Source organism: Prosopis cineraria, unplaced genomic scaffold (assembly GCF_029017545.1).
Source record: "Prosopis cineraria cultivar Desert tree isolate PC_DT_omini unplaced genomic scaffold, ASM2901754v1 PC1, whole genome shotgun sequence".
Lineage (NCBI taxonomy): Eukaryota > Viridiplantae > Streptophyta > Magnoliopsida > Fabales > Fabaceae > Prosopis > Prosopis cineraria.
Genome location: NW_026555332.1, coordinates 6,624,743 through 6,768,921, shown reverse-complemented (window position 1 = coordinate 6,768,921; position 144,179 = coordinate 6,624,743). Strand labels below are relative to the sequence as shown.

The following is a 144,179-nucleotide window of genomic DNA, read 5'->3' as shown; positions in this document are numbered from 1 at the left end:
AATATGCTCCGATCCGTGAAGCATGGCAATTTGTTTCATAAATGAGAATTGAATATAATGAAATGAAGATAGGTCTTTGTTGTGATTTCTTTATATTATTCGTCAGCTATATGTAATTATGTATATTAAATTTTCGAAAAGCGTTTTTGTGTTTTCTTTTTCATTTCGTTCATTGAAGATATATCACTTTCTCTTTCAATAATTACAAATATTATATGTTTATTATCATGGCCTTCCATTGTCTGTTCTCTCTCTCTATATACATATATATATACACATATATATATATGTGTGTGTGTGCGCATTAATATTTAATAATGATACATCATTGTCTTTTGGATAATAATTTACCAATTGCAGAGGCTAATCTCCTTTAAGATACTCTCAATCAGATTCACTTTTTATATAAATGTTGATAGTTAAATCTCTAATCACTTGTTTAAAGAATAAGAGTCTCTACTACTTAAAACTTATAAGTAATTTATTTTCATTTTTTTTACTTGAAAATCCTAATATTTATATTGTAACACGAAAATATATAAACTTTCTAATAGTTGCAGGCTTGCAGCACAACTAGAGATCAATGAGCGCTATGGTTGAATCTAAATTGAAGGGTTTTCTTTTTCATATCCCATAATTAAAGTTTCAAAATAAACTCTTGTAAATAGAAACACTTACATTGAGAGTTATTTTTGTTAGATAGAAGTACCCAACGTAATTTGTTTTTTTTTTAAGAAAAAAATTAATCTGCAAGTCCTTCTTTTCCGATTTTGAATTAGATCTATATAATTTATTTTATTTTAATCAAGATCTTATAGTTTGATCGATTAAATATTTTAGTCTCTCAAGATTAAAATCATTAAATGTTTTGTTTTTAAAAAATAAAATTAAGAACTTTTATACTTTTATTAAATGATTATATAATTTTAGAATTAATTGCATATTTTTTAAAACTCAAAATTCATGTAATTAGATTATGTCTTCTAAATAATTTTTATACATATAGAAATTTAATAAAAATGTAATAAAATGTAAATATTGTATTATATTTTATTTTATTTTTTCCTAAAAGTATTAAAACAAATTTTCTATAAATTTTAAAATTATTTTATTTTGGAAAATTTAATCATTCATCACTAATTTTAACCTTGTTGGCCAAAAAAATAAATAATTTTAACCTTCAAAGATTAGCATATCTAATCAATCAAACTATAAGGAATTGATTAAAACACAACAAATCACAAATGATCTAATTCAACTCAAGAAAAACTAGAGGAACTTGTAGATTAATTTTTCCTTTAAAAAAACAGAAAAATGCTTTTTCATGTGAAAGATTCATTTTTTTTTTTGTAGTAAATCATTTAATATCTGAAACCAAGGCTTTGACTAAGTCGGATTGAACTAAGTCAGGACTCTTTTGGACAAAATCTCTACCTACTAAATGCTTATACATTCTCAAGATTTGAACTTAAGAGTCATCATGAAGTTGGTTGTTTGGTGAAAGATTCACTATTCTTTTTTTTTTTTGGCGAAACAAGATTAATTATTCTGTTAAAGACGGTCTCTCTTGTGAACAAACAAATGAAAGTGAGAAAAAGAATCAAGAATTTCTCAAACTCCACTAAACAAAAAAAAAAACCAAAAGAAATTAGAGCACCGTCCAATGATCACAATTCTTTGTTGACTTTTAATTTATATGGCCCTTGTGCATTTTCTAGAACCTTTTTGCCAAAGTTTGTAGAGATTTTCAGATTCTTTCAAACTAATTCCTCTTTTGAAATTCCTGTCATTTTCACCTTTCCCATCATTTCTAATTACTTGGTCCTCAATTAATGTACATATGCGACCAATATATCTATGATCCAATTTTTGTTGCAAAAAAGAAGAAAAACTAGTATCAACTTGATTGACCCTTTATTATATTCTGTTTGCAATACTGGTTTTTCTATCATTGTTTTATTTTTTATTTTTGGTTCAGAAGATCTTTCTATAATTGTTTGCTTGATTGTATTATGTGAAACATATTTTTATTTTAAATTCGCAAAATAAACTAGATTAATTTATCATACACTTGCTCTTTATTATTTTTGTATAAAAAACTCCAAGTGTTGCTTGTTATTGTTAACCATAAAACTAAACATATTTCTTTATACATTGCACAATGAGTTTAAACGTAGTATCACTATTGATGATTTGCGAATATTATGGATTGAAATATTGTGTTACTAAAGCTTTGGCCCATGGATTTGCATCCTCCCCATACCTTCCCTCAATACATTCCTTCATACCCAAGCTCATCCGTCTATTCCATTATTCATTTAGTTTAATGGTATTAGATTGCTATTTATGATATTAAAATAAATATATTATTCATTTAATGATTATCATAAATAAGCATTACGAAACTTGTTTTCAAAAATATTTAAGTAATGATAGTGAATAGTCTATTTATTTTAATGTCATAATTAATAATCTAACACCATTAAATTTAAAAAATAATTAGGCTGATGGATGAGATTGAATATAGAGAGATATATTAAGGGAGTATATGGGGAGGATCCAAATCCATGTTGTAGGATTAAATGTTTGAATATTGATCCATCATGTTTAAATATTAAGAAGTTATTATTCAAATATTAATGACGACTTGTCTAGAATTAACAATAGTTCACGGAAATCCTTGAAACCTACATTTATAGCATATGTATTGTTTTATTTAGTATAATATTGATATTTTGTCAATATTTAATGAGCAAATTCTAAAAATTTGAATAAAATGAGCTTTAAAAATTGACAACTTATTTCTTAAATATTAACAAGTTATGTTCAAATACTGACAAGTTAATATTTCAATATTAACAACTCTAAAATTGATGACAACTTATGAAAATTCTTGAAAATTATATTTTTTACATAATATTTTATTTAGTATAATATTAATAACCTATCAATATTTAAGGAGCAAGTTGAAAAAAATTGAACAAACGATTCTTGAAAATTAACAACTTGTTTCTTAAATAGTGACTAGTCATGTTTGAATATTAAAAAGTGATTCTTCAAATATTAAAACTCATCTAGAATTATTGACATATAGATACATGCTTAGAAACTAAATTTATAACATATATTATTTTATTTTGCATAACACTGATAACTTATCAATTTTCAAGGAACATGTTATCTTTAGAATAATTGACAACTAGTATTTTCAATATTAACAAATTATGTTCGAATATTAACAAGTAGCTGTTTAAATATTAACTTATCCAAAATTAACAACTCATAAAAATGCTGGTAAACAAAACTTATTATTATTATTATATATGTATGTATGTATGTTTGTATTATTTTGCATTATATATCTTAAATGTTTAGTTGGTTTAATAGTCTTTTATGTTTTGGGAGACCAATGAGTCATGGATTCAAATGCCCCTTAGTTTAGTTCTTTTTAGAGTTGACCACCATTAATTATCATGCCAATGTGAGAGTTTCGGTGGCTGGCAATGATGGTTAGCCCACTGGCAAAAGGAGCTCCCACGATGGTGATAAATATATATATATATATATATATATATTTGAAAAATAAAGCAAGGCCATTTAAGTAATTAACTCCTGAAAACTTTGGGCCCTTCTTGAAGTTCAGAATGTTTTGAGCTTTGACATGCTATGATGTCTCATGTGGGAGCCCTAAAAAGATCTTTTCTCTAAATCTTTCAATAAGCTGGGGATCCAAATTTGGTGGCAAAAGCAGTCCAAGAACCTAAATGGAGCCATATATCAAAGGACCAAAATGGCAATTATTCAAAATGAAATTTAATCAAATTCTTTCAAGGAAAAGCAACTTCACACAAAATAAAAGCAAGTTTTACCAAAAACACACTTGGTTCAACTGGTCAAAAAAGTTAAATTAACTTTGAAATTTTGAGTTTAAATTCCAAAATATACAGTAATGTTAAAATGTCAAACATTTCTCAAGATACCTGTGAAATTTTTGTAGGTAATATCCCACACAACGAGAGCTTGAAATTTGGATCACTCTAGACAGATGATAATAATACCCCTAGATTTCCTAGGACAGTGGGGGATAGAATACCAAAAAAAAAAAGGGCTTTTACGAGAAGCCATAAAAGTAAAAACCCCAGAGAGAAATACATGGTTAAATGCTATGGAAACAATTAGTTACAGCGTTTATTCATACAAAATTAGTAAAGAGAACAAAAGCTCGAATCAAGTAAAACTCAAAAGAATTGGTTTCCTAAATTGCTCGAACACTGTTAAAATCTTTCTCATGTTCAATTAAATGGTCTCTTTTAGTCTCTTTAATTTCTGTCCACGTAATCCATTCCAGAAAGCATCTGATCTTACCACCTTTTTTCCTGGAAGCTGAACCTCTAATACCTGATATAATAATCACTAAAATCAGAGAGGACAATGCTTTGAAGTAACAATGAACTTTCGACCTATTATATAATTGTTGGGAAGAAAGAGAAAGAAAGAAGGTTAACCCAAATAACTAATACTCCCTCCGCTACTAATTATATGGCAAAGTTTTAAAATCCTATTTGGTTCTAAATATAGATGCAATAGTTAATTTTATTTCCAATATTGTCACTTCTCAATTGCACCAAGTTGTTGGCAAACTTTTAATTCCTAGACACTTTATTATGGCCATCAATTTCAGTGAAGGGCAAAATTGGAAAGTTACACACTTTTTACAAGTTTAAGGATATCAACTGTCATTTCTTAAGAATCACAAAGTTAGTTACCTTTGCCTTATAATTAGAACTGGAGGGAGTATCATAGCACATGACGATCAAGTGACTGTCAATATATCACAAATGGAATGGAAGCCAAAATAACAAATTTCAAAAAGGAAAAAGAAAAAAAAGCCTATTCTTATTTTTTGAATTCAGTAGGGCTGTATTCCCTAAGAACGATGATGAATGATGCAAACAACCCTAATTCTTCAAGGATAAGCAACCAAAATTCAAGACTCAAATGTGAATGTAATCCAAACATGAAATGAAAATGCTCAGCCAATCATGAATAAGATATCCCAGGACTCAAACAACTAAAATATTCCCAAATGATTAGTGAAGTTGAGATTTCACACCATCATTCCCGTTTATAACCCTAAATTCAGATTACAAGTGCTTCAATCATAAATAGCACAATCATAAATATCATCTCCCAATAGTCAGTCAAAGTTCGTTGGATACTGAAAAACTTTCAGGATTACAATGAACAATGCCATTTGTCTCCAATCTCCATCTCCAATTCAGGAGGATAAATACTGAATAATTATAACAATGTCTCTATGACTTGGTTTGCTGAGGATTTAGGAAAAGTTACTCCTTGGACTTTTGGCAGGCATGATTTAATTTCAAACAGATGTTATGCCATAAAAATAGTAAACAGACAGACCAACAAACACTTCATAATTGATGATAAAAAGTGAAGATAAAGAACAAACCTCCAGTGATGTGCCCCCAGCACAGGGAAACACCAATGCATCCTTGACAAATCTGATATCATCTACTTCTTTGGGCAGTACACTTTTGTGGATGCCAACTCGCGTAGTTATAATTTTAAGTTCCAGCGTTTTCTGCTCACCATTTTTCTCTACTAATACTTTTGCTCGTGTTCCTGGCCACCCTGCAAAGGCGCGAACCTAGAATTGTTCTACGTCATAACTTCACAGTTCAACTAAAATCAGGAAGCTTACCTTATTATGGAGAACCAATGCTTCTTGATCAAAGGATAACCATGACTCCTCTGGATTTATCTGCACAAAACATCAATGCTTAGATGTAATTCCTAGTAAGGAAAATGTTTCACCAACTGTGTACACTGGAAGAAACAGAAAGCAATGCAATAGGCTCTCCCAATTTTTGTGCCCGTTCGAACATTCTGTGGAAGAGGAGAAAAATATTTTCAAGGGGTGAAAAACATTAGTCTATTTTTAACATGTATTTGGCCAGCACGTAGAATTACTTCTAAATGGTAGCATTATGGGCCTGTTTACTTTAGCTTATTTCATGAAAAAATCATTTATTTTTTGATAAAAAAAATCTATTTTGTGAATTTTTATAATGTTTGTTTAAACTTTTAAAATAATCAAAATAAAAAAAAAGCAGATTTCTGATTATTTTAAGAAGTTAGTTTAAGTGGTCTTAAATTGCAGCTAACAGATAAATGCAATAACATAAAATATTTTAAAAATTACAAAAAAAAAAGAGAGCTAATTTCTGCTCATGAGATTCAGTAGTAGAGGTAATGTATTCAATTCTCCTGATCTACCCTTAAGAACTACAGATGTTCTTGAGATACCAACTCAAAAGAAACAAGTAATACTAACAAGGGAATAGTCAACGAATGAGTTCACAATCATCCGTCTTTATTAGTAATGGAGTATGAAAGGAAGACCTGAAGAAGAAAAGAGTTAAATTCAATTTCATCTAATTTCATGTGAACTAAATAAATAGTTAATATGTCCATGTCAACAAAACTATGAAAATAGCTCGATCAGTTTTTATCATCAATGGTTAATCTCGTTACATAAGCTTTCAATTAATGATTTATTTTTGTGCTAGAAACAAAAACATTGCCTGAAATACATACTCAGAATTTCAGATACCCCACATCCACTTTAAGTCTAAAGCAATAGGTAGCAAATTGCAAGAAGTATCTGATATGGAACTAGTATCAAATATCAATAGGATAATTCATTTCCATTTCTACACCCAAGGGACAGAATTCAAGCCAACTGTACCTTTGGAGCCAATGTAGCCTTATTGTGATCCTGAGGTCGAGCTTTCACCCTTGCAGATCCATCAAATATGGAAGGAAGTTCACGGACTAGAAGCTTTGATCCTGCCTTATCAAAGAAGATCCAGAACTCATCAATTGACTGAAACTATATTAGCATAGGGACTGCAATTGATGAAAGCTTTTAAATCAAATGATTGATTACAAACAGCCTCCTATGTCATGGGGAGAATAAAGAAGTAGCCACAATTACATAGAATGGAAAAGAAAACCGTGGGCAGAAATCATACCTTCAGAAAACAGCTGAGAAAGTAAATCAGGTGCCTACAAATATGTCTAAAGATTAGTCAGTACAGGGGAGAAAGGACCATGACATTCATTTTAGTGTCACTGAACAAGTGTATTGTGAGAAAGTTAGGAAGGGAGAACAAGGCAATTCTTGAGTATAACATACTAGCAAATTTTGCATCCCAAATGCAAATATAAGCGCTAATCTTTGAGTAAACAATGTAAATATTTCAGGCCACTAGATCGGCAGTGGAAGTGAAACGCATACCTTAATTTGGAAATCAACTTCAAATCGTTCACTAGCAATGACGGGTCCAGCATCAAGTTCACGAACAGTGAATGCCAATGACACTCCAGTTTCTTTGACACCATCCTGGTGTAGAAAATAAAAAATGATAAAATGTTGTAAACAACTATAAGAAAATATAAACAACAAAAGAGGTGATAAAAACCTGTAATGCCCTTTGAACAGGTGCGGCACCACGATACAATGGCAACAGGCTAGGGTGAATATTGACTGTCCCTGAGAAATTTACATGCGTGATTTAGAATTTGGTAATTAGAGAGCTGCAGATTTAATTGTTAGATTAGACCTGCATGTTTTCTTTTACTTTGGATTCAAAATTTTCACCCTGCCTATTAACTTCAACTAACTAACTAAATTAAAAGAAGAAAGAAAATATAAAAATATGTAAATTTGTTTTGCAATTAAGTATGGGATGAGCCACTGATTAACATTAAGTAAGATGATCAAACCCTTCAACTTCTAATGATGAATTAGCACCAAAAAAAAAAAAAAAAAAGATTCCATGCTAGGGATCCAGTTTCCAAGAAGCAAGTTTTACAAAGGTTACATGGCCACAGGGACACTTATTTGATGATAATTTGTTCTCTCTTCAGCAGACATGGATAGTAAAAATTGCATGCGAGTGTCATAATTCTAGTATAAATGTGAAGAGACATTTTATCCCATTGATTGAGTTGATGATCTAATTTTAATATGCTTTAACTTGTAACTTACTTGTAAAATCAAAATGCCTGGGTTTTATTTCACATTTTAACTTGCTAAGGAGAGTATGGTCTCTTCTGGATATATAGGATGTTTAACTAGGAAATTTAAGAAGAATGTATTGTTGATTTTGCTAGATTAAGAGAAAAATAACTAACCCAATGGTGGTATGTTCAGAAACTTGCTAGGCAGTATATTCCCGTATGCTGCAGTAATGCATAAGTCCGGTTGCAAGCCTCTCAGGTTTGACAAGAAATTGTCCTGTATGAAGAGAAAACATGAACATCAATTTTTAATTATATTTCCATATGCTGCTGTGACAAAGATTTTATAGTTACTGTAGTATACTCTAAAACTAGCTTCTTGATAGTGGTTGTTATATGCAAGGATTAGATTTCAACTACTAGACCTAACCATTTGGAAAAATATTAGATTTCTTTTGCAAAGTAAAAATTTGTGAGAAAAACGAGCAGATAAAAAGACCACAATATATGTTGATTTGAGCAAGTAACAACTATCCCCATAATTTATTCAATATGGTTAAGTAAACTTAGCTTTTAGTTCATATGTGTTTTATATGTAGGATTTTTGATCAATGATGAATGCTACTGTAAAATCTTTTATGGCCTTCATTCATCAAAAAGATAAAAACTAAAATTAAATAACATTACTGCCTCAAGCAATGCAAAGGAACTATAAAATGCTTTGTCTAAGCCCAGAATATTATCCATCCATCACATTAAAAAAAAAAAAAAACTGTAATCAATTCCCATGATTACAAGCACAATGGCATTCATCAGATACTGACAGCAAAACAACATTAAGCTCGTTTCACCAATTATATTTCAGACAAAAAACTAGAGTCAATATTTACCTCTCCAGCCCGTTCAGGTGTGAATATAAGATCAGGGGAGAAACCTCTATCAAGAGCATATTTTGCCAATGGAGAGGGCAGCAGCTTTTTCCCCCTATCCCTCCTAGCAGGTGGCTGTGTCACAATAGCTGCAACCTAAATCCAACCAAATTAATGACTGATTCCTCAATTTTCTAGTCTGTCTTAATATATTGGCAATGGATTATGTCTCTAAAACAGTTAAAAATATATGCTGGAATACAAAATCTAAGTTTTCAGTAACCACTTGTTTAGAATATAACCAAGTAGAGTTCCTTTCGCGAATGAAACAAGAGGATTAATACATGCCAGCTTTACTTTCCTTTTTCTCTTAAATTCTTTCCCCTAGGCTTTATCCTCCGATAGGATGCTCCATCAATATTAATAATAACAAAATGAAGCTCCATTGAAGACCTTGTCATCACTTAATCAAAACAACTATAGAAGTAAAATGCAAGATGAAAAGAGAAAAAGAGAAGAAAATAATGCTATGGAATTGGTAATACAACATAGCACAAGCCAGAAGGAATTCAAAATGAAAAAAGCACATGGCAGATACTGATGATATTTTAGCTAATAATCAAAACCCACTTCTAATGTTGTCCAGCAAATAATCAAATGGCAAAGCGAAAATCGTAAGCAATACCTCAAATAAAGAATCCGAAGCACTAGAAGCGTTAAGGAGGGCATCAAGGACAGTTGCTGAGACCTGCAAATTTAAGACATTGAAGTAAAAAGCAAGACTGAGAGAGACCACACGCAGAGAGAGAGAGAGGGAGAACCTGCGGAGAGCCCAAGAAGACGAGGGACTTCTTCTTGCAAGACAAGGAGAGAGACGGAGAAGACGTAGCGCTATGTAAACAACAAAAGCGGCGAATCATCGATGAAGAATGCATTGCACGAGACAAGCTTGAGTAGCTAGGCTCAGAACACGCTGGGTCTCTCTCCCTTTGTTATCTGAACAGGCTAAGGTTTTCTACAATACCAAACTCAGCCATTCGGCTCAACCTCACGTCACATGGACCGGACGGACAAGGTTTTCTGGCTCGGGGCCTCGGGCTATGCTATGAAAACTTGAAAACACGGGAGAATGGCAGTTAGCTCGTGAATGATAGTTAGATTTTTAATAAAAATTTTTATAAAATAAATTATAAATATCAATTTAAATAATTAAAGATAGAAATTTTTGTTAAATCTATGAATTATATTTGATATTTAAATACTTATTTATAATTAAAACTATTTGATTTATAATTATCTGAATCAATATTTTCAACTTTTTTTAAAAAAAAATTGTTGAGTACTTTACTGTGATTAATTCAATATTTTGAAACATTACTGTCATTCTTTCCAAAAAAAATAATGCACCTAGTGCTTTTATAATTGAAAAATTGCAATTAAGGATCAATACATTTTGAATTATTTCTATAAGTTCAAAGTTCCTAAATGCAAATATGTTTCTTTGTAAATAGATATATTTGTTCCAAATATAGGAGTTTCCTAAGTACATGTATAACACAATATCTATAAAGAACATGATAAGGTTTATTTATGAACAACACAAATTCATTTATCATACATAGTCCGTGTAATTTAGTTGAACAATAATGTATAAATTTTTCATATATACGTGCAACATGTTATTTGTAAAGAACATGACCAAGTCCAAACATGAACAACTTAACATCAATTTATTATACATGATTTGTGTAGTTAAGGGCAAATGCATCTTTTTCACAAAGAAACATATTTGCATTTGGGTTCTTTGGGCATGCAAAAACAATTCAAAATGCATTAGACCTTAAGTATGATTTTTTCTGTTCTAGGAGCCTTAGGTGTGATTTTTCCTAAAAACAATAATTAGACACATCTGAAGTAAAAATAAGAGAAAAAATTAAGGTATTTTTGCTCTAGACTATTCATACAAAATTCTGGTATTTAAATTTATTTTAATATGATTTGCCCTTTTAATATTTGACAACAATACAATTTTACTCCTATCATTAAATATATCAAGGTTGATTGTTCATTGATCCAAAAATTATATATATAAGCATTTCAAGAACTACATTAAAAAACATTAGAGCTAGGTGAATGTGTGAAGGACCATTAAAGCTTTCAATATAGCAAGGCAATGTAGCCAGGGAGGCATCTTGATTATAGTCACTCTATTCTTCAAATTAAGACTACACAAAGGATTGGATAAAACTGGACTTTAGTCTAACTTAAATTCTAGTCTCTTTTATGAAAAAGATTGTGTTAGGTAACCCATAATGTGGTTTGTTTCAATTATAACTTGAAAAAAAATAGAACTGGATTTGCTTTATATGATTGGGAAACTGGTCCCAATAATTCAATACTCAATTAGCTTTTTTTCCCTTGCTTTCATCTATGGGAGGCAATAATTTATTTCAACTTGATAAACTCAATTAAGATAATAAAAATACCTATAATCATAAAAAATTCATAACAATCTCCAACAACAACAAAAAAATATTTGTATTACAATTCATATAATTCAAATTTATAACTTTAACAACAACAATAACAACCAACAAACTTTAGCAACATGTCTAACATATATTACAATAACAATTTAGCAGCAAACTAAATTAAAATTATATTAAATAGAAGGATGAAATGTGAATAAAGGAAATGTTGCTTGCAAACTTTAAACTATTCAAATATATTAAAAATAATTTAAATTATATTAAAATAAATTCATAGAACTGGATTGGACCAAATTGTCTGAGAGCTTGGTCTCATGTTCGGTCCAACTTAAAAAATTAGTCTAGTCTTTGTGGTCTCTTTGGTCTTTCATGTAACACCCAAAAAATTATCCCCTTGATTAATTAAGTTAATGAAGGGTAAATATATAAATTTAAGTAAGATAGATTTGAGGATAATTAGAAACGGTTATTGGGTTTGACTTTAGCTTTTAAATTGGGTTTGAAAGTGAATTAGGTTACTTGGGCTCAAATTATAGAAAAAAAATTAGATTTTAGCCTAGTGCATTATGTTGCAGCATAAAACTTTATGCTGCAGCATAATTTCCAAAATTAGCTTTTTTAAAAAAGCAAAAAAAGGGTCTGAAACAACAAAAGAAGGCCAGAAAAAAGGGGAAGGAAACAGAGAGAGTAATTGCTCTACTAGGACATCAACTTTTGAGTATCTTGGAGGTGATTAAAGCTTAATTTCAACTAGGTATACTTTTCTTATCTCTTTTTCTTCTCTCTATAAATTTTTGTAGTAAGATTTGAGGTTAGGAGATGATGATTTTTGGATCCAAGGCTATGAGTCCGAATCCATTAGTCTAAATGGGACTAATGAGAGTTGTTTGAGTTATTTAAGCCTAGATATAGTGGTTTTATGTGTCCATGAGAGTGACTTTTAATTATAGACAAAATTATGCTCTAAGGTGCCATAAATGGTGGTGCTTAAGGTAGGTGGCTGTCATTAATATTGATTAAGGTTGTATTAGTGTTAGTTGGAGCTAATATGAGCTAATATGATGATTAAACTTAAAAGTTGAGAGTTTTGTGTGATTAAATTGTTTAAATTTGAAAGTTAAAAGTGAGTAATTTGTGACATTGATGATGATTTTAAATTGTTAGATGATATATTAGTGATTATTTAAGTCGTTGAGAGCTAAATGAAGTTAATGAGAGTTAATAAACTCATTGGATGTGAAATTGATCTTATAGTTGAGAAATTTGGTTATTAAAATATGAAATTAGATGTTGGAAGTAGTAATTTTGATGATTATTAGTGATAGATGTTAATGTAATTGTAGCCTAACCTCATGAAGCACCAATAAGCTTGAATTTAGCTTAGAAAACAAGTTATGATTGAGGGATAACATTTGACCTCTTAAATGTTTAAGGTAACTAGAGAAAATTTAGCTTGTATATTTATTTGATTAATTGATTATATATGAAAAGAGTATTTGAAAACCTTGATATATTGTAAAACTATATGTGATGCAAGTTGAAGTAATATGAATAAGTTTATATAATGTGATGAAATCGATAAGAATGACGTTTGTGAGATATATATATATATATATATTATATGATTGTTGTTATGAGTAGATATTAAAGTGTATAAAGGTGCTTATGAAAAAGGGAAACTGTGAATTAAGAATTGTGTTAAGCATGATTATGTTTGTGATATTGATAAGCATGATATGATGAGATTGATGTTAGTAAAAGTTGCATGCTATTAGTGAGTATGAATTTGCATACTAGGTGTTGAACATTTATGCTTGGTATGATCATATGAGGCAGGGGTTTACTTATAGGGAAAGGAGTAGATGTAAATTCATGTGGTATTGGCAGCTTACCGTTAGAATCGAAAGCTAGCCAAATTGCTAACCATTGAAATTAGGAGATAGTTATTATCCCATTATTGTATAAGGACTGTCCCACTTGTTCTTCGAGGAACTCGAACCTAATTAGTCTCCAATGGTTTATGAGAAGGTTAGATTAAGGGTACGACACCTATGGTCGTTAGTATTTAGGGAAATCGTGTCACACAAGTGAGTATAATAGCCTTGGCTGGGAAGCTCTTCATGAGTAGAAGGCTTGAAAAGTTGGAATTCATGGATATAGCCCATTAAATAGCAACCGGCTTCATATCGGAGGTATTAGGAGGATATAAGGTTGGCATTGATCATGCATATCATATCCTAGTTACATGATTGTTATTATTGTGATCTGGCATAATTTGACAAGGGCACATGGTTGTTATTTTTATGGTCTATGTTTCATAAAGGGCATATAGTTGTTAGTATTATGACATTTTCATGCTAAATAATCTAATGTCACATGATTGCTAGTTTTGTGATTGAATGAATTACCTGTTTAATGTGTGAATGCACTTTATTTGATTATGTCACTTGTATCACTATGATTATTTAATCTTGGTTGTTGAGTGGTTGTACTCACCCCTCATTTAACATTTTACAAGCGCTGGCTGTGGTCGGGATAAGGAAAATGCATGTGCAGTTTAGGAATCAAATTTTCTACTGTAATGCTTCAATTACTTTCAATCAATGTGTAATTGTCATGATATTACTAACTAGGATGTTCATATTTTGTTGTACTTGCACTATTGAATATTGAGTATTGAAATATATTTTTTGGGCCCTAGTACTTATTGCTTTTTTTTTAGTTAAGAAATTTGAACAAGGCCAAAATACTTGTACAAGTAATGAATGAGTATATTTGTGAATGATGGTAATTTGAATGTGAAATTACATGATTTGGCTCCCCCTTATATTTTTGTGATCAAGGGGTTGAGCAGTGAAGATATGATATATGTGTTGTTTGATTGTTGCAGTGCATTGCATGAATCCGTTATTTCATTGAGTGTGGTTTAAGGATTGATGTGGGCTTTTGGCACTTAAATTGAGTTTTGGACACCCTAATTATGTTATGAAAGCATAAATGAGTGAGTTTGCATTTTGGTGTTCAACTTTTGATTGAGAAATAATTTGAATGTGAAACTAGTGTCATTTGCTAGAGTTCAAAGAAAGTTTGTAGACATCTAGATCATCTCAATTAGATGTTAGATGGAGATTTGGTGGGCATCAAAAGTTCGATCAGAAAATCTACCACGATAGCTCATGCTGTCATGGGTTCTGCAGTTTATGTCGTAGCATAAATTTTTATGTTGCACTGTAATTGTGCCGGAATAAGTTTGTTTGCTATTTTAACCCTAATTTGATGTTATCTTTTCTTATATGATGTCCATGCTTCTGTATAAATGTTTTACTTTGATTTTGGTTTTTAAAAATAATTTTATAGCATTTTAAGTTTTAAAAACTTAGGATCTTATTTATGTAAATTTTACGAACTTAGTAATCCATTTGAGTTATTCTTGTGATTACCTCGACTTATGTAGTTATTTGTGGATCAGTAAGAATGACCTTACATTTCAAACCAATTTTTTTACTGGACTAAACCAGATTGTATTTGTCCAAGTTACACTTGGTTGGATAAGATAATTGAACTTTTGCACAGCCTTACTTCAAGTGATATTTGGAGAATGAGATGTACTCAAAAGACAATTTTGGTGATTTTAATTTTAGAAATTCTTCAATTCATATCTTACATGATTATAAGAAAACTCAAGATGTTTGGAGAAAAAATAGTTAAAACTTTTTTTGTAAAAAGAAAATAGAAAAACAAGAAACAAGAAAACGGAGGGGTCTCGAGAGATTACTCCAACCTAGAATCCTCTATCCAGAGAAGATAGAAATCAATTATTTGAAGGACATGGTCTTAGTCTATCAAAAAAGAAGAAACCAATTATTTATCAATTATTTGTGTAATTTATTCCATACTTTTTTTTTTATAATCCTTGATAACCTTCCCCAAAGGGAAGGGGGTTCACTCACATGAAACACACATACCCACACCATACATAAGCACACAAATACCTCACACACATATCTAATACTATTTTCCCTAGTCCACATGGGGAATTGATCCAAGGACCCTTTGTATGAAGGGCAATAGATAATGCCAATTGAGCTAGAAGCTCTTGGCATTTATTCCTTACTTAATTAAAATAAAAAAAAAATCAATCATTTATTATCATTGATTTAACTAGTAAAAAAAGTTAAATTAACTTATTCTGAAATCTTGAGTTTGAGTCTTAAAATATACAATTGCTTTAAATAAATATATCAAAGGTATCCTTGAGGTGCTTGTGAAGCTACTGTTGGTAATAAAAAAACAAATCATTTATTGATTGAAGCATGTCATGCCATGGATTAAATTCTATATAAACCATATTTCATCATACTTAATTTTATAAATATTTTATATCCTAAAAGAATAATAAATATGAAACTGGTATTAAATATTATTTGATTCATGTAATATTTTTTTATATTTTTCATTACATCAACTGCTATTACTATTATAACATATGTTCCCATTATTACTTTTTTATTATTACTATTTTTAATATTTTTATACTATTTTTTGTACTATGTAATTTTTTCAATTATTATTACAATTTTCTATTTTCTTTGTATCCCAACGTGCTTATGTTTTTTTTTTTAATTTCACATGACTTATTTTTTCCTTGCTTGTAATCTAGCTTTTAAATCATAGGAATAGAAGTGAAACTTGAAAAACCATATCACACGAATGATGTGCATAAAAGCTTCATGTAACCTAGACAATCTTAGGCCTTGACCAATTAATAGATAAAAGAATTCTCTAATATTTTGCTAGACATAAAAAAAAAAAACCAAAACTTTTGTGCTTAGTGCTGCCAAATCAGACTGAGTCACGCCATTTGAATCTCCAGTTTGATTTCGGTGCCTTCTAGATAATTGGTTCGCGAAGTATCCATATTTCTAGATATTTTGAGATACAAATGAGAGAAGAGAGGAAAAAATGGAAGTTAAGCCATTTCAAATTAAAAACTACCTATGTGGATTAGTTATTGATGAGGAACTATTCATGGATGAATCAAATGAAGAAATAGCCACTTCAATAAAACAAATTGTTCAATGAAAGAGATTGATAGATATATTTTTTAATTTTTCAACTAATTACATGATCTTATTTACTTTCAAGTCAACATTAAATATGTTGGCAGGTTCCAAAAAAATAGTAAAATATTTTACTATAATATTGAAAGAGCAGCCTTCAAGTTTTGCCTTAATATATTTTTATTGATATGGGTGAGTGATACACACACTATTATAGTTTATTATAGTTAAGAAAAAGTTATCTCTACTTATATGTTAATTTTTTCTTAATTTCTTTATTATTTGTAAGTACATTGAAAGTCAAGTCGGATTGGAGCCCCAATGTCTATGGTAAATTATACGAACCTTTATTGAAATTCTCAAAAAATGATGGTCCATTACATTTTGAAATATACTTAAATCTACCTTAAAACAAAAGGTTATATGACATTTTAGTCCAATTTTAAAAATTAGACTAAATATAAGACATAAGATTTGAGTTTGTTCAATAAAATATAGGACAAGTATGTAATTAATTAATAATATGAGATATTTGCAAAAATGTCAAAGATAGGGGATTTTAATGTAAAATTTTAAACTTTAAGAAGATTAATTATACAACAACAACAAGCCTTTATCCCACTAGGTGGGGTCGGCTACATGGATTGCAAGACGTCATTGTGCTCTATTATTTATCAAGCTTTTAGGAATATTATTAATTAAGAGATCGTGTTCAACAACTTTTAAAAGTGTTCTTTTAGGCCTTCCTCTACCTATAGAGGACAAAAAAATTAGTAGGGTTATGAATATATTAACTATTAATAATTTAAAAAAATGATATATCAATTTGTAACATGTGGCATTAGAACATGGTATCAAAACCTAATTTTGATACCGCATGTTATAAAGTATTTCTAGATATAAACATCTTCTATAATTGTTGAATGTATGTGAGATATAATACAAATTATCTCATTAATTAGATGAAATAAAATAATTAGAGATTGAATTTTTTATAGCAAGTGGTAACAGAATGTGGAATTAGAGCCTAACTTTTATACCGCGTGTTATAAAATATCTCAATAATTATTAAAATAAAATGAGTGAGTTTAACAAGTTTATATAATTCCAACTTCACATTTTACATACAACTTAAAGGTTTTTTTCTTCGTTTGCCTTTGAAAGAAAATTAGATAACAGCTATAATATGTTAATTCAAGAGTTACAGCGAGTTAATATATATATACTTGAAAAAAATAATTATGCATTAAATAACCAATATTATAGGATGTATGAAAAATATGTTACAATTTATCTTAATAATTAGATAAAACAAAATGAGTTAACCACTAAAAATTTTGTAACACATGGTATCAAAGGGTTAAATTAAAGATTGTTTTGATACTACATGTTGCAAAAATTTTAAATAGCTAGATAAAATAATGATTCTTCAAAATATCATTACAAGTAATTCTTGTGATTTTAAAAAAAATATTCGCAATAATCTCTTTTAATTATTAAAATCACGTGATGTAGAAGTATTTTTATTTCTTTGCATGCAAAGACTTTTGAAGTATGATTTATAGTTTAGAGCTAAAAGAAGGAAAAACCAAGACTATGGAAACATATCAAAGTAAAAACAAATACATGAAAATCATAACAGAAATAAGAACAAGCTAAAACAAGCTAGAGGTAGGAAGATCTAAGAACTAAGAGGGGATAGAAGTACAAAATTGCATAAAGATTGCAATAGAAATAAACACTAGTGGTGACAACTTATGAAAATAGGGAGAAGACATCCAAACTAGTTTTTATAATGCAGCTAGCCAAGAACTATTTATTATGCCCACCAAGAAAAATATGTTAATATTATTACGTGTAATTATTATTAATTTTAAAATAAACAATTTTGACTATGTAATTATAAGAAATAATATAAATATCTGATTAGATTATGTTTATCATTTTAGGATTAGTAGCCTGAGATACTTTATTATGAGATGTCTTTCTTTAAAAATTATGAATTCAATATATGACAAAGATAGTTTGTTGTTACACAAATGATCCCATATGGCTTGAAATAAATATTATTTTGACGTGATAATGTAACTAGAAGTTGATGATTGTGCGACTGTATACCATCATGCCAATGCCATTGGCCTTAAGAACTTGAGTCTCATCCTCTTTCAATAATCATAGAATTTCTTTAATTGTTTGTCTTGAAAATATCATCCTCTTCCCCTCTTTGTAAAGTTAATCAAGAAATTCAATTCTACACGTCTTAAAAAAGAAGATAAATTGTAGAATATTTCACATTTCTTTAATATTTACAGAGATTTGATGTGAAATTGTTTCTTCTTCAGCTTCGCTATTGGATCTGAATGCCATTTGCAATTCTTGAATCAACAAATTGCATATAGTTTCTATTTTTCTCAAGAGAAACAAATGAAAGATGACGAGACTGGATTATAATGGGTACTTAGATCATTTTTTTTGATTTTTTTCTGGTTAGTATTAAATACATTGGCATGTTTCAAGAAAATGTGAAAATATTTTACTAAAATATTTGAAGAAGGTCCCTTTATATTTTGCCTTTGTATTTATTTTTATTAATAGGATTGAGTGAAATATATTTTGTTGTATTTATTGAATGATAGATATCTCTACTTACATTTTTTTTTAAATTTCTTTCTTATTTGCAAGTACACCTAAAATCAAATTGGGAAGGAGCCTCAACGTAAGAATATAGAAATGCTTTATAAATAGAAATTGAAATACTTCATAAAATATGGCATCAGAACATTTTGATACCTTTGACCTCTTAAAGGTTGAGATAATCGGGAGAAATCTAGTTTGGATAGTTATATGTTGATTAGCTACTTGTTGGATTAATGATTTGAAACTTGTTTGGTTTGTGAAAACTATTGATACAAATGTTGGCAATGTCAGGAATTATGTGTGTGAAATTGTTTTGAATTATGAAGAACCTTATGCATGTTATGTATATGTGATTAGTGATGATGATTGAGAGCGTGCCAATGTGAAAATGATAAATATGTGGTATTTGACATGTGGAATGTGATGAATGTGTAAGTAATGATATGTGATGAATTGTGTTAAAATGACATATTAAGTGTGAAGATGTGCATAGCATGATCATTAGAGAGAGTTCGCCTAGGGAGAGGAGTGGATTGGTAAATACACGTGGTAATGGTGGTAAATACACGTGGTAATGGTGGCTTACCATTAGAATCGAGAGCTTGCCTTAACACTGACTGTTGGAATCGGAAGGTAGCCTTTATCTCATAGTTAATTCAAGACTATCCCACTTATTTTTTAAAAGACTCAAACTTAACTAGTCTCCACCAGTTTGTGAGGAGGTTAGATTAGGGATATGATACCCCCGTGATTTTTAGTATTAGAAGAAATCATGGTACACAGGTGAGTAGGTTAACCTTGGCCTAATAGTTCCTTATGAATAGAAGGCCGAGTTAGTTTGATGGACGTAGCCCTTTAATAGCTATTAGTTTCATGTTGGAGGTAATAAGAAAATATGAGGCTAGTATTGATCATGCATTTAGTTTTGATCATACGGTCGTTATTATTGTGGTCCAGTGTGTTTTAAGGGCACATGATTATTAGTTTTACGACCTCAGGATGCACATAATTGATATATATGATGATATATATTGTATGTTTAGTGACATGGTTGTTATTATTATGACCGAGGCTATATTTACCATATGTGCATAATATTCATGTTTATTTTCATTTGCATTCATTTTTAATTAATATGTAACTATATAGACTAGGTGAACCTTGGTTATTGAGTGATTGTACTCACTCTTCATTCTTCAATATTTTTAAGGCTTAGCTAGTCGGATCCAGATCAGGGAAAAAGATTAGAAGCTTAGGATTCTAAGTAAATCCTACTAGTAGGCTTCTTAGATTTGTTTTTATGTGTATTCAAGTTGTTAACTTGCCAGCTAGGACTCATATAATTGTTTTGATCTACTTGCATTGTCATTGTGAAAATCATATGTATTTTGTGCCTTGAGTTAGTGGGATGTGACTGTAAAACTTGTATGGAGCTGAAATACTTGTACAAGTAGAGTAAAGTATATTTTGGGATGATTTGGACGAACATTGTTGATTTATATAAAATTTTCGTTCCCCTATGTTTTTGTAAATTGAGGGATTGAGGGTTGAATTTACGATATATGTGCATTTAAATGGGCGTGGTGTGTTGCACAATTCCAACATGGTCCATTAAGTGTGGTTTAAAGGTTGTTGTAGACTTTTCGCACATAAATATGAGTTTGAAAACCCTAGTTGTGCATATTTGTGAAAAAGGAGTGAAATTGATATGGGTGTCTAACTTTTGATAGAGAATGAATTTGACTGTGAAATTTATGTTATTAGCTAGAGTTAGTAGAAAGCTCTTTGTAAACACCAAAATCACCTTAATTAGATGTCGAATGGAGATTTAGAATGCATCACAAATTCATTGCTTGTGTTGTCAATTTGATAGCAAAATGATGTCAAAATCGTGTAATGTACCACATCACATGGTGCCTTATGCTGTGGTGCATGTGTTGTTTTTCTACACTTTTACTATTTGAATTTTATGCAAATGTTTGATCATCTATTTGATTCTTATGCTTCCGCAAACATTTTAAACTCTAATTTGAATATATTGATAGTATATAAGAGTATTTTTAAAATTGAAATCTTGAGATTTTATTTGTAAATGATGAAAACTTGGTAATTCTTTTTGGGTTAGACCCTTGATTACCTCAACTTTTAAAGTTAATGGTGATTAGAGAAATGATATTACACAAACAATAGCTTGCAGAGACTAGAAAAGAAACTATGGATGGATTATTCTAAGTTTGTCATGCAAGAGGAATTTATATGGTTTCAAAAGTCATGATATAAGTGGCTTAAATTGGGGGATAAGAATACTTGATTTTTTCATGCCTTATTAGTAATTATGAAAAAGTGACAAAGAATCGACTCACTCAAGAATGATGAAGGTAATTGGGTTTGTGATCCTATGATTCTCAAAAAACATGGCAAGTGATTATTTTAAGAACTTGTATACAAAAGATGCTATGGTTGATCATCATCATCATCATCATCATCTATGGCCTATGGAGTTTCCCCTACTTCTTGAATCAGAGTTATCTTGGATGTAAAGGAAGTTGACTGATATTGAGATCAAGAATGCAACTTTTGCTAAGGGCGCTTTCGAGGCCTCGAGCATGAATGACTCACATGCTCATTTCTTTCACACTCATTGGGACATTGTTGGCAATCAAGTGTGTAATTTGTTAAAGATGCATTTGTGAATCCTAGCTTGGTTAAGACTGTGATTTAAACAAACACTATGCTAATACCAACAGGGGACTCTTCGTCTTCACTTAAGGACATACCTATCTCCTTATGTAATGTTAGCTTGAAGATAATCACAAAAGTGCTAGCAAATTGATTGCAATTAGTGATGAAAAAGCTAGTTAGGCCTTAACAGTGTGGCTTTATCCCGAGCCTGTCAAGTTGTGATAATATTATTATTGCTTAAGAAGCTATTCATACTATGAGAACTAAGAAGAATAAGAAGGGTTTTGTGGGAGTTAAGGTTAATATGGAAAAAACCAATGATTGTCTTGACTAGGGTTTCCTTAAGCATACTTTATCGAATCTAAGATTATTTAATCTTTTTTTTGAGATCATCATGGCATGTACTACCTCTTTTCTATGACGGTCTTATGGAATGGTGAGCCTAATATTCCTTTCTTCCCTACTCAAGGTCAGGGGTGGAGAGAAGGGAAATCGATAGGGGCCACAGCCCCCGTAACTTTTTAATTTTTTCTTCGTAAGATATAGGGATTCTATATTTTCAGCTTTTCTATATTGGCACATTATAGAATTTATAAAACACTAGATGAAATTCTTATTTTAATTCTATATGTAGTATTTTACATATGTATAGAGAAGCTATTTCAATAGCTTGAAGATATAGTTGTCATATGATCTATTCATTTTCAACAAGATAATGTTATACATGCTCTTGAAGTATTAATGTCATTTTATTTTATTTTTTATTTCATATTTAATGAAAGAAACTATGAAAATTATTATTAACAAACTTTGTTAATCATTGCAACAAAAATTTCAAAATATATTGAATGCTATATGTTTGATATCTATCATAAAATTACTTATCCAAAAGTTAAGAGGTTTGGTGAAGATGTTCTTCTAAAAAAAATTACTTTTTTTAAATAGTTAAGCTATTAAAATTTGTGATATGAATAATTTTTACTTTGATATAACTTGATCTTATTGACATAAAGATTTTATGATAATTGAACATTATTAGTGTGTTGATATATTTATTCATTACAATTATCAATTGAAAAAAATTAAATAATAAATTCAATAAACAATTGATATAACTTATTACATTGAGCAGAACTTTAAATTTCAATGATATATTTAAATCATTTAATGCTCATAGGGATGATGACATTTTCACTAATTTAATGATAATTCATGTTGAGAAGGAAATCACTAAAGCATTTATCATAGACATAATAACTAATGATTTTTATAATATGAAAAATTGATGATTAAAACTTAATATATATATATATATATTGTTATACATGTGTAAAATTAAATATAAATATATATTTTAAAATATTTATATTATGTTGGTGATATATATGTATATATATTTAAATTTTCTTTAACTATCATATATATTTTGTCATCTCAACCTCTCTTAATAAAAATTTCTAGCTCCACACTTGCTCAAGGTGTTTGCCAAAGGAATCCCGCCTGTATTTATTTGTACTCTATATGGAAAGACTTGAACAACTCATCGTCAGGGAATGTATTCAGCATCAGTGGACACCAGTTATCTTTAAGGGTGGAGGTCCTTTAGTGTCACACTTATTTTTTGTCAACGATCTTATACTATTTGGAGAAGCTTCAATTGCCCAGATTAAGATTATGAGGGATGTCATGATAAAGTTCTGTGAGGCTTCAAGTCACAGAAATAATCTCCAAATCTAAAGCTTTTTTCTCTAGTGGTGTACATCTCCCTAGAGCAGTTAGGTTGAGCTAGATGTTGGGCATCGGACGGACATCCGATCTACGGAAATGCTTGGGAGTCCCCCGCATTCACTCAAGAGTCACCAAGGCAACTTTTGAAATCGTGGGAGTGGTCGAAAGTCTTCAGTTTTGCATGTTGGCTAATATGGACTTAAAGGTGCAAGCAGATTTTTTTTAAGGTAATTCTCGAACTCCAAAGGAAATTATCCATTCCTGTCTACATCTCCTAGCCGATAATGTAGCAGAGGACAAATGGAAACATCGAATTTTTATGGGGCTTGAGGAAACTACAACTCACTGGACTCCTCCTCCACCAGATTCTATGCGTGTAGATGTTGATGGATCAATCTAGCAATACAATCAAGCTACTTGTGGTGGTTTGATTAGGAATGCGAATGGTGATTCGTTGATGGGGTTCATGAAGAACCTGGGATGCCAAAGCTTAGCTGCAAAGGTATGGGCTTCACCAAGGTTTGTGTCTACTCAGATTCACTTAATTGTATTGGTCTATTGTTACGTGAGTGCTCGATCGACCATCCTCTTCGAGAAATTCTTGTGTAAGTGTGTGAGATGATATATGATCAATGGAATAGAATGTTCAAATCAGTTACTCCCCAAGACAAGCGATTGGCTGTGCATGTTCACTGGCTGAGGGTGTTCATTTCCTTGATTCTAACGTTCATCTGTTCTCACGTGCATCACAGTTTGCGCCCAAGCTTATTGGGATGACAGGCTTTTCCAAGTTTTTTATTTTCTTTAATTTCAAGCTTTGCTTGCTGTATTGCAAAAAAAAAAAGTTGATTTCTTTTTTTTACAAAAATAAGTTTTGTTACGCATTATTCTAAAATTTAAATTTTTAATATTGCACATCAAAGCGTGTGCTAAAAAATTTTATAATAAAAATCAATCCAAATAATTCGTCCCAAACAAATACTTTTTCCCCAATATTCCAAACCAATTCCATTTAACCCATATCATGAATTTAACAAAAGTAAAAAAAATCAACTACCTGATGAACTCGCAGGACATACCATATATATTTTATATATATATATATGTTTGAAATTTGACAAACAAGTATTGATTTTTCAGTAATCAAAATCAACAAACTCAACGTTGGTGAAAAAAAAAAAAAAACAAACAAACTCAACGTAATTGTAAATGCTTATTCCCTTGTTTCGTTTTTAAACTTGCTATCGGTGAATGAGTTCTCACGGTTACGAAGGTGAGATAAGAAAAGCGGCAAGACAAACAAGGTGTAGTGTAATCTTATCTCTATGTTGTTGCGGGAGTAACACTGTTTTTTCGCAGACCAGAGCTCTTTGCCGCTCCACATGGCGCTCTCGTTCTCTCAATCGCTCTCTCATCGTCCTCTGCTTCACCGGAATCTTCCCTTCTCGCAGCAGTCTCATCGCATAGCTGCATCTAAGCTCACTGCCGGCTCCCTGAAATTCCCCTCCATTCGCTGTTCTTCGCCGCCTAATGATAAAACCCGAATTTCCCTCACACCTTGCAACCATTCCAAAACCTATTTCGACCCTGCGATCGGTGACCCGCTCGTTTGTCGGTACAGTGCCCGTTTGGGAGGTACTTTCTGGTTCCGTTGTTATTTAATTATTTGTTTATTTTCTTCTTCTGTTTTAGTCTCATTATGTGTTTTGTTAAAGGTTAATCTTAAAAATGGGAAACCAATAATGGAAGAAAGGGGGGCTCTTCTTCATTATGAATGAGGAAGTTCGAATTGATGAAGAAACACTGGGTGTTTTGCTAGTTGAAATAGCCTGTTCGTAATTACTCAAGTTTTCCTCTTGAATCATGTACTGCCAAGACTAGTATGAAAAATTCACATGTTGGAGCTTAAAATTTTTCCCTGACTGTGGTCTGAGCTTCGAATGCCGTGCCAATGTTTCATCTCTGATTGGGGGAAAATGAAAATGAAAATAAACTCTACTCTTGCCACTGTAAGTGAACTTTTTCAAGACTCGGAAGTTAGAGAAACAAAATTTAATAGTCTTTGCATAACCTGCAAGTTAGTGTTGTTATCGAGCTAAAAGTGATTCCTGAAAACTTATCTTGAGCTTTATTTAGTGAACATGCCCGCTTGAGAGTATTGAGAGATTGGATATCTTATTCTTGTAGCCTATGACTGGCGCCCCAATCCATTTTAGTTTAGTTTTATCTTTTCATAGATCTTCAGAGAGACCATTGCATGTCTGTTTTCAGAAGTTGCTATTAACTTTTTCCTTGTGTGCACAAATTCATATAGGAAAATGATGAAACTAGTGTGTTGTATGCCGTTTTAGACTACATGGAGCCATCTGGAATGTCCCTTAAACTCCGTTGCCATAATGAATGATATCTTTATTGGGTAGGCATGAGCACAATCACTAGTTCTTCTTTTTAGAAGTTAACATAGCTCTACCCAGAAATTCAGAAGCTTACATTCTTGAGCTTTACCTCACTGTTCCTGGAGTTGTCTCTAGGGCTAAGGGTTTTGATTTCAAGTCTCAAATGAAGCCAAATTGACCAAAAAGAAAGGTTCTAATCTCCTCACAAATGATATATTCTTCTATGGTCCTAACCAATTGAAGCCAAACTGATTAGGACCTTAAAGAAATGTTCTAATCTTTTCACAAATGATATAGTCTTCTATGGTCCTAAGCAATCAATTATAGTTAGTTGATTGTTGGTGTCAATTAGAAGTAGCATCAGAAACATCTGCTTGATAAAATGAATTTGAGGTGTAATTTCCAGGGGACAACTAAGCTAACTTCTAGTTTTATAGTGAGAAATATATAGTGAATAACAATCTTCTTTATACTCTTTGCCTAAATTTTAAGTTAGTAGTAGAGGACACAAAGTACATGATGGTATACACAATGAATGCTAAATGCCTTATTTTGTTTTGCAATGTTCGGAAAGTAGAGAAGGGTTGTCTGGAAAGGAATTGATAAAGGGAGAATCACATTCAAGGCCCCTAGATGAGAAATAAATAGCAGTAAGGCCCAAAACAATAGAAAGTTCAGCTTGCACAGCTAAATCGCTGAACTTTGCCTTGTGCATTGCTGAATCTTTTGTTGTTCTGGGCACTCAATGCTATTTTTTCTCATCTAAGGGCCCTGAATGTGATTCTCCCATTGATATAAATATACCTATCCCTTTTTTTTAGATACATTCTTCATTCCTCTTCTAGAAAACATTTTTCTGCATACGTGTATGCACATTTTTGTAAGGTTCCTGGATTACTAGCTGTGCGACACAAGGGAATTCAGTTCATTACTTTCTCCATGCGCGCGCACATGCGCACATCACTGGTAGAAACTTGTGCATATAGCATACCCCTGCAAAACAATGCTTATTTCCTTCACTAAAAGGAGTGAGAGTTTTTGTATGGGAAATGGGACAGATAGAGGTATTTTTTGTTCTCTTTCACAACATACCTGCTTGAAAAATCTCTGGGAGCATTGATTTATGGTATTTCAGTATGCAGGTTCTGATTCTATTTTGTATGGTTTTATCATCTTTTGGATGCAAACCTCATTAGTTTTCTTCTTTCAATTATTTGGCAACACATTCGATGTGTGAAAACCTAATGCTGCAGGGAAGGATAGTGAAACCGCAAATGTAGAAGCATATGCAGTAGGCCGACATATTCGTATGTCAGCCGACAAGGCTAGACGAGTAATTGATCAGATTCGTGGACGTTCATATGAAGAAACACTTATGATATTAGAACTCATGCCTTATCGAGCATGCGATGTGATCCTGAAATTGGTGTTTTCTGCAGCAGCAAATGCTAGCAATAACCTGGGTTTAAGCAAAGGAAGTTTAGTTATTAGTAGAGCTGAGGTCAATGAAGGTAAAACCATGAAAAGGGTAAGACCTCAAGCTCGTGGACGAGCTTATGCGATTAGAAAGCGAACATGCCACATAACCATTGCAGTGAAAGGTTTACCCAGTGAGGTTGAAGTGGAAGCAAGCCCTGCTTAATTCTTTTCTATGACCATGTGCATGTATGCTTTCGTATGAACTTCATTTAGCCACTACAGGGATGAAAATTTGTGTATTTTGACATTATGTTTTTCATTTCCTTAAGTTTTTAGGTTCAAGGTGGTCTTAATCTGTGTCTTTTTTGGGAGAAGGACTTTTAGGGAACCTTTAAGAACATTATTTACAGTTAAGGATTCTGAAATTTTGAAATTCTAAAAAAGAACCATAGTCCTTAACTAGAATTAAAACTCGTCTGAGTTAATTTTTACTGATCATCTGAATTTTTAATATTCATCTTTTACATTTTTAATATTTATCTTTAGTATTTTTAATGGTCATCTTAGATGGTTTCAATGCTCATCTTCAATGTTTTCAGCACTAAAAGCCAAATTGTTTTTAATTTTTGTCAGCACTAAACTGGAATCATGAGAAATAGGTATTGAAAATATTCAAGGTGATTACTGAAAAAGAAACTGAGTTCCAGAATGCCAAAGATTACTATTAAAAATGTGAAAAATGAAAATTGAAATTTGAAAATATGAAAAATAAGTACTGACAAAATTCAGTCAGAAATTTTTTATTTCAACTAATGATTGTGGTCTTTTTTTTTTATTTTATAATTTTAGAGTCCTTAACTTTCATTAGCGTTTTTGAAGGTTCTTTAATGTCTTTTTCCCATCTAATTTTGCTGCTCTTCTCAGTCAGGTTTACTTCCTTTTCTTGGGTTTCCATTCATGGTGCAGTACATCCAAGTAGCCAAAATTGTTGATGTAGCTATATACATTATATAGCCACTCATTTTCTTTTCTCATCAGTTGGATCACTCTTAACTTTGGCAAAATAATTTGATTTAATGTCCCCCTTTGGTAAGAAGGATTTCCTGTTGAAAACGGAAATGAAAAAGTAATCAAATTTGATGGACTCATGGATTAGCGATGAAAAAGCACTGAGTTAGTGTGGTTAAAAGCAATTTCAGATGGAAGAGGATTCATCAAATTTAATGGACTCCTGGTTGCATCGCTAAATCAATGGAACGGTCCGACGGAGAGTGATCCCAAGGAATGAAGCATCTAATTACCATTTTGTCGTCATTTCCAAAACTTAATAACTATTTTGACCTTTACTTGTGATCTAAATCTTCTCTCTCCTCGCTCCTTTCATAAATAATAACTATTATGACTTTTAATTTTTAATAATTTTTATTTCTAGGGGTTTTTTTTTTTTGGTTTTACACATCTTGTGCAAATTTTGTTCATCATTTCAATACACAAACAAAAAAATTTTACAATATAATTCTACACGCCATATCTTGATATGAAGGTTAATTTCCTCCCTCTTCCCATTGTAATTTATTCCAGCACTTTATTTAAAATTTTCATATGTAAAGTTAAAATAAACGGTAGAAGCTCTTGTCACTAAAATAAACGGTTGAAAATTTGAATTCCAACTTTATCATAAATAGCAACTTAGGTTATGTTTGGCTCAACAAAGAGAAGGGAAGGGGAGATGAAGAATTTTAATGAAGGGAAGGAAAGGCAATGATACAAGGCAATTGAATAATAGCTCACAATAATTTGAAATCCTACGTGTGTTATGTAATGTCATTCCCGACATTACCAAATATACATTACACAAGACATGAAATATCGTTATGATAATTAAGATTAATTAAATCCTTATATATGATTATTATAACACAATGGTTATGAAGAAGTTGAAGTAATCGGGATCCTAAGAAAATACTTTTTGAAAAGTTATTTGAGCTCAAATTATAGTTTAAAACAAGTTATAAAAGATAGTGGAAGCAAGAAAGTTAAATAACATCTTAAACGAGCATTAAAAAAACATTTTAATTACCCTAAAAGTGCTCTATCTGTTGCAATGAGTGTGTCGTCTGCCATGACAAATGGTAGAAAGAACCCAAGGTTCTCGTTGAGTAATGTGACGCAGTGCACTTACCTTGCGCTATGGTGCATCGCTGCTGTCATGACAATACTTTAGGTCTAACTTCTAGAGCGCTCCATTTTGCCATCTGATGTACGATTTGAGTGATTCAAACATTTACACGTATCTCTTAGAGCCACTTAGCTGTTAGTATCGGTATTACACCCAAACGCTAAACCAATTGAATGTTGGAAACTCGAACACAAAAGGGTCCATTTTTATTCTAAAATAACATCCAAGGTGTCCAAAATTACATACCAAGTGCCAAAAATCATAGAACCACTTGAACTAACTCAAATAGGCCCCAAACAACCTAATTACACAATTAAACCACAATAATAACATTTTGAACACAATTTGGCCATCCAAACCCCAAATTCAACATAATACAAGGGGGTACAACAATTTGTCATAAATATCTTTATGGCCATTCAAATGCATAATCAACACTAAAATAACACTTGCACTAGTATCTCGACCTCTGCAAATATTACATCACAATTTCAATGTCTTAGGTCGAGATACCTATAGTTTACAATATTATTTATGCAAGTGACTATAAAATGGCTTCATGATCCTAAGTTGGCATATGAATAAAAAATTCGTTGCAAATCAAAAGATAAAGGGAGGACTATACAATTACAAGTTTCCTTAATGCTTAGAAGCACATTCCTTCTCTTTTTCCCCATCAAAGCCTTCACTTAAAAAAATGTAATTATGGGTGAGTCGAGGACTTTGTAATCAAATAATCTAAACAAACTACTCATAAGTAAGAATAATAAATGCGTATGTGAAGTAGCAATATATTAGGTACTTAGAAAAATAAGTTCACATATACACATGATTATAAAATAATATACATGATCACACCACCTTATACCTTCCTTATATCTTTCAACTGAATCTTTAGGCTAACAATTCAATGGAACTAAATCTATGTAACTGGATTGGCTTAAGCTCACCAATCATGGAAGGTAGCCCTAGCTAAGAGTACCTTCACCCATTATAGACCACAAATTCTCCCTTTCCACAATACCCGTGTGTTGATGCTCAATCTATCTTACATAATACTGTGACTTCCAAAAAATTATAAGACTATGCACTAGGACCTCCATGGTGCTAGTATACTATATGAATTTTTAAATAATGTCCCTAACACCACACTAGGGTAAACTCTCATCTCTCACAATGATCATGCTAAACATATCCTCAACAATTTCACACATAACCATAACATAATAATTTCCACTATAATAATCATTTCCACCATAAAGCATAAAATTTTACAAATACTTATACTTGAATATAATATTTAGTCTTCAAAAACACAATACTCAAAACATGATTTTCTATTCCATTTTGCATAAATTTTCTAAATCATAATCATTTCATATTAATACTATAGTAAAAAAACAAGAGTATTAGCTTTAGTAATTACCACATACTATCCAAACATGTAAATAAAGAGTTTAGACAATTCGATTATCTCAACCCTTTGATCATTAAAAGGGTTACTGTGGTCAAAACTTAGCTCCACAAGTGTCTACTAGCATAACAATACTGGATCAATATTTAATCTATAAGATTAAACATTAAATCATCAATTTACACTCTAATTAACCCCTTTTTTAACATAATTTTGGGTACTCGCTATACTCAAAACCTTATGTTAACACTATCAACTCTCTCAACACACTTCATTAATCCCATTTAGTACCCAAACATACTAATAACACCAATCTTCTACCCACATTGCTCTTAAACTCATACATTTCACTTAAGGTTCGCCCAAACCTAGCTAAAAACTCTAAATCACTAGACAATTTATAAACCTAGGTTTAAAAACTTGATTTAACTCCTCACTACCTTAACTAAGGCAATGAATGTTGGATTAGGAGTCTTAGCAAAAAATTAAAATTCAAATCCCAATTGCGATTGCGAACCGATCAAATTCATTTAAGTCAAAGTAATAGAAGAAATACATTTTCTAGCAGTGAACTTCTCGAGTTTTCCTTAAGTGTTTAGACCTTAAGAGCGAACAATGCAGATTGGCTCCCTTTATCGATATTTACAAGAACAGCTTTCCAACACGAATAGCATCCTAGTGCTTCTAACTTTCGTTTGTCAATCAAATGTTCCTTTTGTTTCCTAGGATATTTTCGTAGCCCTTAAAGTTTTGTCATAAAGAGACTCTCTCACTAGAAACTTGTCCCTTATCTATATTATATAGATTAGGGTTTTTGTAGCTAACAAAATTAACTTTAATATATATCATAAATTAAATCTATGATATCATATCTAATTTGAATTTATCTAACAAATTCAAATTATAGGATTGATATGATATCTTCTTATATCATGTTAGTCATTAAATTTAATTTCTCATATAAAACTAAATTTAAAACTAACACAATAATGTAATATAATATAATAGAATATAATATATCATATATATATTATTATATTATATATATACATGAATATATATATTTTGAAAAAAAAAACACACACACACACACACAAATTATATTTTATATTTTATATTTCATATACATACATACGTACATACATACATATATATATATATAATATATTTAGCAGGTAAATATTCAAATACATACATATATACATACATACATATAATTTATTCACCCTAAATAAAGTATTATGTTCATTGAATCTAGACACATTCTAGATTTAATGAACTTAGATATTATAGCTCTAGTTGGGTTGTTCTTGTGTACGATCCTGTATGCCCCTATGAAGTTGGCAGCAGGCCAATAATACTATTAGCTCATAAGTTACAAGTAGCTTTTACCAAGATATTGTAACTACCTAATTCATATAAAGATTAATGATTTGATGTAACCTATCAAGTGTGAAATATGAAATTATCATTTTCCTTTACCGGACCATTACTTTCTCGATCTCTAAGTGGACTGACTATAATAATGGAAAAACCCTTTCCATTATAATATGACCATATATTTTCTTAGTTTTACTCATTGAGAAGCCCAATAATATCTCTTAATTAATGTGAGGGACAAATTTCATCTTGACTACTCATATTCCTCTTCATGAATATCATTAAATTCAATTCAATTATAGCCTTTATAATCACCTGGTTAAAGATGACTTTTGACTAGGTCAAAATTCAGTGGTCATCATGTAGGAATCCATGATGATGTCAGATCAAAAGGCTTAATAACATGGTTATATATGAGATAAACTTATGACTTGTACCATGTAACTTTTTCATAGCGGGTTTGTCTAGCATCTTGTACCCTTTTCAAGAGCCATGACTTTGATTTATATCTTTATAATTAATTAAACTCATACTAGTTTTGTTTCATCTATAATCCCTCATAGATCACCGACAAGGGACATTCAGTAAAATCACTATAGTTCAAGCAAGGATACAGTTATTATGGTTAATAGGTAATTAATATGATAACAAAATAGAAATTCATTAAATAATAATGTTCATAGTATAAAGATTAGCCTTAGAGTACAATTTCCAATAATGGGTTCAGTCATAACCCAAGGGAAACCAAAATCAAGTCCGACATTATCTTAAACATTCAAAAATTCACATAGAGAGAAAGAAGGAAGGATAAAAAGCTTACCCTAAGGTGTAGCAAGCTTAAAATGCCTCCAAGATGCTCCAAGAATCAAGCCCTAACTGACCCAAGAGTCTCCTCCATCGCCCTCTCACTTTTCCTTCCTTCTGAAATCAAACATGAAGACTAGTATGATAAAACCATATTTTTGCTCATCTGCCATGAAGCATGTCACAGATTGGCCCAGCACAATTTTAGGCCTCTTATGTGCCCTTATCTGCTCGAATATCAGCTTAGCCCTCATTTAAGGTTGTACAATGATCCAAAAACTATAATAGTCATCCAAAAATGTCATTAAATTCATAAGTCTCTTATTTTGACAAATTTACCCTCCTAAACACTTGAAATTTCAAATTTTGAAATTTAAGATGTTACATGTTATCTCATGAAGAACAACACTAATCGAAATAGTGTTATAATTCAAAAAACTTCAATTCATAAATCTAAATCAAGTGTTCCAAAATATAAAAGGCTGAACTATTTAAATAGATTTTCAAAAACCTAAATGATGCAATCCTAGTTAATCTAGAATTCCAAATAGATATATTTTATCCTCATTTGAATTAAAACAAAATAAACTAATTTTCCTAAACTTAAATTTAAAAATAAAATAAAATAAAATAAATTAATTCTCTAAATTTAAGAAAATAATAATAACTAAACTAATTGGACTCATGGGCCTGACCATCTTGGGTTAGGCTCAATATGTTAAGAGTCCTTCTTTGGTCTTCCAGAACTTCATTTGCCTTCAAGACTTCTTGATCATTTAAAACATCCTTAATTACTAAATTTAAGGCATTTTTCATCTTCTTAGCTTTAAATCTAGTCATTGGTCCTCCTATGCCCCATAACAGATCAAAGGTACTAAATGTTAGATTGTGACTCATCCCTTGATTCTTATCATTCCCTTCCTCCTGAAGAGGATTCATACTCAAATCACATGTATCAAATAAAGAAAGGTCTGCAACATTCAATATAGCTGGCACACTCTTATAGGAGCTTAGGAAGTCTATCTTGTAGACATTGTCATTAATTCATTCTAACACTTGAAAAGGTCTATCACCTTTTGGATGCAACTTTACCTTCCTCAAATTTGAAAATCTCCCAGGCCTAAGATATATCCAAACCCAATTTTCAAGTTTAAAGACAACTTTCCTATATCCTTTATTAACTTACTTATTATACTGCTCATTTCTCCATTCAATTGAAGTCTTCACCTTGGAATGCAAATACTACATAAAATCATCTATCCTTTTCCCCTCAAGGTTTGTGCATTCATGAGAAGGTAATGGTGAAACATCAAATGAAGTTAGAGGATTAAAACCATAAACAACTTCAAAAGGAGAATAAGATATAATAGAATGCATAGTTCTATTATAAGAAAACTTTATATGAGGCAAATAATATTCCTAATTCTTTAAATTCTTTTAAATGGTTGCACACAACTATTGAGTTAAAGTTCTATTAACAATTTTAGTTTGTCTGTCAGTTTGAAGATGAGGAATACTAGAAAACAGTAGTTTAGTTCCTTGCTTATTCCATAGAGTGCACCAAAAATTACTAAGAAACTTAACATTCTTATCACTAATAATAGTTTTAGGAAAACCATGCAAAGGTACAACCTCTTTAAAGAATAAGTTAGCAATATGGGTGGCATCATTAGTTTTAGCACATGTAATAAAGTGAGCCATTTCACTAAACTTGTCAACAATCACAAAAATGCTATCCTTACCACTTTAAGACCTAGGTAATCCCAAAATAAAGTCCATAGAAATATTAGTCCGAGGATGACTAGGTACAGTTAAAGGCATATACAAACCATGAGGTTGAATTTTAAATTTAGCCTGTTTATAAGAAATACAAGAATCACATATGTTTTGAAATCACGTCTTATGCCGAGCTAAAAAAAAATGTTCCCTTAAATTTTTTAGAGTCTTCTCCACACCAAAGTGACCCATTAAACCTCCATTATGGGTTTCTAACAAGTAACTCTCTAATAGAACATTTTGAAAAGCACAACTTATCATGCTTGAAGAGAAAATCATCATGTTTATAAAAATCTTTAAAACCAGATTTCTCACAAGCTTTCCAAATATTTTCAAAATCAATATCACTTGCATATAAGCTATTTAAAAGATCAAAACGAAGCAATTTAACTTGAAAGGACGTTAGTAGAGAATATCGCCTAGATAAGGCATTAGTAACAACATTTTCTTTTCCTGCTTTATGTTTGATAATATATGGAAAAGTTTTAGTGAATTCAAGCCATCTAGCATGTCTTTTATTAAGTTTCCCTTAGGATTTTAGGGATTTTAAACTCTCGTGATCAGTTGGAATGAGAAATTGCCTAGGCCATAAATAACGTTGTCGAGTTTGTAAGGTTCTAACTAGAGAATAAAGTTCTTTATCATAGATAGCATAACTCAATTTAGCTCCTATAAGTTTCTCACTAAAATAAGCAATAAGTTTGGAATCTTGTATTAAAATAGTACCTATGCCTATTCTAGAAGCATCATATTCAATTTCAAAAGCTTTTTCAAAATTAGGCAAGCTAAGTAAAGGAGCATTAGTTAATTTCTCTTTAAAAAGGTTAAAAGCCTTTTCATGCACATTAGTCCATTTGAACACAACATTTTTTTAGCTAAATTATTCAAAGTTATTGCAATGGAACTAAAGTCTTTAACAAACCTTTTGTAGAAACTAGCCAAACCATGAAAACTCTCTATCTCAGTGGCGTTGGCAGGTATGAGCCAATCTTTTATAGCCTTGATTTTTCTCTCATCAACACCTATACCGTTAGCAATAACAACGAACCTTCAAAATATAATAGAATCCATGCAAAAAACAACACTTTTTTAACTTTGCATATAATTTTTATGATTTTAATACTTTAAAGACAACTTCAAGATGTTCAACATGCTCTTCTAATGATTTGCTAAAGATCAAAATATCATCAAAATAAACAACAACAAACTTTCCAATGAAAGAATGAAGAACATGATTTATAAAACTCACAAAAGTGCTAGGTGCATTAGTTAAACCAAATAGTATTACTAACTACTCATACAAACCAAATTTAGTCTTAAAAGTAGTTTTCCATTCATCACCTTCTTTTATTTTAATTTGGTGATAACTACATTTTAAATCAATTTTCAAAAACAAACAAGACTCATGTAACTCATTAAGCATGTCATCAAGTCTAAAAAAGTATTTACCATAGTAAATAGAAGTCAATTAATCCTATATATATGTATACACTAAAACAATTATATAGCTTACAACACTACCATGATAGGAATGATAAGACATAGGTTTATAAAATATTTCATTTTTTAAAATGATTACCATGGTAGAGAATATTAAGGTAGATAAATAAGTACTATCATAATATGTAGAATTTGGACTTCTTAAATTGTCATTTCTAAAATTTAGAGTCCCAAGCAATTAAAAACAAAATATGTGTGAAAGACTCAAAAGATCCCTTGAAAATTGAGAATATGACAAACCCAATAAAATATGAAAAATAAAAATAGTTATGCATTTTAAGCTCTTATAACTACCTATCAACTTTACCAAATAGCACAAAATTATTTTCAATACTGCTAATACATATCTACTACCATAGTTGGGTTACAACTACCTAATACATTTTAGATCAATAAATCCAATATAAAAGCATTTATAATTAGTTTATGTCTATATAATACAATACCTCAAATAAATTTTAACCTCCCATATGCTATTAAGCCAAAATTATATTTTTTTAACCTTATACTCCCAACAAGTGCAAATCAAAAACCAATAACCAAAACAGATAGCTCAATTAATTTTCAAAATAAGCCAATTATATAGCATCGTAATCATACCATTTTAAACCATCCAAAGTAAACCAAACATCAAGGTTACAGTCATCCAAAGTGTATTAAAAGTAAAAATAGTTTGAAAGGCATGATTACATCATTACATTCATACAGTTGTCAATAAACAAAAAGCCCTAGCATTGGTAATAGAACACATTAAAAATTATAAATAAAAAAAATACCCAAAAGAGACAGTGGATCTACATTACTAAATCTCAGGGGCTCCTCCATGTGCCACTCATGCCTTCTCTCCTAAAAATTGTTAACCACTTAATGAGACTAAAAAGTCCTAATAACCAATGTCAATTCATGATAATATATACAAACAGTTAAATGTGTGCTTTCTAAATAAGGAAATAACAATCATATAATTCCAAAAAAAATACAAGAAATATTGTAATGCATGACAAACAAACATCCTAATCTCCCTTCATTAACCTCGAGCCGTAGCCCTTACTCAATGCTAAATTACCTGGCCAGAGGTAAATTAACCTGAACTCTTACAAGTCACCTATTAGGCCTTTAATAGGGGCATACCACGTGGCATAAAAATATAACAACAACAATAAGTCTCCTAATACCTCTCATAAGAATCAAACAATTACATATCAACATTATACAATTGTAGAACATTACAATCTTCACAATTTTTTTATTTTTAATAATATTACAACATAACATCCCACTTGGCAAAAATATTTTAAAATACATATTCACAATTTCACATTTTTTTATAAATATAACAAAATAATTTCTCAACAACAATTCACAAATTACTTAATAATCACACAATTAACATAAATCAATATTAATAACAAATTAAAGAATGGTTACCTCGTGGTTTTTTAAATAAATGATTCATTACAATTTCTTTTCCACTACAATTTTCACCAACAATACAATCTACACATAATATACTATTTATAAACATTAGTTTCAATAATTGAAACTAATAAAATAACTCTAATCGTAGAATTAGAGAGTATAACATACTTTCTAATTCTATTATTAATACAAGTCTAGAGTTAGTGCCTTTAAGTAAAACTTCTAACTCCTTTTTTAATTATTAATAAACAATATTTATTATAGGAAAAATTAATCTTTTAATTCTCATAGTTTTGATTGAGTTGTAACTCAATCCTTGAACTTTGACTCATTATAACTCAATTCTTAAAGTTTTGACTCGATTGTAAATCAATCCCTAAACTTTACCTCTTATAATTTAATCCCTGAAGTTCTAACCTTTCAAATATTGATCCCTATATTTTAAAAAATAAAATTATAAAGATTAAAAATATTTCAAAATTTATTACTAACATTTTAAATTATTAAACCCTTTTAATTTTTATAAATATTAAAAGTCTAAAATATTTTTAATCCTTATAATTTTATTTTTTAAAATACAGGGACCAATATTTAAAAGATTAAAATTTTAAGGGCTAAATTGTAAGAGACAAAGTTTAAAGATTTATTTATAATCGAATTAAAACTCTAGAGACTGAGTTATAATAAGTCAAAGTTGAGTAATTGAGTTATAACTGGATTAAAATTATAAAACTAAATGATTAATTTTTTCTTTATTATACTACTAACAATCTCAATAGTCATATTTATTCAATATAAATTCATCCCTTTTCTAAATTTTAAATTTTTTATCATCACTAAATCAAAAACTAAAGAAAATAAATCACTAAAATTTTTTATAATCCTTATATAATTTTAAAAAATTTAAAATCTCATTCAAAATATTTTATTATTGAGCTTTATCATAAGAATTTCTCATAAAACTCTCTCTCCTATCGCTAGGTCGTGGCGTTGTGCGAATGAGAAGATGGAGATGAAAATGGAAAATGGGAAAAATGAAATGAGGGTGTTTATTTTAAAGAAGAGGTGTGGGTCCCACGCCATAACACTTCCTCCATTTATTAGCATTGCGATTGTTATTTTTAATTTCATACTTTCTCTCCTGGCAACTTTTGTCTCTCCTTCTCTCACTCTTTTATTTATAAAAAAATATACCTTTTATTTTTACACTTTACTTGTATTTTATTATAAATTTTTATATTTTTTTAATATTTTTAATCTCTACACTTTTATTTTTTTATATTTTATGTTCATCTATGGTCTTTACACTTTATTCATTTTGTTCATTTAGAGACCTAAAATACTGAAAAATGAAAGTATAGGAACCTAAAATACTGAAAAAAGTACAGAGACTTATAATAAAATACAACCAAAATGTAGAGATCAAACAATCTATTTTTCCTTTATTTATTTATAAGTGATCATGCGTAGAGTCAGGAATAAGGGTCGGGCTTGACAGGCCGCCCGTTTAAGCCCGTTTTAATAAGGGTTCGGGCTTAAAAATTTAGCATTTTTTAGGGTAATCGGGCTTCGAAGCCCGGCCCTTTTAAGCCCTAGAAAAATGGGCTCGGGCTCGGGCGGCCCGTGAAGCCCGTTTTACTATTCACAAAGTATTTTTTTTACCTCTTTCCAGATAATGTGTAAACATTGATTTATATTTTGTACCAGCAATTGGTTGAATTGTTTTGTGCCATTTTATAGTAATTTTTATATTTTATCTTGTGATATATGTATAGATATATATTTGATAATAAAACAATTTAATTAATAATTATTGTAGGTGATGATGAAGAAGCTGCAGAAATAATTAATATTGAGCCTCCGCCTCCATCTTTCACAAGTAGACCTATATCTGAGGGTTTTAATAGTTTATTTATGGATGATAATGAGGGAGATCTTGATTAGGATTGATGATGATGTTTGCCTTCATCTTATTTGGACTTTTAAATTTTTTGTTCATTTTTTAGATTATGTGAGACTTTGGTTTGATATATGTTAAATTTAAAATATTCTAAATAAATTTTAATATTAAATTTTATTTTATTTTATTTTATTCTTATCCGGGCTTACGGGCCCGGCCTTGAGCCCTATAAATAAGGGCCGGGCTTCAATTTTGAGGTAAAATTGGGGTAACCGGGCTTTAGGGCCTAAGCCCATCAGGGCTCGGCCCGCCCGTTTACCAACTCTAATCATGCGTGCACACTCTTAAACGCATATCTATCCATTCCTCCCCCACCACCTTTTCTTCCTTTTTATTTATTTATCAATCTCTCTCTCTCTTTTACATTTCTTTTTCTTCTTCTTATCATGATGATGATGATGATGATGATTGTATTAATATTTTTTAAAAAAATATTAATTTAAAATTATATCTCAAATAAATTTAATAATTATCTCCTACTAATTTACTTGCTTCTAAATATTTTTTAAAATTTCTATTAACCCAAATTAATTATTAAAATTTAAATTGGGATATTATGTCTCTAGTCTACACACATGTGTTATGACCCATCTTTCTTAGGAACTAATAAAACAGGAATATCACATGGATTAAGACTTTTTCTTACCAATCCTTTTATCAAAAGTCCTTCAACTCGCTTCTGAATCTCCTTAATTTCTTTTAGGCTAGTTCTATAGGCTGGTCTATTTGGTAGAGTTGCTCCGAGTACAAAGTCAATTCGATGCTCAATATATCTTAAAGGAGGTAATTCCTTAGGTAAGTCTTCAGGAAAGGCATCGTCAAAATCCTGTAACAAAATGGAAACACAACTAGGAAAAGAATTATTAATGTTAGAATAAACACCTTTGCACAATAGTATAAAGAGTGGTTCCTCACTTTCAATTGCACTCATCACCTCACTTTTTTTTTTTACAAATAGATTTTTGATTTTTCTCTCTTTTTCCCTCTCTTTTTCTAGCTCTCTATAGTCTTTTGCAATTTTTTTTTTGATTTTCATAAGCCAATATAGGCTTTATGGGCAATAAGGTAGTTTTCTTCCCTTTGTGTTCAAAACATAAGATGTTTTTATGACTACGATGTATTCACTTTTGTCAAACTGTCACAATTTCCCTAGTAATAAGTGGCAAGCCATCATAGGCACTACATCATAAAGAACATCATCAACATATTTACTAATAATAAATGAAATCCTAACTTGTTTGGTCTTCAAGTTCATTAAGCTATTGAAACTTGTAAGGCTTATAGGATGATCGATGGTCTTCAAGATCAACTTATTGATGAGAATAGTATCAACCAAATTCACTTGATTACCATTGTCAAAGATAACACTACAAATCTTATCTTGAATGTAGCAATAAGTATAAAATATCTAATCTCTTTGTTTAGTTTTAGCATCAACTTGTGGTTGTGCATTCAAGACACATAAAGTAATTAAGACCTCTCTAGTAGTAGGCCCCTCTTCTCAATCAAGGGACTCATTTGAATTTTCATCAGAATCATCATAGCCATCATAATTGCAATTAGAATGTTCACTATCGTATCCTCCATTTTCAAATACAATAATAGTTCATCTATTAAGATATTGAGAAGATTTGTGACCTCTTTCTTTACATTTAAAGCATTTAATAGTAAAGATTTTATCAGAATATGAAGGTTTAGGATTAGAGACTTTACCTTTAAATTCTTCCTTAGCCCTTGTCTTGGGATCTTTAATGTTTTTAGAATTCTTCCATTTGGGTGAAACTTTAGAGTCTCTCCATGTAGTAGAAGATTTAGTCTTCTTTTCCTTCAAGTTTCTTTCTACATCATTGCTTTATTGGTAAGCTCTTCTTTATCAACAAAAGATACAATTTCAACTTTTCGTCAAATTTCAAGGTTTAATCCATCAAGGATGCGAGTGATGGATGCTAGATCATCTTCTTACACTCAAACTCTCATTTTAATTTTATCAAGTTCATACACATATTCAACCACATACATACCTCCTTGATCAAAAGTTTAGAGTTTTCTGTTCAACTTCATGTATTAAGAGCTAGGTACATACTTGTTTCTCATGTACTTCTTAAGCTTTTTCCAAGATTTTGGAGGCTTCTTATATTGGAGTCGATGCTTCATCAAGAAATCTTCCTACTATATTAGTGCATAATCAAAAAATTGAAGGGTAGCCATTTTTACCTTTTTTTTTACTAGGAATATTGTTGGATCAAAGGATTGGCTCCATTTTAGGTTCCTAATTGAGATAGACATCTGGATTTCAATTACCCTTAAATAGTGGATATGCAATCTTTTGGTCAGAAAGGTCAAATTTAGTTTGAGGTTTCTTCCTCCTATTAGTGGACTGAACTTCTTCTTCACTATAAGATGAACAACTTTTATCTCATTAGAAAGCTATGACTTTCATTTCTCTAAGTTCTCTTGCAAGTTTGGTAAGCTTCTCTTGGAGAGTCCAACACAATTAACTTTAGGTTTTTGGGAAGAGTTTTCCCTTGAGCAGGAATATTCACTCATGATGTACTTGAAAGGTTAGTTTAGCAAAATAACAAAATTTGAACCTAGCACACTTACTCACGTGTTTCACTCAATAGAATATCACTTGTGTTTACCACTCTATTAATATGTAATTAAAACACTCTTCACTCAAATTTGATTTAGCTAAGTTATATGTGAGAAATGATGGTATGAGGTAACAATTATGATGAAACTAACATTAAGTTATAAAGGAAGTGTAAAGATGGGATATGATAAGGTAGGTGAAATACAATAAGATTAGATGGGATAAGAGATTATAAGAGATATGATTTGATAAAATAAATGAGATAAAAAAAGAAAAAAAGATGAGATAATATAAAATATGATATATAAGATTCACTAAATCAGAAAAATATATCAACTCTATTCTCTATAAAATTAAATCTCTGCTCTTTCTTTTTTCTTTTTAAATTTTTTTCCAAATCAATTTTTATTTTCAACTCTCTTCTTTTTATTTCAATTTTTTAGACCTTTTTTTAACAGTCTCTCTCTCTTCCCCTATAATGATGCTGGCTCTTTCCTTTAGATCACATTGCCTTTTGTTTTAATTTGAATCTATAAGAGAAAGAGATCCAAAAATCAATAACAAATCAAAAGAGTTTTTTTTTATAAAAGAATGTAAGGAAAAAAAATATAAATAGATGAAAAAGAGGATGAATAATATATGAAAGAAAGGATGAACGAATGAGAAAGATGAATATGATAAATAATATAGAACACAATGAAAATGAATGTGTGGAGAAAGGTTGAACGAATAAGAAAAATGAATATGATAAATAATGAAGAACACAACGGAAGAATACAGTGGAAGGACACCACTTGAAAAAGCAACCAAGGCTTTGAATACCAAATGACATGGGTCAATAAAATAATAGCTCATAATAATCTAAAATCCCACAATGTGTTATCTCACATAGAACAACATTAATTAAAGTAGCCTTACAATTGAAAAAAATTCAAATCTAAATCAAGTACTCTAAAATACAAAAGGCTAAACTATTTAAATAGCCTTCTAAAAACATGAATGACGCAATCCTAGTTAATCTAGGATTCCAAATGAATATATTTTATCCTTATTTGAATTAAAATAAAATAAATTAATTTTCCTAAACTTAAACTTAAAAATAAAATAAAATAAACTAATTTTCTAAATTTAAGAAAATAATAGTAACTAAACTAATTGAACTTGTGGGCTTGACCATCTTAGGTTAGGCTTAATATACTAAGAGTTTTTCTTTAGTCTTTTAGAACTCAATTTTCCTTCAGGACTTCTTGATCATTTAGAACATCCCTAATTGATGAATTTAGGGCTCTTTTCATCCTCTTAGCTTTGGATCTAGTCACTGATCCTCCAAAGCCCTACAACAGATCAAAGGTACTAAATGTTAGATTCTAACTCGTCCTTTGAGTCCTATCGGTTGACTTTTTTTTTTGTTTTCTTGTTTTGCATAAAGATGACAGGATTGATAGGGCACATCCTAGAAAAACAAAAGTCATAATAAGCTATCAAACTAATATAAGTCGCAACAACCCGATACAAGTTGAGGTGAGGATCCCTTATTTAATTTAATTAGAGGGGAGAGATGGGGAGAGATTTTTAATATAGCTTAAGAATTTAATATTATTATAAAAGAACTATTGTATATAAAAATTTCAATTGAAAGCATCCCCTCCAAAACTCAAGTTGAATTATAAGAAGACTGCAACTCTAGATCTAAACGCTCAAATTTAAAGGGGATTAAAAATTTTAAGCCAAACAAGAATAGAAACAACTCACTTCACCTCACATTAGAGTTGAGAATAGGGGCCAAGCTTAGAAGCTCTATTTAAATAAGGGTTTGGAGTTGAAAAATTAAAGTATTTTTAGGAAATTGGGTTTCATGGCCCAACCTCGATAGGCTTTGAAAAAATAGGCTCAAGTTTGGGCATCCCTCTAAGCCCTATTCCCCTCTATTTTTCCTTCCTTCATTTCAAACACATAATTTGGCTTGACTTGGCACCTAAAAGAAAACCTTAAGCACACTTATGCCATACACTCTTTGAGTCTGTAAATCTACTCTCCCTCTCAGCCTTTCCTCAAGAACTTGGCTTTTCCTCCCTCTCAACTCTCAATCTCAACAGAGGACTCACAATGCTCTCACCTCTTATCCCATAAACTCTGATTCTTGACTTTAGGTGACATTATGGGTACTTGATCATAGTGCTCTCCCTTACATAGTCTCACAATCTGCTCTCCCTCTTAGCCTCTCCTCATGATCTCATCTTCTCCTCCTAATCTCAGCTTTTCCTCCCTCTCATCTCTATCTTGGCCTTTATCTCGATCTTGCCTCTATCATGGAGCCAAGGTGCCTTTACCTCACATCATTGGAACTCGAAAGAGAAAGATGGATTCAAGTTTGTTATGAGCAAGTCATCATATTCTTCCCCCACCTTTCATTCTTTGTCTTTTCCTTCTATTTATTTCTTCATCATCTTTGAAGTTGCCATTTTTATCTCAATTAATATATTTTTGAAACTAGAAAAAAGTATGTGGAACTAAAAATGAATTGGTTCAAGTATTGTGCTATCAAAATGATTAATGTTGATTCTTTTTCCATTTATTTTAACATGATGTTCATAAATTTTTTACTAATTTTTAAATATGATTACTTTGTAAGGCCTATTTCTTAGTTTTGATTGATGTTATATTTTGTGATACACAAGTTTTTGTATTTATTAGATTTCATAAAATTGATCTAAATTGAAGATTTTTATCTTCATTTTAATACTTGATTAAGATTATATATTTGGATTTATATTTATTCATTTTTATCAAATTTTTCATTTTTTAATTTTTTTAAAAAATAAAATGGGCTTACAAGTCCAATCATAAGCCTTTCAAATTAAAGCCAGACTTTAAAAAACTAGTCATTTTTTTGAAAAATTGGGCTTAAGGGCTTAAGTCTTTAAAGACCTGACCCATTCATTTTCCATCTCTACCCCACACCCCTTCTCCTCTAAAAATCCTATAGCAAGCATAGTTGTCATAACGTAGAAAATAATTATGAAGATAAAATGGCATTAAGATAAAATTTATTGTATTTATATTTTTGTTGGAAAAAATTTAACAAGGTGTGTTGGTAGGCCTTATGGTATTCTTTTTGGCTTTCTTTCAATTGATCGTGTGTTCGAACCCTCTTAGAAGCAAAGGAGGAATTTTATTTCTATAACTTATGGTTAAATTTACCATTTTGTCCCTCTGGTTGCATCAAGAAATATAGAGCTCACGCGTGTCATTTTTCCTCATTACTTCTTCAATTTCTCTAGAACCTCTGAGAGTGAGAGAGCTCTGATCGTCTCGCCACCCTTTGTCTTTCCTTCACCCTTCTCCATCATCATGGCGCCACCAGCGAGGGCCTCAACTTTGCCACGTTGGTGCATGTAAAGGCTTCAATCGTCATTGTTGAGCTTTCTCCTTCCTTATTCGGCCAGTAGAGTTCTCTATTTTTTTCAAGCAATAAAAAGATTCAGCTATAGGGGTGCGTCAAAATCTTCTACTCCCTTGCATTTCATCGCTGATGTTCCCTGTTGTAGGAGCCTCATCAAACACCCAACTTCTTCCTTCAGTGCTTCATGTCATTCCTATTTTTCTCATATATATTGCTGGCTGATCTAGCTTGAGGAAGGGCTTTGAAATTTTCCCTCTCTTTCATTGTGTTGTTTAAAGGTAATAAAGGAGTTTAAAGATAATTGAGAGGTCTATAAAGAATAAGAAGAGTTTATCAAGTAAGTGGATAACGTCCCAATTAATTTATGAATTAGAAAATTTTCTTTATAAAAATATTAATTTAACAATATCTAAATATTATTTATTCCTCTTACATTAGCTCCTTTGTTTAATTAAATTGTTTTACTTCGTGGAGCCATGACTTAATACTTTTTAGATTGACAAAAATACTTTTACAAATTTTAGCAGTCTTTTATTTGATAAAGCTAACTATAAAAATTAGTTAACAGTTTATGAAATATTAATTATGAATTTTTATATTTAAAAAGATTGATGTTTCACATGTTTCATGTGAGTTTGATACTAAAAAGAGAAATTATACTTTGCAAGTGATGATTTTCTCACATGTTTGAAAGTGAATTTAAAAAGGAACTTTATACAGAAAAATGGTTGCTAACGACAATTCTGTTAACCCTTAGCGTGCCATGGTTCACTTAACTAGCAGGGTGCTTATAGGAGGTGCTAGCCTTGTGTGATGGCCAATGCATGTGGAACAAAGGGATAGTGATTCGTGAGCATCGTACTAATGTTTGTTTTGTGGCTTCGGCCGCATTTAGTTAGTTATCCTCGTGAACTGTATGTCCATGTCTGTTTCATGGCTTCAACTGCGTATAGTTACTTATCCTCATGGACTATACATCCACATTTGTCTTCGTGGCATGAGCCGCATTTGGTTATTTACTCTCGTAGATTGTGTGTCCATGTTTGCTAATTGTTTTGATAAGTCCTTATGATGAAAAATTAGATAATTTGGTGATTTTACATCTCATTAGTTTTTTTTAATTTAGTAATTGATGTAGAATTATTTATTTTGTTATGTGCTTTCTTGAAACCACGTGACACTAATATTTGATCTAATACTTTAACGATTCAAAATTCTATTGAAAGTTATATAGACCCATTTTATTCTGAAGTTTATTAAATTTTTATGAGAATTTTTTTCTCCAACTTACAGAATTGTTTCAAACTTTCTTTTTATTCATGTTCAATTGTTTATTGTTGGGATGTTATTTATTGAAAATATTTTTGGTTTCAGATAACAAAACTGATGAGCTACCACCTGTTGATCTCTGAGGGGCTCGTTATTAAATTGATGAGGAAAACCTTTTTAGGCTACCTTCCTTTTGATGTAAATGTTTAATTATGTACTATACTTTATAAATCATGATTAGGTGCTCCATGTTAACTATAGATAGGATTTTGATCTCATTTATTTGTCTATTGTGGAAAAGCAAAGCTCCGCATTTTTGAGTTAAAGATTCTAGTAAGTTTGTTTACAATTAAGGTTCTCTTAGAATTTTTTTTCAAAAAGTTTAAAAATCTTTTATTTATATAAAAAATGGTATAACAACTTTCCATCCTATTTTTAATTAAATTAAAATATTAGAGTAAAGTTTCTTTAATCAAGGCTAAAGGGATGTATGTTTGTGCATATATCTCATGTTAGTCACGTCTAATTTTTAAGGCATGACAATAGCATTAGTTGGAAGCAAGGCCGTTAAACTTGTGAGTTTATGTATGTTCATAATAGGAATTTAAACTCGTATCGTAAATTTAGATAATAAATTTTAAAAGTTTACCACTATTAATAAATAGCCATTAAAATATAAGTGTAAATTAATTTAAATATATTAAAAATATAAATAATTAAAATTAAACTCATCTACATTGATAAATTACTATATACAAGACATAAAAATTTTAAAATAGGGAACTTATTTTTGATATTTTTGTTTTCTTTTTTGTTAATATTAGTTTTTACATTTCAAGTGTTTTTTTCTTTGAATTAAGTCCTATAACTTTTATAAATTGAATTATTTATAATATATACTTAACTCACTTAACTCAAGAAGAAAAAATTGATCAGCTTAATAAGTTTAATCAAGCTTATATCTAGTTCGAGTTTATGAACTAGTTGACACGATTTTATAAATTAGAAACATAAAAATATTAAACTTATAAGTTTAACTAATTTTATATCTAATTTAAATTTATGAGTGATTTGACATGATTTTATAAGTTAAAAATATAAAAAAGTTAAATTTGTAGAGAGGTTGATAATTATAGGTGAAAGTGATTTATTTTTTATTTTTAATATTTTGGAGAAATAATGTTTGTATAAAGTCTACTTTATCTGCCCAAGAATAAACTTTAGCTGACAGAAATCAACTTTAACTAAACGACAATCCCCATCACTATAGAAATACTTGCGATACACGAAAACCCCCAAGTTGATTCTTATTTCTAAATCAGCTGATGATGAGACAAGGCAAATTCAGTGCAACTAAAAATAGGATTTGATGATGATGGTGGTAACTTAATTATTAGCCTTTGAAAATGACTGGTTTCTTCAGTCAAAAAAAAAATGACTGGTTTCTGAGAGAAGGCAAAGGGCAAGGGTAAACCAATCTTTTAAATCTTACTAAATTTTACTTTGTATGAATGTAAAAAATATTTTTAAAAATATTAAAATACACAAAACTTTTCTTAATTTTGAGATATTTATATATAATTCCTTTTACATTTAAACATTTAAAATTAATCTCTCTAACTTTTGATTTTTACTATTAATTAAATATTATTTTATTAATATAGTCATTGTTATATCAGATTAATGCAATCTATGTGGCACATGACATGAAAAAATATTTTTATTATTTTTTAACATAGTTTTAGGAGGGGCAAGATTATAATTTTTATTTTTAATACATATGATAATGCTCTCATTTTTTTAATTAAGCAACATTGTTCTTGTTGTTCATAGGTAACATAATTTGGGAAAAAATTTATAATTTTATTATTCTTTATCAATTAAAACATCCTTTTATATTAAACAAATAAAAAATATCTAAAAGCTATCATTAATAAGAATCATATAAATAAAAATTTATCATTTAATGCAAGAAAACCATGATTTTTTGCAAGTTGTTTTTAACAAAATTGATACAAATCACTAATAAAAAAATATCTTATTTTAAAACAACACGCATGCAATTTGTGACGTACTAGTAACATATATTTTTTTTAATATGTAATGAAAACTTCATTTAAAGGAGAAAATAATAGTTACACAAAAATAAGAGTCTGAAAAAAAATAAAGAAAGCATATAAAAAAATTTCTATGACTTTTATCAAAAATATTTTTTAGATATTTTTTCATTTATTTAATATAAAAGGCTGTTTTAATTGATAAAGAATAATAAAATTATAAATTTTCTCTTAAATTGTATTACCCATAAACAATGAGGACTATGTCACTCAAATAAAAAAAATGACAGCATCTTCATGTGTGTTAAAAATAAAATTTATAATTCTACCCCTTCTTAAATTGTGTTAAAAAATAATAAAAATATTTTTCCATGTCACATGTCATGTGTATTGCATTAATATGGCATGATAATAACTATATTAATAAAATAATAGTTAATCAATGGTAGAGCTTTTAAAAAATAAAATTAAAGGTTAGAAAAATTAATTTTAAACATTGAAAAACAAAGAGAATCATATGAAACTACCTCAAAGTGTAAAAAAATTTTATGTGTTTTAGCTTTAAAAGAACTACTATCGATTGAGTCTAGCAATGTTCAAATCTAATATAGTTGTCTAGCCATATTAAAAAAATGCTTTGCTACAAAAAAGAAAATCCCCTAAACAACGTACGGCGTTATTTAGATATTGAATAATTTGTCATGTGTTTAGAAAAGCATTCTTCCTTTATTTGCTAAAGTTGGTATAAACGATAGAAGCTCTCCTAATTTGAGTAATTGAAAGTTCGACGCCAAACTGTTATGTATGTTGCAATTTAGGTAAAAGAGGTCGATCCATCAATATCATAATATTACATGCTGTGTCAATGGAACCTATTTCTTATATTTACTCCTCCCTTTAAAAACATAAAATATTTTTAAGAAATTAAATATTAAAAAATATATTTTTAATTTTTTAAGATATAATTATTATTATTTTTTAAAAGTGTTTTTATTGATAGTAACTTTATATTTATTGTAGAGTATTTAATATGAGTAAATATAAAAAAATTAATTTAAAAATAAATAATTATTTTATTAAAATAAAATTAATTAAAAATATTTTTTATTTAATGTGTCAGATTAGCTGTGGCGACATGCTCTTTTATCACATCACCAACAATGCATTGTTACGGAACGACCACCTGAATGTTTAGTCGTCATAGGCTATAACCTTAGGCACAGTTCAAGGGGTGTGGATTAATTACCTTCTTGCTCCTCTTTTCAATATGCAGGCTTCGCCTCCATTTGTAATTTTCTTTACAACAAAAGTATTCTCCTTTTGCCAAAATCACGTTTTGATACTAAAACTATCAGTTTTCACAAAGAAGTACATGCTCTCAAACATTAAATTTGTGTTTAGTTTTTAATTTATCTAAAATTTATTTGATAAAAAATAATTTCATAAAAGTCAGTTATTATAATAAAATTTATATTTGAATGTATTTTTTTAAAAGTTAATTTGGTACACTGAAAGTTGATTGGATTATGATAGTAAAATGTTCTTTTGAATATATAATTATCAAAAAGAACATTGATTTATGGGTGATCTATAATTTTTATTATACAAATGTAATATATTTAAAATATTTAAAAAAATATGATAAAGATTTTAAATAACATAAAAATATGATATATAATGCTAAAAACTTAATCTCTAATTATTTCTATCTTTTAATTTATAATTTTAGAAAAAGGTGATAAAGATTTGTAATTTTTATTATACATTAATGCTAAAAATTAACATGATTAATTATTCAATTTATAATGAATTAACTATTTTTTAAATAAAAGAATAAGATATTAAATTTAGGACTGTATAATCAAATAATATCCTACTTTTTAAATTTACTTTTTAAAAGTTTCAAATAATTATGTTTCTTAAATTCACTTTCAGCCACTGTTTAAAAGTGTTTTTAAGATATATTTTTTATTAAATATTTTACTCAAATAATTTTTAACATTCTAAAAGTAAAATTTTATTTTTTGAATGTAAAACACAAACAAATCAAATGGGCCCTAAGATTAACAATACTTTAGGTATATTAGGAGAGGATAAAACAAAAGAAATGAAAACCTAAGCTCCTATTTGATTCCACAATTAAGGGCAGTAAAAAAAATGTATATATGTATTTGCGTTTGACTAAAATATCACAAACATATCTTAATCTAAAAACTTAAGAATTAAGATAATGAATTGATAAACCATTCTTCTTATATACCTCTTCTACCATTTAATATTTCTTATCTATATCACTTCGAATCTTGCACTCTTCACATCCCAACAAATGTTACGTGATAAGGTCTTGCTTTTCTCTATAATTTTATGTGAACATCAATGCAATTTCAAATAAAGCTGCGGCTTCATTAATTGTTCATTGAACTAACACTATAATTGGTAGCGTCAAAAAAAATAAAAATAAAAATAAAAAAGAACCAAGGGTAATGAAAATGTTTGTTATGCCAAATTCATGTAATCAATCCCCATTTAAACGACTTTTCGTCCAAAGTGATTAGACTTCATTATTAAAACCACTTACTTCCTCAATACTGCAATATAAATCTTTATTAATTAATTTATATTTTAAAATAATTGATTAAAATTTTATTTTTTAAAAAAATTTACATCATTTCAATAGTAGAATAAATATAATGTTTAATTTATTCAAAACACTCTAATTAACTACTTGATTGGAATATATTCTATCCGCTTCTATTTGTAAGAGAAACTATTATTTTTTACTCATTTTTTTATATAAGCAAAATCATATGTTTCATTAAATATTTATTACATATTTTTTAAATCACCTTTCATAATTTACATTAATAAAAAATAATTAATACTTGCTTATGTTAATTAACATAGGATATTTTAATTTAATTTTTTATTTTTAGACATAATTATTATAGTTAACTAACCTTTTTAAATTTTGTGATATTATTTTTTTCTCTTATATATACAAAAATGAAGGAAATAGTAAAGTAAGCGTATAATTAAAATATATATATATATATATATAACTTACTCATGCCTTATATTTTAGACCAAATATAAATAGAACTTTTAAAAATATCTTATATTATAGTTTAAAAAGAGTACATTTTAATAATCTAATTTTATTAATATAAATATTCTTTCTCCTCTCATGTTTTCACGCACTTGAACTTTGCTCAGATGAGGAATAATACGGCAGAGAAAAAATGAAATGAAAATAGGGATATGTCCTGTCATAAAAAAATACTTAAATAAAAAAGTGTAAACGTCATATCTATTTATCAACTTTTCAAGACAATTTTAAAAAGCATGTCCTCTCTTTGAAATATTATAATTTTCGGGGAGAAATTTTGGGGGAACACAGCTTATTTTTCTCCTCTACTTTTCTTTCCCTAATAATTTCACTCGTCATTCCAAAAGAAAAAAGAAAAAAGGGAAAAATCATTTCTATTGGGTTAAAAACGTATACAGGGTTAATCGTGTGATATTCAAATGTCCATCATGGAGTCATGTCCGACTTTTCTTTGGAGTTTATTACATTGAATTAACACTATAATCAAGTCTATAATGAAAATGCTTGATTACGTCAAATTCATATAACCGAACTGGTGTAATATGGGTTAAGATATAATTAGGATTTAATTTAGAATATTAGAGTTATTCATTAGGATATTTAAATAACACCACAAACTTTCATATATATATATATATAAACAAAAAAAAAAACCACCTAGTTCATGCTGTATTAATTTGTTACATTAATCACACGGCTCACTGGTCATGCTTTGATTCTTCAAGTCATCGCACCTCATCTGTGTCAAGAAGGCGGAGAAAGGTACAGTCTCCCATCATCGGATTCATACGTTTCTAGTTTCTTTCACTAGAAATAATCATGTTTAAGATTTGTTCGAGCACTGAATATATACATGGATGTTGGAATTAAATCTTCAGTCATCAGAGTACATGGATGTTGGAATTAAATTTGTACCATCCAGAGTATATTCGCATAGTTAAGTTATAAAAATTTTAATATTAAATTTGAATTATTCACATTAAATTTGTATTGTCCAAATTATTCATCTAACAAATTTATTAATTTTTTTATAATTTTCATTTTAATAAATAAAAATTTTAAATTTTAAATTTGGACCGTCAAACTTAAATTAAATTTGAGCATTTCAGATCTTCTCAAAGGTGCAGAGGAGGAGCATTGGAGGTCAATTTGGCTTTCTTCGTTAATGGCAAGGACTAACACTAAATATACATGAAGACAATATTATAACACTTTTTTCATTGGCAAGTTCCATTGCAATTAATTTATGCTGTATTTGGATAGGTGGATTTGGGTTGAGAATTTGATTTTAAAATTTAAATTTAAAATCTCACACTTGAAACTCATATATTCTAAATTACTTTTTTTTGAATAATATAAAAAATTTTAAATTATAAAATTAAAATCCTTTGTTTCACTGGTAGAGGATGTAAAATATCACTTCCAATCACCAGTAATTTCAAAACCAAAGTAATCAAGGGTTTAAACATAATAGGGATTATCAAGTTTGACAAATTTGCACAAATAGGATCCCAAAATTTTAATATTTAAAATATTCCTATATACTTTTAATATATTCAAATTAGATTTTAAAATAGGTGTGAAAGCCTAGGAATTGAAGAAAGAATCAAAACAAGTGTATGAAATATCAAAACAGTAAATTATGTATAAAACTACACATGCACCATGGCTAATTGCAAGTACGCCATGATGTGTTGCCTTTACGCCATGCAAACACTAAATGTATACATGGATGTCAGAATAAAATTAGCACCATCTAAAGTATATTTACATAATTAATTTATAAAAATTATAATATTAAATTTGAACTATCGATATTAATTTTCACTGTCCAAATTGGTGATCTAACAAATTTATTAATTTTTTATATTTTTTATTTTAATAAATAAAAATTAAAAATTTAAATTTAGACCATTGAATTTAAATTAAATCCAAAAAGTCTAGATCTTATTGAGGAAGAGCATTGGAGGGGAGGAGGAAGCGGAGTCCATGCTAATCAATTTGGATTTCTTCATTAAAGTTAAGGTCCAACACTAAATGTACATGAAGACAATATTATAACATGTTTTTCAGTGAGAAGTTCCATCACAATTAATTAAGTTGTATTTAAATGGGTGAATTTAGGTTGGGAGTTTGGATTTGAAATCTTAAATTTAAAATTCATATATTATAAATTCTTTATTTATATGATATAAAATATTTAAATTATAATATTAAAATTCTTTATTTGAGTGGTAGAGGAAGGTGGTTGAAGTTCAGTAAGCTCAAGCAATCTGGTACAATCTTGGTAGGTCCTAGCAACCTCGTCTTGGTGGAAATCAGTTGGAGACAATAATGCCGAACTCAAGAAGGTAGTGAAAACGGTGAATATACTCAAAGGAAGAGAGAGGCTTTTATAAAAATTTAAAACTTGAAATAATAAGAGTTTAAAAAAGATTTAAAATTATAAAGGGATTGAGGTATGATTTAAATTTAAATTTAAGTTAAAAATAAATTTACATATTTTTAATTAAAATAATAAATTTAGTTCAAATTCAAGTTAACATGCATCCAAACATAATATTATAGATCTCAATCTTCAAACATTTGGATTATACAATTAATCACTTTTTTAATTTACACCAAAACATTCAACCATAAATTCTCCTAATTTAGCTTTATTTGCTTGAGAAACTTAGGGCCTCTTTGGTTATTGAAATAAAACAAAAAAAATGGAATGGATTGACGGTAAACAAAATAGCCCAAAGGACAATTGTATATTGATAGAGAGAAGGAAATTGTAGACAGGTGAGAGTCCTGGAGTGATTGATAGGTGAAAAATAGATTGATGATTTGATTCATAACCAGTGACGGAGTCACATGCAATTGAGAAGGTCATATCAATTAAAAAAAATTACATATAATAAAATATAAAATATTTTATTTTACACCCTCTCATTCTTATATTTTGTATGCCCTCCTTACTTAAAAAAAATTACATATAATGGAGTATAGGTGTTTATATTTTGCACCCGCTTATTTTATTATTTAAATTTTAAACTCATTTTATGTTATTTTTAACCTAGATCTAATTTTGATCTCAAAACTTAGTAAATTACCATATTCAACATTAATATTATTTCATAAAAAATAATCAGTTATTAAACTTTTAAAAATTAGAAAATAAAGCGTCTTTCCATCTTCGCTAGGCTTCCAAGTCTCGCTTTGGGCAGTCTTGCACGTTGCTGGTCTCCAACTACCCGCGGGTCTTTGAAGAATTGAAGCACGTCGCCGATCTCACTTTGCTCTGTCTTTGAAGAATTAAAGCAAGAAGCAGGAGAAGAGAACGAAAGAAAGAGGAGAGAAGGAAGGAAAGAGACAAAAAAAGAAAAAAAGAAAAGCCGGGGGGGGGGGGGGAGGGTGAAAGTTCTCTTTTCTTCACGCACGAGAAAGCACGTGTATCAGGTAACACCTTTCTTCAAGTACATGTTTTATTTTAATGGCATAAATTATTAATATATTTGTCTTGTTCTTCTCCTATTTAATAATATAAATATTTTTAATTAAATCTCACCTCTTAATAAAATAATTATTTATTTTTAAACTAACTTTATCTTTTTATATTTATCCTTACTAAACACTCTATAATAAATATAAAGTCATTATCAGAGACTTTTGAAAAAAAACAATGATTATACCTTGAAATACTAAAAATATCTTACATATTTTAACATTTAACTCTTTAAAAAATTGTCTTAAGGAGAGAGTATGGGTTTGTCTTCAAATGCCTAATTTTTTCCACTTTTAAATTTTAAGTAATAATTTTAATTTTTAGAAATTCTTTTAATAGTGAATTTTAAGTAATAAGGAAAAGTTGATTGAATTTGTTAAATTTTACCCATGTGAGTGTTCTTCAACTGAATTAATTATGTTTGACAATAAGCTTAAGATTTACATTATTGATATGCAAAGCAATGTTGAATTTGCATCATTAAAGAAATCAATAGTCTTATAGAAAAAATAGTTAAAATTGAAAGACATATTATTGATCCATTAGTTTATCTTCTTCTAAAATTAACAATGGCATTACTTCGTTGCCATAGCAACATTAGAAAGAGCTTTTTTTGTTATGAAATTTGTGAAAAATTAGTTTTGCAATTGAAGGGAATCTGCGAATGAATAATTGTCTAGTGACTTATATTGAAAGAGATATATTTAAAAGCATTAATAATAAACTAATTGTTTAATAATTTTAAAATATGAAATTATATAGAGAAAATTTATAAAATATGTAATTATTATATATTTTTAATTATTATTTTTTTAATTATCAATATGTAAATAAATTCACCCCCCGGATCTAAGATCCTGATTTTGCCACTATTCATGATAATCCTCATTCCCACCCCACCCTTTTTATTACCCCAATAGTTTTTATTTATATATTATCTTTATCTCTCTATCATTCCACAATTTTATTTTAGTTCATTTTATTTTGTATAAATCATTCATTCCATGGTAAAATTAGGCACTCTCATTTCGATGTGAGTTTTTTCAACCCACACTGCCTAATCCAAGCCCACCACGAGCTAGCATGTGTCTGTTTTTTTCTTCCTTATAATTACGCTTTTTTAGATATGATTTTCCTCCAACGTGATCAAAATAGTTCCCTTGAAAATGATTTGTTTCTTTAATAAGAAAATCTGCGAATTAGATATGTGAAAATTACTATAACAATGAAAGAGGTTAATGATTAAAAAAATACTTCTTACCAATGATAGTTAAGTCTAGCAAAAGAGATTAGTCTTTCATAATATGTCGAATCAAAGTCTGAGTCTTTGTTGGGACATGTGTCCATATTTATTACTTGATCATATCTCGAACAAGATTACTAATGAGTAATAAAAAAAATACTCCTTAAACAAATATTTATAAAATTATTAATGTGCGCATTTGATACATTCCCCACACGGCTTCTAAAAAACAAATTCAATCTAGACTTTATATCATTATTATACATGAAGATTTTGGAGTTCGAGGATAATATAAAATAAAGAATTAAGCATGGGACCATGAAAGTTTGTTAATCTGCTTCCTGGAAGATGAAGTTTATATTAAGTTATATTTATGTTATAATCCATATATGGTCATACAATATATGGCTTGAGATTGTAACAGTTGGACAGAAGGTGAATGTTAGGTTACAAGTACAACTCGCAGCACCCGAGGAGACGGTACATAGAATAATACTAAGCCTCTAATTTATCTGCACAATTCATTTTTAGTTGATACTGTTGAACTATATTATATTAATTTGAATCAAAATAAGTCTCATAAAATTATAGTGTATTTAATGTTGAAGTAATCGTATAAATTAAAGCAAGATATTCGGTTTCTTCACAAGTCTCTGAAAGTTTATGTCAAATATTGTATCTTGGTACAAAGCAATTTAGGTTTAGAGAAAGCATAAAGTATTATAACTATTAACAAGGCTAAATTGCATATTTAGTTTTTAACTTTATATAAGGTTTTATTTTGATCATTTACTTTTTATAAAATGCCTTTTTCAATTCTTTAACTTTAATACTATTAGTTTGATCAATAAAAATTCACACATCAAACTTTTTAACATTGATAAAATATTCTCAAATATAAATATGTAATATATAAGTTTAACTGTTTTAAAATAACAATGATTAGTATAGCAAATAAACATTTTAAAACTAGAAGTATTAGAGTTAAAAGATTGAAAATATGCTTTATAAAACTACAAGATTAAACTTAAACCTTATATAAAGTTATAAAAGACCAAAGATATATTTTAAAAGGAAAATCACATCTGGTCCTCTCCCAAAGGAATTAATTACATATAAGGATCAATGCAAAATGGATTATTATTAAAATAAAAATATGATTTTGTTTTTTGAATGGGACTTATTGTTAATTTTTATATATGATTAATTCTCTTGAAAAGAGGTTAGATGTGACTCTCCTTATTTTAAACCGATAAAAAATTGACCGATTGACATACCGTCCAATTTGATAGCTATTGTCAAATGTATTATAAGTATTTCCCCTTGGACACGCAATTTCCCCCACATATATATGTACGTTTCACTGCCTTAAACCCACGCATACTCTTTTCCACCACCTCAAACCTTAAAACACTCCAAACATAGTAAAATTAAAGCAATAGTACCTCTCCTTATTCATCTCTCTCTGATCTTTTCTTTGTCTTCGATGGAGGCGTCGGCTCTTCTTCCCTCACGGAGCCTGATGTCATTGGCATCAGCATCTCGCCCAAGAAGACAGCGCCGTGTGGGTGGCATGGCCGTTGTGAGAGCGATTGGAGGAAGAGAGTGGGGAAGATTGGTTGATGAAAACATGATCGTGTTGAGACTGCGAATAAGAGAGATGAAGATTATGGAGAAGAAGAACGAGAAAGAAGAGGACGATGACAAAGGAATGATGGAGTGGGAGAGAGAGTATTATGTGGGAGAATACGGAGAGCATGTTTGTGAAGCCATAGGATTGCTGCAGAGTTATTTGATGAGTGTGAGGCCGTGTTTTGCTATGGCTATGATACTTCTTGTTGCTTTGAGTGTGTTCGTATCTTCTGGGATCCTTCTCCTCAGCTCCATCAATACGATGGAAGCCCTTTTTTCTTCTGTGTTCTTGTTTTAAGTTGAGAAGTATTGTATTTGTATTAATTAATTATAAGGTTTCAAAAGAGTGAAACGAAGATGGAGGTTATGTAATGATAAAAACTAAGATTAAATTTAATAATTGAGTGATATCTGTTATGTTCATGTGGAACAAGTATCATTGCTTAATTAATCTCCAGCTCTCATTCTAATTAATTAACAAGTATTCTTCTCAATAATCAGAAGAGTTTTTTTTTTTAAAAAAGAAAATATAACTTTGGGTCCCTGTAGTATTATAAGGATTTACAACACTAAATAATAAAACTGTAGAAACTTAGAACAAAAAAAAAATAATGCAGGAACCTATAACAAAACTCGAATAAAATGTAGGGATTTAAAATTATATTTTTTCTTTTTTAACAAGTATATAAGGAAAATATAGTAGAAAGAAACCATTCTGTCATTTAATTTAACCAATAATTTTGGCAATATGTGGGTTTTAAAAGAGACTAATTGCAAACTGAGAAGTTATGAATAATTTGTTCATTTAACCAACAATTTTCTTCACTAAAGATAACATTTGACAAAAAAATATTCTTTTTAATTTTACGATACATTTTTTAACTATCATATTTAAAAACATAAAACATTTTCAATCTTTAAATGTGCCATTAATAAGGATTTTTTCAAAAATACCCTCAATTAAGAAATATAATTAATAAGATTTTCTAATTGAGAAGGTAAACAAGGAAATAATATAATTTTAAGGGTTAATGTGCAATTTTACTCCTAAACTATTCTCAGAGGAGTAATGTTGCCCCTAAACTAATATTGCTCCCGCCATTTAAATATCCATTAACTATACTAGTAGGATTCACTTTTCATGGATTGAGGTGCTATGTTGCCCTTAAACTACTTTCAAAGAAGCAATGTCCCCTTTAAACTAATTAAATTAAAACAATGTTGCCCCCACAATTTACAAATCATAAACATCAATTAATTAGAGAGAGATAATGAAAAGTACTTTTTGTATAGTTCAATTCTATTGACATCCTTTTTAACATCCAATATTCATATGAAAACATTTATATGTGTTATGATATTCTCTACTAATATTTGAATGAGTTATGAACTATATATTGAGAAGAAGCTCAATTTTTGTTCTAATTTTTTTTAGTGACAAATGTGATAATAGTTGAAGCATAAATTCACACTAACAATACTACAAGAGAAACTTTTAATCCAATAAAAGCATATAAACAATATTTTTGAGGTAAAAAGGTTGCTTCTTATCATCTTGAGTGGATCAACCTATAAAATTGATTATCATAAATAAATATGCTCTCTCATATACGTTATGAACAAAAAAGCCTATACATAGACCATCATAAAGTAGTTATCCGAAATTGACTATTATCGGATGTTAGGCAATGATTTGGGATGTATCGAAAGTTCATCTCAGGTTATGTCATTTCATAGTAAGATGCTATTAAAGTTCATGCAATGTGCAGCGGCACGTGGTGCCTCCATCATGGTGCATGGCATGTCACAACACATGTGCAATGTTAGCTGAAAATTAATGTTTTTACACTTTCTTTGCAAAGGCATTAACTTAAAAAGGATTTTCATGCTTCCGCACATGTTTATAACTCTTCTTTATAAATGTTGAAGGTGTATGGGAGTATTTTATTATTTGAAAACTTGAGATTTTCATTTGTGTAATTTTATAAACTGGGTGATCCTTTTGGATTAGCCCCATAATTGCTTTGATTTTGGGAGATTAGGTAGATTTGTAGGGATAACCTTACTTATCTACTCGGAGTTTATAACTTGGTATTAATTTCTATTGTTTTGAGAACTAATCTGTAGTTTATTATGTCAGGAGTTAAGATTGCTTGTGATTGTGCATTTGCATATAGAAAGTTGGCAATTAACATTATACATGTTGTTTTTCAAATTATGTCACATAAGGAAAATGGGCACCCAAACACTTTTTCAAATCATTTTCATAACTCAAGGATGTTTAAAACCCTACATATGTCCCAAAAGTCATTCCCATTACCCAGACCATATTTACAAACTTAGGATTACTTGTAAACATATATACCACATGCACGTATATACCATAGTCTCAAAATTTCACTCATCAATTCCTTTAATATAAAAAACATAACGGAGAGGTTTTAGCATTGCATAATGCAATCATTAGCAATTTCAACAATATGATAATAGTTACTACACTTGTGCTAGTATTTTGGCCCTATTAACTTCTTAATAACTTATATACAACATTCCAGGGTCCAAAATACATTTCAAATTCTTTAATAATAATATAATGTAAGTGTAAATAAAATGTATCCTAATTGAAAATATATTATCTATTACACAAAACAAATAAAGGTAAAAGGCCTTACAGTAGGAATCCCAAATTTCTAAGCCTTTGGAGCTTTTTTTTTTGCATCGAAGCTAGAGTTTGTAAAATATTAAAAGAAAGGGATAAATCCAGCCACTCAGTAACCAAGGTAGACTATCTTGTGCAATTGTATATCAATTAAATTAAACACTCAAGAGTTGAGTTAATCACTCAAAAATATCCAGTTACATGTAACACAAGTTGTAATTTCATAATTTAACTCATTTTCATATTTCTCATTTCAAATTGTAGAGTACTCTATCATAGTGCATGCAAACATGTGACAATTATTCAACTCATCAATTCAATGCACATTGCCACAATATAATCAACCATGTGATAATGGCATATTTACTATCACGACTTGCTACAAACTTGACAATTATGTGATACGTTGGATAAACATATATGCATGATCAATTCCTTCTTATATCCTACTTATATCTTCCAACTGAAGCCATTGTCTATAATATCAATCAAAGTTTCGTTCGTGTGACTGAACTATTTAAGCTCACTAATTGTGAGGTGTGACTTGACTAAAGATCACAACACTCACTTTCAAACCACAGCTTCCCCTACTCTTAAATCCCTGAGATGTTATACACCCTAAACTAATCGCCTTGATAAATAAGTGGAGATAGCTAGGTTATAATCCTTTTATAAATAGTGGGATAAAGCTATGCCTTTATGGATCGGGAAGCAGTCATAGATACCATATGGATTTTTTACTCCTCTTCTTAGATGAACTCATACCAAATGATTATGCAATGTAAAATGTTTACTTATTTCACAAATTCATCTACTTGTATTCCATACATTGGGCTTATGATATTACGTTACCTAAGTCATCAATATTATTTTCATAAGCCTTATCCACTTAACCCAATCATCACATCCACACCATTACAATCATCACATCACTTCTAATACATATTTCCATATCAAGATTAACATATAAACTTAAAAATTTCTCATTTACATACAATTCGTAAAGTAAAGATACTTAAGGTTCCATTTGCAATTATGATACTTTTTAGGGTTGAAAAAACTGATATGATTCATACCATAATCTCAGTCAACAATTCAATCACACATGTAAATAAATTCATTTTTCATATTACAAGTCAATTAACAAACAATTACCCAAGATAGAGTTTTCCTGATTACCTCAAACCTTTGAGATGTCAAAAGTTTACCCATCAATATACACTTTCAAACTTACTCTCCAAGCTAAATATGGTGCCGAGATGATTGATTTACAATTAATTAAGTCTAAACTCATCAACATTGTTAAATACACACTTCTAACTCTCTTTTTCACTTTTAAAATACTCAATACCCTTATTTCTCACATTTAGGTTTAGCCATTAGGTTTAATATCTTATATTACTCTCAACTAACAATCATCAAATTCATATAGGGTCATTAATATCACAATAACCATCATAACTTCACATTTATCACCCATTTTCAAACATTAATAGATCCTAACCACCATTAATGTCTAAACTCATAATTTCTAGATTTAAATATTGAACAACTCCTATTAACTCTATTTGAGTCAATGGGTTCGAACCTATTACCTATATGAATTGAAAATCCTTTCTCATTTCCAAACCCTAACTAAAAAAATCAAGAAAATGGGTTGGGAAGGAAGAAGAGATTAGAAAACTTATTCTTACTATTTGGTAGTTTCAAAATGCCTTTAACCTTCTTGAAATCAAAGCCCTAGCAAAGCCTTCTTTGTTCTCTCCTTCTAATCTTATGATTTCTCCCTCTGTTTTTCAAGTCTATCACGCACTTAATTCTGCAGAAAGTGCACCAAGTGCCATAACACCTGTCCCTAAATGCCTTGGCATGTGGTACAGAGAGGGATCTTCATGTTCTAATTGACCCGTGCACCACAGCATGTTGTGCTCACATCACGGCATGTGGCACAATTGTGCAAGGACATCATATCATGCCATTAAATACAAAGTCTTTTTGAGTTATTGTAAACTCCATAAACTCATCTATGCCACTTATGAATTTTTCACTTAAACCCTTTCTACTCTGATCTTATCTATTATACATCTAACTTCTATCACCCATCATTCCTCTACATTACAAAAAAAAATAACAAGGAGTTTGCAAAGGAGTTTCTAAGTAACAAGCTAAGACATTCATATATTTTAATTAATAACTCTATATGACTTATATTAAATATAAAAAAAATTCTTCTAGAAAGCGTCTTCTTTATTAGGAATATTTTGCAAAGGAGTTTCTAAGAAGCCATTTAGAGAGGAATACATAAGTCTTTGCTAAATTCCTTACTAATACAACCATTTAGAGAGGAATACATAAGTCCTTGCTAAATTTCCTCACAAATCTGACTTTTTCTAGTAGTGCAAAGCCATTATTCTTTGTTTTTCTCATTTTTTTCATGCTTGGTAGCCTGACTTTACTCCAGATTTAATCCTAGGGCTGAAACCACCATCCAAAACAACCGTTAACTTTCTGTAACTACACATCACATAAATTTACTTAATTACCTTCATTTACTCAGGTAATTTAGGGTTAAATTTTTCTAAATGTTATAGTCTAGTTAAAATCATAACTTGATTCAATATTAACTAAAGAGAGATAATGAAAAGTAGGTCTCATTAGCAACAAGCCTACAGTTAATAGACATTTATGATTTTTAAATCATGAGGTTGACATTTCTCTTCTGAGAATAGTTTATGGGTAAAATTACACCTTAACCCATGAAAAGTGGGTTCCATTAGTACAGTTAACGGACCTTTGAATGATGGGGCAAAATTACTCCTATTAAATTAGTTTAGAGGCAATATTGCTCATCTAAAAATAGTTTAGAGGCAAAATTGCATCTTAACCCTAATTTTAAAGAGTAACTAATTAAAAAGTGTAATTCAGTTGAAAATGCATTGTAATATTGAAGAGATGAGTTAATCGATCTTGGCAAGAACTTGAATGTGGGTTATATGTGTGTGTTCATTTGCCATTAGGTTTCAATTTTCTGAGTCCTCTATTAGCGTTTTGGGTTTGATTTCTCCTCAGCAATATGATTCTCACTTTCCAGGCTTTTTTTTTTAGTGGAAAGGAATTTCATTAAATAAAATTATTTCATTAAATATAATTATTTATGGAATATGTACAAGAAAGTGAAAAGCAATTACATTAGACTTTTAAAGATAAAAAAAGATCTATGAGTATGATTCACAATAGTTTTAATATGTACTAAGAAGGAGAATTCATCAATAATCTCCTCATTGAAGATGTGTTTTTTTTTTAAACTTTCCATAATTTCCAACTTAAAATACTAATGCTAATTTTTCAAGAAATTTCAACATGGGATGATCAAAGTATATCAAATAACCATACAGTAAAATCCCTCATATAGAAATTAGCGCGCGCGCACACACACATATATATCAAGGGGTAGAAATTTTCTACAGATATTTGTTGCGAAAGGACATTTTTTGAGGGCATAATTAATGTTTTTCCATTAGGTCATGATAGATAGAACATTGTGAGTCATGTGTCATCTTACGATGAAGACATTCAATATTTGTGAGAAGCCGGCCTTTAAAAAGTAACCAGATAAAAGTCCGAACCCTTTGTGCCACAAGTAATCCATGCTTTATTTCATATTAATAATACATCTCACTCATTATATATGAGTACATGATCATTGTAATAAAATATAGGCAATCCAAAGATTTTAATGGTTTAAATTTAAAAATTTTAACTTATAATTGTTCATATAAAATTTTTTTTATAAAAATAAAATTTTATGACGTCTAGATCGTACGTGTACATTTGATCTAGCCACTCCACATTGGACTCACCCAAACTGGATCCGTGATACTTACAATGTATCTAATAAAGAGGCCCAGTAGTTTTTGTTGATTTGATGACCTCGATTATGTTGCTTTTGTGTGGACTTTGAATACTCCGGTGTTCTTTTCCTTAACAATAATATAATAATTCATTTCATCGAACGTCGAGTAAAACAAGTTGAATGGGGTTTTTTTTTTTTTAATGTTTTTAACCATTCGTAAAATTGGTTCTTTGAAGTTGTATCTCATTATTTCCTCTGATCTTATTTATATAATAAAAAAATTTTTTTTATCCTATTTATAAGTTTCATTATTAAATTTTTATTTGGCCAAAAAAAATTATTAAATTTTTGTCATAAATTTTTCCTTTTATTCTCCTATTGGAAAAAGAAAATATGTTATTAAAATATGTATATTTAATAAAGATAAAGTTGAGAATTTATTAAGATATAATTAATAAGATTTAAATTCTAAATATATCTTTATTTAAATATCCCTAATGAATAACTCTAATATCCTAAATTAAACTCTAATTTTATCCTATCCCATATTACACCACAAACTTTAACTTTAACTTTTATCCTTTGGTCCAAAAAAAAAAAATTCTATTCATATCTTGCTGAAACGCGTTAAAACGAAAACAATTAGAAAATCTTTTATGGGGTTCCATAAATTAGTTCGAAAGATTAAAAGATACAAACACACATATATAAACAACAAAAAAAAAAAAACCTCCTGTTCATGCTGTATTAATTTGTTACATTAATCACGCGGCTCACTGGCCATGCTTTCATTCTTCAAGTCATCGCACCTCATCTTTGTCAAGAAGGCAGAGAAAGGCATAGTCTCCAGTCATCAGATTCATAAGCTTTTATTTTTTTTATTAGAAATAATCATGTTCAAGATTTGTTCGAACACTAAATATATATTGGATGTTGGAATTAAATCTCCAGTCATCAGAGTACATGGATGTTGGAATTAAATCTGCACCATCCACAGTATATTTGCATAATTAATTTATAAAAATTATAAAAATTTTAATATTAAATTTGAATTATCCACATTAAAATTGCATTGTCCAAACTGGTTATCTAGCACCTTTATTGATTTTTTTTATAATTTTAATTTTAATAAATAAAAATTTTAAATTTTAAATTTGGACTGTGAAATTTAAATTAAATATGAACAATTCAGATCTTATCAAGGGCGCAGAGGAGAAGCATTGGAGGGGAGGAGGAAGCGGAGTCCGTGCTAATCAATTTGGCTTTCTTCGTTAAAGTCAAGGACTAACACTAAATATACATGAAGACAATATTATAACACGTTTTCCATTGACAAGTTCCATCGCAAACAATTTATGATACATTTGGATAGGTAAATTTGGATTAGGAATTTGATTTTGAAATTCAAATTTGAAATTTCACACTTGAAATTCATATTTTCTAAATTACTTTTTTTGGATAATATAAAGAAATTAAAATTATAAAATTAAAATTTTTTATTGACTGGTAGAGGAGGGCAGTTGAAGTCTGTTTGGCTCTAGCTGTATGGTCTGGTTCAAGTTGACACCGACAGTCTGGTCTTTGTAAAAGTTGGTAAGAGGCAATGATGTCAAAGTTAAAATGGTAGTGAAGTCAATGAACATACACAATAAAGAGAGAAGCTTTCATAAAAATTTGAAATAATAGAGGATTATAAATGATTTAAAATTACAAAGAGATTTAAGTAGGATTTGGATTTGCAATTGCATTAAATCTAAATCGGCATATTTTTAATTATCTAAACAATGAATTTAGCTTAAATTTAAATCCATGTGTATCCAAACTTAATTTGCCAATTTATTTTAAATGTAATATTTTAAATATGAGATTTTAAATTTAAATTTTTAACTCAAATCTATCCATCAAAACATAATATAAAATAAAGTTGTAAATTGATAGGGAGATGGAAAATTGGAAATTATAGAGGGGGGAGAGTTTTGGAGTGATTGATAGGTGGGAATTAAATTGATGATTTTATTCATGACATTCCTCGTTCTTACCCCTCTATCACCCCAATAGTTTTCATTTATCTATTGTCTCTATCTCTCTATTATTCCACAACTTTATTTTAGTTTATTTTATTTTTATAAATCATTCCATGACAAAATTAGGCGAGCACATTTAGAGATGAGTTTTTTTCAGCCTCCACTACCTAATCGAAGCCCTCTACGAGTTAGCATGTGTTTTTTTCCCCCGTCCTTGTAATTACACTTTTTAAGATATGATTTTCCTCCAACATGATCAAAATAGTTCCCTTGAAAATGATTTGTTTCGTTAAAGGTAAATTATACATTACTCCCTTAAATTTTAAATCATATATACATAACTTTTTTAACATTTAAAACTTTACAATGAACTGTCCTCAATTTATATATTTATATAGATAACTCTATATGATTAATTTATACATTAATTATCTATATATAATTTAAAGTTTAGGAAGATTATCTGTATATCAATCAAAGTTTTAGATCTTAAATGTACATAAAAATAAAATTTAAGGAGTATATAATTAATGACTTGTTGCATATGGTTCAAAGTTTAAGGAAGTTGTGTGTAGTTTAGCCTTTCTTCAATAAGAAAATATATGAATCAGATATGAGAAAATCACTAAAATAATAAAAGATATTAATGATTGAAAAATACTTCATACCACTAAAGGTTGAGTTTAGCGGAAGGGACTTATTCCTTATAACATGAGGAACCAAGATTCAAGCTCTTGTTGGAAGAGATGTCCACATTTAGTACCCAATTTTATTTCAAAAAGGATTACCTCCAAAAGGAGAATATTAGTTAGCAACCAAAAAAAAAAAAACTCCTTAGACAAATACTTATAAAATCGTTAATTTCCGCGTTTCATACATTCCCCACATGGTTTCTAAAAGCCAAATTCAATCTAGACTTTATATTATTATTATACAAGAGATTTTGAAGTTCGAAAATAATGTAAAATAAAGAATTAAACCTTTGACCATGAAAGTTTTATTAATATTCTACCTGGAAGATGAAGTTTATATTAGATTATATTTATGTTACAATCCATATATGGTCGTATATTATATGGCTTGAGATTGTAACAGTTGGACAGAAGGTGAATATTAGGTTATAACTACAACTCGAAACACTCTCAAGGAGACGGTATATAGAATAATACTAAGCCTCTAATTTACCTGCACAATTCTTTTTTAGTTGATATTGTTGAACTATATTATATTAATTTGAATCAAAATAAGTCTCATAAAATTATATTATATTTAATATCGAAGTGATCGCATATTAAAGCAAGATATTCGGTTTTTTCATAAGTCTCTACAAGTTAAAGTCAACTATTATATCTTGGTACAAAGCAATTTAAGTTTGGAGTTTGTTTAGATATAACTCATGTTATAGTACCAAACCAAACAAATAGCCACTATTTATTATATTTTAAATTATGGCTAATTTATTATATTTATCAATGATATACCATTATATATGAATGATAAACTCCTTATAAATTTTAAATTTTTAATGATAAACCCTTTATATGAATGATAAATTTCTTGTGCATTAATAATAAACTCCTTGTACATCAATCGGAACTAGCCGTATTTTCAAATTTTAAAAAATTTGGTTCATATTTTTTGGACACAAGATTTTTTCTAACTAGTATGCCAATTTATCTTTTCAGGCACAGCATCAAGCATTATAACTATTAAGAAGGTTAAAATATATATTTAGTTCTTTAACTTTATATAAAATTTTATTTTGGTCATTTACTTTTATGAAATGTCTTTTCAATCCTTTAGCCTTGATACTATTAATTTTAAATATTCTCAAATATAAATATATATTATATAAGTTTAATTCTTTAAAATAAAAATTATTGATACAACAAATAAACATTTAAAACTAACAGTGTTATAATTAGAGAACTGAAAAAGATACCTTATAAAACTAAAAGATTAAATTAAAATCTTGTATAAAGTTATAAAAAACCAAAGATACTCCTTTAGCTATATTTAATAGGAGTAAAATTAAAAATTTAAATTTTTAGACAGAGTTAATGAAATTTAAAAACTTTTTTTATTTCAATGAAAATGCCAAAAATGACTTATAAATAAAATTAAAAAAATATTTTAAACCCGATAAACAATGTAACGACATACCGTCCAGTTTGATAGTTATTGTCAAATATATTGTAAGCATTTCCCCTTGGACACGCAATTTTCCCTACAAATATAAGGACGCTTCACTTGGTTAAACCCACGCATACTCTTTCCCACCATTTCAAGCACCTTCAAACACTCCAAACATAGTAAAATTAAAACAATACTATCTCCTTATTCATCTCTCTCTGATCTTTTCTTTGTCTTCGATGGAGGCGTCGGCTCTTCTTCCCTCAAGGAGCCTCATGTCATTGGCATCATCAGCATCTCGCCCAAGAAGACAGCGCCGTGTGGGTGGCATGGCCATTGTGAGAGCGATTGGAGGAAGAGAGCACCGGTGGGGAAGATTGGTTGATGAAAACATGATCGTGTTGAGACTGCGAATAAGAGAGATGAAGATTATGGAAAAGAAGAACGAGAAAGAAGAAGAAGACGACGACGACGACAAAGGAATGATGGAGTGGGAGAGAAAGTATTATGTGGGAGAATATGGGGAGCATGTTTGTGAAGTCGTGGGATTGCTGCAGAGTTATTTGATGAGTGTGAGGCCATGCTTTGCTATGGCTATGATGCTTCTTGTTGCTTTGAGTGTGTTCATATCTTCTGGGTTGTTTCTCCTCAACTCCATCAATACGATGAAAGCCCTCTTTTCTTCTGTGTTCTTGTTTTAAGTTGAGAGGTATTGTATTTGTATTAATTAATTATAAGGTTTCAAAAGAGTGAAATGAAGAGGAAGTTATGTAATGATAAAACCTAAGATTAATTTTAATAATTGAGTGATATCTATTATATTGATGTCCAACAAGTGTCATTGCTTAATTAATCTCCAGCTTTCATTCTAATTAACTAACAAGTATTCCCATTCTCAATAACTGGAAGAGTTCTTTTTTTTTTTCTGTTAAAAATTATCAATTTAAATCTTTGCATTTTACTCAATTTTTATAGGTCCCTGGACTAAAACACCAAAAAATAAAAGTATAGGAATCTAAAACATTAAAAATAAGGGCAATAACCTATAACAAAATTTGAGTAAAGTACAGGGGTTTAAAATTATATATTTTTTTTTGTTCTAACAAGTATATGAAGAAAATATAGTGAAAAGAAACCATTCTGTCGTTTAGTTTAACCAATAATTTTGGCAAGATGTGAGTTTTAAAAAAGATTAATTGCAACTGGAAAGTTATGAACAATTTTTTCATTTAACCAACAATTTTCTTCGTCAGAGATAACATTTGACAAAAAACTATTCTGTTTAATATTATGACACATTTTTTTAAAGTATCATATTTAAACACATAAGACATTTTGAACCCTTCAATGTGCCATTAATAAAGACTTTTCCAAAAATACCCTCAATTAAGAAATAGAATTAATAAAATTTTCTAATTGAGAAGTTAAACATGGAAAGGGTATAATTTTAAAGAGAGGAGTAACTGATTAAAAAGTGTAATTCAACTAAAAATGCATTATAATACTAAATAGATGAGTTAATTGTTCTTGGTGAGAACTTGAATATGGGTTATATATGTGTTCATTTGCGATTAGGTTTCAATTTTCTGAGCCCTCTATTAGCCTGTTGGGTTTGATTTCTTCTCAGCAATATGATTCTCACATTTCATTCTTTATTTCACATTAATAGTACATCCCCCCTCTTCATTTTGTCTGAGTACTCGTCACTCCAATAAAAAATAGGCCATTCAAGGATTTTAATGGTTTAAATTTAAAAATTTTAACTCATAATTGTTCATGTAAAAAGTTTTATAAAAATGAAATTTTATGAAATCTAGACCGGGGTACGTTTGATCTAGCTCGTCCAGATTGGACTCACCCAAACTGGATTTGTGATACTTACAATGTATCTAGTTAAGAGGGCCAGTAACTTCTGTTGATTTGATGACCTCAATTTTGTTGCTTTTGTGCAGACATTGAATACTCCTATGTTCTTCTCCTTAACGACAATAATTCATTTCATCGGACGCGGAATAAAACAAGTCAAGGGGGGTATTTTTTTTTTTTTTTGGTCTTTAATCATTGGTAAAATTGGTTCTTGGGAGTTGGATTTCATTATTGGGAGGATGATAGAGAAGTCTTAAAAAAATTAATTAATTTAAATTAAGTCTTAAATATTAAATTTTGAGAATTTACAACTTAATTTTTTAATTTTACAATTACGTTTTAATAAATTTGCAACTTATATTCTAAATTATAGTAGAAAAATATTTTTTTATTCTTCAACCATGTTAAAATTTAAAAAATAAATTACAAATTCATCATAATACAATTGCAAAATCGAGAGATTAGGTTGCAAATTTTTAGAGTTTGACACTTGGAATCTAACTCAAATTAATCAATCATTTTGGGACTTCTTTGTCATTCTACCTTCATTATTTCCTTCATTCCTATTTACCCGGTATGGAGAGAAGTTTTTTTTTTTTATAATATATACTCCATCTAGTCTAAAATATAAGACATTTTTAACTATAATTTGAATGTCAATAAAATTCAGTTATATCCTTATTTTTAATTATAAATATCATAAATTTTTTTTACCCTTTTCACCAATTATCAATAATAAATTAAATAAGAAAGATAATTTTTTTATTAAAGTACTATATATGAGAAAAAGTGAACCTCTTGTAGACCAAATTAAAGTTTTGGCTATCATGAAGAGTGAGAAAAATATAATAAATATTAATAAGTTACACAACAAACTAAGTTAATAAATATAAGGGTAAAATAGAAAAAAATTAAGACATATTAAGTGTCTTATATTTTGAACTAAGATGAGTTGAAAAAAAAGTCTTATTATTTGGACCGGAGAAAGTATAAATTATGTCATTAAATTTTTATTATAAATTTTTTTATCCTCTATTAAATATTGAAAAGAGAAAATATATTATTAAAGTATTCATATTGAATGAGAGACAAAGTTGAGAATTTATTAAATTTTTAGATAAAGTTAATAAGGTTTAAATTTTTTTTATTCTGATAAAATATATTAGGAGTGACTATTTACTTTTCCAAACAAGAACAATTGAAATGAATTCTGAAGAATTTATGCACTTCAAGGAAGGTTTTTGAACTGAACATATTACACCATTTAATTTGAAATATAATTTGACATGTCATTAGACTTAAATTCTCAACTTCTAATTATCCGTGGGCATGGTGGACTGTTTTTTTCTTTTAATAAGTTGAAGTCATTTATATAAATTACCATTAATTGTTTTTTTCACTTGGATCTCTGAAAGGTTTCAAAATATTCTAAGGACTAACTTGTAAATAATCCTATTATGAGGGACTTCATTGGGATTTTTCCCTTCAAGTTTTGTTCCTAGCAAGTTTTTTCGGAAAAATTGCATGTCGGTTCTATAGAGTATATTTATCTATAATCTATATCTATAATCTATAATCTATATAATATATTGTAAATGCCGTCGGTGGTACTGTATATCTACAGTACCCATCCGACTTTTTATTTTTTTTTAACTTTTTAATTGTTTGACACGCAGCTCCCCTTTTTTTTTTATTGTTAATTTTTCTTAATGATATGATAAAAAAGTTAAAGAATAGCATGGGCCCTATGATAAAAGAGGTACATGTGGGACCTATATAAAAATAAGTTGTTAATATGAAACTTATGGTTAAAAATGAGTAAAATATTTTATCTATTTTTATCTTAATTAATGATATCTCTCCTTTATTTTTTTAAAATCTATATGAACATTTCTTAGTATTGATAGTTATAAAATACAAGCCTCTCTTTTATTTTTAAAATTTTATTTTTATCCATCTAACTATTAGTTAAATGTTAAATCATGTATGTTAAATTAAAATATCCCTATTTAAATATAAATATTGTCTAAAAATTATTTAAATAACCAAACATAAATTTTTTTCTTATTTAAATTTTTATTACTTAAATATATTTATCTTATAACTTTTTAAAAAATAAAATACATAAATTGGACAAAAAAAAATTCAAAAACACAGTTTATGGACTTAATAAAGAGAAAAATAAAATAAAATAATTTTTAATAATTTAGAACAGTTAAACTAGCCTGAAAAAAACTCACAAGCTAGATTCTCAAGAGTCGAGCTTAACTATAAATTTTTTATGTATTTTAATATTTTAAAATTGGTTTGAATTGAGGCACTAAAGGTAATGGAGTTAATGTAAAATTTTAATAAACTTGACTTTTAAAAAATTGGAGTAATGTGGTCTAAAAAAGTGGTGTGTGAGATCTACCATTAAAAAATGTGAGGGGATTACATTTATAAATTTTAAAAATTTAAATAAGGTGTAAAAATAATAATATTTTATATTTTGAGAGATTATGTAGGATTCATAGTAAAAATTAATGGTAAATATAATTTTTTTTAAAATGATAGGCGTTAGATATGCAAAAAAATTTTATATATTTATTATATTTTGCATTATGGCCAATTTATTATATTTGTCAATGACATACCATTATATACAAATGATGAATTCTTTATAAATTTTAAATGATAAATTTATTATATATTAATGATAAACCTCTTGCATATCAATGTTAATAAACCATACTTTTAAATTTTTAAAATTTAATCGATATTTTCTGAATGCAAAATTTTTGGCCGTACTCCTAAAACTTGTGGCAACCCCTTGTGTAGGGCATAAAAATATATTATTTTATTATTTAGATGTAAAAATTGATTATAATTTGAACACCTATGAAAAATATTGATGTAGTTGTGTGTCTCAAGTCTGAGAAAATAAAATTATGAGCTATAAGTTAATTATATGATGTTAAAGAATTTATCTTCCATTGCACACATAATCGTTTTTTCAATAATCATTTTATTACTTTTAATGATTGTACAAATGATTGATGAATGGTATTATAACATGGATTATACTTTTTTGCTTGAGTTACAATTATTATAATCATGATTTATAAAAAATATCATAATATAAGTTGTAATACGATGCATTATAATATATGTTTTGTTTTCCTTAAGGTGATACATGGGGCAACACATTTTGAAAAGAACAAGTTCTATTATATTTTAAATTGTAGGAAGTGAGAAATTTTAAAAAATAATGCTATATATATATATATAAGTAGCAAATTGTAAAATAAAAGCCGTTTCTTATAGATATCATATCATTAAAATTTTAATCTCATACTTATTGATTGTGGAGGTACCTTAGGAAACAAGAAGAAGTTAAGTCATGTTTGTTGAACTAAAATACCCCTATTTATATATAAATATTGTGTAAAAATTATTTAAATTTTTTAAAAAAATTATTTAAATTTTTATTATTTACATGTATTGATTTTGTAACTCTTTAAAAATTAAATATATAAAAATATATTCAAAGACGCGACTTATGAACTCAATAAAGAGAAAAATAAAATAAAATAATTTGTAATAATTAGGCAAGTTAAACCAACTTAAAGAAGCCCAAAAGCTAAAAGTGTCAAAAGTTAGATTTAATTATAATTTTTTATATGTTTAGATATTTGGGACTTTATAGGTAATAGAGGGAATGTAAGATTTAGTATACTTTATTTTTAAAAATTAGAGTAGTGTGTTTAAAAAAGTGGTACATAAGACCTACCATTAAAAAATGTGAGTGAGGTCTACACTTATAAATTCTAAAAATTTAAACAAGTTATACAAACTAATAATACTTTTACATTTTGAAAGATTATATAGGATTCATAGTAAAAATTAATGGTGAATAAAAATTCTTAGTAAAATAATAGGTGTTAGATATATAAAAACAATAATATATTTCAAATTGCAAGTGATGAGAAATAAAAAAATGCTATATATATATATATATATATAAAAGAGTAGTACATTGTAAAGTAGAAGTCATTCCTTATAGGTATCATTCCATTAAAATTTTAGTCTCATATTTGCCAACTGTAGAGATATAGAAGAGGATTTTAATTTATTAATTTTTAAAAATTAATAAATTATAAAGTAAAATACATTGACATCCCTTTTGATTGGTTAAAGTTATAAAAACTTCTTCTTTGTTTTTAAAACTTAAATTTTAGTCTCATTTTATATCTATTTTATAAGGAAACACTCAATTAAATAGTAAATATAAAAAATAGTGCTATTTTGAAGACAAATATCTACTTTATTAAAATAAAATTTGGTTAAAAATATCTTACATTTTTAAAACATGGAGTATGTATTTAGTTTTTTATGTATTTAATTTTTTTAAAAAAATACTAAATAAATTAGTTTGTATGAGTAATAAATTTAAATTATAAATAAAAATTTAAAAGAATATATCAAGAATGGTATTTTGTCCAATATATATGATTTAACTATCAACTAATAATTGGATGGGTGAAAATAAAAATTTAAAAGTAAAAGTTATATTTGTATTTAATAACTCTTGACTATTAATTTTAAGAGGAATTTGTATATATTTTAAACATAAAAAAATCTTTATAATTAAGTTAAAATAAAGGAAAAAGTAATATATTTTATTTTGAGGATATTAAAATAATTTTTTGGCAAGGTTAACATATAATTTGAACCTTAAACTATTGGTTCAAGGGTGATTTGAATTTTAAAATTTTTAAAAATATATTTTTAACCTTAAATAATTAAAATTGAGATAGTTTTGCCCCATCATTAAATTTGAACAAACATCCATTAGTTTTTTTAAAAATTAAAAATTTGCCCCCTTCCCCTGTTCTTGCCTACGTATATTGGATATTTTAAGAAGTGAACCTCTCTCTTAGTAGCGGGATTAGGGGAAAGAATAGGAAAAGTGATTTCATTATATTTCTGATCAGGAATAGGGACTACCACAAGAATATTTTTTTTAGTGGGACGATAGCTTTGAAAAGACAGATTACCTATCTTTTCTTTAATCTCAGGAGAAATACGATCAGGGGGAGCCAATTCAAACCCTTTGGTAAAATAAGAACAGCCCCCACATTCAAAGCCCCCTTTTTCCCATTAGCAAGAACTTGTTTCACTTGCATATCATAAGGAATTCAAACAACTGCTTCAAATACAATATCAAAAAAGTACCACTTGTGGAACCTTAATATCCACGGGCTTATTAGCTAAATGGCAATTGGCACATACAATACGGCTAGTTGCTTCTCGCAGATTTTCCTAACTTGCTGTGCAAAAATAAGATATGCATTTGAAATGGGTGCTCAAGTTATTATATATATCATGAGCGATATGGAAATTGATCGAGTAATCTATTCCTTTATCCAAGAACAGTAATTTCTAGTTTGCATGGTCCAATCATTAATCCTTAAAAGTTCTACAGTAAAATTTGGTCGATCACAGGTACAGTTCCTTATCCATGATTTTGCTATGTACTGAAAGAATTTACTGAAATATACTAGATAAGTGGAAAGAAAGAGAAAAGAATAAGTCAATTTTGGAATGGTTGGCTTTTGTACAAAATAACAAACTTTCTAATTGGATTATTGGATCCTTTTTTCAGTCATTCATTGAATGATAAATCACCACAAGTGACGGAGATACATGATTTAAATAACAAAAAATCCAATATTTTAAAATTGTATCTAGAATGACTGAAAAGTGGAAACAAGACCGGATATAATTTGATCATTATGAGAAAATCCAAAATATTTATAGACAGAACCAATCATTAGTTCCTCAACCATGGGTCAAATGAAATCCTATACATAAATTAGTTAATAAAAGAATAGAAAAAGCTTTTATTGTGTCGCTAAAGTTATATAGGAATTCTTGAACTCAAGATTTAAGAATAATATGTTCTTGATTACCTAGAATAGAATAACCACTTAAAATAACGAAACAGATTATATTTGTCGAGAAGTGCAAAATCGTATAGATACAATCTTTATTGTGTGTTTTGATCAATTGGATCGTTTCTTTGTAGATTCTGATATGAAGGTTTTGCATATTTATTTTCGAGTATTCCTTTATCATTTCATCCAAGAGGAAGAGTTCCTCTAATTCTATGAATTTTTTTAGAATACTCTTTTCTTGAATATCATTCAAGAAAATTTCAGATTGCCTAGTATTTGATTAATTAGTAACCCAAGATTCCGTATTTTTCTTAAATGAGAAAGAGATACACTAGGGCAAAAAGACTATAGATGTGAGATATAGAAGGGGAATGAATGCTTTTTTTTTTTGGCCATTTTTCGTCTTTAATGAAGTCAGCTTCACCTCATTCATCAACTCTATATGATAAGAATATTTCTATCAAGCATAAGTTCTATTACAAGTCATAGAGCCTATGAATCTATTCTCATGTTTTTTTTTATTTGCAATTTGGGAGTTAGTTCTTGAATTTAGAAAGAATACACAAATAGAATAAAAAAGAGAAAGAGTTTGCTTCTAATTCGAACAAGAAAAAAATATTATTCCAAAGATATCGATCACTAAAATTTCAAGCAATTATCCCTTTTGATGAATGCATGAAAGAGCACTTAAGTAATGAATATTAGTTGGATTTCAAAATGAAAAAACACCTTTACTATCAAAATTAAAAATATCAAATATTTCTAAAAAAGATTCAAGAATTTTTTTTGTTTTTTTTAAGAAAGCATTCATTTTTCAATTCATTTTTTTCAAAATACTTTAATTGGTACACACAAGAAATAGGCCAATTCTACTGCTTTTTGTTCAATTTCTCATGAAGTCAAATTCTCATCAGTAAAAGTCAAGGGAATGACTCCCTGTCCTCTGATTTCCATATAAAGGACACAATGAGTATAAATACCCTCTTTAACTTCTATTCTAATGGACTGAATGTCTTTCATAAGGAATCAAAGAAAGATACGATGATTTTTTTCTAGGAAATCCCCAACAAAAAATACACACTATTCCCTCTTTTCTATCGAATCGATCATAACCACTACCTACATTCCACGAAATTGTACACCACAAATAGGACCTAATGAAGAGACCAGCAATTCCATAGAAAGACATCACGATCCCTTGTGGAAAAAAAGAATTTGCTGAGATGGAAATAAAGATAACAAATTCCTACCAAGATAACTTGAAGTTCCAACCAGTAAGAACCCTAATAAACCTAAAAAAAGGATAATGGTCTAGTAGAAATTACTTGTTTTTTAAGACCCCATTATAAGTTCTATCCATATACATTATGATCACCAACTCATATTAGATCCAGTTGTATTTTTTTAAGAATTGGGAAAATAATCCAACCAAATGAATTTGATTTAACTTTTCCTTGTTTGTGAAGTAACTCTCATCAACTCGCACTATTTTTATGTAAACCTTTAGGAGTAATTCATCGAATTGCTTCTAGATTTGAAAAAAAATAGATGAGATTTGTCCTACTGCTACCCATGTCTAAAAAATCTTGTTTTTTGAACATGGAGAAATAAAGAAGCAATTGCAATTGCTGGAAATACTAGGCCTGCTAAAGGCATAAATAGAGGGTAAGTGACTGAGAGTTGTCATAGAATGGGTACCTCAATTTAATATTTGTACATGTTATTTTTATATTTTTTTTGTTATTGTTCTATTAAGATTTTTACCTTTTATTTTATATTTTTATATTGTTATAAAGAGATTTTATAATTATTAGAATTCATATATACTTCTACCAATACCAAGTAGATTTGCATATAGAAATCTATATAGAATTATACTAAGTATATCTAAATGAGTATGAATATATATAATAAATAAGAATCTAATTAAGTAGAAAAAATGGAATCAAAAAAATATTAATTAATATTAATTTGAATTAATAATAATTAAGAAATCAAAAATATTAAATTTTTTTAATATTTTTATTTTGAATATTCATTTTAGATAGTATAATTCAAATAGAATAATTAGAATATAGTAGAATAGAAAAAGATAATAAATAATTAATTATTATTTTATATTATCAATAAAAAATTGATAAAGCTCTACTTAATTTAATTTGGAGTCAAAAGAAAGAAAGCATGGAGCTGAAATAACTCACTTAGAATGCCCTTTAAAAGATTACACGATATGATTAAATCAAATAAGCCCTTATGGAATAAATATTCAGCCGCTTGTGAACCTTCAGGTATTGTTTTATTCAATGTTTGCTCAATTACTCTTTTACCCGTAAATGTAATGTAAGCATTGGGTTCAGCAATAATGATATCTCCCAACATGCCAAAACTAAGCCGTCACCCCACCAGTAGTAGGAGATGTAAGGATCAAGACATAGAATAACTTTTTATTTGCTTAATAATCATATAAAGAAGAAGATATTTTACCCATTTGCTTCAAGCTGAAAGTTCCTTCTTGCATACGTGCTCCTCCAGAAACGCATATTAGAATAAGAGGTAAAAATTGATTGGCAGCATATTCGATCAAATGGGTGATTTTCTCACCTACTACGGATCCCATACTACCTCCCATAAATTGAAAATCCATAACCCTAATTGCCGCAGCGGGAATACCATTTAGTTGACCTGTGCCTGTTTGAATAGCATCAGTTAATCCTGTCTTTCTTTGATAAAAGGAAAGACGATCTTTATAAGCTTCCTCTTCTGAATAAAATTTCATGGGATCCCTCAAAACCATGTCTTCATCCATCAGATTCCAAGTACCTCGATTAATTAAAAGTTTGATTCTATCTGAACTGCTCATTTGCAAATGATATATACAGTGTTCACAATATCCATTCTTGATTTCAAGACTTTCTTATAATTTAATCCATAACAATTTTCGCACTGAATCCACAAATGTCTGTATTTTTTTAGTTTCCTCTAGATCATTAGCACTTTCTCTTCTAGTTAAATCACAATCACTTATAGCATTCGTGTGAGTTATTATACTAGAATTCCCTCTTTCACTAATATTTCTGCCTTTACCACAAATGTAACTATAAATGTAACTATAATTGTATTTGTCACTATCACCTAAAATGTAACCATCAATACAGATTTGAGAATGAAGATAACTGTCAATGCAATTATTAATGTGATTATTCCAACTATATTTAGTATCATACATGTAATGATCATAGTCGGGATCATCACTCTTAGATACATTATTCAAATAGCTGAAATCTTTATAACTATAAAAAAGACTTTCTAGTTCACTTAGAAAAGAATGATCATTATCAATCTCAAAAATTTGATTTTCAATATCAAAATATATGGAATAACTGTCCCTATTACCATCTCTAACTAAAAAAGTGTCATCAGATATTAAATTCTGAATGTTCCCAATGTCGACTAAACAATCAACATTACTGCAACTAGAATTATCACTATCACTCACCTCTGAATGTTTTTATCTATATTAGTTAGAATTGGGTCTTCACTTAGACTGGTATTTTCAATAAGACCAAAACTATCCATTGATTTACTTAGTCCACACCTATATTCATCAAATTGAGCCACCATTTTTTCATAGAGCTTTCTTGTCTCTATTTACATGAAAATACACTAAATGAAAAATCATTCCATGAAAAATTTTCTTTTGAATATCTTATTTCCTATCACAATAAGCATATAAATTCAATCACTAGAATTATTAACTAATAATAACGAGTGAGTGGATATTAAAAAATGATTCTTTTTCTTGAGAACCTCACTATCGTTTCACTATGTAGGTCACTATATGTGTTGGAACTCTTTTCTATTTCAATTCTATAATAATAGAATTGAAATAGAATTGAAAAATCTTCAAAAAATTATATAAATTCTAATTAATTCTTATTAAAAATTTGAAATTTAATAAAAAATCAAATACAAATAAATAATTTATTGAATTTTTTGAGTAGTTTACCCCTTATTGTGTCAAATTCACATCGAAAAATGAAATAGTTGTTCTCTCCTATGAATCTGAAGAACTTTTTTTGTAAAATCTTGTCTACTTAAATACTAATAAATTTCTACTCCAACACAAAACGAAAAGAAAGGGCAATATACAGGATGGGTAAAAAAAGTTGTGATATTTAGCTCGACCCAGGATTCAAAACTATGAGATGGAAAAGAATACACCAATCCTAAAAATCCATAGGATTAATTGTGCATCCAACTTAACAATAAAAATGTTTAAGTTGTTTTGTCTTCTATTTTGTATTTAAGATCTTGTATATCTAGATAAATAGTTATCTATAAAATAGAAAATCTAAAATATAAATAAAGCTAATAAAATTTAGATTTATTTTTCATTTTTTAATATTAATTCATATTAATATAAATTAATATAAAAAATGAATATAAAATAGAAATCTAATCAAAAATATATACACTAAAAAATATACAAATATATACAAATATATACAACAATATACAATAGTGTCAAATAATATCTTTGTATTGTATTTGGCTCAATCTTTTTAGGAAAATATTAGGCTGAGTTTAATTTCAATTCAATTAATAGAACAAATAGTAATTACTAGATTACAAAGTATCCATTACTTCGAATTCAAATTTGATTTTTTTCCATACTTCACAAGCAACAACTAATTCAGGACTCCATTTGCTAGCCTCACGAATAATTTCATTACCTTCACAAACAAGATCACATCCCTTATTACGAGCCTTTACACATGCTTGTAGAGCTGCTCAGTTGGTACGGCACCGAGTGCATTTCCCCAAGGGTGATGATTTTGAAATCTCTTATATTAGATAATCTAGTATCCTTATGCATGAAGATAATTAATTTGATCATTGTGGTTGGGCTCTATTATGGATTTCTGACCACATTCTCCATAAGGTCCTCTTATCTCTTCCTTCTCTGAGCTTGGGTTATGGAAGAAGGAATCGAGAAGAAAGTATTAGCAACAACTAGTTTTATTACAGGATAGCTCATGATATTCATATCGATCTATTATGCACCTTTGCATCTAACATTGGGTAGATCTCATACAATAACTATCATAACTCTACCCTATCTTTTATTTCATTTCTTCTACAATAATCACAAACAATTTTTAAATTATGGATCAACTAATCAAAATTCAATGCGTAATTTTAGCATTCAAAGGATATTCCTGAATAATCTTATTTTTCAGTTATTAAACCTTTTCATTTTACCAAGTTCAATGTTAGTCAAATTAGTCAATATTTATATGTTTTGATGCAACAACCAATTCTTATTTCTAACAAGTAGTTTTGTTGGTTGGTTAATTGGTCACATTTTATTCATGAAATAGGTTGGATTGGTATTAGTCTGGATACAAAAAAATAATTCTATTAAATCTAATGTACTTATTAGATCGAATAAGTACATTATGTTAGAATTGAGAGATTTTATGTCTCAAATCTTTATTATTTTTTTATTTATTTCCTCAATATACTCTTTACGAAGAATACCGTTGCCTATTTTTATTAAAAATAAAAAACTATTAGAAATTCAAGAAAGAGGTGAAATTGATAACAAAAAAAAAAGGTGTAGAAAGAACTTCAATGAAGGTAACTAAACAAGAACAAAAAAAATCCAATGCAAAATATCTTTTGCTTCTCATTTTTTGAAGGAAAGAGAGAATTCATACAAAATTGATGAAAGAGAGGAGAAAGATATCTTTCGATTGGAAAAACATCTTCTAAGGATTCTTTTTGATTATAAACGATTCCATCGTCCTCTGCGATATAGAAAAACTGATCAATTTAAAAATGCTATAAGAAATGAAATGTCACAATTCTTTTTTCATACATGCCAAAGTGATGCAAAAGAAAGAATATCTTTTACGTATCTATCTAGTTTATCAACTTTTCTTAAAATGATGCAAAGAAAGACGTCTCTCTTCACAATAGAAAAACTCTTCTATGATGAATTAGATAATCATTGGAGTTCTATTAATGAATAAAAAAGAAACAACTTAAGTAATCAATTTCTAAATAGGGTCGAAGCTCTAGATAAGGAATTTTTTGCTTTGGATGTACTCAAAAAAAGAATTAGATTATGTAATGATGACACTAAAAAAAATACTTACCTAAAATATATGATCCTTTCTTGAACAAACCCAATCGCAGACGAATCAAAAAAGGTTTTTTTTTATTCTCAATCAAGAATAAAACTTACACAAAAAACAACATTTAGATAAATAAGATTCACGCCGTCCTTCTTAATATTAATATTGATTATCCAGACTTTGAACAAAAAATAAATAGATTTGATAAAAAAACAATTATCAAATGAAATTCATTTTTTTAAACTTAATCAGTCAATTTTCTAAAAGATCAATATCCAATTTCAATTTTAAAGGACTTTATTTATTTCCAAAACATGAAAAGATGGATTCTGAAGCTAAAAAAAATAAAATTCTTATTCGACACAATTCTAACTGATGTGAATGATAAAACAATTATAAATAGAAAAAAATGTATTGGAATAAAAGAAAGCAGTAAAAAAAGTTCCTTGATAGTCATACAAATTAATTGACGAGGTAGAACACCTGGAAAGAGCTAGTGAAACAGCAGATTATGAGATTCGTTCAAGAAAAGCCAAACGTGTAGTCATTTTTACTAATGACTTAGAGAATGCCGATCCTTATATGCATACCAAGGATACTGATAATTCTGATGAAAAAGATGAATTAGCTTTAATAAGTTATTCACAACAACCAAATTTTTGGTGAGACATAATCAAAGGATCTAGACGTGCTCAAAGATGTAAAATTGTTAATTGGAAAATCTTTCAAGCAATCGCACATTCTCCTCTTTTTTTGGACAAAATTGACAAACTCTCTTTCTTTTCTTTTGATATTTTCGAGCCAATAAAAATCTTTTTTTAAATTGGATGTGGAAAAAATAAAAAAAATACAGAATTGAAAATCTCAATTATGCAAAGGAAAAGACAAAAGAGATTAAGAAAAAAGAGGAAGAAAAGCGTATAGAAATAGCAGAAGCCTGTGATAGCATTATATATGCTCAAGTAATAAGAGGCTTCTTATTAGTAACCCAATCAATTATTAGAAAATATATTCTATTACCCTTGTTGATAATAACTAAAATATCATTTGTATACTATTATTTCAATCTCCTAAATGGTCAAAGGATTTAAAGGATTGGAATAGAGAAATGTATATTAAATGCACCTATAATGGCATTCAATTATTCAAAATAGAATTTCTAAAAAACTGGCTAGCTGAGGGTCTTCAAATAAAGGTCCTTTTTCCTTTTTGTCTGAAACCTTGACACAGATATAGATCTAAGCTACGATCACCTCAAAAAGAAAAGGATCCAATGAAAAAAAAAGTTAAAAAATGGATTTCTTCTTTTTAACAGTTTTCAGGATGGAAGTAGAATTGCCCTTTTCTTCTTCTCCCCGAAATCGACATTTTTTTATCCCATTTTTAAAGAACTAAAAAAAATAAAAATTTGGAAAAGGAATATTTTTCTAGTTTTAAAAGTGTTAAACAAAAGAACAAGATTTTTTTTCTAAATATCTCAAAAGAAACAGTACAATGGATCATCCAAAGTATTCTGAAAGGGATTCTATTTCTAAAAGAAAAAATAAAAAAACTATCATTATCAAATCTTTTATTTATATTTGGATTGAGAAAAATATATGAATTGAATGAAATTCAAAAAGATTCAACAAAAAGTAAGAGTAATCCAATGATTTACAAATCTACCATTCCAATTCAATCTATTAATTGGACAGATTGTTCATTGATAGAAAAAATAAAAGATATGAATGATAGAACAAAGAAAATCATAAAACAAATAGAAAAATTAAAAAAAACAAGAAGAAAGGCTCAGATAGAAATATTTGTTCTAAGAAAACAACTTATGATGATAAAAGATTAGAATTACAAAAAAAATATTTTGCAGATATTACAAAAAAGAAATGTCCGATTATCCCACAAATCACATTATTTTTTTAAATTTTTCATAGAAAGAGTATATATAGATATCTTTGTATGTATCATTAATATTCCTAGAATCAATGTACAACTTTTCTTGAATCAAGAAAAAAATTATTAATAAATATATTTACAATAATGAAGCAAATGAAGAAAGAAAAAGAAGTGATAAAAAAAATAAAAGTTTAATTCACTTTATTTCTACTATAAAAAAATCAATTTATAATATTAGGAATACGAATTCACATAATTTTTGTGACGTATCCTCTTGTCACAAGCATATGTATTTACAAATTATCACAAACCCAAGTTATTAACTTATATAAGTATAAATTAAGATTTGTTTTTGAATATCATGGAACACCCCTTTTTCTTAAGAAAGAAATAAAGGATTCTTTTTTCAAAATACAAGGAATATCTCATTCCAATTAAAACATAAGAGCGCTCCCAATTCTATAATGAATCAATGGACAAATTGGTTAAAAGGTCATTATCAATACGATTTATCTCAGAATGGATGGTCTAAATTAGTCTCCCAAAAATGGCGAAATAAAATGAATGAATGTCATGTGTCTCAAAATTCAAATTTAACCAAATATCATTCATATGAAAAAAAAAGGATTAATTCTTTACAAAAAACAAGAAATAGACTTATTAACAAAAAATGAAAAAACAATATGGGTATGATCTTTTCTCATATAAATCTATTAATTATGTAGATAAGAAGGACTCATATATTTATGAATATAGGTCATCATTCCAAGCAAATAATAACCAAGCGATTTCTTATAATTCCAACACGCATAAAGAAAAAAATTGGATATGACGGATGATATTCCTATCAAGAATTATATGTAGAAGATTCTATTCTAGATATGAAAAAAATCAGGATAGAAAGTATTTTGATTGGAGAATTTTGAATTTTTGTCTTAAAAAGAAAGTGCATTTTAGGGGTTCGATCGATACTAATTATTATTTTATGCTTCATCAAGAAATCAACCCATCCAATAAAAAAAAAAACCTTTTTGATTGGATGGGAATGAATGTAGAAATACTAAATTGTTCTATAGCGAATCGGGAATCTTTTTTCTTCTCTAAATTTTTTATATTTTATAATGCATATAGAAGAAATCCATGGATCATACCAATCAAATTCCTTTTTTTCAATTTTAATGGAAATCAAAATGTTAGTGAAAAGAAAAACATCACGGAAAAGAAAAAAAATAGATATTTTTAGACGATGGAAAAAAAATCTTGAATTAGAGGTAAAGACTCAAAATAAAAGAAAAACAGAATATGCAAATCGACTAAATCTTGAAGCATCCCTTTCAAAGAAAGAAAAAGATGTTAAAGAAGATTATGCAGGATCATACATAAAAAGGGTGTAAAAAAAATAAATACACGAATAACATCAAAGAAGAACTTAATTCCTTCGTAAGAAGATATTTGCTTTTTCAATTGAACTAGCATGATTGCTTAAATGAAAGAATAATGAAAAATATCCAAGTATATTATCTCCTGCTTAGACTAAAAAATCTAAAAGAAATTGCTATAGCCTCTATTCAAAGAAGAGAACTAAGTCTAGATATTATGAACATGAAGAATCAGAAGGATTTCACTCTTATAGAATTGAATAAAAACACGGAATTGATGAGAAAAGGAATATTGAGTATCGAACCAATTCATCTGTCTAGAAAAAACCATGAACAATTTAATATGTATCAAACCATAGGCCTTTTGTTGATTCATAAAAGAAAGCACAAAATTAATCAAAGATACCAAGAAAAAAGCTACGTTGATAAGAAAAATTTGGATAAATCCACTAAGAAATCCATTACAAGAATAAGAGATCAAAAACTGACTGAAAATAAAGAAAAAATCATTATGATTTACTTGTTCTTGAAAATATTTTATCCACTAGATGTCGTAGAGAATTGAGAATTCTAATTTGTTTCAATCCTAGGAATAAAAATATAGCATTTTACAATGAGAATAGAGTGAATAATTGCTATCAAGTTTTGGCTACAAGTAAAGATCTTGATAGAGATAAAAAAAACTAATTAATTTAAAGTTATTTCTTTGGCTAAATTATCAATTAGAAGATTTAGCTTGTACGAATCACTATTGGTTTGATACCAATAATGGCAGCCGTTTCAGTATGGTAAGGATACATATGTATTCGCGATTGAAAATTCATTAATCTACACTCTTTTTTCTATTTCTCATAATATATCTGGTATGCGAAAACAAATAGATGCACATACACATTGTCTTACCCTCTATTTTGAGGCATGATATTAATTCAATGATATATCCTATCCATTAGATCTATAAAAGAATCAACAAAATCTTCTTATTTGAAGTCTACAATTTTCCTTTTGTGAATGCATAAAAATAGTATTTTTTGTACACCTATTTGAATTGGGTTGATTAATCAAAATGTATTTGAAAAAGAAAATATGGAATTCTTAAGAAAATTAAGATTATTGTATATACCAAATTGAAAATGAGTGTCATTATTATTACTGATCAATAAAAATATCTAGACTCTATAAAAAAGGGGCAAAAGACAAGCTTTCATTTTTTTTATGGTAAAAAAAATCATTTATACCCGTTATTTTACAAGAAAAAAAGAAGAAAACTTGGGATTGATTAAATTTCAAGTATTCAATTTCACCAATAAGATACGAAAACTTACTTCCCATTTGAAATTGCACAGAAAAGACTATTTATCTCAAAGGGATTTATGTAAAATTCTGGGAAAATGAAAACAACTACTGTCTTATTTGTCAAAGAAAAATGGAATACGTTATAAAAAATTAATTAATCAGTTGGATATTTAGGAGCCATAAACTAATTAATTTGAAGAGTCATTTTGAATTATTCGATTTATTAGATCTTGAACTTTTATGACCAAATTTTTATTTTAAGCAATTCATGGAAGAACGAATCGAGGAAAAACCTATGAATGCCCCAGCTACAAGAAAAGACCTCATAATGGTCAATATGGGTCCTCACCACCCATCAATGCATGGTATTCTTTGACTTATTGTTACTCTAGATGGTGAGGATGTTATTGATTGTGAACCAATATTGGGTTAGTTACATAGAGGGATGGAAAAAATTACAAAAAACTGAACAATTGTACAATATTTGCCTTATGTAACACGTTGGGATTATTTAGCTACTATGTTCACAGAAGCAATAATTGTAAATGGACCGGAACAGTTAGGAAACATTCAAGTACCTAAAAGAGCTAGATATATTCGAGTAATTATGTTAGAGTTGAGTCGTATAGCTTCTCATCTACTCTAGTTGGGACCTTTTATGGCAGATATTGGTGCACAAACCCCTTTCTTCTATATTTTCAGAGAAAGAGATTTAATATATGATCTATTCGAAGCTGCCACAGGTATGAGAATAATGCATAATTTTTTTCATATTGAAGGGGTAACGACTGATCTACCTCATAGCTGGATAGATAAATGTTTGGATTTTTGCTATTATTTTTTAATGAGGGTTGTTGAATATCAAAAACTTACTACGTGAAATCCTATTTTTTTTAGAATGGGTTGAGGGAGTAGGCATTGTTGACGGAGAGGAAGTAATAAATTAGGGTTTATCAAGACCAATGCTTTAGGCTTTCAAAATACAATTGGATCTATGTAAAGTTGATCATTATGAATATTATGAGGAATTTGATTGGGAAGCTCAATGGCAAAAAGAAGGAGATTCATTAGCTATAATTTAGTATGAATTGGTGAAATGGTAGAATCCATAAAACTTATTCAACAGGCTCTGGAAGGAATTTCGGGAGGGCCATATTAGAATTTAGAAATCCACTGCTTTGATAGAGAAAAGGATCTATAATGAAATGATTTTGAATATCAATTAATTAGTAAAAAGCCATCTCTGACTTTTGAATTACCGAAACAAGAACTTTATGTGAGAGTTGAAGCCCCAAAGGGGGAATTAGGAATTTTTTCTAATAGGGGATCAAAATGGTTTTCCTTGGAGATGGAAAATTCGTCCCCCGGGTTTTATCAATTTGCAAATTCTTCCTCAGTTAGTTAAAAGAATAAAATTGGCTGATATTATGACAATACTAGGTAGCATAGATATCATTATGGGAGAAGTTGATCGTTGAAATGATAATTGATACAACAGAAGTACAAGATATCAATTCTTTTTTTAGATTGGAATCTTTAAAAGAGGTCTATGGAATTATATGAATACTTGTCCCTATTTTGACTCTTGTATTGGGAATCACAATAGGTGTGCTAGTGATTGTATGGGTTAGAAAGAGAAATATCTGCAGGGATACAACAGCATATCGGACCTAAATATGCCGGTCCTTTAGGAGTTCTTCAAGCTCTAGTAGATGGAACAAAACTACTTTTTAAAGAGAATCTTATTCCATCTAGAGGAGATTTTTGTTTATTCAATATTAGATCATCCATATCAGTCATATCAATTCTACTAAGCTATTCAGTAATTCCTTTTAGCTATAACTTTGTTTTAGCTAATCTCAATATTGGTGTTTTTTTATGGATTGCTATTTCGAGCATTGCTCCTATTGGACTTCTTATGTCAGGATATGGGTTAAATAATAAATATTCCTTTTTGGGTGGTCTACGGGCTGCTACTCAATCGATTAGTTATGAAATACCATTAACTTTATGTGTGTTATTAGTATCTCTATGTGTGATTCAATGAGATAGAAACTTTTTCATGCTCCTTTCTTTTCATCTTTATTTCTTTTCTTCTTTATAAGAAAGGGGTAGAAAAATTGGAATAAATATCTGAATTTTGGATTTTTATTATTTTTATTCAAAATTCGGATTGATGAACTAAATCAGATAGTTATATGAGTGAAATAAAACAGCTTCTATTTATTCATTATTCATTGATTTAATATTCTTATATTCAATATCTAAAATATTCTAATTTTAATTATTAATTTAATGAAATTGAAATTCAATGAAATTCAATATTCAATATTTATTAATAAAATAAAAAATAGATATTTTTTAATATATAATATTTAAGAATATAATAAATATTGAATATTAATATAAATTAATAGAAAATTATTTAAAATTCTTAATATCAATTCTAATTATTAATATATAGAATTAATATACTATGATTTGAATTTCATTTGAATCCATAGTAAAAATATTTAGTCTCATTTTCTATGTATAAGAATTAAGTGGAAAAAAATGATAAGCGGAAGAAAGCGTTTACACCAAAATTGGTTAATTAGTCATCCTGTTTTGAAGCGGGCTCGGAAGACCAACCTTATTGAGTTTTCACTATTGTTTGTATGAATTACCATAGATGTATTACCATAAAGGTAAATTGCTAAAAAATATGTGGATGGTTAAAAACACCAAGATACACAAAGGATTAGTAATGGAGATTATGTAAATTCTCTAAAAGAGCATTTCTGCATAATATAAAAAGAATACAAATTAGGGCTTTAAGTTGGTAGAAAAAATCAAGCAGTACTCCCCACAATTCTAATCCAGAGTATGCTGCTATCCATTGATTAAATAAATAACTATCAGAAATGAAATAATCCTTTAATTTTTTTTAAGTCCCTTTTTGTTTTGCACATAAAAAAGGAGAAGAATAGGAACCAAAAAATACAAAAGAATAGAATAAAATTAAAAAAAAAGAGGGATCCCTTTAGATTCTTTCTTATATCCATATTTATGGAAATACAATTTGTCATAATTGATAAGCTAGTGTCTAATTTTTTTTATGTAATAAAAAACGACGGGTTGTTGAGAATTCTAAAGAAGTATTTTATTAAATTAAAGAATTCAATTGTTAGTCAAACAAATTCAAATTATTAAGGGATGAGATCAATTCAGAAGTACCTTTTCATATTTATTATTATAACAGACATAATTCAATTGATCTATTTCAGGATCATCTAATGGATTTGAATCCTATCTATCCTAGGGATATATCAAGACAAATAACTGGCCCGGTCCCTTAGATTTATTTATGGCCTTTGAGGAGCCTGTATGAGGTGAAAATCTCATGTATGGTTTTGCAATAGCGATGGGAACAATAATGTTATCATCGACTAGGATTATCTAACAGTTTAAGTATAGTTAATATAGTTGACGCGCAAGCAAAATATGGTTTTTGGGGATGGAATTTATGGCGTCAACCTATAGGTTTTCTCATTTTTCTAATTTCTTCCTTAGCAGAATGTGAAAGTTTGCCTTTTGATTTACTAAAAGCAGAAGAAGAATTAGTAGCAGGTTATCAAACCGAATATTCGAGTGTTAAATTTGGTTTATTTTACATTGCTTCCTATTTAAACTTATTAGTTTCTTCATTATTTGTAACAGTTCTTTACTTGGGTGGTTGGAATATCTCTATTCTATACATATTTATTTTTGAGCTTTTGAAATAAATAAAACATGTGGAGTTTTTGGAACTACAATTGGTATCTTTATTACATTAGCTAAAACTTATTTGTTCTTGTTCCTTTCTATCACAACAAGATGGACTTTGCCTAGGCTAAGAATGGATCAATTATTAAATCTTGGATGGAAATTTCTTTTACCAATTTCTTTGGGTAATCTATTACTAACAACTTCATTTTGACTGTTTTCACTATAAAAGATTGATATTCTATATTCATAACTTGTCTCAAACAAGAGAAAGAAACAAAATAAAAATATTCATAGATATTCACGATATGTTCCTTATGGTAACTGGGTTCATGAATTATGGTCAATAAATAGTAAGAGCTGCAAGGTACATTGGTCAAAGTTTCATGATTACCTTAGCCCACACAAATCGTTTACTTGTAACTATTCAATATCCTTATGAAAAATTAATAACATCGAAACGTTTCCACGGTCAAATCCATTTTGAATTTGATAAGTTCATTGCTTGTGAAGTATACGTTCGTGTATGTCCTATAGTTCTACCCATTGTTGATTGGAAACTGGAAACTGATATTCAAAAGAAACAATTGCTTAATTACAGTATTGATTTCAGGATCTGTATATTTTGCGGTAACTGCATTGAGTATTGTCCAACAAATTATTTATCAATGACTGAAAAATATGAACTTTCGACTTATGATCGTCACAAATTGAATTATGATCAGATTGCTTTGGGCCGTTTACCAATATCAATAATTGACGATTATATAATTTGAACATTCAATTCAAATAAAATTCTTTATTTATTTAAAAGATTTATATGATTTATTAATATAGTTTATAGTTTCAAAACTGTTTCAAACTACTCGTTCATATAAAGAATTAGATTAGTCCTATACCTGTACCTAGATGAATTCACACCTTAGGATTTAATTCAATTAGGAATTTAGTATATAAAATTTTTTCTGGTCATATCAATAAGGTCATAAAATTCAATTTATTTATCTTTTATTTTACATCTAATAGATTTACCTGAACTGATACATGATTTTCGTTTAATCTTTCTGGGCTTAGGTCTTGTATTAAGAAGTCTAGGAGTAGTAGTATTATTTACCAACCCAATTTTTTCTACTTTTCATTGGGATTGGCTCTTGTTTGTATATCTTTATTTTATATTTATCAAACTCCCATTTTGTAGCTATAGCACGGCTACTTATTTATGTAGGACCTATAAACATTTTAATCATATTTGCTGTGATGTTCATAAATGGTTTAGAATATTACTAAGATTTTCATCTTTGGACCGTTAGGGATGGAGTTGCTTTGGTGGTTTGTACAAGTATTTTTGTTTCACTAATAACTACAATTCCAGATACATCATGGTATGGGATTATTTGGACTACAAGATCAAATCAAATTATAAAGCAAGATTTGATAAACAATAGTCAACAAAATTGGAATTCACTTATCAAAAGATTTTTTTCTTCCATTTGAACTCATTTCAATAATTCTTTTAGCTGCTTTGATAGGTGCAATTGTCGTGGCTCGCTAGTAAGAATAGAACTAGTGATATCAATCTAAATTACATTTTGTTGTATTTATTTTATCTCCATTTCCTTTGAATTTTACATGTGAATGGGAAAGTGAAAGATTGCTTATGTTTAAAAGCATTTTCTTATTTCACTTATTACAAATATCTTCTTTTGGTCTGTACTTGTTATATTCCCTTGTCAATTGAATCTATTGAAGTGTTGTTCATATTGAAATGAATCGAAATTGATAAGGAGTTGGTTAATAATGCTCGAATATGTACTTGTTTTGAGTGCCTATTTATTTTCTATTGGTATCTATGGATTGATCATAAGCCGAAATATAGTTAGAGTCCTTATGTGTCTTGAACTTATATTGAATGCGATTAATATAAATTTCATAACTTTTTCTGATTTTTTTGATAGCCGCCAATTAAAAGGAGATATTTTTTCATTTTTGTTATAGCTATCGTAGCCGTTGAAGCAGCTATTGGACCGGCTATTGTTTCATCAATTTATCGTAACAAAAAATTAACTCATATTAATCAATCAAATTTGTTGAATAAATAGTATTAATCAGAAAAAAAATTTGAATTTTGAATATTGAAATTTGGATATTTATCAATTCAAATTCACATGTATGATAACGTACGATCATCTTTACAAAAACGTAAGAAATCAAAGTATCTTGGCCCTGTCTTATGAATTGATCTAGAGGTAGATTAATTAGAAAAATTTTGGTAAATTATTGATTCATCTAGTGTCGAAATATATGATTCATTTACAAGTTTACTAGATCGAAAATTGCTAATGTTCAAAAATTAATAGAGCCAATGTTACATTCGGTAAAGATTTATGATACATGTATAGGATGTACTCAATGTGTTTCGAGCCTGCCCCACAGATGTATTAGAAATGATACCTTGGGATGGATGTAAAGCTAAGCAAATATCTTCTGCTCTAAGAACATAGGATTGTGTTGGTTGTAAGAGGTGTGAATCCACCTATTCGATAGATTTCTTGAGTGTTCGAGTTTATTTATGCATGCATGAAACAACTCGAAGCATGGGTCTAATTTATTGATATGTTTCAAAAAACCATATACGAATACCATTTTTTTACTGACAAAAACCCGTGCTCAAAATAGAAAAAAAATTCTAAATTCTACTGTCTCTCTTTTACTCGTACATCGCACGGGGTAAAAATCTAGTTTTCAAATAAATGTCATAAAATTCAAAAGGTGCAGTCAAGTCTCTTGAGACTTGAGTACAATTTAAAATTAGGATATAAAAATAATAATACCCCTATTAAAATATATTACATCAATCAATAGGTTACAACTATCACTTTAATATTTTACAATTTTAACTTCATATATTCAATAGTTAAACTAATTATATGTGACAAGTTTAAAATTAAACTAATTGTGTATATAACTAACTTTCAGTAATTCACAACTATTATTTCAATATTTTACAATTATAAATTTATAGATTTAATTGTTAAACTGATCATACATTACTAACAAAATTTAATGCTAATTATTTATTACTACCTTATCATAATTTAAAATTATCACTTGATTAATAGTTTACAACTATAACTTTACCTATCTAATAGGTAAATCGATCATGTGTCACTACTAAAGTTTGACACTAGTTTTTTATAACTATTTTGTTTATAATTTTTACAACTATCATTTTAATTTTTTACAACTATAATTTACTTATTCAATAATTAAATTGATCATACATTAAAAATAAAAATATTATTCTTTACACTCTAATTTCAAATAACACTTATATCTCAAAGGACCTGAATGTGGCTTCTAAATTTTATTTGTGTGTGTGTGTGGCGGGGGGGGGGGCACTAGTCAATAGAGAGTGGGGAGATGGCAGAAGAATTTTTGAGGAAGTTAGAGAAGAACAAATTTATACTCCTTCTAATTTTATTTATAAATTTTTAATATATTTCATCAAAATTAAAAAACTTTAAATTTTATAATTTTATTTAAAATTTAATAAATTTTTACCTCTACTCTCTAATAAGGACAAAAAAAATTATTCTATTTTTAATAAACTTTTCCTATTATTTAATAAGAACATAAAGATGAACATAGAAATAATTAAGTGTGCTATGAATAGAACCTAAATTAATCTTTATTCCAAAGGCTTGCACGTGTCTCATCTTGTTTAGTTCCCCATTTGTCCTCAGTTTATTTATTTATTTATTTGTTTTAACTTTTGTTTCCTCATTGAGAATCAAGAGGGGGACACACTCTTTTTTTCTTTTTAATGCAGAGCTACGAAAAACTGTAGACACTAATCAGTTTATCTCAAAATGTACAAAGCTTGTGTTCTTTATATGGGTGGTTGTACAAAAATTCTAGTGTCCAAATTATTGTTTGATGTAGATCGCGTGTACCAATTTGTGCGTGTCTATATATTTACTTTTCTATAAGCGTAGTCGTAAGTCATAATAGAATCTCTCATAACCAAATCTTAGCAATAGCATTTGATAGAGAATGGTTCAAGGCACATGAACACCCCCTATTAATTCACCTAATTGACTGAAGAAGGACTCGTGGGATTTGGTTGAATACATTTTAGAATCTCTTTAGAACTCAATCTATTATTAATTCAACGATTCTTTTGCAACCTAACCATAATTTTTCCTGAGAGAATGATAAAGAGATTCTTAAAGGATTAATTAATTTAACTTAAGTTTCAAATGTCAAACTTTAATAATTTACAAATTCGTTGTAATGAATTTACAATTAGTTTTTTTAAATTTTAATATAGTTGAAAAATAATAAATTTATTTGCTCCATCAAAATTTGAAATATAAATTACAAATTCATCACGACGAAATTGTAAGATTAAAAACTGAACTTACAAATTTATGAAATTTGGCAATTGGAATATAAGTTGAATTAATTGGTCCCTTTTAAGACATATCTATCACTCCCCCATTTTCCCTTTCATTTATCCGTCGGTTGCTTTGACAAATTTCATCAGAAAGACTCAAATCTTATATATTAACATCACTTTCATTTACACTTTTATCAACTATATTAATTAAAATGGTTTCCTTTCGGCTGTGTATGCACCACTAACTATACACTATCATATATAAGAATTCAGTCCAAAAAGACCATAATGATATAAACTGCATAATGCCCTTTTCAATAAGATAGGGGGTCAATCAATTAGGACCTGTTTGTTTGTATTACTATTTTTTATTTTTAAAAACTTTTTGGCAATATAATTTTAAAATTTCAAAACAAAAAATGAAAATCTATTTAATTATATTAATTTTAAAATAATTTTAAAATTAAAAAAATAACTGATTGTCATAGTTGCTGGCCATTAATGATAGTGACTTATGATATTGATTGGTCGAGGATGTGATAATAATTTTCAATAATTAAATATAATGTAATTAGAAAATAAAAAAAAGAGAAAATGAAAACAGTTTTAAGTGTAATTAAATTTAAACTTGCTCTTAAAAAAAGTTTTTATTTTTTTAATTAATTTTTATTGGTCGAGGATGTGAATTTTTATTTTTTAAAAAAAAAAGTTTTTAAAAATAAGATCTAAACATGCTCTTAATCACTTGTTTTCCTTCATTGAGGTTTAATTTTAAAATCAATCATCAGGTTACAGCCAAAACATTCACTCATCCAAGTTCTGAACTTTTTTGATAGATCTGAATTTCGTGATTGTATTTAGTGCAGCACTGAGTGCTTGTAGCATCTAAACTGTTGAAATCCAAATCAATCGTTCAGATAAAGTTACTTATTTATTAATTTTAGAGTGGGATATAAATTCAAAATCATTGATTTAAATTTTAATAATTTAAATGCTACATGCATGTGATACTTATATTAAGTACAATCATAAATTTTTTTTTTTTCTTGGTCTGTGCTTGAGACTTTGCTTGCGAAATTAAAGGATCACTCAATTGGGTATGAACATAGTCTAATAATAACTTACACGTTCCCCGGGCCCGCGGGGTGGGGAAGGTAAGATCTTCACGCGGTTCCGCGTTTGTTATCGTTTATTATTTTTTTGGTGTAAGCGGTAATTGTTGTTTATATTCTTAGTCAATTAATTAATACATTAGATTTTGGTTTATAGTTTTTTGTGTTTTTTGGTTCAAACATAACATCAAATACTCTCTTCGCTAAAACATTAAAGACATTTTTCTCATTTGAATGTTAAAAACTATAAAATATATTTAATTTTTTATATATAAGTAATGAGTTTATTTTTTCAAAAAACAAACTCCAAATAAATCACTCATCAGCTAATTTAGGTGAAACACTCTATTAATTAAAAGTTTGCATGAAAAATGCTTTATATTTTGAATGAAGAGTAAAAAAATTTTAAATGTATGAGATCATGAAATGCTAATTAAATTTTCAAGTCTAATTTTTAATTTAGATTAAACATATTTATGTTATAATCTATTATTTAAGAATATTAAGGTAGAAGTTTGAGAGAAAGAGAATAAAATAATTAATTCACAAAATTCTCAAGGGGACAAGAGTCTATCTGTCCATTTAAATTATTATAAAAGGATTTTTTTTACAAGTTTGTCCAAGTTAATGTGAAGCACTCCCTATTTAAGGTCACTGCTTCTATTACGTTTTATCAAAACTACTAAAAATATTAAAACTCTTAATTGCATCTAAAAATTTAAACATTTTCACTATTAAATATACACATTTTAATAACGTATTTTTTTTATTAATATTTAATGAGAATAAAAAGAACTTGTGACAAAAATTTAATTATACATATATAAATCATAAATAGAATGGAAAAATTCTACTCTATCTATCTTATAAATAAGACCAGCCAAAAGGAGCAAGTCATGATAAAATTATCATTCCTAAGGACACGCAACTTAATCTATAAGTATGATTTACATCTTTTAATTTCCTTAATTAATGTTAAAACACTCCTTACATGTGTACTAAAAGCATTGACAGATCTTATAATTGATCTCTCTTTTATCTGTCGATAATGAAGGCACGGGCTCTTCTTCCCTTGTGTTGCCGGAGCTGGACATCATTGGCATCACCACCATGCCGGAGAAGACAGCACCGTGTAGGCGGCGAGGTGGTTGTGAGAGCAAGCGGAGGAAGAGAGCATCACCGGTGGGGAAGGCTGGTGGATGAGAACATGATCGTCCTGAGACTGCGAATAAGAGAGATGAAAATGATGGAGAAAAACAACGACGAGGAAGAAGAAGAAGAAGAAGAAGAAGAAGGAATGATGGAGTGGGAGAGAAAGTATTACGTGGGTGAATATGGGGAGCATGTTTGTGTGGTCGTAGGATTGTTGCAGGGTTATTTAATGAGTGTGAGCCTTGTTTTGCTATGGTTTTGATGCTTCTTGTTACTTTGAGTGTGTTCATATCTTCTGGGGTGCTTCTCTTTAACTCTATCAAGACGGTGAACGCCTTCTTCTTATTTCTCGTGTGTCTGGTGTTGAAGTTACGAGCTTTCATTACTCTCTAGGTTTTCATCATGTAATCAGTGAAAGGGGAGGAGATTATATGTAATGATGAAACTGATATTAATTAATTACCTTTAAGATTTATTTGTTTTGTTTTTGTTTTAATTATGAATTAATATTTAACTATATATACTTGTGATGCTGACAAGTATCATAGCTTAAGTTGGTTTAATCCGAAGTCTTCACCAGTTAGAAGAGTTCGTACAATTAGATTTGACAATATCAGGTTTAGGTACCTCATAATCACCATTTAGCAATTGCGACAGAGATGTTATAACACTAATGTTGATTAGGAGAGAGAGGGAAAACACATGCGTACACACTATCTGGGCAAGAATTAATGAAGACGTAAATTATTTGCTTTCATATTTATTAAGTTCTAGGGTTGGGGTAAATTTGGTAAAGTAACTGGTATTTTTATAGCTCACTTCTAGCATATTTTACCAGTTGAAATTAAGAAAAAACCTTTAAAACCAGTTAAATTTATCTAAAATTTAATAAATTTTTAATTTTGTTCGTATTAAATTAACATATAATTGAATAATATATTTTATCTTACCAACATTTAATTGAAGGTATAATAGAAAACTTTGTGATACAAATTTAATGATATGATAACTTATAATATGGATGGAACAAAATTATTTTCTTTCTATCTCATGAATAAAATTAAAAGGAGTGTATAATATGTTTTAAAATTGAGGGAGTTGTGCTCTGACTCTATAGAGGCTGTACATCAATCACGAATATGCATGACCAAAGTCCATAGCCTTGTCTTTTAGGATTGTGCAGATATTAGATGTCTTTTGATGAAGAATTCGGAGGTAAAGCCTGTAATTAAACAAGAGGGTTGGCCCTTATGATAGCTTCGCCTTTATGAGCTTAAGCTCTTAAAATAAGGCATTTTTTAATATCAATATCATGGTTAAACATGTAAACCCTTATTTATTTTTATTTTTAAATTTTTTAAAAATTAGATTTTATATTAGAATATTACATATCCATTTCATATAATACAAATTATAATTTCAAAAATAAAAAAATAAGTAATTTTAATTTAATTTTAAAGTATAAACACATGTTTTAATGTCTAAATTTAATTTAAAAATAAAAATATCTCATTTTTAGGATAAACCCAAATACATGCCGAAATAAATATCATGAGCCCGAATCCACTTTTTCAAGATTTAAATAGGCCGGACTGAAAAAGCTTTTATATAAAATACCCAACTTTTAAAGCCAGAACCCTAAAAAGAGACTTAAATAGATAGTCCAATAAACCTGGCATATATTCCCGGGTTTTGAAAGTTTCTCTTAAGCATGTTTACGACAAAATGCCAAAAACTGGTAATTTTGCTCACAACATGTTCATGGATTCTACAATTCTTAAGAATCTTCTCTGTATGAACCATATTCGTCTTCTTAAGTCTTTGAGCTCGAAGAGAGCAGATTTTTATGTTAGTTTATTGCTAATGATAGGTAAACTGCATTGGCATTAATGCATTAATGAGTCATAAATAAATAATTAATGAGAAGTCATAAATGCCTCCTCCACGAGTGCTAAGAAAGAAAAAAAGACTTGTGGAAGTTATTATATCAATGAAGTCCTATACAAATCTTCCCTATCAAATTCATAGTGCAGTAAAATGAAGCTCCATAACAATGGTGAAAGCTTCAACCCTTTTAGCTTGCTTTATTTTATCTTGTTCACATTATCGGGTAACTAAATCCTTAGTTTTCTTTAATTATTTTCTCAATTGTCTATGAATTTGCGGTCGAGTTTCAATTTCAAATTAAAGTTTATGAGCATGACACGTTCCAATTAAACCAGAAGTGCTCCTAATTGATTATATAGTGTCATGTTGCTTTCGTTAAAGCTATTAATAAGGGTGGGTCGGGGTCCTTCGGAATATCCGTTTAAATCTTGTACTATTATGAAAGGCAGGCTGAAAAATGGAAGATTTTTGCATAAAAAACTTTTAGGCATAACTTTATAATTCTTTTAAAATGGCTTGAGTTAAGGTTAATTCTTTTAGGACTTGCATTTTTTTTTCCTTTCGTTTTTATAGTCAGTTAAAATTGTTCAAAAATTGTATGGTTGAAATTATTGATACGGTAAACATAACATGTTGAAATTGTTTGATTTACTTTAATTATGAATTAAATATGGAGGTAAGATAATTTATTAAATTGTCTATAAGCATAATTAGAACTATAAATAAAATTTTTTACAAACTTTCAGGCCTAACTCTAAGCTCTGACAATGAAACTTGTGTTTAATAAATACCTTTTTAGTCCTATTTACAAGTCATTTCTATCATTTTTATTAAAATTAAGGAAAATTTTAAACTTCATTCACTCTTGTCTAAAAATTCAATATGTTTTCAACTTTACCCCTATTAAATATATATATATATATATTAAAAATAAAATACTTTAACATTTAATAAACTTCCAACATTTAATAGGAGCAAAATAATAAAGATGATATAATAATACTTGAGATAACTATGAATAAGATCAAAGTGAATACACCCTCTCTTTCTCTCTGTGCCTATAAATAGGAGTAGAAGTATACAGTGAATTTAAAGTGTAGGGCACAAGGGCAAAAATATTCACAAAGTAGTTAGCCAGGAGCACCCATTATCTTAATGATGAAAAGGACAAAGATACCTATAACATTACATAAGTGAGTGTAAAGTGATTAAACCGTTAACTTTGACCTAACGTCGTTAACTTTGACAGTTAGAGGCTAACTGTGCATACCACATGTCAATCTTTGTTAATATGGACTAATAAAGAGGCAAAAATACCCATGAAGTCATCAGCCAAGAGCAAAAATACCTATAACGTTATCAGAGTTGGTGCAAAAGTGACTAATCCATTAAATCTCTTAAATGTTGACCGTTTAGCTAATAACTAAACAAAAGTTGACCATTTTTTTGATATGGACAAAAATATTCCTAGATGAAATTCTTTAAAGGTTAATCAATTATTGTATAAATATCATGTGAGAAAATATTTTTTTGATCGAATATCAAATCAAATTGCTTGTTTTTTTTATAGTAGTGGCAAAAATCATTTGAAAATTTTAAACTTATCATGAATGAAATACTTAAGGTTGTGACAATGTTCTTAAGGTAAGGCGATGTAGGAGGTGTGCTCAATCTCAATCTTTGATTATGTATAACTTATCTTATTATGTTGAATCTCAGATTTTTTCAGACCAAAAAAATGAGTGAAAAGGAAGGAAGGAAAGAGGTGAGATACGTGGCGATGAAAAGAAATATATGACTGGATTTTGATGAATTAGTCACTATTGCACATGCTTAAGTAACATTATGGGTATTCATATAATGATCGATCAACATTGTAAAAATTTATCTAGGAATATTTTTTATCTATATTAGCAAAAAAAAATAATCAACTTCTGCTTAGATATCAACTAAATGGTAAACACTTAAAGGATTTGATAAATTGGTCACTTTTGTACCAACCTGGATAGTATTATGGGTATTTTTGCTCATAGCCGACGACTTCATGGGTATTTTTGCCCCCTTATTAGTTTACATCAACAAAGATTAATACGTGGCATGCATATTTAGCATTTAACAGTCAAATTAACGATTTAGTTACTTTTGCACCTACTCATGAAACCTTATAAGTATTTTTGCCATGTTTCTCACTTTAAATACTAGGTGCCTATAGCTGATTGCTTTGTGAACATTTTTTCCCTTTTACCTTAAAATATACAAACTTATAGACTTAAGTCTAAAAGTTAGTGAATTAATTGCAAGTTAGGGTTGGAGAGAAACAATTAAAGGAGACAGAAGAATGTGAATGAACAAAATGGGCGATTATCATCCCTGCAATCAGGATACTGATTGCACACATAATTGTGCTGTGTACTGTGGAGGTGCTGGCCACGACTGTCCTCGATGTCTTCAAGATAAGTGTAACTGCAATTGTAATCCTGAGGGATGCCCACACCTCATGCCCTTCCTAACCAACCATGAATTTTATCATATACTTGATATTCTTAGTTTTATAATGGAATAATGAATTTTATCATATACATTTTTATGGTACTATTTATAATTATTTTTTAATATATTTTTGAAATTAAGAAAAATTTTAAAACTTATTAATTTTGTCTAAAAAATTAATAAATTTTTAATTTTATCCTTATTAAATACACACATACTCTCTCAGTCCCTATTATAGGGTCTCTTCTAAAAGAATTCTTTGGTCCTTGATATAAAGTATTAGATGGGGTATTAACTAAAATTTTTTAATACTATCTTTATTTAAAACTCATTAATATGAGAGAGAAGCCAATACAAAATTGAAAAATTTTCATTTAAACAGGGGTATGGTTAGAAGTTTATTATATTTCAAACAAAGTTAATAATTTAATCAATCCTCCTTGCACCAGTGAGATAGTTAAATATGACTTATAACAAGGATTAGAGGGAGTATACTTTAATAATGTACTTTTTCTTATCAATATTTAATGGCTGTAAAAAAATTACGAAGAAAATTTAAAGACATGACTTAAAAAGATAAGATTAAAAAAAAAATCCTTTTCTCCATGCCTTATAAATAAAATATAAATTGTAGGAGTATTCCTCTATGTTTTATTTTTTTAGTTGAAGCCAATGTATTGTTTGACAACTTGATTGGTGAATTGGTAAATTGAATTTCGGTTTGCTTGGAAATGTATTCCATTTAAATTGGTAAATTGAAGCCAAAAAAAAAAGTTGAAGAAAGACGAAAAAATATCAATTTTATTTCATTATCAAGTTCTTCTTTTTCTTTTTAATACACATATCTAGTTTGATTTTTAGGTTGGCTGTTTGGACACGATTTCAACTTAAAGATTCAAGTCATATAATATTTTCATTTACAGCCCTATTAATTAAAAGGATAAAATAGCAAGTTTGCCTCTAAAGTATAAATCTAGAAGTGTTTGGGATCCTAAATTTATTTTGGGTGTAATGTTCTTCAACTTTTAAAATAGTGTAATGTGCCCTTACCATTAACAAAACTTAATTTTAACTATTAATTGACTAGAAAATAATAACAAAAGGACTCAAAAAAATGCACAAAATGACCAATAAAATTCTCTTGGTTTGTTTCTTTAATTTTTTGGGGTCCTTATTAGTAATTTTTTATCATTTCTTATCAATTAATGGTCAAAGTTAACTTTTTATTAATGATAGGAGTCAAATTGCATCATTTTTAAAAGTTAAAAGAAAATATTGTACACAAATGAGTTTAGATTCCTAAATGCTTGTGAACCTATAATTTAGGAATTAACTTGCTCTTTTAACCTAGTTAAAATAGTTTTTTTCAATTATTTATGTACCACTAACTACACTATCATATAACATCTCATGGAAAAAAGTCTATAATGATATAAAAGTATACTCTATTATCCCAAACTCTCAATTGATAAGATACTTTTATAAATGATTCACTATCTTAAAATATAAGATACTTTAATAAAAAATAAGGTTTCATTAATTATACTTGTCCAATAATATCCTCCCTCCTTATTATATTTTTTCTATATTTATTGTTTCACCAATAAGGTTATATTAATTATTAAATAAACGGTGTATTTAAGAATTTATATTTATATTTTTAAAAAATAAAATTATAAAGTATATTTAATAAACTTTATTAGTATGCATAATTTTGTCAAAAAATATCATATAAAATGAGATAGGTAAAGTATATGTTATTTTAATAAGAGCAAGGTATCGATGGGCATTTGATTTAATTAGTCGATGGAGTTAAATTAACTTATCTTAATACCTCAATTCATATACTAAAATATACAACCTTATTAAATTAACATGTCAATGGTATTTTAAAGGGCATTAAGTGTGCCATTGATAAATGGTCCCGCATAGCTGATGAATGAAAAAAAGAAGAGGAGGGGGTCAACGAATTTAATCGCTTGTTGTCTTCATTCGTTCAGCTTAAGGTTTAATGCTGAAATTAAATAATTAACCATTAGGTGACACCAGAAGTCCAAAACATCCAATTCTTAAAGTCTTAAATTTTGTCCGGATGTAAGACTTTGCTTAAGAAATTTTAGAGAAATCACTCAATGGGGTATGAACATGGCATGTAAAGTCCGCGTTTGATAGATTATGATGATGATGATGGGGGCCAAACAAAAAAAAAAAACAATATATATGATCCCCGACGCGGTTCCGTGTAATTTATTATTTATTTTATTTGTCAATTAATTAATACATGAGATTTTGGATTTTTTAGTGTCTAGGTTCAAAAGCAATATAAAATAAAAAAATAAAATTTATGCGACCATATATTGATGATCAAATTCTCACTTCTATTTTGAAAAAAAAAAAAGGTTCGCTAAGCAAAATTATATATTTTTTTACAAATAAATTTCAGGATAGAATGTAGAGTAAATCATATTTATATTAGAATTCATTATTCCAAGAATATCAAGGTAGCGGTTTGCGAGAAAGGGAATGAAATGAAAATAAGTTACAATAATTCACAATTCTCAAGAGACAAGAGTCACTCTGTTGATTAAAAATACAAGAACATAAACTTAAAACTATTATAAATAGGGTGACTAGCATCATTAAAACATAATATAATAATATGTGTAAAAGTGTGTGTGAGTACGCATATTATCAAAATCAAATAATTTAACTTGAAAAGGTCTCAAATTTTTAGCGAAGTTTTTGTCTATTTTACGTCAAATATGACATGATTAAGTAATTCCCATAGTACACGCAACTTCACCTATCAGTATGATTCATTGCTTCCCTTAATTTCCTCAATCCCACGTATGATGTTTCCCATGTATGATTTTTTCTTGAATACAAAACTCAATGAGCAAACATCAACCATTAAACGCTTACCATGGTGGCAAAATATCTATCACGATAATAAAGAGTAAAACTTATTTTGTAAACCTTACAATGATATATAAATGTTTATCATGGTAGAAGGAACAAAAGATATTTTTTTCAAAACTCTACTGTAATGGAAAAAAATTTATTATGATAATTAAGAGTCAAAATCACTTTAAAGAAGTCAACAGAAAATGATTCTTCTTACAATTAAGACATTTCGCAAAGTTGACTATTATGATAATAAAGAATATTCTATGAGACAAAAAGAGTTAAACATAATAAATTAAATCTATCATAATAATTTAGAAAGAGACCAAGTTAATAAAAAAAATACCAAATGGGCTCCCATTAAGACTGTGTATTTGAAACCCAATTTAAAGTTAAAAGGTGTGATTAAAAGTGAAGTGTGGTTCTTAGAAACTAAATTATCCAAAAATAAGTTCAAAAGGGGTAAAAGTGTCAAAAGAGATTGTTTCAAAAATAACAAATTTAACAAGAGCATCTCTGTCTAAAGCTGACATGTGTCGTGACATATGTGTTATATGCCGCCATGTATGACACAAAAAATGTACATTGACAATAAAATTTAAATGGACATAACTTTTTTTAAAAAAAAAAATTAAATTAGATAATTCAAGTGCTCATATAAAGCTTGTTAAATAATCTAGCTAATAATTTTGGTTTGGTATAAAAATTTTTCTATGTGAAAATTTTATCAACAAAATCCCATATTAGGTCTAAAACACAATTTCCAAACACTGTTAACCTCTTAAACTAACACCAAAGTCAATAACCATTGTATAGGACAGTTGACTATGCCACTTACATCTAAAATAACAATTTAAACTTGCAAACTTGTCTATATAATCAAAAGTTCTCATAGTTGAGTCACATCCACCTAAGATAGTTAAAATCAAATAATTGACAAAAGTAATCATAAGTCATTTCCGTATCCAGAATATACTCAAAACATAACAATCATGCCCATGAGAGTAAAAAACAAGTCTCATGGTTATCACATGCAAGTTTTAATCAAAAGGGAAAGTCACATGCTTATTTACACAAAATATGTTATAAGGTTGAAAAAATATATGTTATAAACTAATAAAGGCCTGCAACAAGGTAAAGTGGTGTCCTACACTACATCTAGGTCTTTAATACTTCTCCGATTTGATTCTTACGTATAAAAATATTATTTGTGAACACTATATTTTGTCCGGACACTTTTTACATTTACTAAAAATAATAATAAATTCAATAAAAAAATATAAAAATATAAAAATAAAATTTAATCCTTTTTAGGATTATATTTTAAAAAATATAATAATCTAACAAAATTAAAAAATATATAACATTGCCTAAGTCTTCAAAAAATCCCTTCTAAATTATCCCAATCATTCAAAAATATTGGAAGTTAATTTTTGAGAGTTAACTTTTCTCTCTTTAAATCTTATTTTTTATTAAAAAAATATATATTGTGTTAATCTAATTAAAAAACATTAACAAAAAAATATAATAAAAATTAAAAAAAAGGGAACCAAAGGAGGGGATTTCTAGAGAATGAGAGAGATTGAAAAAATTTCTGTAAAAGGGACCAAGAGCCTAAGGGTTCTGCATTTTTGGAGACAGAACCAAGAAGGGGATCGGGGTTTTGGTTTTTTAAGAGAGACCGAGAGATTAAGAGGATCGAATTTCTAAAGGGAGATCGAAGAGAGGGATTTCTGATAGAGGACCGAGAGTTTGAAAGGAAATCATTTGCATTTGAGATTGAGAGTGATCTGGCTAGAAGCAAAAGAGGCAATTGAAGATTGATCAAATCAAAGTTTGAAGGAGAAGAAGACATCATTTAGTATAGTCATTTTTTTATGATCACTGCTAGTTTACTGCTGTATGAACAAGGATGAATTATGCGCTCTGTTCATATGATTGCCTTGCTATGTGATGGATAAAATTAAGTCTTGGATTGTGTTGCTGATTCTAATTAAGGGTTATCTCATATTATAATAGCTGGCAAAGTTGTTGAGGAACTTCCAACATTTTGATTAAAGGGTTGCTTAGAGTTGTCTTGTGATTTATAACCTTGAGCTAGTGTGTACTTGTATGTGTGGTCTAGGAGAAATCATTTTTTAGTTTTAAATGTTATGCGTTTTGATTCTTATTGCAATATGTGGCTAGATACTAGACATGGAGAAATCCTTAATGGAAATTTTGCTTATTGTCTTAACTGGCCTAATATGATTTTGGTATAATCTCATTATAGTAATGTCTCCAACAATGAAAATTTGTGTGATTGTTAGATACGGTTTTTGAATTAGACTTTAAATATGTTTTTAGTATGAAAGAGTATATTAATATGTAGGGGCATGATTTTTCATCTCTGTGTTAGTCCTAAGGTCCTTTACTTGTTTATAACATTGTTACATTCATTCTGTATGGCACTTTCTATCATAATTGCATGTACGATTTCAATTATTATGATGGGCCTATCTTATAAAAAGTTGAGGAGAGAGAGTTTGATTCTTATCCAATTAAAAAAAATGAAGTGAATCAGAGAGGATTTATTTTTAATTATTTACTTGTCATGTGAGATTTTAAAAATTTTTATAGGCATTTGAAATGATCATCTACCATGTAATCAATAATATTTTATAGGTATAAAAATCCAATTTATATATAATAAACAAGGGTTTCAATGACCCACCATTAAAATTAACTCTCTTGTTTATAATCTGAATAATTTATTTAAGTCTCATTTGGGATTACAAGAATCTTCGTAGAGATTTAAGTTAATCACATTATCATGTGAGATAATAAATCCTCACAAATGTCATAATTCTTAATTTCTATAATAAATAAAGGATTTTTGTAAATAATCACATAATACACACTTTAGAAAAAGTAATTAATTAAATTAATGTATTTAAAGTATACTCACATTCATCGATTACATCTTTTAGTCACGTGAGGTTTTTGAATTTCTGTAGACTTCTAAGATAATTATATTATCGTATAAGTCAATAAAACTCTGCAGATATAACTATTAAGTTTTTAAAGAAATATATAAATTATATACATACATAAAAATCCAGTAAATTAATATAAATATATTTAAATAAATATAATTATTTTATCACGTGAGATTTTGAAATCTCCGTAGATATTTAGGATAATTATATTATTGTATAAGTCAATAAAGATTTCCAGGTATAATAATTAATATTTTTGAAAAAGTGTATATGTACATCCATGCTTAAAAATTTATTATATACATAAGAATATAAATAAATAAATAAATTAAGTTGCTAAATTCTTTTATTATGTGAGATTTCAAAATCTTCATAGATATTTAGGGTAATTATATTATCGTATAAGCCAATAAGACTTTACAGATATAGTAATTAAATTTTCAATCATAAAATATAAAAAAATTAAACCCTCTTCTTTTCTTTTCTTTATTCCAAAATTCAAAAATTAAAAGAAAATAATTAAAATTAAATTACTTTTTATAACTTAAAACACACATATCAAAATTTTAAAAAAAAAATTATTTGTAAAATGGTGAATTATTTCTAATTAATTTCTCTCCAAAAAAATATTTTTTTACTAGCAACTTTGAAACTCAAACTATGTGAACTTTGATTCCCATCACAGGATACGTAGGCCTCAGAGTCGAATTCTAAGTCAAGTTCTCCCTTGTAGATAAATAAGTATTTCTTACTTAATTCTTATTATTTTTATATCAAACACATGAATAAAAAAAGGGGATAATTAAAATAACTTTAAAATTAAATTAATATAGCACAATAAATTTCTGGTAACCATTCTTATGAATAGGTGTTATAGGATGCCTAATATCTTCCTCATATTTAATTGACTCTCGAACCTATTATTTGATTTCACAGACCATCCTTATTTTCCTTTAAACGGTTTTTCAAGATTTACCTCAAAATTTTAGTGGCGACTCCCATTCAGCCGGTTCCCATCTCAAAGGTCGAAACCTCCATTCGTGCGCCGTCCGTGTCACATTTTCGGGTGCGATATTAACCATAGGGAATTAGACATAAATTTTCCAATAACCAATACTAATATGCCATGATCCATGCTATGTAACTAATCATGTGATTGCTAAGTAGGGCAACTAAAACAAGTTCCAAATAAATATTTCAAACAATCTAGACAAAACTAAACAAGAATGCATGGTACCAACCTTATACCCTCCTTTCTCCAAATTGAAGTCCACACTTAATATGATTCACTCAACTAAAGGTTCAATGGCACTACAAAAAAATAGTAAATTAGTGACAAAATTAAATTTCATCGCTAATCTGTTACAAATTCATGGCTAATTCTGTCACTAATATTAGCCACAAAATTTTTCTATCATAAACATTCTGTCGCTAATCCGTCCCTAAGACGTCACAAAATATTTAGTGACAAAAATTTTGTCACGAACTTCTAGGATAACCCATTCCTATTTTGCAACAGGCTTTCTGATGGAATTGTTTTGTCGCTAATATTAGCAATGGAGTTAGCGATGGAATTATTCTGTCGCAAACAAGTTGTCGTAATTCCCTCACTAAATTCTATCACTAATTTATTTCCCATGGAATTAGCGATGAAAATTTTTTGTCATTAATTCTGTGGGTAATTCATCACTAAATTCCATCACTAATTTATTTTCCATGGAAGATTCTATCGGTAATTTTATTGGAAAGTTATTCTATCGCTAATCTATGGCTAGTTTTGTCACTAACATAGTTTTTATTTTTTTATAACAATAATTTATTATTATATTATTTTAAAATTTTACATAGTTTAAACAAACATAGTAAAAAATCACAAAATAAATTTTTTAAAAAATAAGTAATTTTTTCAATGAAATAAGCTGAAACAAATGGGCCCTTTAATTTAAAAATAACAAATTAATTGTTACTTTTTATTATTGTAATTAAACATAAAATGATGTCATTTATAAAACCATTGTAAAATAAATCTAGGGTTATAAAATCTATAAATTATATAAAAATTATTTTTAAATTTTAAACACATCAAAATATTAAAATAATTCTGATAAAATATTCATAAAAGAAATTTACAATTCTATTAATTTGGATTGAATTTATATTCACATTAAATTTTTAAAATTTATATAAAATTTTATATTTTTGAATTTACATTTCCTCCACTTTTTTTAGATTATATTTTTAATCCCTCCAAAAAATTTTTATCTCCCTCCGATTCCTAAAACGCACACACAAATATTCCCTACCTTAACCTAATGAATTAGTTCACATGCTCCTTCCTCCTCCTTCTTCCACCTTTGCCCTAACGTTGTCTTCACAAGTTTGCATTGAATCTAATAGCAGAGCACAGTGTGTCCATTTCTCAGCATTGTCTTTGTTGTTGTCTACTTCTGTGTTACTATTAGCTTCTCTTTAAGGAACAGGTTCAACTTTTGCATGACACGAGAATACATGTTCTTAACATTGATCATCCCTGGTCCAGACAATCCTAAAGGAAACATAGATGTGTATTTACAACCACTGATAGATTAATTAAAATTATTGTGGGAAGCGGGGGTGTTAACATATGATGCATCAATGAGAAAAAATTTCTATATGCATGTTGCATTATTATGGACAATCAATGACTTTCCTGCATATGGCATGTTGTCTGGTTGGACAACAATGGGAGATTATCATGTCCTATATGTATGGAGAATTCAAAGGCCTTTCAATTGAAGCATAGGAGAAAAACATCTTTCTTTGACTGTCATCATCAATTTCTTCCTCATGATCACCAATTTAGGAGAAATAAAAGCACATTTTACAAGAATAGAGTTGAGAAATCAAAGTCTCCACCTTAATGAAGTAGTGAGGAAGTTTGGTATAATGCACAAAATTTTCCAAAGGTCACTGAGTATGGAAAAACAATACCAATTGAAGGCTATAAGTTTACTCATCATTGGACAAAACAAAGCATATTTTGGAAATTATCATATTTGAAAAGTAATCTCATTCAACATAATCTTGATGTTATGCACATTAAAAAAATTTGATAATTTGTTTCATAAAAAAAATTTGACAATTTGTTTCACACAATAATGGACACAAAAGGAAAAGTAAAAGACAATACACAAGCTCAAATAGACTTGAAAGAATATTGTCGACAAAAGGAAGAAGAACTTGTTGAAAGAAGAGGAAAAATGATGAAACCCAAAGCAAAGTATACGTTGAATTTGGAACAAAAATGAGAAATTTGTCAATAGGTAAAGGCATTAAAGCCCCCTGATGGATATGCATCTAATCTAGCTTGATATGTTGACATGAAAGAAGCAAAGTTGTATTGAATGAAGAGTCATAATTGTCACATATTCATGGAATACTTGCCTCCTATTGCCTTGACTGCTTTGCTTGAAGTTGTATGGAATCCTATAGTCGAGCTTAGTCAATTCTTTAAGCAAATTTATTCCACTACCTTAATGAAAGATCAACTAAAGTTATTAGAGAAAAATATTGTTATGACATTGTGCAAGTTTGAGAATGTTTTTCTCCCAAAGTTTTTTAACTCAATATAACATTTGCCTATTCATCTTCCCTATAAAGCTAAGGTTAGGGGACCTGTTCAATATCGATGGATATATCCATTTGAAAGGTAATGAAATCTATTTATGTGAGTTGAGGATGAATATATGATAAGTATAATAATCAATCTCAATTTTCATTGCTCTTTATGTAGGTTTCTTTATACCTTGAAACAAAAGGTCAAGAACAAAGCTTGGGTTGAAGCATTTATATGTGAAGCTTATATAATTGAGGAGAATACACTATTTGACTCGCACTACTTTGAGCTAGGTATTCCACTAAGAATAACAAGACCTCCAAGAAATGATTATGGTAGTGTATTAGAGCTGCCAACAATTTCTATATTTAATTATCTAAGAAGACCTTCTAGGGAATGTAAGGAATGTTTCTTAGATGATAAAGAAGTAAAAGTTGCAACAAGATATATTCTAATGAATTGTGATGAGGTGAAACCTCATATAAAATAAGAGAACCCTTAAATTGTCATGCAGTTTAAACCTTATATGCTTAGTTAACATTCATGCATATTATTTGTCAAAAAATTAAAGGAAGAGAACCCTCAAATTATGCACAATGAAATAGAATCTCAAATCAATGAACAATTTCTCATATGGTTTAAAGATCATGTAAGTAGAAATTGGTTTAAATTTTGAATTTTAAAATAAACTCTAACTAACACAATATTCATAAAAAACATCATGCGAGTTTAAAACCCAAACAATAATATTGTTGATCCATTTTTGCATGACATTGCTTGGGGCCTAAACAGAAGAGTTAGAACATGGCCTATGTACTTTATTAATGGGTATAAATTTCATACACATTCATGAGTGGTGTATGCATTAAGGTGGCTGACTATACATAATCAGAGCATGACTTTCATAACATTTTACAAGAGATATTGGATATTAAATACATGGGCTTCCTATGAAGAGGTTAGTGTTGTTCAATTGTGAATGGTTTGATCCAACACCAAATCATGGCATAAGGGTTCATGAAAAATATGGGATTGTTGAAGTTCATGAACTATGAAGGTACGACAAATATGACCCATTTATTTTCACCCAATAAGCAGTGCAAGTGTACAATGCTCCTTATTCTTGTTGCCATCAAAAAGCTAATTAGTTAACTATTATTAAGGTCAAGGTTTGTAGTATAATTGACATTCCTCTGTCAGAAACAAACATAAGAGCTTTTCAAATAGATGGATTGGAAGTCATACTACTAACAATTGTTCATGATGATGATGAATTGAATAATCTAAAAGACCTTGAGATTTATTATGAAGAAGTAGATATGCCAATTGATAACATGGCTTATGAAGAAGTTGAAGAAGATGACGAAGAAGTTGAAGAAGATGATGATGAAGCTGAACATACAAAAGATGGTAAAGATGATGAAGAAGATTTTTACATGGAAGATGATAATGGTGGTAGTGGTGGTGATGGTAGTGAAAATGATGATGACAATGATGAAGATACATAAATTATGGTTTTGATTTTGATTTGCTATTTAATTTTGACTTTGATTTTGATTGCATTGAGTTTTAATTTAATTTTAGTTTAAATTTAATTTTTTTTAATTTGGTGATGATTTATTTATTATTTATTAGTAACTCAAAGTTGAAATTTTAATATGTAGATGTCAATTCATTGCCAGAAATGTTCTAGAGACTAGTTAAGTACTCCAACACCTATGTTATCATCCCAGAAACTCAAACAATCTTCTCTTCCTCATGTAGCAGCTACATCCTCTCCTACTGTGGTAAACACATCAATTAGACCTCTGACCATGCCTGAACCATCTAGACATATACCATCCCCAATCATTCCTAAACCATCTAGACCTATATCATCTCCAATTATGCAGGAATTAATTAGGAGACCCTTATTATCACCTGCATATAGGAGAACTCACAGCCCCCCACTCCATAGGGTCCTTCAGCTAGTTCTGCACTAAGGGGGCTATCATCCAACAGATGGTAAAACATGGATATACCCTAAGAAGAAAATGTTAGTTAATGTGGTTTGCATTATTTTATTTGATATATCCATTTAGTAGCTTAAAGCCATTCTTACATTTATAATTATTTATTTCAATTTTTTTAGAGGTTTAACCTTGCTATTGGTGCTGTATAGACTATTTTCCCTATAATTCAAGCAAAATTTGAGCATCCATGTTCTAGCTAGAAAGCAACACCCTCTCAGATTAAGCAAATGTGGTTTGATGAATGGGCGGTATATTTTATCTCTGTTATCTCTGTTATATATTTGGTGCTGTATAGACTATTCTCTTGGAAGTTGTTGAACGTGATCTCTTAATTAATAATATTTCTAAAAGCTTAATAAATGATAGAGCACAATGGCGTCTTGCAATCCATGTAACCGACCCCACCTAGTGGGATAAAGGCTTGTTGTTGTTGTTGAGTTTTTCTCTCATTTTAATATACTTTTGATTTTTTCTTACATTTATGAAGAAAACATACAAATGGCTGCCACAAATTGAAGCTACTATTAAGAAAAATTGGAATTCAAAGTATGCAGACATCTTGAGAAACATAATGCATAACATGATGTAGGACTTGTTTAAAAAAATGTTAAGCCTAATTAGATTCCAGATGATGCAATGGATGATTTAAAGAAACTATGGACATCACAAGACTATAAGGCCAAGTATGACATAGCTAAAACCAATTGAGCATCTTCCACTGGAGGCACTCAACACAAAAAGGGTAGTATCCCTAATAGTGAGCATCAGAGGAGATTGGTAAGAGTTTATCTTCAAATACAATCATTTTTATTTAATGCATGACATAATTCATCTTTCTAAATAATTGCAGGCTTTAAAAATAGGGAGAAAACCTACAGTGTTTGAATTTTTTAAGAAGACACATTTTAATGAGAAAACTGGCCGATTTGTGGATCATAGGTCAGCTGAAGTTTATATAAATATATGTTTATCATTATTATTGGAATTGTGCTGAAGGCTAGAGGCCTGACTAGTTGTATAATAAAAGTTCAAATCACCTGAGCAAGAAATTGGGCTGTGTTTTATATCTTGATTTTTGTCTTGCTATCATTTTCTAGTTTTCTTCCATTAAAGTATACCTATATTTATTGTTTTGCTCTTTTGCATGAAAAATTTATGTTCTCTTCTCATGTTGGTCTGTATTCTTTTATTTTTAGCCTTGTATATTTGAAAAATTGGTAGATTACAATAATCAATTATGTGTAAATCAATTATTTGAACTTTCTATATATCTTTATTTATTTTATGCTTTTAGAGATTGATAAAGTAGCTATTGCTATCTGCATATAAGTTGGGGATTTCCCTTGAGACTAATTTGAGATGAATGTGTGGCTTGAAAATCTTTTTTGTTTTCTGATAGTCCTTAGAAAATCTTCTTTCTTTATTATATAAAATCTACTATTTGCCTTATCTTTGTTGTCAATCAAATCAATATGTGGAACATTTGTTTAAGTATCTAGGTGCTTGTTAGGTGTTGTTATTGGGGGTGTGTAGGTGTTTAACAAAAAAGAAAGCCAAAAAAATGGTCAAAGCTTCACTAATCAAATTGACTTATTTGTTTAGTGGTTTTGTTTTCTCATTGTATCTAGTACTTGCATGTCCCTTTCTTTTATTACTTGAGTTTTGTGAAGGAATTTATATACTCATTACTTTATTTAATAGGATTATTACATGAGGCTTAAGGCATCCAAAAGTTCTAGCATAGATTCTCCAAATGTACCATCAAATGATTTAGATGATGAAGAAGAAATTAACTTATGGTTAGAGGCCATAGATGGTAAGAACAAGGGTTGCATATATGGGTTAGGATCTAAGGCTTTAGATATTGATTCTACCTCTCATTCATATAAGTTCTCTTTATCCATCAACAACTCAGGGCTTCATCCTGATTTTGAAGAGAAATTGCATAGGAGAATAGTCATAAACATTAGACAAGAGCAACAAGAGCTAGTCACTGAGCTTAGACAAGAGAACAAAGATTTTAGAGAATTAAATATGAGTATCTTGTCTACGTTAGAAGCATTGGAGCAAAAAATATCAAAGAATTTTAAAAATTCAAATTCTGGAAATGATGAGGGATCTTGAGTAAAAAGGATTCTTATTAGTTACCTCCTGTTATGACTTGTTTATTAAAACTACTTTGTTCTAATTTTCTTTAGACTTTGTGACATTATTATTTTAATTTGCTACTGAGTTATGTTATTTTTTTGTAAATTTGAAATGTTTGATCTATGGTATAATTATTTAGTAAATTTGAATTGCTTGTTTTACAATAATTTTAATAGAATCAACAAATATTTAGGTATATAAAAAATGCTACCTATAAATATAATAAAAAATTCAAAAATTATATAGAAATTAATGACGGAATTGTGATGGAACTTCCATTGCTAATTGACAAACATATGTGATGGACATTTCATCTCTAATTTGCCATAGAATTTCTATCACTAATTCGTCGCTAATTTGCTATAGAATTTTTATCGCTAATTTGTCACTAATTTACTATAGAATTTTTGTTGCTAATCTGTCACTAAGTTGGAATATACTATCCCAAAAATTAATGACGGAGTGATGGATTAGTGATAGATTTTTTCCATCGCTAACTAATTAGTGATAGTGTTTTTACCAATAGAATGTTTCCGTCGCTAACCAGTTTAGTGACAGAATTTTCAATGGTTAGTGATAAAATTTTCTGTCACTAATCAACAAATTTTTTATAGTGTGATCCAAGTTTTGACAAGTCACTCATTGGATCCAACGAAAGCGTACCACATGGTATAAAAGGTTTACAAACAATAAAATTTTCAAACAAACATCCAAACCAACAAGTGATGCATATAATAATATTTTCAAACAAGTATAAATCAAAACCATTTTCATGCTTCCAAAAAATTGATTTCATGCCAAGAATAATCATACATAAAGTTTTCCATCCCATCAGCAATACAATTTTAAAACAACTATTAAACACCTTTTGAAACATATACTTCCAACAATAATTATCTTTATGCAAAAAACTACACACAATTAATCACACAGCACACATCACAATGTAAAAGTAATTATTACCTTTGCCTTTAGTAACAATGTTTTCCTAGACAAGCATTTTTCCACCTCCAACTATGTTAACACCACAATTTATACATAGTACAATACTAATTATCATTAATACAATTCTAATCCCCACTAATACAAGTGTTTAAACACTGATCACACCCTAATCATAGGGTTACGTTAATTAATTTCATTAACCTAAATACTTCCATGCACTTAGACCAACACATTTAGTCCTCCTCAACCTTAACATAGCTCTTACACACAAATTTAACATCTACAACATCAAAACACTATCAATAATCATCCAACAAACATTAGGGTTTTGGATTATCATCAAAACTCCTTAAATGAGACATATCTAACCTCAAAACACCTTTATAGTTTGAATCTAATGATTGGGTATCCTTAAAAATGAAGTTCCAACTTTAACAAAACCAACCATAAATTAGCTTAAAGAAAATATTAGAAGGTAGGAGGAAGTTTAAGGTTACCTTGAGTCTTTAATGCCTCAAAATCAAGCCAAAACCATGGAACAATCAATGCCCTAACAGAGCATCATAAATGTTGCACCAAACTCTAACCCCTTTTTCTTTTGTCTTCTATTTTGAATGCAAAGTTTGGATTTAAATTTCATGTCTTGCATCGCAGTGGATGCAAGCGGTAACAATTGGCCTAGTTCTAGGCTCATGAATTTAAGCCCAACAATTTGGGCTCCCTATCCAGCCCAATACATATTTTAGACACCAATTAATCCTCATATATAATCCTAAGCTTAAATTAATCCATATTAAGTATCTAAATATTTGATTAACCTCAAATAACTTCAATCATGAATAAATTACTCAATTAAACCTCAAAATAATAAAAATTCTAATTTAGATCCTTGATTAATCCACCATTTGCCACAATTAATTCCTAACTTAAAAATTAGGAAGTTACACTAACAAACCAAGATATTGGAACCAAAATGTTATTGAACCAATTGAGAAAATGGTTCAAAGGTCAATGATTCAATTATGGTTGAATCAATATTAATCCAGTCATGATTAAAATAATATAATTTTATTAAAATATACAAAAATATTCACATATATGACATTGAAAAGAGTACTATTTCAATAAAAAAGACATTAATTCACAAGTAAATAGAACATTCTAGTACAAACCACATATGGTCCAACAAAATACATTACTAAAGCAAAAAAAAAAAATTATTTATTTTTTAACTTAAAATGATGTCATTTTAGGTTTTGCAAGTGGAGAAAAACATATAAAAATAATCCAACATAGTTGACCCTTTCAAAACTCTTGATCAAACCAACCAAGAGATTGGTTTGCCAATTCAATAGTTTGACCGGCAAACTCAACTCAAGTTTTAACACCATGGCAATAACTGACATGTGGAAAGTCAATGGTCCATGGTCCTTTTTTACTTTTCTCAATTTTCTGACGTAAAAAGCCCTAATAACTTATGTAAAAAATCTTTCTTGGAATAGTGTTATCACATAATATTGATTTGCAAAGCCTACTAATCTCCTTCCCTCATAGAGGAACACCACCGCCATGCATGCCAGAGAAGACAACAATGAATGTGGGGAGCATGTTTGTATAAAGCACCAAGGTTGTTGCACTGCGCAGTTACTTTGATGAGCGTGTGGGGCCTTGTTTTACAGTGGAGATGGTGCTTCCTGCTGCTTTGAGCTCTTCTCTTCAGCTCCATCAACATGATGAACACCCTCTTCTGGAAGATCTTTGCTATATTCTTGTAGTTTCTTTCCAACTCTATCTGGATTAATCAAGTCCAATAACATAACATTTGAAGCAATATCATTTCCTTGTGAGATTTTTTTTTTTTTTTGGAAATTTAAAAAGTTTTGCGAGCTGAGTTTGGAACTCGCCAAAGTGGAAAAGAGAGTGCATACAGAGTGAGGAAGTGAACCAGGTGCAATGAACCAACTGGGATTTCATTTAGAATGTGCGTGCAATATGCATATTAATATTAATTGCTATTTAGTCGAGATTGAATCTGGCATTTTTCAAAATGTTTAATATTTATCTTTGGCCATCGCTCATGTAAACCTCTTTATTTGTAGTCACAAAAATTATTGAAAAATAAATTGTACATATAATCACATCGTTTATTTCATCGATCTAAGTCTCACACTACCACTTCAAATATGGTGACTATTATTTATGCATACCAGACAGAAATAAAACTAAAACTGGATTAAATAAAATGTATTTAATGCTCCTTTTGCACAACCAAATTTTTTACTAGGGACAACTACAAGTCGCACACACAAACATTCAAGCTCATACACACAACCATGGCAAACTGCATATAACTTTTGGTAAGGTCTTTAATTTGGTGCCATTACAGCATCTAGGTCATTGGTGAGAAAGCTAGTTTTTTTTTTTTTTTATTAGCACACACACAGAGAGAGAGAGAGAGAGCTATTTTTATTTGATTCCGATAATACTTACATCTGAATTATTTAGTGATATGTGATGCATCTAGTTGACTTAGCGTAAATGTAAATGAATATTTTTATTTGAAATTAAGAACAATAAGATAATTATAATAAAAAGTTAACAATAAATATTTTTTGAAAAAAATCTTTCTTCCAACTTCAAACATCCCAAATGAAAAATGACCAAAAAAAATCTCAAAAATGACAAAGGCTTTTTATAAAACAAAAAAAAACAGAGAATTATGTTTAGTTACCCACCATACAATTAAACACCATAATGTATATCAAAAATTGAACATGACAAAATGACAATTTGTTTTTGGCAAAGAAAGAAAAAAGACAATTGCTCATTGATCTTAATTATATGAGAAAGTTAACCAACTTTAAGGTTTCCAAAGAATGGTAATTAATATCCTTAACCTTGTAAAAAATATTTGATTTTCCAATTTTTCCTTCATTAAAATCAACGACTACAATAAGATGTGTCTATGGATTATAATTTGGTGCAATATTGATATTGGAAAATAAAATTAACTACTACTCCTTCCTTTCAGTGTCATAAAGAATTTTTAACTAATTTATATCTCCAATAAGTTAGTTAACAGGATTTAAAATTATACAATCTTTTCATATTTACTCTTATGTTATAACTTGTCTCAATTAAAAAAATCCTATTAATTACACCCTTAATTAAAGATATTTATTAAAAAAATTGTATTAATTTATATTTTAAAAGATTAAAAATGTCTTATATTTTTTAATGAATACTTAAAAAAAATTCTTATAACACTAAACAGAGTAAAATTTTAATATGCTATTTAAGATCAAATATGAATTTAGAACTTTGGCTCATAATTAGAATATGATAAAGTATTTTATTCGTCGTTCTCCCATGACGTGCTTAAAATTCATAGTTCAATCGTGCAGAGACTTTGATAGTCGTATTTCCAATTTCTAGTGGCGTGGAAGTACGGCAGATAATAAAACACTTGGATAGCATGGAAAAACTTATATACCCAAGCCAAAGCAGGAGAGAGGCATGGGATTTAAAGATTATATTACTTATAATCTTTCACTTCGTGCTAAATCAGCTTGGAGACTACTTCAGAATCTTAATGATTTATGGGCTACAGTATTGAAAGGAATTTACTTCCCAGACCAGAATTTCCTTGATGCAAAAAGAAAGGTTCAAAGGCTTCGTGGTGTTGGTCTAGCTTGCTCAAAGGCAGAGTCTTAAATGCTAATCTTTGTTGGCAAATAAGAAATGGTGAGTAAAGATAAATGGATACCTTCTCTACCAGGACATCGTTTGGTAACCAATGATGTAGAATTGGCAAAATATAACACCACTGTAGCTTCATTAATCATGAACAGGCAGTGGAATCTATCAGGGGTGATGCACTTGCTGGACGGGCTAGGCTACTGCTTTGGCCATTCAACAAATCCCACTCGCTGCTAATGCAACCTGTGATAGAGTTTTCTGGACTCTGAACAGTAATGGAATCTAATCTGTAAAGCAGGCAAATGCTTGGGTTATGAAGAATAATAGTAAGAAACATTCAAAAGTTGGTTCGTCCTTTTCCATCTCTGATGCTACGTACTCGGAAAAGTAAAACAATACCTTGGGTTGCTCCTGTTTTTTTGTGGAGAGCGTTATCTTATATCTAATGCACTCGCCACTAATGATGCTTTATTTACTCAGCACAAATGGCACACTAATATGTGTCCGGTGTGTTACAATGAAGTTCAAACTATCAAACTATCAAACATTTGTTTTTCTTATGCCCCTGGACTCGTTGTGTGCGGTCTCACTCAAACTTGATCACTATATATACTGTTGGACACTTTGGCTAGTGGTGGACGGACATCTCATAGTCAACTAGTAATTATAATGATTTGAGCTTGCTTTAATCAGCTGGACCATTTGGCTTATATTACATGGAAGGCCTGTAACGATAAACTGTTCAACCGTGTGGAGCCTGATAATACCATATCTGTTATTGAAATGGCCAGAAGATCAGTGATGGAGTTTCAGAAGGTATGTATATATGTTGTCTCATATCTCTGATGTTATTGATAATGTTACTGTTAAAAGCTCCACTTTGGCTGCTCTACTTCTGTGCCTCTTCAAGATTAACTGTGATGGAGCATATTTTGAAACAAAGAATAATAATGCTGCAATTGATTTAAAGTTTATCGTGATGATTTTGGCCAATTTTTGAGTGCCTTTTTTTAAGAGGGCGTTCATGTTAGCTTCTGATCTGTGTAATGAGAGGAGCTATCTTTGGTGCTCATTAGGCTAATAAGTTCTGAACTATTCAGATTATTTAATCTAGATTATCCAGAATTAAAGTTTTAAATTTTTATTTTTTTTATTTTTAATAAAATACAAAATTGTAAAAAATTTAATAAATTTGTTTATTAGCAATGGGACAGTCTAAATTTAATTTGAATTGTCTAATTTTACTATTAAAACTTTTTATAATTTTATAAATTAACTATTTAGATTTATTATGAACATTTTATATTTAAACTTTTTAACTAATAATTTTTTTTAAAACAGCACCAGTTAAGATATTATCTTTATTTTTAATATTATATTTATTAATATAAAAATGTTAAAAATTAATGTTAAATCTAGATTATCCAGAATACATTTGGATAGTTAATTTTTAAAAAATTATAAAAATACTAAAGTTAAATCGGACTATCTAAATTAAATATATATTGTCCATATTGATGATAAATTATTTGTTAAAAATATTTATAAACTTTTATGTTAATAAATATAAAATAAAAATTAAAAAAATTAAATATAAATGTATGGTCCACTCCTCATTAGGGTGATAAGCACCCTGGTGAACACCATAGATGAACATGTGTAATAAGATAATTATTGAAAGTGATTGACTTAGCTTAGCCTTGTCTCTTGCATTCAGAAAGGTTTACCAGATGAGGGTGACTAGAGGTGCAGAGGCATTATTGAGGATATTATAACTCTGTTGGCAACCAAAGCTGGGTTTGCTCTTTCTTTTGTTCCTCGTGAGGGGAATTGTGTAGCTAATTTCATTGCTGCGTCTGTTATCAAGAAGGTGAATCTTATTGGATGGGTTGAGACACCATCACTTTATTTCTTTGTTTTGTCTTTTTGCTAAGGAAGCTCTGAGGTTTGTTCTATCTTTCAAGGAATGCTGAGCCCTCCTCATCCTCAACTCGGAACAATGGTGGCTGATTTGGGCTGTTTTCTCACTCTTGTTTTATCTTTTGACTCTTTATTTTATTTTTATTTTTTCTGCCTTTCGATTTGTTTGGCTTTGTTCCTTCTCCACTGTTTGTTTCCTTGCTTCTGCAATGGAATTTGCAGTTGGCCAAAAAAAAAGGAAAAAAAAAAAATCCTGCCAATGATAATGTGGTATTATTATAATAAAATTTTTAAGTGCATGTTTTGTTTATTAATATTTTATGAATTAACTACAGAAAAATTGAAAAGGAAAAATTTCATTAAAAGACTATTGATGTGTCATATTTACAAATCAAGTTTAAAATAATTTGAAATATCACTCCAAAATTTTGGATTTGAATTGAAATCAAATTGTAAAATAAAATGACTAAAATATTCTTCTTCAATTATTTCATAACTTCATTTGTCAATTCTCTTACATTACTTTTTATGTCAATTAAATTATTTGTTAGATAAGTAATATTACTTGTTAATCCCCTATCATTAATCTTTAAATCCATTATGTTACTTGTTTAATGTTTAAAATGTAATAAATACATTATCTAATGTTTGGCTTCTTAGATATGTAATATCACTTGTTAATTCTCTCTCATTACTTATTAAGTGTATTGTGTTATTTGTGGAACGTCTAACATGAAATAAATCATTACTTATCAAGTTACTTGTTAACTAATATAATTGAGGTTAAAGTGTATATTTAATCTTTTAACTTTATATAAGGTTTTGTTTTGGTCCCATAATTTTATAAAGTATCTTTTTAGTCATTTAACCCTAACATTGTTAATTTCATCTCAACAAATTTTTACATTAAACCTAAGAAGCACCAATACGGGTACAAGTATCGAGTACGATACGATACGATATGCGGACACGGCAATTATCTAAAATTTTAGGATACGGATACGATTATATAAATAATTAAATATTAAATATTTGGATGTCTAAAAATATAATTTTAAAATGTCTAATACCATCACAAAATATAATACAATAAGTAGTTAAGCATTTAATCACCACCAAGTGGTAAAAGATAATTATCAACTTATTAATTCTAATCTTCTCCATCTTCATTGGCACAACTATTTTCTCCTATAAGTTCTCTCTCCAAAATTGGCTCATCTAAAGATAAACTTGCAACTTTAAAATTTTCAACATCATCTATTTCCCAACAATCTCCACTAATATCCCACAATCTACTTTCTTCAGTGGAATACTTTTCACTCTTTCTTGAAAGAAGATGAAGATTTGAATGAACAAAAACTAAATTCTCTTTTCTCTTTGAAAGCATCTTGTTTCTTTTAGTTAGTGAATAAAAGAGTAAGTGTTTCAATTTTTTTCACAACAAGATGATGAATATAGTTGATTGAAAAGCTTCAATGTAATCCCTTGAAGTTTAGGAGTATCGACACCATGATTGTTCCACCAAACTTTAGACTCTAATATCCATCTATCTTGTATGGGATCAATAAAAGAGAACTCATCTAAACATCTAGAAAACTTTGAAAACTCATTCATAACTAATTTCCTTTCTTCTTCATCTGGAAACATCCTTCTAAGACACTTTTTCCTCTCAATTGATATTTCAGCATCTCTATATGGAGAGACTCTATTTGGTCCACCTTCAAGCCATTGTGTTGCATAATACCTATAATAATATAATAACATCAATTGGAGTTGTGATATAAAAATGGTAAAGAAAAGAATTGCATGAACAAAAATAAGAATAAAATACCTAGAATTCAGTGAGTAAGCAAGACAATATAGTAGAGTGACACTCTATGTCCATCGATCAATGATAATGTTGTAAACAACTTCATAAAATGAAGAGTATTCAGAAAGTGATTTTCTCTCATGCTTATAAATTGATTCCTTGATTTATTTTATCATTGAATCTCACATCTCATAAATTAAATGAAGTGTGGGTCTATCTGTGTTAGCAAATCTCAACATATCATAAATTGATTTAGTGAAAGAGAGAATATAATCAACTTCTCTCACTAAAGATCATTAAGAATTATGTCTTTTATAGTAGCAGCCTTTCCAACATTATCATCTCTATAAGCATTCCATTCTTCACTAATAACCAGTGTACGAAGAGAAGTTTTAATAAGTTTGAATCCCTTCAACATCATAATTGTTGATGCAAATCTTATTTCGACTATGGTAGGAAATTTTAATGGCATAAATTCATTAAACATGGCCAATCTTATAGAATGATTCATGATAAATGTTCAGATGAAGACTACATCATCCCTTACCTCAGTGATCCAACGACATTCTCCATAAACAATTTCATTTGCCTCTGTATTTTTTGCTGCACATATATCCTTTAAGGCAAGATTAAGTGTATACACCACACATGGTGTCCAAAAGATGTGAGGATATTCATCTTCCATCATCTTACCAGCAGATTTACAAATAGGTGCATTATTAGTGATTACTTGGACAACCTTATGAGGCCATACTTCTTCAACCACTTTCTTTATCGAGTCAACCATGTAAGATCTGTCTTTATACTCACTAGTTGCATTAATTGCCTTCAAAAACATGGGACTTCTATCACTTACAACCATAAAATTAATTAATGATCTTCTTTGTACACCTGTCCAACCGTCTATAACTATACTTACCCCCTTATGATTCTAAGTCCCTTTGATTGATTCAAGTTGCCTTTTAACATTGGCCCTTTCTTTTTGCAACAAAGTGAATCTTAGTGCATTATAACCAGGAGGTTTAAAATCAGGAATTACATTATTAGCAGCATATTGAAATGTACTAATAAAATATGGGTTATATGCCAAATTGAAAAATAAGCCAGTCGAATAGAACATTTTAGCAATTAAATTCTCTCTAGCTCTTTGTTGGAAAGCTCTTTCCATTATATTTGTTGTCCTCCTTTTTCCTTGATTGTGTTCACTTTGAATAGGGGTAGAACCCCTTTGACATAAAGGGGACAAGCTCTCAATTAGAGTTGGCAATAGCACATGTCTTGGTTTTGTTCTATTCTCAGCCTCCTTTTGAGCTTTTCACATTTCACCTAAACAACTATCATCAACTTTCAGGCATACAGCAATACCCTTTCTAGAGACCCTCAAGGAAGGAAATTTAACTCTAGAATAAGAGCCATTATATTGGTTATTATAATAGTTACACTTCCAACTTCTATTCCCACCTTTTCCTTCATTTTCTTAATGAACCAAAGTTACATAAGCCCATAAAGGAATACTCTCTTTCTATCTTTCATTACTAGATTGAAATCAAGAATTTACACTTCCTGAACTACTACCGGGTCTAAAATTAGAAGCCATTATAGATTTAATTTTTATTGAAAAATTGTAAACAATTTCTTGCAATTTTAACATGAAGAGAGCTAATAAAAATTTAAAATAAATTAATGTTTAACTCAGTAAAATAATCCATCCAAATAAAAAAATAAATTAATAATTCAGCATTAAATTGGGAAAATGAATCAGGTAGTTCTCTCGGTTTAGCAATAAAACTAGTAAGCAAGAATACCCAGCAGTAAGCTATTAACTAGTAAGCAACAATACCAACAAGTTCTCACTTCTCTCGGTTTAATAGCATTAATGGAAATACCCAGCTAGTAAGCATTCTCTCAAGTTCAACATTCTCCAGTCAAGATTATACTCAGGAAAATGTAAGAACGGCAAGAAGCAGAACTTAAGGGGGAGTTTGCTCAGAGAAGAAAATGAAGAAGATGAACTTACCAAAACCGACTGGCCAAATTGAAGACTAAAGACTGAAGAGAGAGAGACACTGAGGCAAAGCTTAGACAATGAGGCAGCGAGTGAAGTGAAAAACACCGAAGGGTCAACTAAAGAAGCACTGTTAAAGAAGGACGATAAGGCAGCGAGCGACAAAGCAAAGCAAACACAAGAAAGGGCTCGACTAGAGTTAAAAATCTTAGGGCATCAGGTTTTTAGGTTGGGATTGAGTAAAAAGAAGTGAAAAATGCAGAGTTTCGTATCTTCTTGCGTCCGACCCCCGTTTTCCTATCTCATCTCGCGTCCACTCATGTCTGCCAAAAACTAGAAAAACGGACGCGCTGTTTTTGGGTCCTAAATGCGTGTCCATGTCAGATACATATCCGACACAAACATGTCGGCCATTTTCACATATCGATGCTTTTGAGTATTAAACTTTTAAATATTGACAAAACATTCTCAAATATTGACATATTAAGTTTAATTTTTTTAAAAATAACAATTGTTTGACATACAAAATAATCATTTGAAACTAATAATGTTAGAATTAAAGGACTAAAAAGAGAATTTATAAAATTAAAGAACCAAATTGAAACATTATATAAAGTTAGAGAACTAAAAGAATAGTTTAGTCTATAATTGACTTGTTAAACATGTAATATTACTTGTTAATCCCCTCTCATTACCTGTTAAATTCATTATATGTATTGTTCAATTTAAATGAAAAAGGGTATTTTAGTTATTTTATTTTACAATTCAATTTCAATTTAGACTTGAAATCCTTTGGTGATATTTCATCTTGTTTTAGGCCTAAATTGTAAATAAGTCATGTCAGTAGTCCTTTATTAAAATTCTCTCACATAAAAATATATGCATGTAAAGAATAAAAAAATTAAAATTTAATATATTATAAATGAATAATTTTAAAATGAGATTGAAAATACTTTTAATCTTTTATATATTATGTTATTGATTTAACCGATTAAACGTTGAGTAACTCACTAAGCTTTTCTTTAAAAACAATTCACAATTTTTTTCTTATTGGAATTGGAATAATTCCTATTTCAGGTACTGTTGGCACTGAATGCAAAATTCAAACCTTATTCACAATACCATGACACTTTTTTTTTTTTTCACTAGAACCAATTCTTGTTCGTGATTTGTCTTCCGCTCCTTTTTTTTTTTTTTCTTTTCTTTTCTTTTTTCACTAAAACGTTGTTATCTTCAGAAATGACTTGGTTCCTGTTGGATCGTCTCATCCTAACCGCAGACAGGCCACGATACGACATCACGATACGCGGAAAAACAGAGGCACTGTTGTTTTAGTTCGCGCGTGAAGATCCTGGCGCGTGCCCACCTCGGGTTTCTACTTGCATCGGTTTTGGTTTTGGGCTCTTTGGAGTTGCCTGCGACTGCGACGACACTCAATCTCTTGCTTCGTTTTAAGGATCAGAGTCCGCTGAACGTGAAGGTTTCAGCTTTCTTCTCTATCGCAAAATCCCGTTTCGTTTTATCCAAGCCTTTGTTCCCTTGTATCATTTATTAACTTTTCCTAATTCATCGTTGCTTTTCAAGCCTCTTTGTCTTCCTTTCTGGGTTTTCTTCTACGTTTATCGGATTCCATCTTTGAATGTGGCTTATGTTCGTATCTTGATTTCTCTTCTGCATGATTTCCTCGAGCTACATTTTCTGAACTGGGCTTGCTTTCGTAATTCTCCTTTGCCTTGAAAAGTTTCTTCCCGAAATTTCGAGCTTTTTCTTGAGTCGATATAATCATTGGCTAGGGTGAGCTCTTGCCATTAGTTTTCTTTTCCCTTTGTTCATTTTCGCTCTCTGGTTCTAATTTCTCAGCTATGTGATTCATTTGAGAAAAATTGTTGCGTACATTGTATTTGCCGTGTCTCCAATCAACTTGGCAATAGGATTTCATCAAAGTGGGCGTGTCAATTGGGTCTATTCTATGAATATATAATGCTTGCGACGAACCTAAGAAGCTAAGAATTTTTCTTGAATTGATGGGCCTACGGTGCTTTTATGCTGACTTAAGTACCGTGTTTTTTCACTAGTGACACCTTTCAGTTGTTGTAAATGTTATTTGAATGCACGAATGCTTTTATTTTTATTTTGAAAAGTTTTTCTGTTACTTGTCGACCAAATACAATTTTAATAAAATTCATTGCAATAGCGGAATAAAACAGTTCGAGAAGTTACTTGTTTTGATTATTTTCCACTGGTAAAATTGGTTCTTGAATCATGATTTACTTTCACGAACTTGAAAAAATGAAAGGTACTTGAAGGAAGTTTTTGAACTGAACATTTCATCAATTTGGCAGCCTATTAATTAAAAATGTGATACATGTTCATCTTTAATGGTTCATTTTCAAGCCTTATAGTCTTATCTCCCTTCATCCATGTTGAATTGAATGTTTTGTGCCTATTGCAGATCTTTTCCAGTCCATTGTTTTGAGTTTCAACTTCACAAGAGGTATAACGTTGTATAATTTGTGATTATCTATGCTCTTTAGAAGTTCCTTTCACTCATTACCTCTTTTACCATCCTCCTTTACAAAGGTTATGAACTTCCAAATACGTAGTGTCTTTTGAAGGGGAGAAAAATGAAGGTTTGCCATAAAACGAAAGGAGATTGCATCACAGGTGGGTCAAAATTACTTTTTTTGTTGAATTTATGAAAATAGAATAAGCTAACAATTTTTGCCACTATTATTGGTGTTATTTAACTTAATTCCTAAATGCTAAGTACACAAATTAGTCTATGAGAATGACAAACTCATTGCTTACTAGTCCTAGTGCCAAGTAGCTTAGAGATGCCAAATGGACTAAAGTGTATTGAGTTTGTCATTTTTGAGCACCAATCTGCGTGTTCACTAATTTTGGAGACTGAATTTGAATACACACATCAATTTAGGGACCAAATTGCTAGTTTACTCTAAATTATTTTGCTGTTAGTGAACATTGAGAGATCATTTTGTTCTTTTGGTTGATCAGCTACTCACTAAATCTGCTCTGAAATCTGATTTTGAGAATGGATGGAGCTTGTGGCCAGTGAAACCTTATCAAGTAATTATATGATTTTTTGCATGAAATGGATGGGACAAATAGATTATCTCCCATTAAATTGGTACAGTGTCGGATATGTCATGATGAGGATGACAACTCAAACATGGAGACTCCCTGCTCTTGTAGTGGCAGTTTGAAGGTAAGAGTGCTTTTCTAATTAAATACTTTTCTAGTCTGAGTCATGAAAGGTGTTTGCACTACTTTATGTATATCTTGTAATATCTCATTATTCATATTTCTGTTAATAGTTAATTTGTCAATCATTTCACACAACTTCAAAACTTTTGCTCATCTCTGCCAATTTATTCTTGTAATGTCATAATGCTGCATATTCATCAAAATGAAAATTCCTTAAGCTTTTGCTCATTTCTGCCAATTTATTCTAGGTGTAAATCATAAAACTGTAAACTTAGAGGCCTTCAATAGTTAACTTCTATTCATAATTTAATCAATATATGCTTCTCCATCGTCTTGGAATGTAATATGTCTACTTATTGCCCCTTGGTTGGTTTGGTTTTAGAGACTACCTCAACGAGATTCAGTGCTGGTGTTTAGGTGTTTTGACATCCGAGTTTCCTTTTCTTTTGATTATTGTAGTATGCACATCGAAAATGTGTCCAAAGATGGTGCAATGAGAAAGGAGATACTATCTGTGAGATTTGCCAACAGGTCTGCCATCACCTATTATTGCATACTTGTTTTCTCATTGAAAATTATTCATGGTTATGAATACATGCTTTCTTTAAGTTACTTCATTTGTCTGGACTGTGGTAACTGTAGCAATTCAAGCCTGATTATACAGCACCACCTCCGCCTCCACTATTCCATTATGGCAGTTCCCCATTAAATTTTAGGTGAAATCCTTTTTATCCATCATCGAATTCATAGTCCCAGTTTCTATGTATTATTTTTTCTTTGATCAAGTGTCTTGGCATTGTTATCTCAGAGGTAACTGGGAGATTTCCAGAAGGGATCTGCAAAATCATCAGTTCATAGAAATGTTTGCTGCTAACCGTGAATTCTCAGACACTGATGAGGAATACTCGGTTCCGTCAACAGGGAGTCTGGTCTGCTTCCGCATCATTGCAATTATTGTAATTTCCTTTGCTATCTTGGTGTCTCTTTTTCTGGAAAGGATTGTATATTGCTGGAGGCTAAATGCTACTGTTGCTGTTTTTTCAGCTGATCTAGACTGTATATATATTTATTTGAACTGTCTATATTACATTTTTTTGTGGGTTATACTCGATGCTCCTTTATTTAAGTTCACAGTTGAAAAACTGCTTTTATTCTCCCTGTAAAAGAAAGAGTATTAAAATCTATTTTTTCAGAAATTTTAGGATAACTTTCTTGACCGTATTTTTGGCCCCTGAGAAATTGCATACTTTTATACAAATTATCATATAAAAAAGACATGTTTCTCTTTACCATGCTAACAATGAGGTTGTTTCCTTTTCAGCTTATTGCTCTTCTTGTTTTACGCCATACCCTTCCAATTATACTCAGCGGAGCTGGGGAATATTCATTGACTCTCTATATGGTAAAGGAAGATGGACATTATATTCATTCACATGATAAAAAGTTGATAAACTTATGATGCAGAAGCATTAATCTAAAAGACAATCTTATTTTTATGAATTGCAGTTACTGGTCATTAGAACAATTGCAATACTTCTACCTGTATGTATAATGGTTAAGGCATTTACCATTATCCAACGGCGACGATACCAGGTTTGCTAATCTAATGTTTTTCCCCCTAATTAAGGTGGCAGACGAGCAAGAGAATTAATGCTTGCTTTTGAAATTGCTATCACTGCGTACTCAATTTGGATCTTATGTTGTAATAAAAGCAAGGGAGAATCACATCCAAGGTCCTAGCAGAGAACTTATTTGCAAACAAAGACCAATATAGAATGAATTGTTATTAAAATAGGAATATGGACTTGTTTTTTGGTCCAATGGGACTTGTTACTAGTCTTTATTTTGCAAATAAGTTTCTTGTCAGATACTTGGATGTGATTCTTCCTAAAAGACGATTGTATATGCTACACTGCTTACATTAGAATAGGGATACAGAGAAAAGAAAAATGACTGCAACATAGAAGTGGACCCCGGATGTAGTTATATTCTATTTTGTCACTCTCATTTAGAATGTGTGGTTACCTTGTTACTCTCTTTAGTTCCCATCATTGCACCTAATTAATGCTATCAATTGAAAATCAAATGCTCTTTCTATTCGCTTTAATGAAGGTTATTTTTGGAGAAAAGCATTAAATACCACGAAAACTCATGCGAAGTGACTTGTATTTACTATTTACAACCACAAATTCCTTCTAGAAAATGACCTATATTTAGGACCAGAAGGAGAATAATAGACCTGATAATGAGCTTAGTGCATGTTTAGATTCAGGAGAATGGACAGGACAGGAAAGGAAAGTTAGGTTTGATTTAGATTTTAGAAATTTCTCTTGACTTAGCCTAAGTTGAACATTTGTCTCCCTTCTCTTCCATTCTTTTGACTTTTCCGTTCTCCTCCATCCAAACTGACCAAACATAAATTCTTGTAGACTAACAATTGTTGAGTAATTTTATTTATTTTCATTGTAGAATTTAGACTTTTTTGACAACCGATACCTACTAGAACTGGAAAATAAGTTCACAAAAAAGCACAGTACTTAATTTCTGAAGAAAAGGAAGGGCAAAATAAATTAGCTTTTCCTGTACATTGCTTGCTCAAGTCTACTGCAATTCAGATTTTAACTGATTTATCATAGGTTTACTATCTCTTAGGCTGTAAAATTAAACTTTTTTTTTTTTACGTATTCCCTTCTTAATAGGATCATTACGCCTCTATTCTGCAACATGAGGAGAGTGAGCTGGAACAGCCTCAGTCTCGTGTCATTCATATCTTGTGATCAGACAAGATTCTGGTAAATTTTCAGAGCTAATACTTGCTGTTACGTCGAAATATTGATCAGATATCATATAGTGCTGAGATGTTAAAAGATTTCTGCTTTCTGATTTTTTATTTTTTATGTTTTTGGTTGAGAATTACGAAGGAAACGTCACTTAATTAGTTTGTCCTTCGTCAAGTTATTATCAACCTTGGATGAAGATTTCACTATGATGAGAAGATGCGGATGGTACGGACCAACACGGTGAAGTAGACTCCTCGATCAACGTTTATGTGTTGAGATGAACAAGATGGTCACTTGAAGATTGGTTATTTAAGATTCCATGATTCCGGTGGCGAAGAAGGCACATAAATTGATGCAACTAGAAACAACTGTTGTACATAGATAGTTCTTTGGTGGTGGAAATAGATATAATGGGTGGGGCTGGAACTTGGAAAGATATAACAAAGTAATATGATAATATACTTAATAGTTGTTAAAAATATATAAAATGTCTTATTGCATGCTTATTTTCATTCAATTTTTCTGAGAATTTAGGTCCAAAGTCCGTGGCTCCGTGCAGCAATAATTTATAATTTAGGTGCAGAGTATTATTCTTAATTAGGAGTTTCTTGATTCAGTTGAGTAAAATTTATTTTACATAAATTTAGGGTCCATTTGGTTTGGCAGCTTTTAACATTTGAAAAGTATTTTTTAACTTTTCAAAAGTCAGGTGTTTGGTTTTCAATTTTTTTTGAAAAGTTTATTTAAAAAGTCCTTTTCAAATATTGTTGAATGTGTTTTTAGCCAACTTAAAATAATAAAACTTTTGAAAAGTGTGATGATATTTTAGCATACTATCTCAAGTTTAATCTCTTATTCTTTTATTTTAAAAATAGTTAATTTATTAAAAATATAATTATCATTTCAATAATGATAATTATGTATTAAGTTTTTAGCATTATAAATTGAATAATTAATCATGTTAGTTTTTAGTATTAATGTACAATAAAAATTATAAATTTTTATCACATTTTTTTAAGTTACAAATTTAAAAAGTATAAATAACTAGAGATCAAGTTTTTAGCATTATAGATCAAATTTTATATTATTTAAAATTTTTATCACATTTTTAAATACTTTAAATATATTACATTTGTATAATAAAAATTATAAATTATCATAAATTAATGTCCTTTTTTGTAATTGTATATTTAAAAGCACATTTTACTATCACAATCCAAATAATTTTTAGTGTATGAACTGACTTTTGAAAAAATGTATCTAAACATAAATTTCATTATAACAATTAACTTTTATTAAATTAATTTTTACCAAATAAACTTTTAACAAATTAAAAGTTAAATACACACTTATATCACGTTAGCGTCCTAATAAGTTTGGTTGTTAATATAATATAATAATATCATGCAATTCATCTCACCTAGTAGAATAAGATTTGTTGTTGTTTAGCTTATGTTTATCAAATAAGCCATTATCCATGCTTTCAACGTATGTTCCAAAAAAAAAAAAATCGTTATTTTACTTTCATAACAAATAAGTCATAGTACTGTTTATCATGCATGAACAACGTAATGTTAAATAGTACGTTACCTCTAGTAAAATCAGAAGAATCAGTTGCAATTGAGTTTGTCTCAATTAAAATGTTTCTCTAACAAAACTAAAAGCATCAGACACTCGGAGGTTTTCAATATTCATTTTATTTCGAAGCAATTTTTCAGAAGAACTGCTAACCGAATCAATTTGAATTCATCTGGACACTATGAAGGCTTTGGGTGACTTAGTATTAATTTCTTTTTTTTTCCCAGGTTGAATTAGAAAGGCAGCCTAAAATTAAAAGCAAGACTGATCCTACCTCTCGCTCTAAAAAAATCTTACATGCCATGCCACTAAGACTACAAGATTATTTTTAAGTAATCTTAGTAAGATTGTGTCATGTTAACTAAATGACTGCGATAAGTACAATACTTCTACTTCTTTAAAAATCATCTAAATAGGGAAATTTCATAACATCACAACACAGACGATTTCAGACAAACACGATTAAGCAATACAAAATAGAAATAACAGAAATAACACGCACGACATCCCAGCTCAGCCCAAAATGGGTCACCCAGAATCGAGTACAAAATGCAACAAATCTCAGTCTATAGCAACGCTCAGCAAACATAGGGCCAACTAGACCCTTTATTTGAAACCGAAGACACAAGATACGAAATAGAACAAAAAAAGAAACTTCAACACAACACATTATTCTTCCTCTGATTCTGATTCTGCATTTTGAAGCCATTCAATGAATGGTTGAGCATTCTTCCATATCTTAGCGTCCTTGGAGTCTCCCTTCAGCCCTTTCTGATACCACCGCACTATGTGCTCTTCCTCCAGAACATCAGCATCATAGAGTGCCTTCAGCATCAGCGCAATCTCCTTCAAAGCATTCGAGCCGCTCTTGCAACAGAAGTCCTCCATTGCATGGAGCAAAAGCATCTGCGATCCTTCCTCCCCGGCGACAGCAGCAGCAAGGTAGCTCCTCTTCTTGACAACTTCTTTGGCGTATCCTTTATCAACACCGTCAACAAGGGCCTCAAACAGAGCATTCATTTTTTCCTGAGAGGATGCAGTGAGCCCTGCTAATTGGTGCTGCAGTTCCTCAGCAGATGGACCCTTCTTCAAATAAGATTTGACATCCTCAACCAGAGACCTGTAGGGATTTGAGTTTCCGTTCTCAAGCCCACCATTCACCTCGTTAGCTGCTTTTGGCTTCTTCTCTGGCTCGTCTGTCGACAGCATGACCATCTCAGCCGTCACAGCACTTAACTGCTCTTGGATACGCTGGCGAGCAGCCTCCAGTGATGTATCCGTCTGCCATTGGACATCTTCATCATCATCCTCGTCCTCAACAGGAGCTTCCTCCCGAATTTGACTGTGGGTGGGTGATGCACGGTCTTCATCAGAGCCATTGGCTTTCTTTTTGGATTTTGTGGCTCCCTCCTTGGAAGTGGAAGAACCCTTCTTCTTAACCTCCTTTTTCAACTTTTTCAGCTCCTCATCAGCTGCTTCACCTTCTTTCAGTCTCTCCTTCTCAGCCCTCCTCATGGCCTTCTTGTCTTTGGACCCTTTCTTGAACTCAGGAGGATTCTTGAGTATAAAGGTGGTCAGCTTGTCTCTCATATCCACATCTGACACAAAGCCACAGGCCGCACATTTCAGCTGGATCATTTGACTCTTGGTGATCATGATCTCAGTTTCCGGATTTCCACAACCGTAACACTGAACATATTTTTTGATGAAGTTCTCCAGAAGACCGGCAAGCTTTGAAGTTTCATGTGCCCCGTTAACATGAGAAGTCCCCGTTTTCTCATCAAATTTCGATTGGGCTCCAAGCTCACAACCGAAATACTTGGTTGTGTAAGAAGCTGGCCTTGCCAATGCCTTTGCAATATCAACCATATTAACTACATTGGTTTTGATGCCATTACCTCTACCCTCAATTTTGGTGATCATTTTGGGCATCTTATATCTGTAGAAGGCATCATCATTGTTTCCAGCTCCAATGTTTTGTAAAGCCATGATGATAAGTAGTGAAATTCCAAAAGATAATCTAGATATCAAGCACAGCAAATTTTGTAATTTGAAGAACCAGAAGCAGCAGTCTTGGCCTTAAAGGCTGCAAGGACTTGGGAATAAGACCCTCCTGTAACTATAGGAGGCTGCCACCAGCAGCAACCACAGAACTCGGGGGATTCCTGATATGGCTCGAGATGCATGCAGCTGATTTTTCTGGGCAGGGGCCTGTACTTTTTTCTAGACGAAGGAAAATACTGTCCAAGCAACCCAACTGATCCCAAATAGATGATGGCCTGTTCGGACATAAAAAACCCTTCAACGCAACACCTTCACCTCAGAATCTGCTCAACCTGCAGGGATCCTAAATCAATAACAAGAATAGTTGTTACTTGGATAGCATAAGTGGAAGTGGGAGGTTTATTTAAAAGCCAACAACTCTCATGTGAGAATTATCAACAATCCTTACAATGCTAAAAGTTTAATAGACAGGGAAGTCACTGAAAAGAAGGGAGCAGGCAAATTACAAACAAGGACTAGTTGAAAGCACAATTATTCCACCCATCAAGTCCTGGAAAAGGCAAGGTAATGATCTTCCACTAATTTGAAGTATAAACAGTGCTGCATATATTCTAAAGAACTTAAGTATCTATAAATCAAAATTAACTATGACTACGATATGAAATAACATAAAATAGAGAAGTCGAGACTTCCAGCAAGATTTGCAGTAGTTCGTCAAATCATAATTTATAGATCGTAAGCTCCACTCTGATTAAATCTGATTTCAATTTGTGGCATCGATTGGTTAAAATAAGAAAGCAATGATTCAAATGAAATAGCATCGCATGTGAATGAAAATTATTCCAAAAAATACTACAACAAAAAACTCAGATATTAACTATGTAGAGTAAAATAACAAGCCAAAACCCAAAAGCTGATTTGAAATTCCTAATTCCCAACAAACATTTATTCATCGAACTCAAAACAGAATCGATTTCCCCTGAATCTATAACAGATAGAGGTATATAACGAGAGAGAGAGAAAGAGATTGTCAACGACATATGGATGCATCCATTGAACCAAAAACAAAATCGGTTACATGTATTCCATCAGACGCGTTAAAGATACAACCAAGAACTGGTATTAATTATGATCTATGATTGCACGACTAGAAGTCACGAACAAATAAACCGTAGGAATAAGCAATATAAACAATCAGATAGCCAAAAATTAAAATATGATAAAAATAATAAATGACCAATAAGAAACTCGTACCTGCAGCCGATCGATACAAGACAAGAATCTAAGCGAAAGAAAGCAGATTAAGGAATAAGGAAACTTTTGGACGGAGGAGGAGGAGATATCTAGGGTTAGGGTTGAGATGAAGGCGTGTATGAAAGGAGATAGAGAAGCAATTGGCGGATGCCTATTGTTATATAGAGTCGCTCGAGAAGGAGAAAGAAACCATGCCCTTCCTAATTAAATAAATAATTTAAATTCCCAATCAAAACAAAAGATAATTGAGTTAATCTTGAAAATTCCAATGTTCATATCACAAGTGAGCTCGCTCAGGAGTCAGATCTTATCTTTTGATTATTAACAAAACATTATCTTGAATGTTTATTTTCCAATCTAATAATAAAATTAACTAATAGATAAAAATAATGACACGTTGTGTAATTCTCAATCAAATACATATTCCCTTTGTTAAAAAATATATAACATTTTTAATTAAATCTTATCCTTCAATAAAATAGTTATATATTTTTAAATTAACTCTATCTTTTTATATTTATCTCTATTAAATACCTTATAACAAATATAAAATTATTATCAATAGGGACACTTTTGAAAAAAATAATAATAATTATATCTCGAAAGACTAAAAATATCTTACATCTTTAAATATCCAACTCCTTAAAAAATAACTTATATTTTTAAATGTTAGAAGTATAATGTTAGTCATAAATTTTGATGAAAAAATATTTACATTATTTATCATCATAAGTTATTGGAAATTTTATTCGCATGTCACTTTAAATTCTTCAAAGGATGTGTAACTCTCACAACTCTTGTAATTTTTTTTATTTTGCTTTGGTATCACTGGTCTTTAATCCCAACAACTCTTGTAATTTTTTTTATTTTGCTTTGGTATCACTGGTCTTTAATCCCAACTAGTATGGTCTGCAATTTGTAAGCACTATTTTAAGAGATATACCTTCCATTAAGAATTTAATTATTACTGTATATTCAAAGTTTGAACTTAAAATAATTTAAATTGACTTCCTAACAAGTTAATCCGTGTGCCTAGTTATTTTCTTATAATTTATTTCTCTACCTATATTCATGAAATTTATATTTCCTAGTTATTTTCTTATAATTTATTTCTCTACCTATATTCATGAAATTTATATTTCATTTGTGATGAGCAAGGTAATTAGATAAAAGGCTTTTTCAAATATCTTTATTATTATCTTTACACTGTCGCCAAACTCGAGAATTTTTGAGAGTCTCAATATCTACTAGAGGAACAAGTTTACCAAACTCAAAGTCCCCTCTGATTCTCTCCAAGTTCCCACACTTATTCAACACATCTTCACCCCAAATCATTGGCTAATGGAAAATATAGAGAAGATCAAATGGCCCATAAGAGACTAAGAGCCTGGATGATTATTTTCAACCACATATTTAAATAACTTAATCAAAGTATAAATTAGCTTGCCCATCACACTCATAATATCAATCTTGATATTAGGGTCTTTAATGATCTGACACTCATATTAGGATATTTAATAATCCACCACCTAGGTGTCATAATTTTATAAGCTTGGACATGTTTTAATTGCTTCCTTTTGCATGGTTTAAGCCTTGTATTAAAAAAAAAAAATTCATATCTCCATCATGTTCCACTACCTCATTAAATATCATGAGTTGTGAGGCTGCTCCTATATATGTAGATGCATGTAGAATGCATGCGTGGCACCTTGAAAAGAATGAGATGTACTCTCTTCCATTTCTTCTTTCCCCAAATTCTCTTTTCCTTTTGACAAATCTTTCTTGTTCCTGTCAAACTTCTATTTCGCATCCATATTCCGCACGTTCATACTATTTAGTTGGTTTAATGTAAAGGAGATTTCACATTTTGAAATGATGAATTAGTTGAATTAGCAAATTATTGGAGAAAAAATGATAGATAAGCTACATGACTACACTTTCATACTAGAAATTTTACGTGATTCACAACATAGTATCTATTATCTAACATGACCACTTTAGTGATATTAAATTGAGAACAATCAAACATAACCCACTCAATTTTTCAGATATTTCTTTCAAGCCACTTTTCCAACGGGAACAAGGTACTTAAATCCATTTAACATTTACAAGATGAATTTCTAACAAAATAACACTGAAAATTTGCATTGCTAATTTTAGCCTTAGACGGTTCTCAACCAACGACAGTAACATACTGTATAATCTTAACAAGTTTGTGTAAAATAAAATGAAAAGGTTAAGTACTTCAGGATATTATCACCATCCTTCAAAATAAACTTAAATCAGGATATATCATAACATCACGACACGACGATTAAAGATTAAAACATGAGCAATACAAACTATAAATACTAACATCCATGAGTCTTAACCCCAAGAGTCCTCCAGAATTGAGTATAAAAGGCCACAAATCAAGAGTCCATAGCAAAGCTCAACACAAATAGGGACTAGACCCTTTATTTGCAAATGAAGACACATGCAACGAAATAGAACCATAGAGAAACTTAACACACATTACTCTTCATCCGATTCGGATTCTGCATTTTGAAGCCATTCAATGAATGGTTGAGCATTCTTCCATATCTTAGAGTCCTTGGAGTCTCCCTTCAGCCCTTTCTGATACCACTGCACTATGTGCTCTTCCTCCAGAACATCAGCATCATAGAGTGCCTTCAGCATCAGCGCAATCTCCTTCAAAGCATTCGAGCCGCTCTTGCAACAGAAGTCCTCCATTGCATGGAGCAACAGCATCTGCGATCCTTCCTCCCCGGCAACAGCAGCAGCAAGGTAGCTCCTCTTCTTGACAACTTCTTTGGCGTATCCTTTCTCAACACCGTCAACAAGGGCCTCAAACAGAGCATTCATTTTTTCCTGAGAGGATGCAGTGAGCCCTGCTAATTGGTGCTGCAGTTCCTCGGCAGATGGACCCTTCTTCAAATAAGATTTGACATCCTGAACCAGAGACCTGTAGGGATTTGAGTTTCCGTTCTCAAGCCCACCATTCACCTTGTTAGCTGCTTTTGGCTTCTTCTCTGGCTCGTCTGTCGACAGCATGACCATATCAGCTGTCACAGCACTTAACTGCTCTTGGATACGCTGGCGAGCAGCCTCCAGTGATGTATCCGTCTGCCATTGGACATCTTCATCATCATCCTCGTCCTCAACAGGAGCTTCTTCCCGAATTTGACTGTGGGTGGGTGATGCACGGTCTTCATCAGAGCCATTGGCTTTCTTTTTGGATTTTGTGGCTCCCTCCTTGGAAGTGGAAGAACCCTTCTTCTTAACCTCCTTTTTCAACTTTTTCAGCTCCTCATCAGCTGCTTCACCTTCTTTCAGTCTCTCCTTCTCAGCCCTCCTCATGGCCTTTTTGTCTTTGGACCCTTTCTTGAATTCAGGAGGATTCTTGAGTATAAAGGTGGTCAGCTTGTCTCTCATATCCACATCTGACACAAAGCCACAGGCCGCACATTTCAGCTGGATCATTTGACTCTTGGTGATCATGATCTCAGTTTCCGGATTTCCACAACCGTAACACTGAACATATTTTTTGATGAAGTTCTCCAGAAGACCGGCAAGCTTTGAAGTTTCATGTGCCCCGTTAACATGAGAAGTCCCCGTTTTCTCATCAAATTTCGATTGGGCTCCAAGCTCACAACCAAAATACTTGGTTGTGTAAGAAGCTGGCCTTGCCAATGCCTTTGCAATATCAACCATATTAACTACATTGGTTTTGATGCCATTACCTCTACCCTCAATTTTGGTGATCATTTTGGGCATCTTATACCTGTAGAAGGCATCATCACTGTTTCCCGCTCCAATGTTTTGTAAAGCCATGATGATAAGTAGTGAAATTCCAAAAGATAAGCTAGATATCAAGCACAGCAAATTTTGTAATTTGAAGAACCAGAAGCAGCAGTCTTGGCCTTAAAGGCTGCAAGGACTTGGGAATAAGACCCTCCTGTAACTATAGAAGGCTGCCACCAGCAGCAACCACAGAACTCAGGGGATTCCTGATATGGCTCGAGATGCATGCAGCTGATTTTTCTGGGCAGGGGCCTGTACTTTTTTCTAGACGAAGGAAAATACTGTCCAAGTAACCCAACTGATTCCAAATAGGTAATGGCTTGTTCGGACATAAAAAACCTTCAACGCAACACCTTCACCTCGGAATCTGCTCAACTTGCAGGAATCCTAGGTCAACAACAGGAAGATTTATTATTTGCATAACATAAGTTAAAGGTTTATTTAAAAGGCAACAACAATACCAATAATTCTTAAAAGGTTGTTAGTCTAATACAAAGGGCAGTTATTGAAAAGACAACAGGCAAATTACAAACAAGGATTAGCTGAACATAGTCATTCTACCGCCATATCAGCACATCCATAGAAAAGGCAAGAAGATTGTAATCTTCCAATAATGTTAAGCATAACTTGTTCCACATATATTCTAAAGAACAAAGGTATATCTGAACTCAAAATTAACCATGCCTGTGACATAGAATAACAAACAATGTTGAAGTCTAGACGTCCTGTCAGATGCACAGAAATAGTTTGCAAATCAATATATCTAAATCAGAATACCTGGACTACCCTAGGGATTACAGTATATATTTTTGCCCCGAAAACATTCAAGTTTGACTTCAATTTTTAACACGGATTGATTAAAAAAAGAAGCAAAGTTTCAAATGGAAATAACTTAGCATCGCACGCGAACGAAAATTATTCCAACAGAACACGAAAGAAACTCACATATTAACAATGTGCAGTGAAATAACATGCCAATTCCCATAAGCTGATTAAAAGTGCCTAATTCCCATCAAATATATGATCCATTGAATCCGGCAAAAAAAAAAAACGATTTCGCCTACTTTCATGAATCTATTGCAGATATAGGTATATAAACGAAAAACTGAGATAGTTAGAAACATATGATTGCATCCATCGAATAATAATAAAATCGGTTAAAGCTATTCTAACAAACGCGTTAAAGATGCAAACGAGAACTAAAATGGATTATGATCTGTGATTGCTCAAACAGAAGTCGAGAACAATTATACCAACAATAAAATATCAGATAACCAATAATTAAACTCGAACAAAAAAAATTACTGACCGATAAGAAACTCTTACCTGCAGCCGATCGAGACGAGAATCTATGCGGGAGAAAGCAAGCTAAGGAATAAGGAAAGGCTTGGAGAAGGAGATAGATAGGTTTAGGGTTGAGATGAATGCCGGTATGAAGAAAGATAGGGAAGGGCTGAGAGATGTACGTTCCTATATATAGCGGCTCGAGAAGGAGAAACTAGACTCTTCCTTTACGATTTTTTTACCTCGGATAAGTGTCATAATTAATTAAGATCCTGATAAAAATAAAAAATAGCTGTGGTAATTTTGAAAATTATAATGACTTTTTCATGAGTAACGTACCTTAATTCTTGCTATCTTAACTAAATAAATACAAACATATATAAAAGTGCACAACATTTTAAAAGCAATTAAAAACAAATTGAAGCACAAGGACAAAAAGAGCTAAGAAAATAGAAATATACACAAAAGATTAGTGTGATAAGGTGCAAAAATAATTATGTATGTTTTTCTTTTATTTTGGTAACTTAAGAGTGAATCAAATTATCACAAGCAACTTGTTGCATATTGATTACTAATCCATTCACATCAAATCTTACAAAATTTTATAATAGAGGTATCCATCTAAGGTTCCATTTGATTTCTAGAAAGGAATGGGGTGAAATTGATTAATAAAAATAAAAGTAAAACTAAAATAATTAAAGAAAAAAGGCAAGTAGAGTACTCAATTAGGGCCGAGGGCCAAAGCCTAAAATGGCTGGCCCTGTTAAACTCGATCATACTCTAAAATTTTATTTGGGTTAGCCAAGCTTTGACTCTTAAGACTGAAGGGTCGACCCTCAAAACCTCAATCCTATATATATATTTTTTATTTTTCAATTTAAAAATCTAAATAAAATATTTAAAATTTCAAAAAATTTATTACATATACTGAGTCTAAAAAAAATTAAGATAACACACACCTCAACAATTTCAATTTAATCAAAAGTAAGAATATCACAAAATCAACACAATCACTTATCGAAGGGAAGAGGACAATAGGATGAGCAGCACCAACAGAGCTAGAGATGAGTGAGAAAAGAGGAGCATAGAGCATAGGATGAGCAACGATGACAGAGCTAGAAACGATGAGGGACAGAGTGACTGTGACTACAAATCTATGATGGATGAGGGACGGAGTAGACAAGTACCGAGCAAAGATGAGGAATAAAGGAATGATGGAGCATAGAGGAAATGAGGGTTCCCACCCAGGGCCGTTGCAGAGTGCTTCGATGGACGAAGCAAGGTTGCAGACACGAGGAGCGTGAATGAAATCAAACAAGTGAACAAATATGACTATAAAGGAGGCAAGTTAGGTTTTCTTTTAGTGTAAAGTGTTTATTTTTATATTAATTTTTTAAAAAAATGTATAATAAGATTTTAAAGGTTCTACCCTAAATTTTTTTCTAATTTAAAAGGATCGGCTCGATGAGCTCAATTGTAATTGACAGCTCTATAAATAAATACATTTATAAAAGGAAAGAATAATTTAATTCTTGGAGTTGGAAAACATAATTTATGAGATTTTTGGAGGTGTTATGATTCTCCTATTTATAGTATATATTAATGAGTTTTATTATGTTTATCATAAAAAATGAGTGATTTAGTTCATTTTTGTCTTGAATTTTTTTAATACATTCCATTCCATTCATTTTTAGTAACTAAATGGGATCTAAGTTTT

The 144,179-nt window shown here is 29.6% G+C and overlaps 10 protein-coding genes and 4 pseudogenes across 17 annotated transcripts; 9 read left to right on the top strand and 5 right to left on the bottom strand.

The window, feature by feature from the left end:
* Window positions 1-4,140: 4,140 nt before the first annotated feature.
* Window positions 4,141-9,985, bottom strand: LOC129309371 (uncharacterized). Its single transcript, XM_054950938.1, has 11 exons — window positions 9,740-9,985; window positions 9,604-9,666; window positions 8,940-9,074; window positions 8,224-8,326; window positions 7,509-7,579; window positions 7,325-7,429; window positions 7,059-7,092; window positions 6,773-6,873; window positions 5,726-5,785; window positions 5,474-5,671; window positions 4,141-4,398 (listed from the first exon to the last, which is right to left on the bottom strand). The coding sequence occupies exons 1-11, from the start codon at window positions 9,851-9,853 to the stop codon at window positions 4,297-4,299; spliced, it is 1,086 nt and encodes a 361-aa protein (XP_054806913.1). The 5' UTR covers window positions 9,854-9,985; the 3' UTR covers window positions 4,141-4,296.
* A 14,808-nt stretch (window positions 9,986-24,793) lies between these two features.
* On the top strand, window positions 24,794-27,671 carry LOC129292989 (50S ribosomal protein L22, chloroplastic-like). Its single transcript, XM_054930759.1, has 2 exons — window positions 24,794-25,149; window positions 27,164-27,671. Exons 1-2 carry the CDS (start codon window positions 24,897-24,899, stop codon window positions 27,550-27,552), a joined length of 642 nt encoding a protein of 213 aa, XP_054786734.1. The 5' UTR covers window positions 24,794-24,896; the 3' UTR covers window positions 27,553-27,671.
* Window positions 27,672-58,408: 30,737 nt separating this feature from the next.
* On the top strand, window positions 58,409-58,852 carry LOC129289421 (uncharacterized). The gene has a single exon (XM_054926194.1). It carries the CDS (start codon window positions 58,409-58,411, stop codon window positions 58,850-58,852), a length of 444 nt encoding a protein of 147 aa, XP_054782169.1.
* Window positions 58,853-69,462: 10,610 nt separating this feature from the next.
* LOC129289380 (uncharacterized) lies at window positions 69,463-69,924 on the top strand. Its single transcript, XM_054926138.1, has one exon. The coding sequence runs from the start codon at window positions 69,463-69,465 to the stop codon at window positions 69,922-69,924; it is 462 nt and encodes a 153-aa protein (XP_054782113.1).
* Window positions 69,925-76,732: 6,808 nt separating this feature from the next.
* Window positions 76,733-77,461, bottom strand: LOC129289332 (chloroplast envelope membrane protein-like; annotated as a pseudogene).
* A 2,019-nt stretch (window positions 77,462-79,480) lies between these two features.
* LOC129289277 (acetyl-coenzyme A carboxylase carboxyl transferase subunit beta, chloroplastic-like) lies at window positions 79,481-80,649 on the bottom strand. The gene is given in 4 exon segments (XM_054926058.1): window positions 79,481-79,917; window positions 79,920-79,998; window positions 80,000-80,318; window positions 80,525-80,649. Coding segments are annotated over 4 exon segments (960 nt in total).
* A 1,253-nt stretch (window positions 80,650-81,902) lies between these two features.
* LOC129289246 (putative protein TIC 214 N-terminal part) lies at window positions 81,903-82,676 on the top strand (annotated as a pseudogene).
* Window positions 82,677-83,482: 806 nt separating this feature from the next.
* LOC129289188 (protein TIC 214-like) lies at window positions 83,483-86,316 on the top strand (annotated as a pseudogene).
* Window positions 86,317-89,065: 2,749 nt separating this feature from the next.
* LOC129307765 (NAD(P)H-quinone oxidoreductase subunit 1, chloroplastic-like) lies at window positions 89,066-89,780 on the top strand (annotated as a pseudogene).
* An 8,224-nt stretch (window positions 89,781-98,004) lies between these two features.
* LOC129308321 (uncharacterized) lies at window positions 98,005-98,560 on the top strand. Its single transcript, XM_054949404.1, has one exon. The coding sequence runs from the start codon at window positions 98,037-98,039 to the stop codon at window positions 98,400-98,402; it is 366 nt and encodes a 121-aa protein (XP_054805379.1). The 5' UTR covers window positions 98,005-98,036; the 3' UTR covers window positions 98,403-98,560.
* Window positions 98,561-113,020: 14,460 nt separating this feature from the next.
* Window positions 113,021-113,502, top strand: LOC129289131 (uncharacterized). The gene is made up of 2 exons (XM_054925942.1): window positions 113,021-113,051; window positions 113,195-113,502. Exons 1-2 carry the CDS (start codon window positions 113,021-113,023, stop codon window positions 113,500-113,502), a joined length of 339 nt encoding a protein of 112 aa, XP_054781917.1.
* A 14,347-nt stretch (window positions 113,503-127,849) lies between these two features.
* Window positions 127,850-133,055, top strand: LOC129309892 (uncharacterized). 5 transcript variants are annotated; one of them, XM_054951670.1, is made up of 11 exons: window positions 127,850-128,013; window positions 128,986-129,027; window positions 129,114-129,197; window positions 129,549-129,759; window positions 130,218-130,289; window positions 130,401-130,474; window positions 130,567-130,714; window positions 131,080-131,160; window positions 131,265-131,351; window positions 132,458-132,550; window positions 132,670-133,055. In XM_054951670.1, exons 4-10 carry the CDS (start codon window positions 129,646-129,648, stop codon window positions 132,533-132,535), a joined length of 654 nt encoding a protein of 217 aa, XP_054807645.1. In that variant the 5' UTR covers window positions 127,850-128,013; window positions 128,986-129,027; window positions 129,114-129,197; window positions 129,549-129,645; the 3' UTR covers window positions 132,536-132,550; window positions 132,670-133,055. The 5 variants fall into 5 exon arrangements, with proteins under 5 accessions (XP_054807645.1, XP_054807653.1, XP_054807629.1 ...); XM_054951678.1 differs by having other exon boundaries at window positions 127,851-128,013; window positions 129,663-129,759; window positions 132,714-133,055; XM_054951654.1 differs by having other exon boundaries at window positions 127,851-128,013; window positions 132,680-133,055.
* Window positions 133,056-134,509: 1,454 nt separating this feature from the next.
* On the bottom strand, window positions 134,510-142,627 carry LOC129310754 (eukaryotic translation initiation factor 5-like). Of its 3 annotated transcripts, none has more exons than XM_054952680.1 (2): window positions 142,505-142,627; window positions 134,510-136,463 (listed from the first exon to the last, which is right to left on the bottom strand). In XM_054952680.1, exon 2 carries the CDS (start codon window positions 136,103-136,105, stop codon window positions 134,786-134,788), a length of 1,320 nt encoding a protein of 439 aa, XP_054808655.1. In that variant the 5' UTR covers window positions 136,106-136,463; window positions 142,505-142,627; the 3' UTR covers window positions 134,510-134,785. The 3 variants fall into 3 exon arrangements, with proteins under 3 accessions (XP_054808655.1, XP_054808648.1, XP_054808661.1); XM_054952673.1 differs by lacking the exon at window positions 142,505-142,627 and adding an exon at window positions 137,375-137,534; XM_054952686.1 differs by lacking the exon at window positions 142,505-142,627 and adding an exon at window positions 137,375-137,527 and having other exon boundaries at window positions 134,510-136,452.
* Window positions 139,640-142,644, bottom strand: LOC129310772 (eukaryotic translation initiation factor 5-like). 2 transcript variants are annotated; one of them, XM_054952689.1, is made up of 2 exons: window positions 142,505-142,644; window positions 139,640-141,565 (listed from the first exon to the last, which is right to left on the bottom strand). In XM_054952689.1, the coding sequence occupies exon 2, from the start codon at window positions 141,206-141,208 to the stop codon at window positions 139,889-139,891; it is 1,320 nt and encodes a 439-aa protein (XP_054808664.1). In that variant the 5' UTR covers window positions 141,209-141,565; window positions 142,505-142,644; the 3' UTR covers window positions 139,640-139,888. The 2 variants fall into 2 exon arrangements, with proteins under 2 accessions (XP_054808664.1, XP_054808667.1); XM_054952692.1 differs by having other exon boundaries at window positions 142,488-142,508.
* Between the last annotated feature and the right edge of the window lie 1,535 nt (window positions 142,645-144,179).

Coding starts and splice junctions, on each gene's coding strand:
- LOC129309371 (XM_054950938.1), bottom strand. CDS start 9,853: ATGCATTCTTCATCGATGATTCGCCGCTTTTGTTGTTTACATAGCGCT. Junction 7,430..7,508: donor CTGTTCAAAGGGCATTACAG/GTTTTTATCACC, acceptor TTTCTACACCAG/GATGGTGTCAAAGAAACTGG. Junction 5,672..5,725: donor CATTGGTTCTCCATAATAAG/GTAAGCTTCCTG, acceptor GAACAATTCTAG/GTTCGCGCCTTTGCAGGGTG.
- LOC129292989 (XM_054930759.1), top strand. CDS start 24,897: ATGGCGCTCTCGTTCTCTCAATCGCTCTCTCATCGTCCTCTGCTTCAC. Junction 25,150..27,163: donor GTACAGTGCCCGTTTGGGAG/GTACTTTCTGGT, acceptor CTAATGCTGCAG/GGAAGGATAGTGAAACCGCA.
- LOC129289421 (XM_054926194.1), top strand. CDS start 58,409: ATGGAGGCGTCGGCTCTTCTTCCCTCACGGAGCCTGATGTCATTGGCA.
- LOC129289380 (XM_054926138.1), top strand. CDS start 69,463: ATGGAGGCGTCGGCTCTTCTTCCCTCAAGGAGCCTCATGTCATTGGCA.
- LOC129308321 (XM_054949404.1), top strand. CDS start 98,037: ATGAAGGCACGGGCTCTTCTTCCCTTGTGTTGCCGGAGCTGGACATCA.
- LOC129289131 (XM_054925942.1), top strand. CDS start 113,021: ATGGGATTGTTGAAGTTCATGAACTATGAAG. Junction 113,052..113,194: donor GAAGTTCATGAACTATGAAG/GTACGACAAATA, acceptor TTCCTCTGTCAG/AAACAAACATAAGAGCTTTT.
- LOC129309892 (XM_054951670.1), top strand. CDS start 129,646: ATGGATGGGACAAATAGATTATCTCCCATTAAATTGGTACAGTGTCGG. Junction 130,475..130,566: donor AGTTCCCCATTAAATTTTAG/GTGAAATCCTTT, acceptor TTGTTATCTCAG/AGGTAACTGGGAGATTTCCA. Junction 131,352..132,457: donor TCCAACGGCGACGATACCAG/GTTTGCTAATCT, acceptor CCTTCTTAATAG/GATCATTACGCCTCTATTCT.
- LOC129310754 (XM_054952680.1), bottom strand. CDS start 136,105: ATGGCTTTACAAAACATTGGAGCTGGAAACAATGATGATGCCTTCTAC.
- LOC129310772 (XM_054952689.1), bottom strand. CDS start 141,208: ATGGCTTTACAAAACATTGGAGCGGGAAACAGTGATGATGCCTTCTAC.